The sequence below is a fragment of the Podarcis filfolensis genome, assembly GCF_964270895.1.
Source record: "Podarcis filfolensis genome assembly, chromosome: 2".
In the NCBI taxonomy this organism is placed as follows: domain Eukaryota; kingdom Metazoa; phylum Chordata; class Lepidosauria; order Squamata; family Lacertidae; genus Podarcis; species Podarcis filfolensis.
Window position 1 is genome coordinate 114,097,804 of NC_139605.1, and position 121,908 is coordinate 114,219,711.

Below are 121,908 nucleotides of genomic sequence, written 5' to 3' on the forward strand. Positions count from 1 at the left end.
AAAGTATTGGAGTCTCAGCTTCAGGATCTGTCCTTCCAGTGAGCACTCAGGGCTGATTTCCTTCAGAATGGATAGGTTTGATCTTCTTGCAGTCCATGGGACTCTCAAGAGTCTCATGTATATGTACAGTGGTACCTCAGGTTAAGTACTTAATTCGTTCCGGAGGTCCATTCTTAACCTAAAACTGTTCTTAACCTGAAGCACCACTTTAGTTAATGGGGCCTCCTGCTGCTGTCGCACCACCGGAGCACGATTTCTGTTCTCATCCTGAAGCAAAGTTCTTAACCCGGGGCAGTGGCGTAGCGTGGGTTGTCAGCACCCGGGGCAAGGCAAGTAATTTGCGCCCCCTAACCCGTGGATTTGCGCCTCCTAACCCGTGGATTTGCCCTAACCCCAGATGTTGCGCCCGGTGCGGCCGGGCCCCCCTGCACCCCCCACGCTACGCCACTGACCCGGGGTACTATTTCTGGGTTAGTGGAGTCTGTAACCTGAAGCACATGTAACCTGAAGCGTATGTAACCCGAGGTACCACTGTGTATGTCTATGTCTAGGACAAGGGTGTGCATGGGGCCCAAGCTTGTGGGTGGGGCCAATCAGGTGGGGTTTTCTCGCCTGATAGGCACCACTCATGGGGCTACAGGAAGCAACCATAGCTGAGTGGCTGAGCACACCTTAAGTCCCCAGCTTCACTCCCTGTATCTGGCCCAGACAAAACAGTCTGATGGAGGATCACATAACTAAACACTCCCCAGCAGCATGGGGTTGCACGATGGGGAAGGCACTTCCACGCCACTTAGTGACTGCATACACACCATGTATTTAAATCGCACACACCCAAGAATCCAGGAAACTGTACTTTGTTAAGGGTGCTGGGAGTTGTAGCTCAGGCACGGGGGAGGTAAACTACAAAATAACCAGGGTTCTTGGGCAGGCCCTACTATCTGGCAGAGTGAGGCAGCTGCTTCAGGCAGCAGATACTGGGGGGAGGGGGGCAGGGCAGTGATATTTGTCCTCCAATGGCTCATCCAGACAATTGTTTCTTCTGCATTCATCCTCATTTGTTCACACATATTTTACAAGGAGATTGGTGGTCACTTCCAGATGACCTGCTTAATGAGCATTCAGCCTGATTTGTTCATAAAGAGATTAAATGAGACTGACAATTTAATGAGTGCTCTGTGTCCGGTCTTTATCAAGCATTTGTTCTGATCTGTTTGTGGGACAGTTATATGGCAATGAGCATTCATTCTCCATTCATCCTGATTTGCTTGTGGGGTGTATACATGCCTTCCCGCTAATCATCCCATACTTTTTCAGTGCATTTCTCTGTCATTTGGTGTAATCCTTGACGCCTTTTCATGGAGGTGCAGGTTACAGCCACAGCCAAAGCAACATTTTTCCACCTTCGTCGCATCAAGCAGTTGGTCCCTTACCTTTCCCGCCCTGACCTGGCCACAGTGATCCATGCGACGGTCACCTCCAGGCTTGACTACTTTAATTTGCTCTACACGGGGCTGCCCTTGAAGCTGTCCCAGAAACTCCAGCGGGTGCAGAATGCTGCAGCGAGGCTCCTCACGGGGTCTCTGCCATGGGAGCATATTCACCCAGTGCTTTTCCAGCAGCACTGGCTCCAGGGTCAGATTTAAGGTGCTGGTTTTGACCTTTAAAGCCCTTCACAGCCTAGGACCCTCGTACCTACGGGACCGCCTCTCCTGGTATGCCCCACGGAGGACCTTAAGGTTCATAAATAGCAACACCCTAGAGGTCCCGGGCCCTAAGGAAGTTAGATTAGCCTCAACCAGAGCCAGGGCTTTTTCAACTCTGGCTCCAGCCTGGTGGAACGCTCTGCCTCATGAGACCAGGGCCCTGCAGGATCTGATTTCTTTCCGCAGGGCCTGTAAGACAGAGTTGTTCCGCCTGGCCTTCGGCTTGGAGTCAATATGATTCCCTCCCCCTCTTTCTTTTTCCTTTCTCCTCCTGTGATGAGGCTGCATTTTAATGTTTTAATGTTGTATTTTAATCTTGTTTTTAAGTTGTATTCATTCAACTTGTTTTTATTATTGCTTGTTAGCCGCCCTGAGCCCGGGCTTGGCTGAGGAGGGCGGGGTATAAAAAATTATTATTATTATTATTTTCCTAACCACAAGAAATCAAGTTTCCTTTTTTTAAAGTGGATTTGTTGTGCCAGGGTACCTTAATCCTGGCAGTCTAGAGATCGCCTGAGCTAGCCTGCTAATCTGTCACCAAGTGATGAAGGCAGATTCAGCTGTCAGGACAGTTGACTTCTGGATGTTGAATGACCTGAGTAGGTGGATGTGCTCCATCTTGTCTCTGATAGAAAAATGTTTTGGGCAGGCCTCAGAGAAGAAGCATGATGCTGGCAGTCACGCTGCCTTTCAGAGAAGTTTGTCTGTCATGACTGGGTGCTTCTAGATAACATGTTTATTGAGCATTCATCCTGATTCGTTTGCACAGACGTTAGACAACAACTGCCCCTCTTTTTTGGTTGGGATTCAGTCACATCCCAGTAAATCCAGGCTGAGCAAATAATAGTTGATTATTTGGTTAACTTATTTAGGTACACAAGGACTGCAGCACGAATATCGTATTGTCCAAAGATGGCCAGAAGGAGAAGTTCCAACAAAAGGAAGATTGGCTTTGGAGTATGCAGAACTGGCAAGATTAACAGCAAAAATTAGAGACCAATGTGATAGGAATTTTGAGGTCTTAGATATATGTTAAATGTTCATAAGTGTACCAACCAAGCACATACATAGATCAGCACAGGAAGGCCAACCTGGAACCATTTTGATTCCTAAACTGACCAAATGTTTTCTCTGCAAGGTCAAAGTGGGAAACCTCCCCATTGTCTCTTTCCTCACAAATCCTGTCTTAAGGACACATTTAAGATATGAATAGGGTGTGAGCCTGTGACCTGGCCCAGGAAATAAGTATTTTACCACTACAAAAGAATGGCCAGGCTCCCAAGGCAATCCAATCAAGTAACCTGCCAGACAGGAGATAAACAAGGACAAGAGAAAAACAACATTTAAATTTTTGTGATGTAGGTGGGATGTATCTGAGGGGTGGTCTTAGGTTACACCCCTTCTGTGATGTACGTATGATGTTTCTGGGGGTGGTCTTGATCTACAGGGTGGCAATTTCAAAAGTCTTTACAAGGCCTTGCACGCCATTTTTCTGGGTCCCTCCTCCTCTCTCCTGCGGGTGAGGGGAGCACCCTGTTGCAACAGATCAATAAAGATCAAGCTTACTAGCTGCTTTGCTTCTCAATATTCTCTGGTTGGCCTCTGTTATTCTCTCCTACCAGTAGGGAACCTATGTAAGGACTCTATATGGGCTCTTGGATACCCCATAAGGGAAAAGGGCAATTTTTGTTTACAACACAAAAATGACAAAAAAATGTATTGAGGACTGGAAACTTTTTATTGAGTATTTAGAGAACTATTATAGTGAGATGAAATCGCGAGCAGAATTTGAAATATAAGCAGCAGCGTGAATTATTAAGATAAATAGGTTAAATGGAATGTATTTAATAGTATAGACAAAATATGCAGCTTTTAAGGGTAAATATGGAAACCATGGAAGGGGAGGATGGAAAGTCAACGGATAAAGTAACACATTGTTTATGTTAACATTTGTAAAGTGTTTTTTTCTTTGTGATGTTGCAGGAATTTATGTATAGGTTGGGGGGGGTTGCCCCTCCAGCAGATACAGTGGTACCTCGGGTTAAGTACTTAATTCGTTCCGGAGGTCCGTTCTTAACCTGAAACTGTTCTTAACCTGAAGCACCACTTTAGCTAATGGGGTCTCCTGCTGCTGCCGCGCCGCCAGAGCACGATTTCTGTTCTCATCCTGAAGCAAAGTTCTTAACCTGAAGCACTATTTCTGGGTTAGTGGAGTCTGTAACCTGAAGCGTATATAACCTGAAGTGTATGTAACCCGAGGTATCACTGTATCATGCACATGCAGCCCACTACCCAAATCAGCACAATCACTTTTGTGACTTTTGTGATTTGTCCCCACAAAACACTTCATCACAGTTTCTTCCTATCTATTCAAATGGCCTTTGCTGCATGATACCAAATGTAAGAATTCACTGATAAATGTATCTATGTACTGGCTCACTGGAAAACTTCAAAACAAAAAAATTTTTTTTCTTCCAGTAGCACCTTAAAGACCAACTAAGTTAGTTCTTGGTATGAGGTTTCGTGTGCATGCACACTTCTTCAGATACACTGAAACAGAAGTTGCCAGATCCTTCTATATAGTGAGAAGGTGGGGAGGGGTATTACTCAGAAGGGTGGTGGGAATGGGTGATTGGCAGATAGCTGTGATGAGCCTGTTGACGACTCTTAACGACTGCAATAGGTCTTACAGGAAAAAGCAAGGGGTGAGAAGGTGAAAAATGGCTTTGTCATGTATAATGAGATAAGAATCCAATGTCTTTGTTCAGACCAGGTCTCTCCATGGTATTAAGTTTGGTAATGAGTTGCAATTCAGCAGCTTCTCTTTCCAGTCTATTTCTGAAATTCCTTTGTAGTAATACAGCTACTTTGAGATCTTGTATAGAATGTCCTGGGAGATTGAAGTGTTCTCCTACTGGTTTCTCTGTCTTGTGATTCTTGTGAAACCAGTAGGAGAACACTTCAATCTCCCAGGATTGCCATTTTTCACCTTCTCACCCCTTGCTTTTTCCTGTAAGACCTATTGCAGTCGTTAAGAGTCGTCAACAGGCTCATCACAGTTATCTGCCAATCACCCATTCCCACCACCCTTCTGAGTAATACCCCTCCTATTCAACTCAGTACATAACACTGCCCTTCAACATCAGGTCCTTCGACGGGTTTCAACAATTTAAACCACAATATCAAAAGCAGCTAAAATTAAATTCAAGATAAGAATCCAATGAGATAAGAATTCAAATGCCAACAGTGTCCTTCAGCTCTCTATATTGGACAAACAGGCCAAACCTTACGCTAAAGAATAAACGGACATAAATCGGACATCAAGAATCACAAGACAGAGAAACCAGTAGGAGAACACTTCAATCTCCCAGGACATTCTATACAAGATCTCAAAGTAGCTGTATTACTACAAAGGAATTTCAGAAATAGACTGGAAAGAGAAGCTGCTGAATTGCAACTCATTACCAAACTTAAAACCATGGAGAGACCTGGTCTGAACAAAGACATTGGATTCTTATCTCATTATACATGACAAAGCCATTTTTCACCTTCTCACCCCTTGCTTTTTCCTGTAAGACCTATTGCAGTCGTTAAGAGTCGTCAACAGGCTCATCACAGCTATCTGCCAATCACCCATTCCCACCACCCTTCTGAGTAATACCCCTCCCCACCTTCTCACTATATAGAAGGATCTGGCAACTTCTGTTTCAGTGTATCTGAAGAAGTGTGCATGCACACGAAAGCTCATACCAAGAACTAACTTAGTTGGTCTTTAAGGTGCTACTGGAAGAAAAAAAATTTTTTTGTTTTGACTATGGCAGACCAACACGGCTACCTATCTGTAACTGGAAAACTTCAGAAATTCATATAGACATGTGAGCTCAGCTACTCAGCAGCCCCTCTGCCTGAGTGATAATCCCTGGTATCCTGATACCTGAGTGCCAGACAGGTAGCCATTCCAGAAATAACAAACCCAGATGGAGACAAAAGGGTGTGATTAACTTGGCTGGGAAACAGGGAAATGTAAATATCTTCTTTGTTACACTTGATGGGTGTTTGGTGGAGAGCAAGGAGAACCATGGGGCAGGGTCCAGGATGCTCAGATTAATGCCACCAAACCTCCCCTTTCATGATGTAACCGTGATGTATGAGTGATGTAGTTTGGGGGGATGTAACATGGGGATTCTCCTGCCAACCTAGCAGTTCGAAAGCACACCAAAAAGTGCAAGTAGATAAATAGGTACCGCTCTGGTGGGAAGGTAAACAGTGTTTCCGTGCGCTGCTCTGGTTCGCCAGAAGCGGCTTAGTCATGCTGGCCACATGACCTGGAAGCTGTACGCCGGCTCCCTCGGCCAATAAAGCGAGATGAGTGCCGCAACTCCAGAGTCGGCCACGACTGGACCTAATGGTCAGGGGTCTCTTTACCCTTTACTTTAACATGGGGATTAGCAGCTAATAAATGTTTGGGTTCTCTTTTGTACGGGGCTTCCATCTTGTTTCACCTTGTGGCAGGTGGGAGTCCTGTCGCGACAGTCTTCAATAAAGACCAAGCCTACTGGCTGCTGTTTTGCTCTGGTATTCCTGGCTGGTGTCCTTGTTTTTTGTCCAAGGGAGCCCTCAGATTTCTCCGTTAATAGTTGTGAAAAAATAAGTTTTTTAAAAAACAAACAAACCCTAATGTTGTTTTCTCTCTCTGCAAACAAATCAGGATGAATGCTCAATGACCAGTTCATCTGAAAGTGTCCAACAATGGCGATATATAATGAGCATTTATCCCCCCCCTCCATTTGTTTGCCGTGAGGTTAGATGATGTTGCTTGAAAACAAGTGCTATCCCATGGCTTCTGGTACATTCTCCTGCCACGTCCTTTATGGTACAAAAGGTCCAATTTTGGGGGGAACTGGGCTGGCTAGGCAAGATCTCCCAACCAACTCTAATTGTGGAGCTTGACTTTGCCGGCATGTGATTGAATCCCACCTGAAAACAGTGACTGTCTGGAAGCATCCATCGCCTTGGTCACTGAGTAACTCCTGATACCTTCTTCCAAGGAAAACCAAAGCTTCCTGGAACACAGTTTCAAACTCTCCCTCTATATTGTAATAATAATATTATACTACTAGGTGCTGTACACGACTATAGCCTCAATAGTTTCAGTATTGACACTCTGCTGGTATCAGCAGCAGCCGTACATAAATAATATGGTAAGTGGATGATAAATAAGCTGTGTGCGTATTTCTGCCCCACCCCACCCCCACCCCCGCAATGGCAGCCCGCAAAAGAAAATAAATAAATAAATGCAATAAAACAAAATACAATGCAATAATAAAAAAAGCAACATGCTTGAGAGCCCAATCAATTCTGCTGGAGCAAAGTGACCCCCCAAATGGGCTGGCGAACAGTGCCCACTAGATTTAGTTAGTGTTTAGAGTCTCAAATGAATAGCGGCTGCGGCCAGAAAGCCCACCATAAAAGCAGGATTACTTTGATAGAGTATTGATTTTCCTCCATGTGCCCATAAACCAGCCGCACATTGGATGTCGGGGGAAAGGGAAAATATCTATATATATAAAACTAATTCGGAGATCACAGCCCTGGGCAGCAGCAGCAGCTCAGCTCAGCTCTGCCCAAGCATAGAGCTCATGTGTGAAAGGGGGAGAGTAGCTGGAACCAGACTTAATGTGAGGGGGTGATTTGGGGAATAGGGGCTCATGTTCAAACTTAGGCTAGCCCCCACCACCCCCTGAGACTGGTGGTGTGCGGGGGGGGGGGGGGCTTTTGCAGGCGTATTCTGCAGCCTGACATTGATGCAACAATTGTGTATCAGCAGTGGATTTATACTGGACTGTCCACACATCATTTTGCTTTATCAGTTTGTTCTGTGATGCTTCTGTTATAAGAATTTCAAGGTCACACACACACACACATATTAGATGTTCATAAATGTACCAAGCAAACACATACAAATATGTAAACCACATGTCTGAAACCCACAGAAAAGTCCTGAAACCCTTTTCTCTCTTCCAAAATGACCTCAAATATTTCTCTGCAAGGTCGAAGGAAATGGGAACTCTCCCCATTGTCTCCTTCACAAATCCTGTCTTAAGGGCACATTTAAGATATGAATAGGGTGTGAGCCTGTGACCTGTGACCTGGATTCAGGAATTGAATAACAAAGGAGTGGCCAGAATGCCCAGGTAATCCAATCAAGCAACCTAGCAGACAAGAGAGAAAAACAACGCACTCAGATTTCTGTTGTAGACCACCTTTTCTGTGATGTAGGTATGATGTTTCTGGGGGTGGTCTTGTTCTCCAGGGTGGGCAATTTCAAATGTCTATATAAGGGCTTGTGCACCTATGCTCGAGGTCCGTCCCCCCCCCCCCGTGTGTGTGTGCGGGGAGCACCCTGTTGCAACACCTTTAATAAAGATCAGGCTTACTAACTGTTTTGCTTCTCAATATTCTCTGGTCGGTCTCTGTCATTTTTTCCTACCAATAGAGAACCTACAAAAGGACTCTATATGGGCTCTTGGGTACCCCATAAGGGAAAAGGAGCAGTTTTATTGAAAGAGTGGGATCATCTATAACCATCCTGATGCCGTCATGAGCCCAAATCATCACAGATGCTCCATAATTGGGTTTGGAGGCACCATGTATCTGCACAGCCTGGGCTGCTCCACACTTGCCTAAGTGGTGCACTTACCCGCTTCACTATTTGCGTGCGCATGGAGAACAGGGGTAGGAAGTCACCCCATACCTCACAATGGTATTGTTATCGATTGGGGGTGATAAACTCTAGGGATTCATAAATGGTAGGATTTAGATCAGGCATCCCCAAACTTGGCCCTCCAGATGCTTTGGGACTACAATTCCCATCATCCCTGACCACTGGTCCAGTTAGCTAGGGATGATGGGAGTTGTAGTCCCAAAACATTTGGAGGGCCAAGTTTGGGGTGCCTGGTTTAGATTATTTGAGATGGGGGGGGAGAGAGAGAGGAAAACAAGCTGCAGAGGAATTCCTGTGCTAGCCTATGCAAAAAAACCTGGCCAAGACAGGACCATTAAGAAACAATAGAGGGTCATAGAGAGCCATTTGGAATGCAAGAGAAATGTCCTCTCCCCTTGCCCTGAGGTGTGAAGGTTGCCAGGGTAACTGGGTGTGATGTGACAGTAAAACAGAGTTCTTAGCTAGGTGTTCTGGGAGGAAGAAGGAAGAAGAAAGACTGGGAGCCATCTTGGGTAGGCTGGCTGAAGGCTGGCTGCACTGGTGTGGGGACAAGACCCTCTTAAAATGACCATGCTGCAAGATTTGGACTCCCTCCATGCAGACTGAAGGAGTAAATAGGTGAATAAACCATATTTCTTAAAGCTATGATAGGTTCTGCTGTGTTTCAAACCTCCAAAGGAACACAGACCCTGAGTGAGTACCTGGACACCCCTATGATCTTGCTATCGTTTGGCAGAGGGGGGCACCCAGCTCTTGCTAGAGTATCCTAACATTTCAAGGATTATTCTGTTTGGAAGGGTGTGTGCAGCATTCTTTAGATGCCTCACCACCAGCAAGAAAGAGAACAGGGATCCTGCACCTTTAACAGCTAAGAAAGGATTTCAGCAGATGGGAGCTTGGCATGCAAACTTCACCTGCAGAAATCTATATAACTATTAAAGGTTCAGGAGCGCTGCTTTCTGTCTGCCTGTCTCTTTCCTTTGTCAGCAAGGGGAGCTTTTCACACCCTGGAAAGAAATCATCATCACAGGCCTTTTTGTCTTTCAGTTCAAAGCACAGTGTCTGCTTCCAACAACTTTCAGCTCCCCCACCCCTTGCATTTGGAAACCGTACAAAAATCTGCTGCAGGAGCCAGGCTGTGAGCAACATCTTCTTGTTTCTAGGACCAGGGTGAAACTGCTAAGCTTCCTTGTGGTTTTTGCTATTGCTAGGAGGTGGAGCACAACCTTATTATATTGATGGTGCTGAAATGTTACTGTTTGCAAATTGCTATTGTGTCGTCGTTTCATTACGCTACAATGAAATTGCTCGTTCCTCTTTTCTTTGTCGTGAGCTGCTTCGAGCACAATTCTGTTTGTAGAAAGGTAAAAGGTAAAGGTACCCCTGCCCGTACGGGCCAGTCTTGACAGACTCCAGGGTTGTGCGCTCATCTCACTCTAGAGGACGGGAGCCAGCGCTGTCCGCAGACACTTCCGGGTCACGTGGCCAGCGTGACGAAGCTGCTCCGGCGAACCGGCACCAGAGCAGCACACGGAATGCCGTTTACTTTCCCGCTATAAAGCGGTACCTATTTATCTACTTGCACTTAAGGGTGCTTTCGAACTGCTAGGTGGGCAGGAGCTGGGACCGAGCAACGGGAGCTCACCTCACCGCGGGGATTCGAACCGCCGACCATGCGATCAGCAAGTCCTAGGCGCTGAGATTTTACCCACAGCGCCACCCGCGTCCCTGGCGTTTGTAGAAAAGCAGCATACAATTTTTTTTTTTTATCGAGGAATGGATGTTTGGAACATTGTTGCCCTTGACCCCTTTGAAAATACTATTGAGAAAGAAGAAGGGATGCCCCCTGTGATAGGAATTTTGAGGTCTTAGATATATGTAAAATGTTCATAAGTGTACCAACCAAGCACATACATAGATCAGCACAGGAAAACCAATCTGGAACCATTTTTGATTCCTCAACTGACCAAATGTTTTCTCTGAAAGGTCAAAGGAAAATGGAAACGCCTCCCCATTGTCTTTTCCTTCACAAATCCTGTCTTACGGGCACATTTAAAATATGAATAGGGTGTGAGCCTGTGAGCTGGCTCAGGAACTAAGTACGGTATTTATCATTACAAAAGACTGGCCAGGCTCCCCAGGGTATCCAATCAAATACGTAAGCATTAACAGGTAACTTGCCAGACAGGAGATAAACAACGCACTCAGATTTCTGCTGTAGATCACCCTTTCTGTGATGTATGTATGATGTTTCTGGGGGTGGTCTTGGACTCCAGGGAGGGAATTTAAAATGTCTATATAAGGGCAGGCACACTTTTTGTTCGGGGTTCCTCCTCCTTCTCCTGTGTGTGAAGGGTGCACGCTGTTGCAACAGATCAATAAAGATCAGGCTTATTAGCTGCTTTGCTTCTCAGTATTCTCTGGCTGGCCTCTGTTATTTTCTCCTACCAATAGGGAGCCTACGTAAGGACTCTATATGGGCTCTTGGATACCCCATAAGGGAAAAGGGCAGATTTTTGTTTACAACACCCCCGCCCCACACACTTATAGTGCCGCTGCCCAGTTAGGGTTACCAGCATTTGTACTGGCCCAGCTCCTATGTAAAGCCCCACAAATGAGGCTGGGTCAACCAGATTCCAAATGCAAATAGTTGGAAGCTTTCTCTCTCACTTTGGATGTTGCCAGATATATGTTTATTGTGGAATGGGTGCTCCTCCTGTGTCCAAGGCTTTTCTGCAGAGTCCAAGAGGTGTCACTGACATGCAGAGCCTAGGACTTGCCGATCAGAAGGTCGGTGGTTCGAATCCCTGCGACGGGGTGAGCTCCCGTTGCTCGGTCCCTGCTCCTGCCAACCTAGCAGTTTGAAAGCACGTCAAAGTGCAAGTAGATAAACAGGTACCGCTCTGGTGGGAAGGTAAACAGAGTTTCCGTGCGCTGCTCTGGTTCGCCAGAAGCAGCTTAGTCATGCTGGACACATGACCCGGAAGCTGTACACCGGCTCCCTCGGCCAATAAAGCGAGATGAGCGCCGCAACCCCAAAGTCGGCCACAACTGGACCTAATGGTCAGGGGTCCCTTTACCTTCACCTTTACCCACCAGTTTGGGGCTAGTGGGTATAAAATAGCATTTAGAAAGAAACTTTAGGTTCTCCCTTAACTGGAAAGTCCCCTCATTTGTTCGGAAACAGAAAGCAATCTGAGAATGGCAGGCTCTAAGTTTTAAGCACTTAAAGAGATCCCACTGAATTTGTGGTGCTTAATATGTGAATCTTGGATGGATTTACAGGAAGGCGATGAGAAAAGCACAGGGAAATATTATAGCATTGGTGAAACATTGTTGGCCACTGTGTGGACACCCTGGCACCCATGCTTTCTTTGAAATGGATGTCAGAAAAAACTGAAGTACATGTAGAGAGGTGTTGGAAAGATGATTTGAGGGTTTAGAGAAGCCAGGCTGCGATTGGGCCTCAGGACTGCAATCCTTTCAACTTGTCAAAGGGATGACATGATTGCAGTGTGTAATTTACCTTTATGGGGAGAATGCAATAGGTGCCAAAGTCCTTTATAATGGAGCACAAACACAGCTCCATACCTCCTGGCACCTTGGGTTCAGAGCTGGACAAACTCACGTTTCTAACGAGGAGGGTGATTAAGAATTCTCGTAGATTGCCTAAAGGAGTGGATTTCTCCATTTTCATCTCAAACACTGAAAAAGGCAAGCATGTGGGGTCAGACCTATTCACACGCCAAAACTAAAGAGAAGATGGACAAACTCAACATTTTGAACAAAGGTCATAATGGGTTTTCCATGTACTTTGTGACCTCAGCTTTGTAACCTCCCTTGGGCATGTATGCATCTTGCAACCCTAGGATAGCTTAGTGCTATCCTTCTACCCAGGGGTTGGCAAACTATGGCCCAGGGGCCTGATGCGGCCCTCCAGGCTCGCAAATCTGGCCCGCGGACCCTGCTGCCCGCTCAGTCAGTCCCCACATGCTGTAGAAACCTCGCTGCATGGGGACTGACTTCCGCAACACTGGCATGGCTTCTGGGCGGGCGGTGATGCTGGCGCAGCTTCGGATTGGCTGCAGAAAGCTCCTGCAGCCAATCCGAAGCCGCAACGTTTGGGTTTTTATGCAGGGGAGGCAACGGCGCAGAGCAGGGCGGAGGCGGTGCTGCTGCCCCCAGCACTTGAACGAGGCTTTCCCCTGGCGACAGTGTGCGCTTGGCAAGGGCCCCTGGCTTCCCCTCAGCCTCCTCCTCCCCGACGCCGCTGCGCCAGCCACGGCCCCTTTCTGGGCAGTTGGGATATGAGGAAGAAAAAGGCGGCGCCGCCATTGCAGGTAACCGGGCTGGGGCCTCAGGTGGGGGGCTGCTCTCTCTCTTTTTTAAAAAATCATTTTTATTAAGTTTTCCATTTTAACAATCCAATCCAATCACATTAAATATTCCAAATTATACATACAGTGGTACCTCGGGTTACATACGCTTCAGGTTACATACGCTTCAGGTTACACACTCCTCTAACCCAGAAATAGTGCTTCAGGTTAAGAACTTTGCTTCAGGATGAGAACAGAAACTGTACTCCAGCGGTGCGGCGGCAGCAGCGGGAGGCCCCATTAGCTAAAGTGGTGCTTCAGGTTAAGAACAGTTTCAGGTTAAGAACGGACCTCCGGAACGAATTAAGTACTTAGCCCGAGGTACCACTGTATACGTATCATATAATCCAAATCTTCTGCTGAATTATAAATTTGGGGGGCTGCTCTCCGCCTCCACTCGGCAAAGCGGAGCATGCAAAGCGGAGGAGATGATTGTTGCAAGAAGATTTGTGTGGCGCTTGCACGGAGCCGGCGATTACACACGCACACAGAGACCTTGCCACAATATTGTTGTGACCGTTGCATGGTGCGCACTTACCCAGGAGTTGTTCCGCTCTGGTGGGATGTGATGTCAACTTAACTTTTACACAGAGAGCAGGCCCGCTGGAATGAATCAACCCGGGTTAGGCATGGCCACTCATGTCAACCAGTGTGGTGTAGTGGTTAAGAGCGGTAGACTTGTAATCTGGTGAACCGGGTTTGCTTCTCCACTCCTCCACATGCAGCTGCTGGGTGACCTTGGGCCAGTCACACTTCTCTGAAGTCTCTCAGCCTCACTCACCTCACAGAGTGTTTGTTGTGGGGGAGGAAGGGAAAGGAGAACGTTAGCCGCTTTGAGACTCCTTCGAGTAGTGATAAAGCGGGATATCAAATCCAAACTCTTCTTCTCTTCTTCTTCTTCTACTCTTGAGTAAAAAATAGGGGAGTGTATTGCACGTAAATACATATTTTTTAAAAAAACTATAGTCTGCCCCCCTGACGGTTTTTGAGGGACAGTGAACTGGCCCCCTGTTTAAAAAGTTTGAGGACCCCTGCTTCTACCTTTCTGTTCCATGCGTGCGTTGTTTGTTTTAAGCATCACATGTGCATAAGAAGGGGAAGGGCTGTAAGGACGGTCCATAGCTTAGTGGTAGAGTGAGGGCCTTGCATGCAGAAAGTGCCAGGTTCAATCCCTGACATCTCCAGGTAGGGCTGCAAAAGAATCCTTTCCTGAAATTCTGGAGAGTCACTGCCAGCCAGTGATAATGAGCTGGATGGACCAATGGTATTATTTGGTGTAAGGGAAATGACAGCTTGGGTTGTAATTCAACTGAGTGCTAAAGCAAATGGTTCCCTGTGTCCCCTGCAGTGTGGTGTAGTGGTTAAGAGCGGTGGACTCGTAATCTGGTGAACCGGGTTCGATTCCCTGCTCCTCTACATGCAGCTGCTGGGTGACCGTGGGCTAGTCACACTTCTCTGAAGTCTCTCAGCCCCACTCACCTCACAGAGTGTTTGTTGTGGGGGAGGAAGGGAAAGGAGAATGTTAGCCGCTTTGAGACTCCTTTGGGTAGTGATAAAGCGGGATATCAAATCCAAACTACTACAAACTACTTCCCACACCCACCACAAAAAAAATCTGTTCTGGGGCTTCCTCTCACCCTCTAGAGGAGATTTGGGAACAGTGTGAGGCATGCACAGGGGATGAGAGGTTGGAAGTCCCATTTCACTAGCGCAATTGTTTAGCTGAATGCCACCCCTTGGCTTGTTCTTGACCTTACTATGCTGCACTGCACAGTAGGGTCCTGGATGAATTCTAAGAAACTCACTTAAGAGGCATAATCATGACTATCCCATGCCACTTTCAAGTCCTTGACGGAAAGGTGATCGTCATCCCATACTTATCACTTTCCGATTCACACACACAAAAAATCCAGTATTTTGTGCAATACCTTCCAATCAGCTCTAACACTCCAACTTGAATTTGCCATGGTGTGACTGAATTGAATCCCTTCCAAAAATATTGACTGTTCAGAAGTTCCCCTATGCCTACTCAGAAGTAGGTTGAATTCTATGAGGCTTATTCCCAGGTAAGTGGGGTTAGGATGGAATTCAAAGTTGCACTAAGGCAATCTTTCTGTCTTGCCAGACAGAACATACTGTCCAACTTTTGGAGACTCAGAACTGGGGCTTGCCTCTTCTAGGATGTGTTCCCAGGCAAGTCACATGACCCGTGCCTCACTCTCATCCTGAAAAAAGCACTTGGGGGGGGGGGCACGAAGATCACAGCATCCAAAATGGCCACTATGATCTCACACAGAAAAATTGAATGTCCCATTGTTTTCTAGGGCACTTAGCCAGTGTGGACAGAACCATCACCCCTCTCCCCCTGTTCTGGGGGTTCTGACCCCCACAAGCAGATATGGGGAGGGAGCAGGGGTTGCACAGGATTGGTGGAGAGTCCCTTTGCTCTAGCATGACTCCTTACACTGGCTTTGGCTAGCAGAACAACTTAGTTGAATCCGTCTTTTAGTTTGATTTATAGAAAGATAGATGGATATGTGTGTGTTCTTACTAATAAAATGTCAACTGCACTTTGGCATAGATCTAACCATTGTTTGACAGGGAACAAACTAGTAGGTGATGAAGATACTTTTGCAGACATATTACTCTGTGGTGCACTGACTGAGCAAAAGGAAGAAGAAATGGTCCCGTCAACAATTGAAATATACTCAGAGTCGCAAAGTGATTTCATGCTCTTTATTCAGCTCATAGTGGTGAGGAGGAATGAATGAATGTACCCTCAAAGTATCTGCTTTATATACATTATTTACACAATGGGCTGCACATGATTGGCTAATTCCGGAATTCTACTGTAAGCCAATCAGGTTGTGGATTCACTTCTATCTGGAGCATGATTGGGTGGTTCCTGCCAACCAATCATACTGCTGCATTGTTCTAGGACCAATCAGACTGCTGCATTCTGAATCCTATTGTTCTAGGACCAATCAGACTGCTGCCTTTTGGATCCTATTGTTCTAGGACCAATTAGACTGCTGCAGTTTGGATCCTATTCAACTCAGTACATAACAACAATATATAGTAATGTCGGGGAAAGTGCAATTTGGGGAAGATACATTTTTGAGTTTCTAAAGCAGCTGAGCAAACATTGCATATATATTAAGCAAACAAAACCTTGTTATCTCCGAGGACCTGACTAGTGCAGCATTTTTGATCCCCTTCTTAACACGTGTTTCAGCTGACTGATGTCAAAGAGGCCTGCAAATTGTGGCAGTGCTTGTTGGAAAGAAACAGGCATTGCACCAATCTATGTGTGTGTACCTTGGGTTCTGCAATAAGTGCTGAAGATTCTTACAGTGAAATTAATGGGTTTTTATTAATGTGCTTAGCTGGAGCAGGATTGTGCCTATGCTCCACACGATCCATCACAGACAACTCAGCCTCTGACCGTCTCTGAGATGTCTCCTGGGTGGGGCGACCCCATTCCCCATCCTTTGGTATCTCCCTTACTTATCTTGTCCATATCGTATCTGTGTGTATCAATTGCTGGGACAACTAAATGCCCTTCTAAAATCTAGTGCGTTCCATGCTTGTCTCAGCCTGTCTTGAGTGGGGATTGGGAAACTGGGCTCAGGACAATTCAGTTCCGCATAGTGCAGAGGTCCCCAACGTCCCTGTCTCTTTAAGAGCATCCCCTGGTAGGGAGGTGCTGATGTAAGAAGATTAAAGAGTCACCCTGATGGGGATGGATGTTAATGGAAGTGTTTCACTAAGTGGCTGGCGCTCAGCGCAGCCCAGAGGGCAATGACATGGTGAATCCGTCATCATAACAGCCTTGCCATCCTGTCCGTAAATCACCCACTCCGCCCAGCTGCAAGGAACCAGCCTCCCCACTAGATCAGGACTCATCTCCCTACACCTAAACCCAGGCTCAGCTCTCTCATACGGCTGGCGGAGGAAGCAGAAACAAGTGCACTGCAGGAGGAAGAGCCTGTAGTCTGCACACTCATTCATTGCATACCACAATGGATTTGCTCTCCGTTTCCTTCCTGGAAGATGGAAACAATCTGAACCCCACAGCTAAGGATGACAGAACTAGAAAGAGGGTCATCTCTACAGGTCTTCTTAACACCTGAGAGGGTCTGTGGAGAAGGAGGCAATGTTCTACGTATTTGGCTCCCAGGCTATTTAGGGCTTTCATGGGAGCACCTTGAATTGGGCCCAGAAATCACAGAACCATCATCATCACCATCATCATTTTTTATTTATATCCTGCCCTCCCCAGCCAAAGCCGGGCTCAGAGCAGCAAACAACAGTAAAATAATACAGCATTCTAAAATCAATTCATTATAAAATCAGTTCAAATCAAATTAATGGCAACCATTGGGCTAGAGTTCTGTGAGGATTACCAAAGGAGGGGGTCAGGCTGTGCCTTGGCCAAAGGCCTGGTGGAACTGCTCTGTCTTGCAGGCCCTGCAGAAAGATGTCAAGTCCCACAGGGCCCTAGTCTCCTGTGACAGAGCGTTCCACCAGATCGGGGCCACAGCCGAAAAAGCCCTGGCTCTGGTTGAGGCCAGCCTAACCTCCCTGTGGCCCGGGACCTCCAAGATGTTTTTGTTTGAAGACCGTAAGGTCCTCCGTGGGACATACCAGGAGAGGCGGTCCCGCAGGTATGAGGATCCTAGGCCGTATAAGGCTTTAAAGGTTAAAACCAACACCTTAAACCTGATCCTGTATTCCACCGGGAGCCAGTGCAGCTGGTATAGCACTGGGTGAATGTGGTCCCGCAGCAAGGACCCCGTAAGAAGTTAAAAGTTGGAAGGGGTCCGGAGGATCATCTATGTCCAATTCCCCCCCACACACACACAATGCAGGAATATGCAGCCATACCATACAGGGATCAAACCTGCAACCTTGGCGTGTTATCAGCACCACACTCTAACCAACTGAGCTGTTTAAAAACAGGGGTTGCTTTGAGTTCTGAATGGAAGCCCAGCCACTAATTTTGCTGCTGCATTTTGGACCAGTTGACGTTTCCAAATAGTCTTCAAGGGCAGTCCCATGTAAAGCACATTGCTGTAATCCAGCCTGAAAGTTACCAAAGCGTGGAGTACAGTGGTCAAGTCATCTCTGCCCCAAAGGGCTATGGCTAACCAGCCATAGCTGGAAAAATACTTCTAGCCACCAGAACCTGCAGTGACAATTCTCCTAGTATCCTGGATCCAGACCTGCTCCTTCTAGGAATGTGTAGGCCATCTGACCATCTCAAGAGCTCGGAACACATATGTCAACTGTCTTTTTAAGATTCAGCTTCAGTTTATTGGACCACATCCAACACATCACAACCTCCAAGCACCGATCTAGCCCCTCAACACACTGCTCTCCAATTCAAATGGAACAGAGATGCAAGAGCAGGGAATCGTCTGCATATTGGTGATACTACACTCCACTCTCCTGATGGCAATTCCCAGTTGTTTTCAGATAGATGTTAAACAGCATGGGGGACAAAATGGAAACCTCTGGGATGCTACAGGGTAACTCCCACAGCACCAAGCCATGCTCTACTGCATAACTACCCTACCCTGGAAGGAGGAGCAAGACCACTGAAGTACAGTGCCCCCAACCTCCTGAGCCATTCCCAAAGGATATCATGTCCAGGGGTATTGAAAGTCAACAAGAGGTCAAGGAGAATGAGCACAGTCCCACTGTCTCGCTCCTAGCAAATGTCATCTTTTGTTTGTTTGTTGTTAGAGCGTTTATTAATTTTCCAATAAAAACATCCAATTAACATTCAAATCATAATCCAATAAAAATTAAAAAATCCAACTGTCTTCCGAATTTAGTTCTGGTTTTACAGCTTCCCACGGCCTGAACTTCAAAGCAACTCCAAATTCTCAGTCCTGCCTCTCACGATATTTCCATATCCGATTTTATCTCTCCAAACTTCTTTGCCTCTGGCTCTCTAGCAAATGTCATCAACCAGGGCAATTAAGTCACATCATGCACGCATGACTGTCCATCCCCGCCCCCAATGTTGGGGGCAGCTCAGTGCCTCTGGTGGGCTCCCGACCTATGCAGAGTGGAGAAGCGGCATTTAGTCCAAACCACACCATGGGGTGATCTATCCCTGACAATGGGACCCTCCACACACACACCAAAGTATTGCCAATCTACTGTATGGCAAAGATCAGGTGGTATGTGTGGCTAAAAGTGCCAGGCCAGCAATGCATACATGCCATAAATTTAAAGCACATGACTTCCCCCTGCCCAACAATCTTGGACAGAGCTACAATTCCCAGCACACTTAAGCTACAGTTCCCAGAACTCTGTGAGAAAAGCTTTAGATATATGCAGTGTATGCAGCCTGGTAAGAGTCCGCCGTTTCAGAATTTAGATTCAGGTAGGTAGCCGTGTTGGTCTGACGCAGACAAAATAAATAAATAAAATTTTAAAAATGCTCAGTAGCACCTTAGAGACCAACTAAGTTTGTTCTGGGTATAAGCTTTCATGTGCATGCACACTTCTTCTTCCGTTTCAGTGTATCTGAAGAAGTGCGCATGCACACGAAAGCTTATACCCAGAACAAACTTTTTTGGTTTCTAAGGTGCTACAGGACAGCTTTTTAACCGTTTCAGAAGCTGCTTTTCTTTAGAAATGGCAAGCAAAGTTTTGTCACATGCATTCATAGAATCATGGAACTGGAAAGGACCCCAAGGATCATCTATCCCAGCCCCCTGCAACTCAGGAATCACAGCTAACTAGAATCATAGGGACGCAGGTGGCGCTGTGGTCTAAACCACTGAGCTTGCCAATCGGAAGGTCGGCGGTTCGAATCCCTGCGACGGGGTGAGCTCCCGTTGCTCGGTCCCTTCTCCTGCCAACCTAGCAGTTCGAAAGCACGTCAAAGTGCAAGTAGATAAATAGGTACCGCTCTGGTGGGAAGGAGGAAGAACTGTGAGGGGAGAGACTCCATCAGGCAAGGCCTCCTTCCACCTGCCTTGCTGTACCCTCTGCTTCTCAATGTGTATTGTATTGTTTTATGTACTGTGGCTTGCCGTTGTTTTTTGATTATAGTTTAGATATTATTGTGGATTTCTGTTTAACTTTTAGATGTTGATATCATTATTTTATACTATTCTAATGATTGCTGAATGTTACTTTTTTGATAGAGGTTGCCTATTTTAAAGTTATGTTTTATTATCACATTTTTGTATTGCATTAGATTGTTATAAGATGTACATTTTTTGTTTCTTCAGCTTGTAAAGCGCCTTGAGTATTGTAAGACAGAAAGGCGGTATACAAATTTAAAATGATGATGATGAGGTAAACGGCGTTTCCGTGCGCTGCTCTGGTTCGCCAGAAGCGGCTTAGTCATGCTGGTCACATGACCCGGAAGCTCCCTCGGCCAATAAAGCGAGATGAACGCCGCAACCCCAGAGTCGGTCACGACTGGACCTAACAGTCAGGGGTCCCTTTACCTTAAGAATCATAGGACTCACAATGCCGCCATCCCCAATCAAAAAAGTACTGACAATCCATTCACATACAGGGAGTGCCTCTGAGGAGCTGGATCCTGCCCTTCTTAAAAGGGCACTCCGGGGCTAAGCCATGAGTTATTTTGTAATAGGAGAACTGCGGCTTAAGCACATTTGGGGAGAACAGCTAGTGACTCAGAAGCCTTACAAACAGATGTGTGGCATCTGGGCATGCTATGCAGGTGGAAATTCACTTAGTACTAGAGAAGGAAGGGGGAGAAAATGTGTTCACAACGTGGCAATCACAGCTTCTGCATGGTACACAAAACAAAATAATGTCCAGATGATGGCAAGAAAACCATGCTGGATTCAATAAGCACTGAAGCTGGAGGCTGGCTGGACATGCGTCTTCTTGGCCTTGCCCAGATGAAATTGATCCGGCCACATCAGCTTAACTGCAGAAGCTTCTTACGCTTCCCCTTGGATGCAAACAAGCTACAAGATAGATAGATTCTATCTACCTAGAAAATTGTTTTTTATTCACTCACCCACACCCAGTGAAAGACCCATTCCACATACAGTGGTACCTCAGGTTACATATACTTCAGGTTACATACGCTTCAGGTTACAGACTCCGCTAACCCAGAAATAGTGCTTCAGGTTAAGAACTTTGCTTCAGGATGAGAACAGAAATTGTGCTCCGGCGGCGCGGCAGCAGTGGAAGGCCCCATTAACTAAAGTGGTGCTTCAGGTTAAGAACAGTTTCAGGTTAAGTACGGACCTCCGGAACGAATTAAGTACTTAACCCGAGGTACCACTGTATCTTTCCTCGAGACAGAACTGAGATTCAGGCATCAAGATTTAATCTGGCATCACAAGCAAGGGAGGAAAGAAAGAAAAAGGAAAAAACCCCAGAACGGTTTGGAAATGTTACCATGGGCCTTTTTTTAAAGCCAATAAAATAGTGCCTGTATATACAGGATACTAAAAATGAACAAATAAAGCCCCAGATTTCTGGAGTCCAGTTTCATCTAAATATTGAATGAATTTTGAAATTGCTGGCATAAGGGAGCAGCGAAGGATGCAAGAGCTGCAAGCCATGTTAACACTGTTCGAAACCCCATCTCAGCCAGGCAACTTTGGAGCAATCCTTTCTTTTCCCAGGGGTGAAATTGAACACGAAGGGTGCGTACACGTGCAACCTTTGAAACAAACAGGGGTTCCTCCCCCCGCCCCCACCCATTGCACTTTTATACATAACAGTTTGCAGTTGTATACTCCCTGGCGTGATTCAATAATCTGAAATGGCAACTACTATCTGTTGATGCAGAGAGCTGGTGTAAAAAGTGCTAATAATAATAATTTAATAATAATATTCTTATTTGCACCCTGCCGATCTGACCGGGTTGCCCCAGCCACAGTGGGTGGCTTACAACATATATAAAAACACAATAAAACATTACACGTTAAAAGGCTTGCCTGCAGATGTCTCCTAAAGGTTATACAGTGGTACCTCGGGTTACATACGCTTCAGATTACAGACTCCGCTAACACAGAAATATTACCTCGGGTTAAGAACTTTGCTTCAGGATGAGAACAGAAATCGTGCTCCAGCGGCGCGGCGGCAACGGGATGCCCCATTAGCTAAAGTGGTGCTTCAGGTTAAGAACAGTTTCAAGTTAAGAACGGACCTCCAGAATGAATTATCGTATTTTTCGCTCTATAAGACTCACCAGAGCATAAGACGCACCTAGTTTTTGGAGGAGGAAAACAAGGGGGGGGGGAATTAGGAATCTCAGAAGCCAGAACAGCAAGAGGGATCGCTGCACAATCCCTCTTGCTGTTCTGGCTTCTGGGATAACTGCACAGCCTGCATTTGCTCCATAAGACGCACACACATTTCCCCTTACTTTTTAGGAGGGAAAAAGTGAGTCTTATAGAGCAAAAAATACGGTAAGTTCTTAACCCGAGGTACCACTGTATAATTATTCATCTCCTTGACATCTGATGGGAGGGTGTTCCACAGGGTGGGTGTGGGATGTAAACCACTGGAGCAGTCAAGTATAGCATTACCTGTTTTGCTAGAGTGGTCATGCAGGGGTTGTTGGTCCAGCCAGTTGAACTTCCTGTTACACCTGACTGGAGCATCCTTCTTTTGCATGTGACTAGTAGGCGGGTGTGACCTTTCCAGACCTGGTAAAAGGCCAAGTCACATAGCCACCTCCCTTCTTTTTCGTCCTGCCTGCTTTCTGCTTCACCTGGACTACACTACTGGCTGTCAGTGAGGAGTCGCTAGGTTATCTCCCATATGGGGTAAACCTGTTTTGTACATATTTGTAACTTTAAGCCTAAAGCCTGCCTTCAGGGATGACACTGCTCTGCCTGATCGTGAGTTAAACTATTTTTGTTACTTATGAATAAGACTGTTGTGTCTTCATTCTTTTAGGAGGGATTCAAGACGTCTTACCAGGAACACCTCAATCTGGACAAGCCAGATTCAATTGCTTATTATCTTAAGAGACTCACACGAGTCTGCAACCAGCTTTCTGCTGTGTGAATGCACTCTGCTGTGTAAAGAAACTTGCTAGCGCGAGTTAGGAAGGATTACATTAATCAATATATCCTCTCCTGTTACCCTAAACATTCCCACAGTGGGTGCCACTACCAAAAAGACCCTCTACCTGGTTTCCTGTAGTTTTACTTTTCACAGTGAGGGAACCACCAGAAGGCCCTCAGAGCTGGACCTCTGTGTTTGGTCTAAATGATGGGGGTGGAGACGCTCCTTCAGGTATACAGGGCCAAGGCTATTTAGGGCAGGCATAGGCAAACTCCAGCCCTCCAGATCATTTGGGACTACAATTCCCATCATCCCTAGCTAACAGGACCAGTGGTCAGGGATGATGGGAATTGTAGTCCCAAACATCTGGAGGGCCAGAGTTTCCCTATGCCTGGTTTAGGGCACCAGCTCAATAGCAGTTGGGAGAGGGGTAATCCTTTATCCCGTGTCAGTCCCTTCCCCGTCCCCCATCCCCCATGAAAATCAAAACCCACACATCCCCCAAAGCTGCTACTTGCCCTGTGGAAGAAACATAAAGATACCCTACAGGTAGCCTCTATTCCAGCCTCCACCCCACACCTGCAATATAGGAATATTACAACTGGCCTACCATACATAGCTATTGTTAAATGTCGGTCAGGTAACGTATGGGAAGTGTTTGCAACACATGAAATGTGCTTTATAAATACTGAGCATGTTTAATAAATTACAAAATCCAAGAACGATCAGTTAGCAGTAATTGCCTAAAATAACTAGGGTTGGGAGCTGATTGGTAAGTAATTTTTTGTTGATTAATCATCTGCCTTGTACCTGATTAAATAAACTTGCATATTACCGAAACCTCCCTACTGGTGCTTTTTCGAGAATACTGAAGGAAGGGTAAGATTTAATGCACAGAAGTTGCTACTCATTATCAGAGACGGAACCATCATTTATAATTTTAGCTGTCATTCTCTGTTAAAGTAATACATACACTAGTGCGCTAAAATGGCCTCTCAGAATAAGCAGCCGTGCCCTTAACTCTCAGCATCATCATGATTAGAAATCTGCCCTCATGATTAATGTCAGCCCCCAGCAATTAGTCAACTAAAGCTCTAGTTGCTTAACCTACCAATTACGTTGACTGAAGCTTGCAACTCTACCAATAGCTGCGAAAAGCAGAGGCAGGAAACCTCAGGCCCTGGGACTGTGTGTGGCCTTCTGGGCATCCATTTCTGGCCCTCAGGACGCTGCCCAGGCCATAGCTGGCTCCCAGGTCTCCTTGAGTTGCTTTGCCCAGCTAGAATGTGTTCCTGTGTGTTTAGAAATCTCTGACTTAACGACTGGCTGGAATGTAGTCTACTGTAGTGGCATAGCGTGGGCAAGCAGGAGGACTGTGACCTCGGGTGCAAATTTCTGAGAGGGCAAAACTAGGTGCCCCCATGGCAGGTACCCTCATCGAGGCCAGGGCCACGGGGAGGCAATCCACACCTAGGTGGACCTTCAGGGCTGCAGCAGTGGCAGCACCGCCTCCTCCTCATGGCGGGCGAAGAGACATCTATGCCTGCCCCGCCCTGGACTGGACTGCCTTATCTCTGCTCCCAGGTTGGGGCAAGTTTGCAAGGAGAGGCTCCCTTGATTAGACACTTGCCGGCAAAGGGAATGACTCTTGCCCGGTCTACCAGGGAAACGCAACACTTGCCCTGTCCCGGGCTCAGGCAACCCACGCTACACCTCTAGCCTACCGTACAAAGGTAAGAGTCAAGTCTGTTGCTCCACCAGGGCCTGTAGACGGAGCCCCTTCCGTTTCTCCTCCCGCTTCGCTGAAGGGGCGCTGCGCAGAAAGGGAAAGCTGCGCAGCGCCTCTCCAGCGAAGCGAAGCCAGGAAACCAAGAGGGATCGGTGCGCACGGATCCCTCTTGCTCTCCTGGCTTCAGCGAAAACAACGCGAAGCCATGGAGCCTGCATTCGCTCCATAAGACGCACACACATTTCCCCTTACTTTTTAGGAGGGGATAAGTGTGTCTTATAGAGCAAAAAAGACGGTACTCAAATGCCATTTTTTAAAAGGAAATCTCATCCTTTCTGGTGCTCCTGCTTTGCTGGTGCCCAGATCATGTGCTTAGTCTGCTTGCTGGGTAATCCAGAACTGGAACTTCACCCTCTTTTGCTGCTGGCCACACCCTAGAAGGCTGCTCATAAACAGATGCAGTTCTCAGGCATAGAGAAGTTCTCCACTTGGGTGTTGAGGGTTGTAGCTTAAAGCTGCAATCTGAAGCCCAGCCAGATGGAAGTAAGGGTGTGTTAACAACATTACCGCACAGTGAAGTCGGGAGGTTGTAGAGAGGGAGGCCACACAGCTCTTTCTCTGCTAGCTAGCTGTTCATGTCAGCAGGGCTCCCATTCCTTTGCCCTAACAGGTGTTCATGCCTCAGCTAGACACAAATTAGAAACGGCTTAAGGACTCCACTGGGTGTGAAGCTGGTTTCGGATAACGCGTGGGAATTGTGAACACAACCAATGATATCAATGGGGCTTCCTTCTGAATAGACTGCAGTCCAGTGTGGTGTAGTGGTTAAGAGTGGTGGACTCGTAATCTGGTGAACCGGGTTCGCTTCCCCGCTCCTCCACATGCAGCTGCTATGTGACCTTGGGCCAGTCACACTTCTCTGAAGTCTCTCAGCCTCACTCACCTCACAGAGTGTTTGTTGTGGGGGAGGAAGGGAAAGGAGAATGTTAGCCGCTTTGAGACTCCTTGTTACCTGCCAAGCTTGGGGAACAGTGCTGGCTAAACTGCAGAGCTGGAACAGCCAACAGGAAGATCTCGTTGAACCTCACGCTCCAAGGCAGATGATTAAACTAGCAGCGACTCCACTACTGCTAAGGTAGCTAGGTTCTCATGATGTGGCTATGGTAGCTGCTACTGCAGACCCTCGACGTGTCCCTATTTTCCAGGGACAGTCCCAGATTTGCAGAAGATGTCCCAGTTTCTGATTTGATCCTACAATGTCCCAGTGTGGTGCAGTGGTTAAGAGCGGTAGTCTTGTAATCTGGGGAACTGGGTTCGTGTCTCCGCTCCTCCACATGCAGCTGCTATGTGACCTTGGGCTAGTCACACGTCTCTGAAGTCTCTCAGCCTCACTCACCTCACAGAGTGTTTGTTGTGGGGGAGGAAGGGAAAGGAGAATGTTAGCTGCTTTGAGACTCCTTAAGGGGAGTGAAAGGTGGGATATCAAATCCAAACTCCTCCTCCTCTTCTTCTATTCATATTTTACCTGGGTGGGAATAAGCCATATTGAACTCACATAGGGATGTGCTTCGAAATTGGCATGTACACCATTGGTCTGGGTCGCATCACATGAGCTTTGCTGATGCAAAGCAGAAGTGGAAAGGAGTCGTTGCAAGATGGAACATGCACTGTAGCCAATGCAAATTTTTCATTCCCATTTCAGAGATGGGTGGTGAGTACATAGTGGATATGCCTTATACAGTGTCAGATATTATACCACCTTTCCCAGCCTGGTGATTATCTGAGCAAGATGGGTATTAAACTCTAAAGCTAATTTAAATATGGAAACAGATTCAGGGTTTTTTGGCTTACCCATACTTATAATCCAAATTGAATACATCGGAGAACATATATAAATGAATTCCCAATGAGCTGTCCAGGCCCCTCCAGATGGTCTTTAGGTTTGCCTAATTGAAGCGGATTGAACTATTCTCTTGCCGTAGAAAATATATCCACTTTAAAAAAAGAAATGGACTTGTTGTGGTTAGGAAAGTGACAGGGAAATGCATTTTAAAGTATGGAATGAGCACATGATTAACAGGAAGCCGAATAACATCCCTCAAGCAAATCAGGATGAATGCTGATTGTTGTATAACTCTGAAGAAACAAATAAGAACAAATGTTCAATAAGGACTGGACTTTATCTAACCTCTGCAAAAGCTTTGTGCAAGCAAATCAGAATGAAAACAGGCCGTCTAGAAGGGACCCTTTTCACATTAATAGTGCAATCTGAACCATGTTTACTCAGAAGGAACATCCACTAATCTAAATGGGGAATATTCTGTAGTAAAACAATCCTATAAGGTCTACACAGAAGCAACTGTGTACTCAGAAGTAACTCCCATGGTGTTCAAAGGGAATAGGATTCCAGTCTAAGACCTGTGCCACAGATCAGGGGCACTGGGTGCTGAGCTGATAGGGCGCCACAGCTACGATGCAGAATGGAAAACAAAAGGCATGAGGGGCACCAGATTTTGGTGTCACACAGGGCAGCGCTAAAATGTGAGACCCCAAGGCCTGCCACTGCATGGATTGCATAAGAAAAGCTCAGATCTAATGTTTGCCTTAACCTTGGACCATACCTGACCTGTCCCATGGGGGGGGAGGGGAATCACCCCATAGATGGTGTTCTTTATGTGGATGGGTAATGAAGGGGCCTAGCTGCTTGCAACATTTCCAGCTTCCCGTTTATGCAGGAGAACAAGGACATGCTCTGAAAACTACTCCCAGAATCAAGAACCGATTCCCATACATATGTATCTCATTGGGCAATTCACAGGGATGCCACCTTCATTGAACAGCATGGCTTAGGTTACTGCTGCACCACTGTGCCAGAACCAGTGCCAGGCTATTTAGTGCCCCAGGCAGGACTACTTGCACCCCCATTTTTTTAATGCTAATTTCAATTTTCAAAAAACAAGTGTTTGTAGAAATGCTAAAATTCTTCAAAATGTAAAATGAAAATATTATCAGAAATGTATAAAGGTAAAGGTAAAGGGACCCCTGACCATTAGGTACAGCTGTGGCAAACTCTGGGGTTGTGGCGCTCATCTCGCTTTATTGGCCGAGGGAGCCGGCGTGCAGCTTCCGGGTCATGTGGCCAGCATGACTAAGCCGCTTCTGGCGAACCAGAGCGGCGCATGGAAACGCCGTTTACCTTCCCGCCAGAGCGGTACCTATTTATCTACTTGCACTTTGACGTGCTTTTGAACTGCTAGGTTGGCAGGAGCAGGGACCGAGCAACGGGAGCTCACCCCGTCGTGGGGATTTGAACCGCCGACCTTTCGATCGGCAAGTCCTAGGCTCTGTGGTTTAACCCACAGCGCCACCCGCGCCCCTTCAGAAATGTATAGGATACAACAAAAACCTAATCAGTATAAAACTGTGCCCCTCAAAGGTCAATAACGCACCCCCCTGAGGCCTGCGCCCTGGGTGGCTGCCTTGCACCCTGCTGGCAATGAGAGATGTCAAAATGCCACGGATCAAATCTTCGAATGTGTGAGCGGGAGAGAAGAACCCACAGAAGGCGGGTGCCTTCTTCGTCTGTTCACACACCAGGCATTTTTAAAAAGGAAATCTCACTCACTGCCTCCGCCCAGAATCCCGGGAACTATAGTTTACCCCTCGCGCAACTACAATTCCCAACACGCAGCGGATTTAGACATCGCGCTGAAATGGAATCCACTGTGATGGAATCCACCGCTGGATTCCACCCGGCCAGCGACCCTTCTGGGTGGGAAGGAGGGAAAGCGAGGAGGCAGGCAGGTCTTTTCTTTTGTTAAAGCTGCCGGGGGCGGTGGGCAGGTTTGGGGGCTTCGGAATGACACCACTTTCTCCCGACCGGGGCAAGAGAAAGGAGAAGCGCAGCAGCGAGGGAAAGTGAAAGAAAGAGAAAGCGGAGGCGAGGAGGAGCCGCCGCCTGAGCCCCTGGGGAGACATTCCACGCTGCAGCTGCAGCCCGCCGCTCCCTCCGCCAAGCCCGGCTCATAAATTACTTTGCCCCCTCCCGCGCCCGTCCTCCCTGCGAAACGCAGGGTCCGGCCAATAGCGCGGCGTCCATCAATAACCCTGTCAAGAGCCAGCCAATGAGCGGCGGCCCTAAATCAGAGCTGTCAGCCTAGCCAGCCAATAGGAGAAGCCGAGCCGTAAATCTGTTAAAAGAGGGGAAAGAGGCGGGGGGGGGGAGAGAGAGCCAAGAATCGATCTGCGCGGAGACCTCTGGAATTGGGGAGGGGGGGGAATGTGCAAAAGGAGGAAGGGGCGAAGGAGCGTTAAGCAAAAAAATGAGGAGGGGGGAAAGGACACCCCCATTCTCCCAATATACCGGGAGAGGGTCTCCTAGGGGTGCACGGCATACCTTATCAGGGCTGGCCTGATAAGAGGACCTCAGGCAGCGAGATGCTCAGGGGCTGCAAATCATCTTTCTCCCACCCACCAAACCCCGCCAAGGTTCCTTCCTGATGTAAATCTTCCCTCACCCCCTTCTTCCCTGGTGGGGAGGGGGGTGTCATTTTGAGCCCACCCCCCAAGTGCCAAAATGTCTTGAGCCGGCGCTCTACCTTGCTCAACATCCGACGGTCCTAGAGGTCTACTTAAAGATCTGAGGTCTATGCCACCCTATGCCAAGTTGGGTTCTTGGCGCTTACAACTCCCATCAGTCCCAGCCGGCACAGCTTCCCCTACACACCGGCCCAATGCTGTGTGAGCCCGATCGGAATTGCAGTACCTCGGGTTACATACGCTTCAGGTTACAGACACTTCAGCTTACAGACTCCGCTAACCCAGAAATGTTACCTCGGGTTAAGAACTTTGCTTCAGGATGAGAACAGAAATCCCATGGCAGCAGGGGCGCGAGGCCCCATTAGCTAAAGTGGTACCTCAGGTTAAGAACAGTTTCAGGTTAAGAACGGACATCCAGAACGAATTAAGTTCCTAACCCGAGGTACCACTGTACCTGGTTAGTACCAGCTTGGTACCCAGGTAGCGAAGGATGGTCTATATTGAGTTCAGGGGTGCCAACTTGAATAAAATATTGGGGGGGTGTCAGATAAGCCCTGCCCCGCATAATCGATCGCATGATGTGGCACGCACACATCATTTGAATGGCAATACCCATCAACTTTAAGGGGAGGCCTGAACACCTCAAATATTTTATTGGGGGGGGGCCAAGGGACCTCTGCCCCTAGGAGTTGGCTCCTATGATTGAGTGGCAGGATTTCAGATGGGGAGCCTTTCCCAACTGGAAATTATGGATGCTGAACTGCTGCAAAGGCTTTTTTGTGGGTGGGGGGTAGGGGTGGGCAGCTACTGAAAATAATGCCGTTCCCTTCATACCATTTGAAAATAAATGGTTTTGACCGAGAGGATGGGATCATATAAGAGGTAGATTATGCACCTGCCCCATTAAGTGGCAAATGGAAATAGTGTTCCTAGTAATGAACCTAATAATTACCCAGCACCCATTAAGTCATCTCTAGACTCTCCTTGCAAATCCTGTTACATCATCATGCACTTGCAGCATGAGCTTAAGAGTCCTCCAGCGCAGCACCCTCATTAGCTTAATAGTGGTTGCTGAAACTGTGCCTCTGAAACACAGACACACACAAAAATCAGGGTCTGAATCTGTAGTTATTTTCTCTCCCCTCAGTCCATAGTTATTTACATCACTATGCTTTGGATGCAGGCGGTGCTGTGGGTTAAACCACAGAGCCTAGGACTTGCCGATCAGAAGGTCGGTGGTTCGAATCCCCACGATGGGGTGAGCTCCTGTTGCTTGGTCCCTGCTCCTGCCAGCCTAGCAGTTCGAAAGCACGTCAAAGTGCAAGTAGATAAATAGGTACCGCTCCGGCGGGAAGGTAAACGGCATTTCCGTGCACTGCTCTGGTTTCGCCAGAAGTGGCTTAGTCATGCTGTACGCCGGCTCCCTCGGCCAATAAAGCAAGATGAGCACCACAACCCCAGAGTCGGCCACGACTGGACGTAATGGTCAGGGGTCCCTTTACCTTTACCTTTACTTTGGCCAACCAGAGGTCTGTTGGAAGCACAGGACCTGGGTGCAACAGCACCCTTCTCTCCTGTGGTTTCCAGCAACTGTTATTCAGAAGTAAACTGCCTCCGACAGGTTGTGTACAACAATCAGGGTTAGTAGCCACAATTCTTTAAAACACCAGCAGCAGGCAAAGGAACAACAGCTCAAAAGTGCAGGGCTAAAGCAGAGCCACACATTGAAAACATTAAAAGGCTGAGCAAACAGGCACATCTTCACAGTTGCCACCAAACCGAACATGGGCATGCCATAGGCACATTGCAGATAATAGCCATCTAGCCTTTAAACTTAATTTTTTTAAAAATGATTCTGATTCTGATTCTGATTCTGATTCTTATTATTATTATTATTATTATTATTATTCTTGCCAAGTTTGAGTCTATTTTTGTGTCCCACTGTTCCTCCGAAGACCTCAAGGCAACATAAACAATTTCTCCCCTCCAATAAAATGCGCACATCTTTTTTCCTCACAACAACTCTGCGAAGGGCACCTGCTGAAATTCATATTTTTAGACAAGTGTTTAAGATGAAGGAGCCTCATTCTCTTTTCACCTGACCATCCTAGGTGGGTCACTAGAAACTGGCCTGTGATCCAGTGCTGGACCACAATCTATATCATTTCCTCTCTTCCCCAAGCAAGAGGGTGACTGGTTTTGTTCAAAGCTGAGAAGGGGCTAGCCACTGATGACTTAACCAGGTTTCAAAAGTGCAGGGAAATTCAGGACTAATGAATATCCTAGCTCCATAGGCGGGTTGCTAAGAATGAATAAAAACAAATATTTACCAGGTGAAAGCATACCATGAAGGACATACAGCCACATGTGGAGCTAATATACTGCCCCTGTGCTGTGAAGAATTCCCTTTTACTACACAGCTGCACCCAGCCAGTGGTATGATAAAATTCTCCTAAACGTGTGAGTGGAGCATATATACTGTTCGTTTTGTTTCATTTATGCCCCAGCCTTTTTTCCTTTGAACTGAAGGCAGTGTACACAAGCAGCCTCCCATCCAGACACTGACCAGATCTAGACCTGCTTAGCTTTACGAAGTGCTTTCAGTTCATGCCCTAGGATCAACTCTCTGAACTGCTGGATCCCCACCCCTCAAGTTATCACTTGGCCAAATGGTCATCTGTGTTTGGCCTAAAGATAAATGTTACTCATTGTATGAATGATGGTCTAGAGCTGGGGTGGGAAATGGCGCTCTAGCCATTGCTGGACTCCAACTCCCATTATCCCTAACCATTGGTTATGCTAAGGTAAAGGTAAAGGGACCCGTGACCATTAGGTCCAGTCGTGACCGACTCGGGTTGCAGTGCTCATCTCGCTTGATTGGCCAAGGGAGCCGGCGTACAGTTTCCGGGTCATGTGGCGAGCATGACTAAGCCGCTTCTGGCGAACCAGAGCAGTGCACGGAAACGCCATTTACCTTCCCGCCGGAGCGGTACCTATTTATCTACTTGCACTTTGATGTGCTTTTGAACTGCTAGGTTGGCAGGAGCAGGGACCGAGCAACGGGAGATCACCCTGTCACAGGGATTCGAACCGCTGACCTTCTGATCAGCAAGTCCTAGGCTCTGTGGTTTAACTCACAGCGCCACCCGCATCTCTTTGGTTATGCTAGCTGGGTCTAAGTTAAGAGTCCAACAATGTCCAGAGGACAGCACGTTCCCTACCCTACAGTGTTAATCTGTTATGGGAAAAGAAAGAAAGAAAGAAAGAAAGAAAGAAAGAAAGAAAGAAAGAAAGAAAGAAAAAATTGCATAGATGGAAGGGACCCTGAGAGTCATCTAGTCTAATTCCCTGCAATGCAAGAATCGCAGATTTAAAAATCTCTGGAAAAAATATAAGAAGTGTTGTGGTTTTTAAGGCTACTACCGGAGTCTTTCTAAGAGAGCAGAAGGTGATTTGAGAGAAGCATGTTTTCCATGCAGCACCCCATTTTTTGTGACCCGCTGTAGCAGTCTATCAAGCAGCTTTTGCAACAACGCAATAAACAGCGTACTGCATACAAGAGGTCATCATATACCAACAACAGGAAGCAATCCTTTTTCCAAAATGCTTTCGACTTTTCAGAACCATCATCTTAAGCAGGGGTGATTTAGCACACCAGCAAAACCCCTTACCCCAGGTCCAGGGGGTTTCAGTCCGCACAATTCATAGACTGTCAGCACAGGCCGCTATGGGTTGTACCGCATGCACAAAGATTGCACTGTGTGGGGATGGGCGAGGGGGGGTGGGAGGAGGAAAGTGAAGAAAGATACCTTGCTTTTGCTGGGCGCATCCCACACTCAGCACAGGAAACTGCCCATATCCTACACTCAGCACAGGAAGCTGCTGTCTGGATGGGTCTTCAGAGATTCACTGCTTTATTGTGGTGAGCTCTTGGAAACAAGGGACATCTGGAAAACATAAGGTAAAAAAAATATTTAAAAAATCAGTTGAAGTCATGGGATTGAGTGGCAGGGAGGGCTTGCAGTCTGGACGACCTGGCTTTAAGCTACTCGGCTGTGGGCTCACACAAAGGCAGGCTTAGGCGTTTGGCTACCTTAAGCAAAATGCTAAACTAGTCTGGCAAGGGAAGATTTAACTTAATTCCAGAGGCATGTGGGGGTTGGGAGAAGGATGTCAGGTATGCTTGTTCGGCTGATCCCTGCTAATCCAAATGACAGACTCGGACCCAGCAGCTTCAGTGCGAGCCTAAAGAGTCAGGGCAATGCAGAAACTCATTGCATTAACTGCAATATTTTTCCTTCTATGCTCCCCACCCCCTTCTAGGTTATGCTGACAGCAGTCGACCAGCTTCCAAGGAGGGGGAAAGAGACTGGCCAGAAAACGGCCAGTTGTACGTGTGCTGGGTGGATTCACACTTAACAGGCTGGGTCTGGATCATGGGTAGGCAAACTGAGGCCCGGGGGCCGGATCCTGCCCAATGGCCTTCTAAATCCAGCCCTCGAACGGTCCAGGAATCAGCGTGTTTTTACATGAGTAGAATGTGCCCTTTTACTTAAAATACATCTGTGGGTTATTTGTGGGGCCGGCCTGGTGTTTTTACATGAGTAGAATGTGTGCTTTTATTTAAAATGCATCTCTGGATTATTTGTGGGGCATAGGAATTCGTTCATCCCCCCCCCCCCAAAAAAAAATAGTCCGGCCCCTCACAAAAATATAGGACCGGCCCCCTGCTGAAAAAGTTTGCTGACCCCTGGTCTAGATGTTCAGAATGCAGAGGTGTTAAAAGTAGCCAGGGCCACATCAGGCTGTGGCGGGTGGGTAAGAAATCACATACTTATACTGTACCCCCGACACACACACACACACACACATTACCTGCAAAGATAAACGAGCACCTACAACGGAGAGAAAGTTTGTCTGCTACTCTGCAGCACTGCACTCAGGACAGAAGTTCTAGCAGCCCCACTCAGCAGAGTGAGCAGGAGGGCTAATAAACACAGCAGGAATAGCTCACTCTGTTTTGAAGGATGGTGGCCTGGTGCAAAAACAGCAACAGGTGAAGCTTCTCATTGGAGCAGCACCTTGATGAAAGACCCTCTTCTGCTGCTAAAGGCACAGGAGCCCTTTCCACTTTTGCATCTGACAATCTTAGTAAGGGACATTGTTGTTGTTGTTTAGTCGTTTAGTCGTGTCTGACTCTTCGTGACCCCATGGACCAGAGCACACCAGGCACTATATGCCTGTTGTCTTTGTCCATGGAGTTTTCTTGGCAGGGATACTGGAGTGGCTTGCCAGTTCCTGCTCCAGGTGGATCACGTTTGGTCAAAACTCTCCACTATGACCTGTCCATCTTGGGTGGCCCTGCACAGCATAGCTCATAGCTTCTCTGAGTTATTCAAGCCCCTTTGCCACGGCAAGGCAGTGATCCATGAAGGGGAGTAATGGACATTGTTTGCTTTAATTCAAACTATCTAAAGGGGTGGGAGGGACCTCCGACCCTCTAGGTCAGTGTTGGCCAAACTTGGCCCTCCAGCTGTTTTGGGACTACAACTCCCATCTTCCCTAGCTAACGGGACCAGTGGTCAGGGAAGATGGGAACTGTAGTCCCAAAACAGCTGGAGGGCCAAGTTTGGCTAGACTGCTCTAGATCTTCTTGGACCCCAGATCCCATCAGCCGCTGGCTGGCCAGTATGACCAGTGGTTCAATGAGAGGCACAATGTAGAAGCCACAGCTCCCCCCATCCCTTATGGGCAGAGGCAGAAGACAACTCCCATGTCTAAATTTACTGCTAATGTGCTGGTGGTTTCCTGTTTCTGGAAGGTTTTTAACAGCAGGGAGCATTCCTAAAGGCACCCCCCCCCCATCTGCAGTCTGATATAGCACAGTCCCCTGTACAACCTCATTCTGTTGCATTCACAGACCAGACCTTGGCTAAACACTAGAGGGTATTTCGGGACAACCTGAGCCTGTACAAAACAGATGGGCTCCTTCTGAACTACTTGCTGGCACGTAACATGCAAAAGCACACAGAGCAGCTTTTAAGCTGAGTCCTGGTGGAAAGCTGAGGAGCATCCAGTTCAGGAAGACTCATCCCTTAGGGACAGATGGTGTCAGTCTTTCAGACCCTCACAGTGCAGGTCAGGTGGAAGAACTTGGCAAGCGGTGGACTAAAGCAAGTGATGGCAGCTGTTTTATAGAGAGTCACAGATGAAGTTGGGCAAGAAGTGGGCATTTGGTACAAGAAGCTAGTTTATATGTGAATGCCAGATAGGGGTATTGGAAGTGCTTCTTACTAAAGAGAGCACAGGTATTGCAGGCATATTTGAAGCCCAGAGGAAGAGTGAAAATCAGTGTGATACAGTGGATCAGATACACTGGAAATGAAATCTGAGGGCAAAAGGACGTATTGAGATGGCATTGCCCTGGCTGCCAGAGATCAGGGGGAGTTCAAGAAGAACCACTGTGGCTGAAAATATCCAAGCCCAAAAAGGTAATATGGTATTTGTCACCTGATCAAAACTCTGATGACAAATGTCAGCTGGAGGAAGAAATCAATGAGGCAGCCCAAGAAGAAACTATTAAAATAACGGATGACTTCAGCACAACCCTCCCATTGATTGAGGTCGCTTTCAGACGACCTGTTTATTGAGCATTCATCCTGATTTGTTTGCACAAAGTTTGCAAAGCTATTGGTCAGCTATTTACCGAGCATTTATTCCGATTTGTTTGCAGGGAGGTTAGACAATGTTTTTTAAAGCAAATGTTACCCCATACTTTCCAGTGCATTTTCCTGTTACTTCCCTTGCTACAAAAAAATATGATGGGGTTGTACACTGGTTTGTTGTGCAAGAACTCCAAATCTGCTATAACTGTGCAGCCTGAATTTGCCAGTATTTGATTGAATCCCACCTGAAAATAGTGACAGTCTGGAAGTGCCCAGAATAAGTGTTCAAGTTGTCACAAAAAGCTGATTAGAGAGGAAGGCAGCTCCCATCAGTTGGCACCCTGACTTCACTTGATGCTTCCCCCAGCCCAATTAGTTCTGTTGTTCTGTTATTGATAATAGTAAAGCAATTGTGGGGGAATACAATAACTCATCACCATCATCCATTTAAATCTGCAGAGTGGCTGTACCCCTCTACATTACCTTCTGCTCTGGTTCGCCAGAAGCGGCTTAGTCATGCTGGCCACATGACCTGGAAGCTGTACGCCGGCTCCCTCAACCAATAAAGCGAGATGAGCGCCGCAACCCCAGAGTCGGTCATGACTGGACCTAATGGTCAGGGGTCCCTTAACCTTTACCTCCTAGTCACATCAAAAATGTTGGATGCAAGCTTTTCAATCCTGATCATTTTGGCTCAAAAAAACAGGTGGCCATGTCAGACCTATATGTTTCATCCAAATCTTCCTCAAATCATGCATTAAAGAAAGGGGGGTCTGATTTTAAAACAAAAAGAAACCTGTGGGTAGTGTTGTGTAGTGGTTAAGAGTGTTGGACCTGGGAGACTTGGGTTCAAATTCTGGCTCAGCCATGAAACTCAGTCAGAGACCTTGGGCCAGTCTCTCAGCCTAACATACCTCACTGGGGTATTGTGAGGATAAAATGAAGAAGGGAGAACCATGGACATCACCTCGAGTTTCTTGAGGTGGAGTGGAGTATATATATATATATATTTTAATAGATATTTATTAGAATTTTACAACACATAAAAAACAGACAAATCCACACAAAAAACCAAAAAATACACACTTAATAAAAAAGAAAAAGAGAAAGAGTCCACTTTTATATTTCAAGGTTCTATAACCCTCTTTCCTGACCTCCTCACATCTCCCTTTTTTGTGTTCCTCTTTATTCCGTCAAATTCAGCAAATTCTAACCCTCTTTCATATCTCATTTATAACTGTATACTCCCACTTGTTATATCTCTAATTACCCCTCTTTTTTAAATCCTTTTTTTCATAGCTCTTTTAACTATATCCCAAATGCCGTGTTACCTTTAGATCCCACATCATTTTAACATTCAAACAATTTACTATATTTCTGTAGATAATCTTTAAACTTTTTCCAATCCTCTTCCATCAACTCTTCTCCCAGGTCTCGAATTCTGCCGGGAGGTGGAGTGGAATATAAAGACGATGCCAACATTCATCTATGGCTTGCTTTTACTCAGCAAGCCCCTCAAAAGGCTCAGGGTGTGGGTTGCAGAGATATAAGCAATGGGCAGGAAGGGTTCCTGCCTCCTTGACCTATTTGCCCCATATGCTCACAACTGGAATCTCACTTTGACTTTATGCATGATTCCAAGCAGACTTTGTTCTGGGAGGGGAGAGGACGGCGAACAAATAATATTATTTTTTTTTAGAAAGGAAGACAGGCAGAAAGAAATGGAGACAGGTCATGTTGTTTCTGCCGTTATGGTCAGGTCTGTGGATTTTCAGCAGAAAGATAAATGAGCGAGGCTAGATAATTAGATTACCAAATAGACCACGATGATAAGGCATCCAGTTACAAGGAGCACAGCAGTAAAAGAACGATATGTGATCCCTCTGGAAATACAAAACCAGCAACAACCCAGCAGCTTGTGAGTCTGCAGTCTTTTATGGATCTAGGCATTAACATGGAGTTGCATGCAATTACTTACTTATCTGCATTTTATATCCCACCATTCTCCCATCGTGGAACACAAGGCCAACACACACAGGGTTCCCATGCAAGCACTGGCCAGACCCATACCAAACAGCTTCAGCAAGCTGGCAACCTCATGCCCACCTGCCCATCATCCACTTCCTGATTGCAGCCTCCAGCAGTAATTGGCAATTAGCAGATTATCAAATGTAGCTGGATGCCACAAAAGGTCTTGGCCACTTCTGCAAATCAAGCTTCTCTTAAAGATACAACTACTGTATCTGACTTTTAGAAGACATCTGAAGGCAGCCCTGTATAAGGGCTCAATAACCAGGTCATGTGAAAGGCTGGATTGGATGAATCCCAAACCGGAATTAAGATTGCCGGAAGAAATATCAACAACCTTGGATATGCAGATGACACAACCTTGATGGCAGAAAGTGAGGAGGAATTAAAGACCCTTTTAATGAGGGTGAAAGAGGAGAGCGCAAAATATGGGCTGAAGCTCAACATCAAAAAAACTAAGATCATGGCCACTGGGCCCATCACCTCCTGGCAAATAGAAGGGGAAGAAATGGAGGCAGTGAGAGATTTTATTTTCTTGGGCTCCATGATCACTGCAGATGGTGACAGCAGTCACGAAATTAAAAGATGCCTGCTTCTTGGGAGAAAAGCAATGACAAACCTTGACAGCATCTTAAAAAGAAGAGACATCACCTTGCCGACAAGGGTCCGTATAGTTAAAGCTATGGTTTTCCCAGTAGTGATGTATGGAAGTGAGAGCTGGACCATAAAGAAGGCTGATCGCCAAAGAATTGATGCTTTTGAATTATGGTGCTGGAGGAGACTCTTGAGAGTCCCATGGACTGCAAGAAGATCAAACCTTTCCACTCTGAAGGAAATCAGCCCTGAGTGCTCACTGGAAGAACAGATTGTGAAGCTGAGGCTCCAATGCTTTGGCCACCTCATGAGAAGACTCTCTGGAAAAGACCCTGATGTTGGGAAAGATGGAGGGCACAAGGAGAAGGGGATGACAGAGGACGAGATGGTGGGACAGTGTTCTCGAAGCTACCAGCATGAGTTTGACCAAACTTCGGGAGGCAGTGGAAGACTGGAGTGCTCTGGTCCATGGGGTCACGAAGAGTCAGACACGAGTAAACGACTAAACAACAACAACAACCAGGTCATTTGAAAGTACCCCACGTGGTGGCGGTGATGATGTTTGGAGTGAGGATTTAGTAGTCAGATGTTCTGAATGAGGTTCTTTCAACTTGGCTACATGAAAAGGCTGCCAACTTTCCCCCCCTGTCAGGGCTCCTCTGCCTTTTATCTGCAGAGTGAGCTTTTCTATCACACCTGGGGAAAACCTCTGCTGGAGAATTTCTGCGCATTATTCAGAGAAGCCATGCTAGAAGGGGAAATCTGGCAGCTTCAATGGGCTACACCAGACTGCTAGCTGTATACAATAAGGACTGTTTGCACAATCCATTTCCTTTGTATACATTTTCCCCCTTTGTGGTTTTTATTGCAGAGATTTTATGATTGTTTTACTGCACTGCTTTAATTTGTAAACTGTCCTAAGTGTGGTTGTTGAAGGGCGACGTAAAATGTTTAATAAATAATAAATCCATCAAAGGAAGCCACAACTGCATTTTTTCTGTGCAAAATACTCCCACAAGTCTCTTTCAATCACAATAAGGCAATATCCCATTCCCATGTAAAGATTGGCGGACAGGGCAGTGGCGGTGGAGAGGTAGCCTTGCTGCAAGGGACAAGAGCACTGTGATTTGTCCCTCTCCACAAGCTTGAATTGATTAAATATGTGCTCCAGCACTGGAATGAGGCTGCCAACTTTCACTGTCGCTGTGGCTTGAATAGCAGCTTGATTTGCCGAAAGTAACAGGCGAGGCTTTTTAACTGTACGGGAGATAAACTTTATCACCGGCTAATTGCCGCAGATCAAGCCTTTGTTTAAAGCATCCATCTAACAGAGGCCATTTCTGAAGCTGACAATCTTATATAGGAAAGAAGGAGCACACAGCCTTCAAAGTATTGACATTGGAGGGGAACAAAGGTTCACAAAAGAAGATTAGGAGGAGAAGGCAAAGGCAGAGTCCATAGTAGTGTTCACTATTGAGAAGCAGGAAAAAAATCTAGATAAGTCTTTTCTTACAGTAGCTGTACAACAGTAACTGTAAGTAACTCAAGATGCCAAACATAGTTCTCCTTGCCATCATTTAAATACCCCACTCTCATCCACCCACCCTCAAATATGTATTTTTCCGTGTATAAGACTAGGTTTCCCCCCTTAAAAATAATGTCAAAAATTATGGGGCATCTTGTACACGGATAGTGACCTCCCCCCCATTTTCTTAAATCTGAGTCCCCAAAAATAGGGGGTGTCTTATACATGGGGGCATCTTATAGACGGAAAAATACAGTATATACCGCCCTATACCCGCAGGTCTAAGGGCGGTTCACAAAATAAAAACAGAATATAAAACCAGATAATACATAATCAAAATAAAAACTCCCCCCACCCCCATTTTTAAATCCACTCTGGTGGGTCAGCCAATCCCCCAGAACATGCAGGTACATCATGTTTCTGGATTCTGTTGGTTGGCCAATGTTTCTCAAACTTTTTAAAAAACTCTGTGTATCCCCTAATACATTTATTCTACCACTCCCGCCCCCCCAAATGCAGCATTGATCACCTGTTGTATAGGTGAATGGGCCAAACTTTCTGCATGCAGCTCTACCACACACCTCACCTAAAACTACATCCAGGGAATTATGGGGTGAGCGGATGGAAACAGGAGCTCTTCTTCATCTCCTTTCTTCCCAAATCAGACTGGGATGGCCAGGAAGCAGTGCTGGATTTACATAGAGGCTGAGTGGGTTGCAGACCACAGCCTCATAATCTAGTGGGGTCTTGGCATTTCACCCCCCAAAAAGTTGAAAAACAGGCAGATTCTACTATCTAGGGTGGCTCAGTTGCTTAGTAGCAGTAAGGAAGAGAATGAGGTTTTGTTTCTCAAGATTAGACGGTATTAAGTTTGGGCTGCCAAAGATCTCCTAGCTCAGGTGCTCCATTTGCTTCAATCCAGGCAGGTTAGGCAGTGAGGACACAGCCAAATGAAGTTTTTTTTGAAGACAACACACCCTGGTTCCACTTGGCTGGAAGAAAAATAAACCACCTCTCGCCTCTGTGTACATTGAGGCCCACCAATACAGTGGAGAGCAGCCTATTAGGGTAAATTGGGGACTGATCAGTCAGCCCCACCTGCCCGTCTTCTAACTTACAATCATTCCAGGGGGTGGCAATAACTATCAGCTTCCTTCTCCTCCTCAGTGACCCAGTGGTGTCCAAACTTTTTTCAAAGAGGGCCAGATTTGATGAAATGAAGCGCCGTGAGGGCCGACCAAAGTTGTTGAGCCTTTTTTAGGATTGAAGTTGTTGAGGTTTTATTAGGATTTTACCCCAGGAAATAAACTGCCACAGCGGCTGGATTAAAATGACCGGTGAGCTGAATTAGGCCCCCGAAACAGACTTTGGACATGCCTGCAGTCTCTGTGTTTTCCCCTTGCAAAGCTCAGTAGAAGGACGGAGGATGGAGTCAGAATTAGAATTGAGCTGGCTTTGACTGTCATTGGCTCTCTGGCTCCACCTGCTGTTGGACTACCTGCCTTCTGCCCCACAAGGCCCAACAACATGCCCTCCAAGATTTCTCTGATGAAAATAGGGACGTCCACCTTTATCACATACACAGCCCAACAAGACAATGACAAAAATCCACCAGCACCATACAAATCAATATGGCTAACCTGATCCAAAATACACACACACCCCACTCACACATGAAAACAAAGACCACCACAGCCAACCACAAATGTATAACCACACCCTGAAGGCTGATCGCCGAAGAATTGATGCTTTTGAATTATGGTGCTGGAGGAGACTCCTGAGAGTCCCATGGACTGCAAGAAGATCAAACCTATCCATTCTGAAGGAAATCAGCCCTGAGTGCTCACTGGAAGGACAGATCCTGAAGCTGAGGCTCCAATACTTTGGCCACCTCATGAGAAGAGAAGACTCCCTGGAAAAGACCCTGATGTTGGGAAAGATAGAGGGCACAAGGAGAAGGGGACGACAGAGGGCGAGATGGTTGGACAGTGTTCTCGAAGCTACCAGCATGCATTTGACCAAACTGCGGGAGGCAGTGGAAGACAGGAGTGCCTGGTGTGCTCTGGTCCATGGGGTCACGAAGAGTGGGACACGGCTAAATGACTAAACAACAACAACAAAGGCCAACCCCAACCTCTCTCACCACCAAAGACAACACACCCTGTGACAACACACAAGTGAACAGCAAAGAACTTGCACAAGCAACGCTGACACCAAACCCTACATATAGTAAGTAAAATAGAAACAGGTTACAGACGCTTCAGATTACAAACTCTGCTAACCCAGAAATAGTACCTCGGATTAAGAAATTTGCTTCAGGATGAGAACAGAAATCGCGGCGGCAGCAGGAGGCCCCATTAGCTAAAGTGGTACCTCAGGTTAAGAACAGTTTCAGGTTAAGAATGGACCTCCAGAACGAATCAAGTTCTTAACCCGAGGTACCACTGTAACAGAGACCAACCAGAGAATATTGAGAAGCAAAGCAGCTAGTAAGCCCGATCTTTATTAACAGCTGCAACAGGGTGCTTCCCCACACGCAGGAGAGAGGAGGAGGACCCCGAGCCATGCGCGCAAGTCCTCATATAGACATTTTAAATTGCCCGCCTTGGAGTTCAAGACCACCCCCAGAAACATCATACATACTGTACATCACAGGAAAGGCGGTCTACAACAGAAATCTGAGTGTGTTGTTTATCTCCTGTCTGGCAAGTTACCTGATTGCATTATCTGGGTTTTGGCCACTCTTTTGTTAGTATAACTACTAAATTCCTGAATCTAGGTCACAGGCTCACACCCTGTTCATATCTTGAATGTGCCCTTAAGACAGGATTTGTGAGGAAAGAGACAATGGGGAGGTTTCCCACTTTGACCTTGCAGAGAAATATTTGAGGTCAATTTGTTCTGGACCTAATCTGTGGGGTTTCAGACATGTGGTTTATATATACAGTTATGAACTTATGAACATTTAATTTTTTTATATATGACCTTAAAATTCTTATAACAGATACCGCCCAGGCTTGTGCCCCAGGGAGGTCACTCCAGAACTGCTAACACAGCTGTCTGACTTCACACCCGGAGGGGCACTCTGTTGTCTCTCAAGAACGATTTCATTTTAAAAAAATAATAATATTTATTAGGGTTTCAAACAATCACAAAAATGACAAAAAAGTAACAAAACAAGAAAGAATAAAAAATAAAAATACAAAATACAAAGAAGTAAAACCAATTAAAAACAAGTCAATCCTTCCATGTCTTATCTTTCATTTGCTTGTTTCCCTGACCTCCTCACACCTCCCTTTTTTGTATTCTAGTTCAATAGTTGTTTCAGCAAATCCTTACCATTTTTTCCTTTATCTTAATAGTTTATCTTAATATATTGTGACTTTACATTCTCACCTGTTAACTATCCATTTTTACATACCCCTTTGTAACATTACTACTAAAACCACATAACTTCGTTCCAACATCCTTCTAGCATTCCTGAATTTTACAATATTTCTGTAGATAATCTTTAAATTTCTTCCAATCTTCTTCTACCGACTCTTCTCCCTGGTCTCGGATTCTGCCAGTCATTTCCGCCAGTTCCATATAGTCCATCAGCTTCATCTGCCATTCTTCCTGGGTGGGTAAATCTTGTGTCTTCCAATACTTTGCGATGAGTATTCTTGCTGCTGTTGTAGCATACATAAAGAAAGTTCTATCCTTCTTTGGCACCAATTGGCCGACCATGCCCAGGAGAAAGGCCTCTGGTTTCTTCAGGAAGGTATATTTAAATACCTTTTTCATTTCATTATAGATCATCTCCCAGAAAGCCTTAATCCTTGGGCACGTCCACCAAAGGTGAAAGAATGTACCTTCATTTTCTTTACATTTCCAGCATTTATTATCGGGCAAATGATAGATTTTTGCAAGCTTGACTGGTGTCATGTACCACCTGTATATCATTTTCATAATATTCTCTCTTAAGGCATTACATGCCATAAATTTCATACCTGTGGTCAAGAACGATTTCGAAGTCAGGGCTGGCCCCTCTCCTTGTTGCCAGAACCAGCCTTTCCCTATAAACTATAACAAGCTCTGCTTTAACTGGATTGGTTGTAGGGTAACATTTTGTGTGGCCAGCCAGTTGCATCTGGGAAGCTTGCAAGGAAGGCGTGGAAGTTGTGCTGACTCTGTAGCATAATGCAATATAAGGTAGACTGCACCTGGGTGTGGATGCTCCAGCTTTAGCTATCTTGACTAATAATGGCTGTTAGAAAGAGTTAACTTCTATGAATTTGACTAAGCCTTTTTTTCAAAGCATTTAAGCTAGCGCCCTTCCGTCCTTTCTCTGTCCACTACAGTGGTGCCCCGCAAGACGAATGCCTCGCAAGACGGAAAACCCGCTAGACGAAAGGGTTTTCCGTTTTGGAGGTGCTTTGCAAAACGAATTTCCTATGGGCTTGCTTCGTAAGACGAAAATGTCTTGCGAGTTCCTGCGGGGTTTTTTTTCCTCCCCCCCCTTTTCCCCAAGCCGCTAAGCCGCTTAACAGCTGATCCGCTAAGCCGCTAAGCCGCTTAACAGCTGATCGCTAAGCCACTTATCAGCTGATCCGCTAAGCCGCTTAACAGCTGATCCGCTAAGCCGCTTATCAGCTGATCCGCTAAGCCGCTAATGGGCTTGCTTCGTAAGACGAAAAAACCGCAAGACGAAGAGACTCGCGGAACAGATTCTTTTCGTCTTGCGAGGCACCACTGTACTTACTCGAGTCTTCCTTGCTTGGAGGAAGCCAGCAGCATACTGAGGGATGAGCTCATATGATCCATTTCAGTCTCCAGCAAGGCACCGCCCCCTGCTCCTTGAGAGTTAGAACTGCAGGCAAAAAATATTGCCTAACTATTTCGCCTCAGAGTTTGAAGGGTTCCCCTGCGCCTGCTTGAGTCCATCAAGTTAGAAATCCCAGAAGGGAATCATTGTGGGTGACGATAGCAGGCCCCACAAGTAATTTAGCACTGGGAACATGGTGTCATCCTCCCTGATCAAAATGCTCAGGGAGATCTTGAGAAGACTATAATCAAGAATGAACAGAGCAGAGGCAATTTTGTAGGAATGAATGGGTGACTTCAACTGCATAGCTGTCAACTTACAGATTTGAAAATAAGGGACCAGCTGCCTCGAAAATAAGGGATCAGCAGCCAAAATAAGGGATCAACAATTACTTTGATAAAATACATATTTTGTTGCGTGCAAATGGCTTTAGATACCTATTAGGTCCATCAATTACTATATAGCACATATTCAACAACAAAAAACAGCAACAATTTGTTATTGACAAAAGACAGCTGGACATAAAAAGGGCCCCATTACCTTCAGTAGCTTATTTAAGGGACATCATCAATAAGGGACAGCAGCGGGACATGGCGCTGGGATAAGGGACTGTCCCGCCAAATAAGGGACGCTTTACATCTATGTTCAACTGCCCTCACACGGACTGGTTACATGGGTATTCCAGCCATGACAAAGATTTCTAGATACCCTAATGATTACACAGTTGGCCATGGAACCTACTAGAGCAGGCATGGCCAAACTTGGCCCTCCAGCTGTTTTGGGACTACAATTCCCATCATCCCTGACCACTGGTCCTGTTAGCTAGGGATGATGGGGGTTGTAGTCCCAAAACAGCTGGAGGGCCTAGTTTGGCCATGCCTGGACTAGAGGAACCAGAACCAATCTAGAGTAGTGCCAAGAATCTAAGGCAAAATTGCACAAGGTCAGAAATCCCCTACTCACAAAGGAGAGTGCTGCTTACCAGGGTCTGGGAGGGATGCTGTCAGAGCCCTCCTGTTCCCATCCGAAAGCCTGGTAAGTGAAGAAAACCCGCTGGGTAAAGTAAAGTGAGTAGAAGTGGCTGGCTTGGCTTAAAGGTAAAGGTAAAGAGACCACTGACCATTAGGTCCAGTCGTGACCGACTCTGGGGTTGCAGCGCTCATCTCGCTTTATTGGCCGAGGGAGCCAGCGTACAGCTTCCGGGTCATGTGGCCAGCAGGACTATACCGCTTCTGGCGAACCAGAGCAGCGCACGGAAACGCCGTTTACCTTTCCGCCAGAGCGGTACCTATTTATCTACTTGTACTTGATGTGCTTTCGAACTGCTAGGTTGGCAGGAGCAGGGACTAAGCTCACCCCGTTGCGGGGATTCGAACCGCCAACCTTCTGATCAGCAAGTCCTAGGCTCTGCGGTTTAACCCACAGCGCCACCTGCTTGGCTTACTTTACATGTAAACGGCCAATTGCCAAGAAAATCCAATATGGTAACATTTGACTCCAAAAGAGGAAATTTCCCTCAAATGAGGGGATTGGTAAAAAGGAAGTTGAAAGGGAAATCGCTCCAAAATGTTCAGGAGTGGTTTAAAAACATAACCGAGTATAAGCCACAGATCAGGAAAGATACCATGAAGGCCAATAAGACACCAGTATGGTTAATGAGCAGAGTTGAAGAAGCTATTAGAAGCAAGAAGGCCTGTCCAAAGGAAGAGAACAAAAAGGAACACAAACTTTGTTTTTTGTTTTAAAAAGGTACAAGCATACAGTAAGGGATGCTAAAAAATAATCTGAGGAGCACGTTGCTAAAAACATTAAGACCAACCACAAGAAGTCCTTTAAATATCTTAGTAGCAGGAGAACATCTAAGGAGGAGGTCCTTGGATAAGAGTCAAAGGAGATTGCAGAGAAGCTGATTTAATTCTTTGCATCTGTCTTCACAAGGTAGATCCCAGATATAAAATAGATTCCAGAACTAACTTTTACAGGAAGGAAGTCTAGAGAATTGTGGTAGATAATGGTGATGAGAGAGGAAGTTCTAGGCTTAATAGACAAAATAGGTAAAGGTAAAGGGACCCCTGACCATTAGGTCCAGTTGTGACCGACTCTGGGGTTGCAGCGCTCATCTCGCTTTATTGGCCAAGGGAGCCGGCGTACAGCTTCCGGGTCATGTGGCCAGCAGGACTAAGACGCTTCTGGTGAACCAGAGCAGCGCATGGAAACACTGTTTACCTTCCCGCCGGAGAGGTACCTATTTATCTACTTGCACTTTGACGTGCTTTCGAACTGCTAGGTTGGCAGGAGGAGGGACCGAATAACGGGAGCTCACCCCGTCGCAGGGATTCGAACTACCGACCTTCTGATCAGAAAGTCCTAGCTCTGTGGTTTAACCCACAGCGCAGTGGCGTAGCGTGGGGGGTGCAGGGGGGCCCGGCCGCACCGGCCGCAGCATCTGGGGGTTAGGGTTAGGGGGCACAAATCCACGGGTTAGGGGGTGCAAATTACTTGCCTTGCCCCGGGTGGTGACAACCCACGCTACGCCACTGCCACAGCGCCACCCGCGTCCCAAATAGACAAAATAAGAACTGACAAATCACCAGGTCTGGATGGCATCCATCCAAGAATTCTCAAACTCAAATGTCAAATTGCTGATCTTCTAACAAAAATATTTAACTTGTACAAGAGTTTGCTCTTTGCTGGTACTGTGCCTACTCACTATGTTAACTATTGTACAACGAAAGCACTTATGTTTGAAGTCTGGAATTTGCCAGCCTCTCTGCTGTTTTTGTCTGACTTGTGGGAGTCAACAAATCATTTATTCATGGTCTATATATTATAAGTGGCCAGAAGTGCTTTTTACCACCTTCAGGTGATTTGCTAACTAATCCTATCTGAAGAGTGCATATCTCACCTCAGGGACCCTGAAGACTTTTTTCATTCTTGTCCGCTTTCTGATGATTTTATGGTTGTTATATTAAATGACTTGTTTGCTACTGCTATTTTAATGTTGTTAATCATTATTTCTCAGCATTAGGTATCATAGCTTAACTAATTATTACCATGACTTGAATTGTTCTTTCTAACTTAGGGTCTTGTGGGTGACAATGCTGAATTTGTTAAGATTTCAAGAGACAATTTTAGGGGAAGGATTATAATATCTCAAGAAATGTGTATACGAATACTGATCTCTCAAGAGTGGGAGAGGGAGCTCTTAGCAAACTTGGAGTAACAGATGACTGTTGAGGAGAGAAAAACTGAAAACCAGGTGGGAGGGAGAATGAAATGAGTCGGAAAAGGAGGACAGATATAAAAAGGATAGAGAGAACCAGCTCATTGTCTGGATAGGTCGTTTCCAAGCTCACACTGAGAAGCTATTTTTAAATGTCACCAGGGGTGGAAGTGAGAACTGGCCAGAGAAGTTTCCAAGGTTTTGATGCAGCTGGGATTGGACATCAGTGTGTCAGCTCTACCTCATTCAAAACAGTGTAGAAAACTGGCTGAATGCTAGCAGGGAGGCGGGGAAACAGAATGGAATTCTAAACAGGATTATTCCACGCTGCAACATTTTGTTACAGCACCCTACATGTAAAAATGCACAATGCTAACTGATTGCAAAACAGTGCTGAGCTTGGGAGTTGTCTGTTACAGGTTATCTACTTAAGGTAAAAAAGGTAAAGGACCCCTGGATGGTTAAGTCCAGTCAAAGGCGACTCTGGGGTTGTGGCGCTCATCTCGCTTTCAGGCTGAGGGAGCAGGCGTTTGTCCCCAGACAGCTTTCCGGGTCATGTGGCCAGCAGGACTAAACCGCTTCTGGCGCAACGGAACACCGTGATGGAAGCCAGAGCGCATGGAAACGCCGTTTACCTTTACGGGGATTCGAACCGCTGACCTTCTGATTGGTAAGCCCAAGTTGCTGAGTGGTTTAGACCACAGGGCCATCTACTTAACGACCACCTAAACCAAACAAATGAACTGAAATGGTTCCTTGTAAAGCAACACTGATCCGTTCAGCCAGTATTCTGTTAACATTTTCCCTTCTGGGTTCCCCTCCCCTTTTCTTTTAAATCAGAAGAAAATTTACAACATCAGCGCTTAATTCCACCTACGGTGTGCCTGTGAATGATTGTGATCAGTTCCATGCATGCAAATATACCGTCTCATATGATGCGGATAAATCAAGAGTGGAACCTGTGCATCCAAATCTTGAAACGGGCTATGACTGCTATGGAACCGATGAAATGAATAAAGCACCATAGAATTACAGAGTTGGAAGGGAACCCCAGAACCATGTAGTCCGACCCCTTGCAATGCAGGAATGTTTTGCCCAATGTGGGGTTTGAACCCACAACCCTGAAATTAAGAGTCTCATGCTCTACCCACTGAGTTAAAGCTCTGTTGAACAAATGGAGGGCAGGTGCCCCCAAAGACTCTCCTAGCCCAGGGCAGAAACTGATTTAGGGCGAAGAGCAGAAACATGTCCAGGAATCGCTAAGCAAAAGAAGGAAATTCCAGCCAAGCAATCTGGAGCAAAACAGCAGTCAGTAGACTTAGATCCTTTATTGTTGCGCAACAATTTGTCAGAATGGACCCAATAATAATAGAAAATATGCTTTTAAAAGAATAGATTTGAATGCCAGCTCATTCATTCCATGCACATTTTTGAAAGGGGGGTGGGTGGGTGGAAGGAGTGAATTCATCACCAGGGGGCTTCCAAGTCCTGGCAATTCACTGCTTGGATTTATTTAATATTTGTAGATGCCTTCTTTCTTCAACTTTGGGTTTTTAATGTTTTTTTTATACAAGATAAAAACACAAATAAATAAATAAAATAAATAATAATAATTTAGTTAGACCCCGCCCATCTGGCTGGGTTTCCCCCTCTTTTAATTCTAATAGAGCATTAGAGTTCTGATATAAAAGAGGGAAGATAAGTTGCAGTTAAGGGTGGAAAAGAAAAAAAAACATCCTAGGAAATGGGATGGGAAGCAGATAATAGAAAAGGGGGGGGGGGTACAGCTCCGGCCGGACAGTAAACGGCGTTTCTGTGTGCTGCTCTGGTTTTGCCAGAAGCGGCTTAGTCATGCTGGCCACATGACCCGGAAAAACTGTATGCGGACCAACATCGGCTCCCTCAGCCAGTAAAGCCAGATGAGTGGCGCAACCCCAGAGTCGTTCGCGACTGGACTTAACTGTCAGGGGTCCTTTACCTATTTAAAAGCACTGCACACTGCCGTGCGATGTGAAAGTGCTTCATCTTATCAATGGTCACACCTCCTGGGATGAATGTATAGCTCCAATGCTCCATTTGCTGCCTTCCTTCAAACTTTAACATTTGTGTATTTTCTAAGTTGTTTAAAATAGTCAAAAATACGACAGCTTTTAATTCCTCTGAATTTGATATCTACTTTAGATTTTTAAAGGCTGGCTCCCAAAGTTATTTCAGGTGAAATAGATGGATTTAGGCCCATTGCTTGGCCGAATGTTAATCACACACACACACACTTCAGTGGAAACTGCATGCAGCTGAGCAGCTCACATTCGGAGCATCAACACAAAAAGGAACGGAAAGAAAGCAACACAAATATTTTGACGGAAGTGTCTTAGGAAAGCGATTTTAAATCATGGACACCTAGGTTCTGAAAATGGTATTGCCTGTATTCGTGTGAGTGATGGGGTCCCATGGCACAAATTCCATGTGGTCCTAGTGCAAAGGAAAAGAGCTAAGATCTTCTCCCTTACTATAATGTCCAAACAAGATGTGATGGGGAGGAAGAATGATTGGTTTGTAAGGAGTCTTCAATAATTTTGCCAAGGAGATTCTTATTGTTCAGGGCCTCATGCTATTAGCCTTTCTTGTACATGGAGATCCTTTATGAAAGGCATTCAGGACCATCAAACAAATCTGTACTGAGATACACATACTGTATCACCATTTTTACTGCTGGAACTGCTCTGAATCTGACTTCAGGAAGAACGTGTTTTAACTGCGCAGTGTCCTGGAATAGACACTCTGCACTGGGAAAGAAGGGAACTGAGTTCCCTCCCATTTTCCACTTCCTGATGTTCGAAATGACCAGTACCCTGGAGTTATGATTTGTGTTGTTGTCAGGATTCTAACTGGCCTGTAACTGACCTAAGAATTCTGCAGAGCAGTTGCTGCTGTGGCTGGCCGGCTGCTCAGGCGAACGTCAGCTCAGTGGCCAGCAGCTCAGTCTTCTTGAGGCTCAGGAACACCTGGCAAATACCTGCTCTGTTCCTGGCACGCTAGACTCTAGCTGAGGAAGGCATTTCACGTAAGTTTATGGATTAAGCATTCCTCACTATGCCATCAGGTGTGTTTATGCTCAGTGGAAAAGGATAGCTGCAGTAAAGGTACAGGCAAAGGTTAAGGGACCCCTGACCATTAGGTCCAGTTGTGACCGACTCTGGGGTTGCGGCGCTCATCTTGCTTTATTGGCCGAGGGAGCTGGCATACAGCTTCCGGGTCATGTGGCCAGCATTATTAAGCCGCTTCTGGCGAACCAGAGCAGTGCACAGAAACACCGTTTACCTTCCCGCCAGAGCAGTACCTATTTATCTACTTGCACTTTGACATGCTTTCGAACTGCTAGGTGGGCAGGAGCAGGGACCGAGCAACGGGAGCTCAGCCACGTCGCAGGGATTCGAACCGCCAACCTTCTGATCAGCAAGTCCTAGGCTCTGTGGTTTAACCCACAGCACTACCCGCGTCCCCTAAAAGCACACATTATGCTCATGTAAAAACACCAGGTAGGCCCCACAAATAACCCAGAGATGCATTTTAGAGAAAAGGACACATTCTACTCATGTAAAAACACGCTGATTCCCGGACCGTCTGTGGGCCAGATTTAGAAGGTGATTGGGCCAGATCCGGGCCCCGGGCCTTAGTTTGCCTACCCATGTTCTAGAGCAGGCATCTCCAAACTCAGCCCTCCAGATGTTTTGGGACTACAACTCCCATCATCCCTAGCTAACAGGACCAGTGGTCAGGGATGATGGGAATTGTAGTCCCAAAACAGCTGGAGGGCCATGTTTGGGGCTGCCTGTTCTAGAGAGAGAGCTGGCCCCACTATTAGGCAGAAGGAAGCAGGCATCTTAGGCGGCGAATGCTAAGGCGTGTTGTGTGCCATGAGAACCCTAAACTGGGCTCCTGCCCTCAGGTGTGCTGTAGGAGCCTGTTCTTCAACATGTCAAGGACCGACCCAGGTTCTGGGCAACCCAGAAGCTCCTCCTATCTGACCTCCCTGTGGCTTATTTCTTGAATCATTACTACAAGAGCAAGGACGTGGCTTTATTGCACGTAGCCAAAGGCCTTAGTATCCTCTCCATACATACGCTACATAAATAAGCCAACAAGCATTACAGTGCACGTTAACGATATTCATAAAATCGACCGTGATTAAAACCAAAGTTAAAACCTCATAATTAAACGCCCGTTATCAGGTCATAATTGCTGCGTGCATGAATCTTATTCAGCTCAATCAATAGCAGAATTTGTTTGCCCTTGTTGCTTTTAAATGAGCACACCATTTCTGGGCTGCTGTGGCAAAGAATGCTGCTGTAATGTAGGTAATATGAAGCTGGTTGCCCATTAGTAGCTCAGTCACAACATCTTGTACAGTGGTACCTCGGGTTACATACGCTTCAGGTTACATACGCTTCAGGTTACAGACTCCGCTAACCCAGAAATAGTGCTTCAGGTTAAGAACTTTGCTTCAGGATGAGAACAGAAATTGTGCTCCGGCGGTGCAGCAGCAGCGGGAGGCCCCATTAGCTAAAGTAGTGCTTCAGGTTAAGAACAGTTTCAGGTTAAGAACAGACCTCCGGAGCGAATTAAGTACTTAACCCGAGGTACCACTGTATTTTTATGTTGCTTTTCACTCAAAGCGGCTTACATGCAATAAAATGATACTACTGCAGAACATCACAGTTGCGACAGAAATTATATAAAACAACTAAAAAATCATTGTTAAAACAACCACCTTCTATAAAGCGCTATTAACAAAACAACTTAAAAATAGATTAAAGAGCACAATCACATGAAACGTCATATTATAAAATTCAGAAAGCCTTACAGCACTCATAATCCACAAAATAGTCTTAACAACACTAACAACCAAAACCAAAACCAAACAATGCATTGCTGAGTTCACACACTCTCTTTTTTTTTTAAGAAATATTTATTAAGATTTTACAAAGACAAATATACAAAAACACATAATAAAAAAAATAAAAATAAAAAATAAGTAAAACATACAGAAAAAACAAGAAAAATTAAAAACAGTTATTTTTCATAACTTAAAACTCATTTGCTTGTTTCATTGACTTCCTCACACCTCCCCTTCTTGTATTCCCATTTAAATAATCAAATCAGCAAATCCTTACCCTCTTTCATTTATCTTATCTCTATAACTTAACCTTTTATAACTCAGTATTTCCATCCATTATCAATTCATTTTTGCATATTCTAATTAACTTTGTTGCTAATACCACTTATTTCCAATCCAACACCATTTTAGTTATTTTTTTACCTATTTATACCCTTCTTCCATATTCTTAAAGCATTACAGCTGGAAACCACTTAATTTCTATCCAACATCATTCTAACATTCATTAATTTTGCAATATTTCTGTAGATAGTCTTTAAATTTCTTCTAATCTTCTTCCACCGCCTCTTCTCCCTGGTCCCGGATTCTGCCAGTCATTTCTGCCAATCCCATATAGTCCATCACCTTCGTCTGCCATTCTTCCAAAGTGGGTAAATCTTGTGTCTTCCAATACTTTGCAATAAGTATTTTTGCTGCTGTTGTAGCATACATAAAAAAAGTTCTGTCCTTCTTTGGCACCAATTGGCCGACAATGCCCAGAAGAAGAGTTCACACTCTCTCTCCCCAACCCCATGACTCATAGTCTTCTACTCAGTTCATTTATAATAATAATAATAATAATAATAATAATAATAATAATAATAATTCACATAATGGCCACGGAAGCAACTTCCTTCTGAAAGCTCTGAGGGCTTCAAGGTTTGGAGGGTGGGGCAAGGCAGGTGGGAAAAGCCATTGCCTGGTCATCAGAGCTCCACCCTCTCCTGCCCTGTTCTGTAACTGCAGATTCACATTGTTCATTGTGCCATTAAGGAAAAGGTGGTTAGGGTACTGCTTCTGAGAATGTGCAGAGTGCCCCCTCATCATAGCCCACCCAGATTCATCGAAGACTGGGGAGGAAGGCTTCCTGGTAAGACAGTGTGAGAAATGTATATGTTGTCTTTTCAGTTTGCTCCCACAGAAGAGGAAAATGCTTTTATTAATCATAAAAATCATAGGGTTATAAGAAAATTGCAGCTGGGGTGTGTAAGGCTATAGGAATATTGCAGCCAGGAATATTGCAATGCTTAAAAGACATCTGAAGGCAGCCCTGTACAGTGGTACGTCAGGTTAGGAGCTTAATTCGTTCTGGAGGTCCGTTCTTAACCTGAGGTACCACTTTAGCTAATGGGGCCTCCTGCTGCTGCTGCGCTGCCAGAGCACGATTTCTGTTCTCATCCTGAAGCGAAGTTCTTAACCCGAGGTACTATTTCTGGGTTAGCGGAGTCTGTAACCTGAAGCATCTGTAACCTGAGGTACCAATGTATAGGGAAGTTTTTAATGTTTTATTATGTTTTTATATATGTTGGAGGCTGCCCAGAGTGGCTGTGGCAACCAAGTCAGATGGGTGGAGTATTAATAGTGATGATGATAATAATAATAATAATAATAATAATAATAATAATAATAATAATAATAGAATACCCCTGACCGCTAGGTCCAGTTGTGGACGACTCTGGGGTTGCGCTCTCCTCTCGCTCTATAGGCCGAGGGAGCCAGCGTTTGTCCACAGACAGCTTCCGGATCGTGGCCAGCATGACTAAGCCGCTTCTGGGGAACCAGAGCAGCGCACGGAAACGCCATTTACCTTCCCGCCAGAGCGGTACCCGCGTCCCAATAATAGAAGAGGACTTCTCTATTTTCATCAGAGAAATGTTGGAGGGTATAAAGGTAAAGGGACCCCTGACCATTAGGTCTAGTCGTGGCCGACTCTGAGGTTGCGGCGCTCATCTCACTTTATTGGCTGAGGGAGCCGGTGTACAGCTTCCACGTCATGTGGCCAGCATGACTAAGCCGCTTCTGGTGAACCACAGCAGCGCACGGAAACGCCGTTTACCTTCCTGCTGGAGTGGTACCTATTTATCTACTTGCACTTTGATGTGCTTTCGAACTGCTAGGTTGGCAGGAGCAGGGACCGAGCAACGGGAGTTCACCCCGTCGCGGGGATTCGAACCGCCGACCTTTTGATCGACAAGTCCTAGGCTCTGTGGTTTAGACCACAGCGCCACCCACGTGCTATGCAAAGAAGTGCTTCCTTTTGACCCTCTTCCAACCTCCAGTCTGGCATTATCAGCACTTCTCTTTTTTGGAAGCGAGCTGCTGGCTGTGGGAGCCTGGCAGTGGGACGTGTGTTTCGTGCCCACCTCCCACAGCCCCTGATGCTATCTGATGGGCCCCATAACCTCCCTGGCCTCTGGCAAAACAGCTGCTGCATGGCAAAGGCAGGCATCTTTCCCCGATTCCTGTCCAGGTATTGGCACATCTTCCTGTGCTCAGCCGCAATAAAGCATCTCCGACGGCTCTGAATGGTTGCCGAGCGGCAAGGAACAAAGCACTGGATCCCGGCATTCTCCGGGAACCCACCTGGTACCTGTCACAGCCCTGCAGGCGGGCCCAGCTGCAAGGCAGTAAAGGTTGCAGACATGCCGCTGGCAGCATCTCTACCCAATGAGGTGCAGGCAAGTTACCCCGGAATCCGGCTGGTGAGTGGGGGTGAAGGATAAAGATGGGCAGGCTGGCATGGAAGAACAAAGGACCAGCCCTGCTGGGTAGATGGGCCCATATAGACTGCTTCCTGCAGCAGCTTCCAGATGCTCCTGGGAAACTAATGAACACAGTACAGAGGCAGCAACCCCCCTCTGTTGCACACACCTCTCCTCCTGCTACTGGATGCATTGAATCCCTTTTCAAAACCCTCCAGCACACTCTGTGGCAGAGAAGTCCGTAAGTTAATTGCACCTTGTCATAAACAGGCACTTTCTTTCATTTTCCTGCCGTGCTCATGCACTGCCAGGCAGGAATTCACTGATGAAGCTTTCCCAGAGTGGGGAGTGGGGAGTAATTCAACTCTTCCTGTTGAATTACTGCCTGATCCTGCTAGGTACTGCACAAGAAACTGCGAAAGGTTCTCCTTCTCTCTCTTCTACCTTCACCCCTTTATCACTGAGCGATTAGGGTTGCCATATTTCTGACACCCGCAAAGTGGGTGGGAACAAACTCCACACCCCAATGCCATTTTTGCACCCAAAAGGGCGTTCAGAGGGTAGATGCTCTACCACTGAAATTTGCAGGCAAATATTTTCCAACCGGGATGTGGGTGGCGCTGTGGGTTAAACCACAGAGCCTAGAACTTGCCGATCAGAAGGTTGGCGGTTCGAATCCCCCTGACGGGGTGAGCTCCCGTTGCTCAGTCCCGGCTCCTGCCAACCTAGCAGTTCGAAAGCACATAAAAGTGCAAGTAGATAAATAGGTACCACTCTGGCGGGAAGGTAAACAGTGTTTCCATTCGCTGCTCTGGTTCGCCAGAAGCAGCTTAGTCATGCTGGCCACATGACCCGGAAGCTGTACGCCAGCTCCCTCGGCCAATAAAGTGAGATGAGCACCACAACCCCAGAGTCGGCCACGACTGGACCTGATGGTCAGGGGTCCCTTTACATTTACCTATTTTCCAACCAGGGGAAGCAGTGATCAGGAAGCTGTCCCTGTTGAATTTCTGCCTGTTGTACAGGAGCTCTGCTGCCGGGATGAGCTAGTAATCCATGAAAACTGACCTGCCTCTTTCCTTTCTTCCTCTTTTCAGGAGTAGAGAAAGCTACACTTGAAAGCCTGACATATTTTTTGCTTGCCCTCTGCTGATAGAAACTAGTACTCTACTTATCTCTGGGTAGCCTGTTGACACCTTATGGAACCCTTACAGCTCTGATCTGAGAGCCAGTGTGGTGTAGTGGTTAAGAGCTGTAGACTCGTAATCTGGGGAACCGGGTTCGCGTCTCAGCTCCTCCACATGCAGCTTCTGGGTGACCTTGGGCCAGTCACACTTCCTTGAAGTCTCTCAGCCCCACTCACCTCACAGAGTGTTTGTTGTGGGGGAGGAAGGGGAAGGAGGATGTTAGCCGCTTTGAGACTCCTTAAAGGGAGTGAAAGGCGGGATATAAAATCCAAACTCTTCTTCTTCTTCTTCTGATCTGATGTGCTTTTGGGACTAAGTCTGAAAGGAGCAGAGAAACTCGACAATACAGGGAGTCCCAGGAAGCATTTATATCAAAGGGCTGGGAATTTCAGCAGGAAAAGGGGATCTATTCCATATGATTAAATTAAGGCTGCCCAGTACTGTACCTGTTTTGGGATAAAACAAAAAAAAATTTTTCCTTCCAGTAGCACCTTAAAGACCAACTAAGTTAGTTCTTGGTATGAGCTTTCGTGTGCATGCACACTTCTTCAGATACACTGTTTTGGGATATTAGGCTGCCATCTCCTGGTGAAAGGCAGAGTAGCAACCAGCTTGCAAAAAGAAGGGCATCTCTGTGTGTTTAGTTTGTTAACAGGATACAGCTGTGGACCACACAGTGATGGCTGGTGCTGTAACCTTATGCAAACCTCCTTGGAAAATGAGTCTCCGTGAATTAAGTTGGCCTTACTGCAGGAGTTCGCAAATTCAGTCCCTGGAATCTCCAGGTATCACTGGGGATGTTCCCCATTTGAAACTCTCGTCCGAGACACATTTCTCTATACCTGTAAGGATTCACCTTTGGAGAGGCAGAAACACATGGGAGCAGTAGAGTACCACTAGCTGGGAATCAAAATTGGTGGGGGAGGAAAGAGTTTTGCTTTGCTCTGGTCCTAATTTTGGGTTTCCCATAGAAACATTTGATTGGCCACTGTGAGAACAGGATGCTGGACTAGATGGACCCCCCCCATAGGTTAAAGGTAAAGGACCCCTGGACGGTTAAGTTCAGTCAAAGGTGACTATGGGGTTACGGCACTCATCTCACTTTCATGCCGAGGGAGCCGGTGTTTGTCCACAGACAGCTTTCTGGGTCATGTGGCCAGCATGACTAAACCGTTTTTGGTGCAACGGGGCAACAGGGCAACGTGAGCGCACAGAAACACCACTTATCTTCCTGCCACAGTGGTACCTATTTATCTACTTGCACTAGTGTGCTTTCAGACTGCTAGGTTGGCAGGAGCCGGGACAGAACAACAGGAGCTCACTCCGTCATGCAGATTCAAACTGCCGACCTTCTGATTGGCAAGCCCAAGAGGCTCAGTGGTTTAGACCACAGTGCTACCCGCAGCCCTTGGACTGATCCCACAGAGCTGTTCTTATGGCACCTGTCAAGGATTATCCCCTGTGGATTGTTGTGACCCACTGTCCCTCAAAGTAACAGCTTCCCTTATTTAACCGCATATAACATGACGTTTTTGCTCCTAATGTGCAGCTGAAGTCTGCCCTCCTGTCACTTAAAGACCATTGATGGGGGCTTAATCTGCAAATGGGTTTTTAAAATAGCACGTGGCTATTGGCAATGGTGTGTGCATGTTTTGACATTGGATTAAATCAGGGGAGGACAGGCTGGCATTTTGATGCCAGTAGCATTCTGTTTCTTTTCAGTAGTAGTAGTAATAATAATAATAATAATAATAATAATAATAATAATAGCATAAGGAATATCTATCCCACAACTGACACCCATCTGGAAGCACCCAAGATTTAATCCTGTTCTGTGGGGCAAAGAAGAGCTTTCCTTCTTTTGTGTGACCACCCTATGACTATTTTATTACAGAATGGTAGAGTTGGAAAGGGACACCCAGGGTCACCTCGTCCAACCACCTGCAATGCAGGAATCTCAGCTAATAATAATATTAATAATTTATTATTTATACCCCACCCATCTGGTTGGGTTTCCCCAGCCATTCTGGGCGGCTTCCACCAAATATTAAAAACAATACAGCATCAGGCATTAAAAACTTCCCTAAATAGGGCCGCCTTCAGTTGTCTTTTAAAAGTAAAATAGTTGTTTATTGCCTTGAACTCTGCTGGGAGGGCGTTCCACAGGTTGGGTGCCACCACCGAGAAGGCCCTCTGCCTGGTTCCCTGTAACCTCACTTCTTGCAGCGAGGGAACTTCCAGACGGCCCTCGGCGCTGGACCTCAGTGTCTGGGCTGGATGATGGGGGTGGAGACGCTCCTTCAGGTATACAGGACCAAGGCCGTTTAGGGCTTTAAAAACCAGTGTTATATGGTCTTGGCAGCCACTCCCAGTCACCAGTCTAGCTGCCACATTCTGGATTAATTGCCAAGGCATCCATGGACAGATGGCCATCCAACCTCTCTTAAATACATCCAAGGAAGGAGAGTCCACAGCCTCCCGAGGGAGACAGTTCCACTGTCAAACAGCTCTTACTGTCAGAAAGTTTTTCTGTATGTTTAGTCTGAATCTCCTTCCTTGTAACTTGAAGCCATTGCTTCAAGTCCCAGCCGCCAGAGCAGAAGAAAACAAGCTTGTTCCCTCTTCCATGCAACGGTCCTTGAGATATTTGAAGATGGCTTCGTATCTCCTCTCTTTTTTTTTTAAATGAATATTTATTAGATTTTCCAATTTTATATAAACACAAAAAGAAAAAGAAAAGAAAAAATATTAAAAACAATTCAGTTTCCATAACAGTTTTTCAATCACATATTTCTTTGACTTCCTCGTACCTCCCCTTCTTGTTCTCTAGTTCACCTTATTAATTCAGCAAATCCTAATCTCTTAACATTCCTTTTAAAATAAAACCTTATTTTCCATTCAACTTTTTTAAATTTAATAACATAAACCAATGTAATCCCCATTATCTTTATCATAACAGCTAGTCCCCACCAAAGTTTAAACCAACATCTTTTCAAAGTTCATTAATTTTATAATATTTCTGTAGATAATCCTTGAATTTCTTCCAATCTTCTTCTGCTGACTTTTCTCCCTGGTCGCGGATTCTGCCGGTCATTTCTGCCAGTCCCATACAGTCGATCAAGGCTTCGTATCTCCTCTCAGTCTCCTCTTTCCCAGGCTAATTTTATGGCAGTCATACTGCTGCAGCAACACGCGCATCCCTCGAGTCCAGCTGAAACTATGCACTGGGTCCTGAATCCCCCAGGCGGGTAGATAATGCCTTGCACATATTTTGTGGCCGGGGGAACCGATTTAGACCCACGACAACCAAGGCACTCTAGCCCAGTGATTCCCAAAAGGTAGGCCACCAGAGTCAAATTAATTGCATGATTAAATAAGAATAATAATTTATACCCCACCCATCTGGCTGGGCTTCCCCAGCCACTCTGGGCAGCTTCCAACAAAATATTAAAATACAGTAGTCTGCCAAACATTAAAAGCCTCCCTAAACAGGGCTGCCTTCAGATGTCTTCTAAAAGTCTGGTAGTTGTTGTTCTCTTTGACATCTGGTGGGAGGGCGTTCCACAGGGCGGGCGCCACTACCGAGAAGGCCCTCTGCCTGGTTCCCTGTAACTTGGCTTCTCGCAGTGAGGGAACCGCCAGAAGGCCCTCGGCGCTGGATCTCAGTGTCCCGAACTAGCCACCTACAGAAGAGTCTCCCTGCTGCATCTCTGCACGAGTCTCTTATCTAAAGGGGAGTCGTTCTGCTGTATCTGAAGTGATTGAATCAGCCACACACTCCTCAAATCAGCAGAATGACCTGCCCTTGGAGGAGATATGGATGGAAGTGACTCAAACAGAAAATGCAGAGTGCTCATTTGAAGGTCGGGGGCAGTTCTGGTTTTATGTCACGTGCTAAAAGCAAGAATGAAGTGTACCTCCAATTTTAATTTATATAATATGTGGGCCTTCATAACCAGAGGTTTGGAGGAGTTTGCCTAGTCACTGCTCCCCATATCAGTGCTCAGCCTGGCTGATTCCCGTTCTCAAATGAGTAACATGTGCATGTCTTGATCACACAAACACTTCCTATGCCGGTGTCATTGGTGTAAAAAGACACCAGGTGCTTCCAGACTGTTGCTCTTTTCATGTGAGATTTAATCACACACTGGTATATTCAGGTTGTGTCATTATGGGTGATTGGGAGCTCTGGCACAGCCAACCCATTCATCCAAAAGATCAGGCCTCTTGCAATAGGGAAACTGATGGGACCATGCACTGGAAAACATGGAATAAACACTTGCTTTGATGCAACAGTTATGTAGCCTCACAGCAAACAAATCAGAATGAAGTCTCCTTAAATGTCTGAGGGACAGTACTGACCGGCCCCCTGCTGAAAAGGTTTGCTGAGCTCACATGTCTATATGAATTTCTGAAGTTTTCCCAGTGAGCCAGTACATAGATACATTTATCAGTGAATTGTTTTAGTTACAGGTAGGTAGCCGTGTTGGTCTGCCGTAGTCGAAACAAAAAAAAATAAAAAAAAAAATAAAATGAATAAATAAATTCCTTCCAGTAGCACCTTAGAGACCAACTAAGTTAGTTATTGGTTAGTTATTGGTATGAGCTTTTGTGTGCATGCACACAAAAAGAGGTATCTGAAGAAGTGTGCATGCACACAAAAGCTCATACCAATAACTAACTTAGTTGGTCTCTAAGTTGCTACCGGAAGGAAGGATTGATTGATTGATTGATTGATTGATTGATTGATTGATTATTTTGTTATCAGTGAATTGTTACATTTGGTATTGTAATAAAAAAAAATCTACCCTTATTACCTTCTGGGGAACACAAGAGCCCTTATAGAGACCTTTGTAGGTTCTCCATCGGTCGGAGAAAATAACAGAGGCCACCCAGAGAATATTGAGAAGCAAAGCAGCTCGTAAGCCTGATCTTTATTGAACTGTTGCAACAGGGTGCTCCTCTCACACGCAGGAAAGGAGGAGGACCCTGAACAAAGGTGTGCCCGCCCTTATATAGACATTTTAAATTGCCTGCTCTGGAGTCCAAGACCACCCCCAGAAACATCATACATACATCACAGAAGGGGTGTAGCTCAAGACCACCATCCCAGATACATCATACCTACATCACAGAAAAGGCGGTCTACAACAGAAATCTGAGTGTGTTGTTTACCTCCTGTCTGGCAGACCTGTTAATGGTCGCTTGATTGTATACCCTGGGGAGCCTGGCCAGTCTTTTGTAATAACAAATATTTAGTTCCTGAGCCAGGTCACAGGCTCACCCTGTTCATACACAGACATACCCTTAAGACAGGATTTGTGAACAAAAAGACAATGGGGAGGCTTTTCCATTTTCCTTCGACCTTGCAGAGAAATATTTGAGATGAATTTGAGGGACAAAATGGTTTCAGGACTTTTTCTGTGGGGTTTCAGACATGTGGTTTATATATGAAGGTACGAACATTATATATATATATATATATATATATATATATATATATATATATATATATAAAATCACCTTGCCAACAAAGGTCCGTATAGTTAAAGCTATGGTTTTCCCAGTAGTGATGTATGGAAGTGAGAGCTGGACCATAAAGAAGGCTGATTGCCGAAGAATTGATGCTTTTGAATTATGGTGCTGGAGGAGACTCTTGAGAGTCCCATGGACTGGAAGAAGATCAAACCTATCCATTCTGAAGGAAATCAGCCCTGAGTGCTCACTGGAAGGACAGATCATGAAGCTGAGGCTCCAATACTTTGGCCACCTCATGAGAAGAGAAGACTCCCTGGAAAAGACCCTGATGTTGGGAAAGATGGAGGGCACAAGGAGAAGGGGACGACAGAGGACAAGATGGTTGGACAGTGTTCTCAAAGCTACCAGCATGAGTTTGACCAAACTGCGGGAGGCAGTGGAAGACAGGAGTGCCTGGCATGCTCTGGTCCATGGGGTCACGAAGAGTTGGACACGACTAAACAACTATATATATATATATATATATATATATATATACATATACACACACACACACACACATATGGCCTTACATTTTTTATTTCAGTATTGTGCAGCAGAGGCCCTTTGAATAGATAGGAAGAAACTGTGATGAAGTGTTTTGTGGGGACAAATCACAAAAGTCACAAAAGTGATGGTGCTGATTTTGGTGGTGGGTTGCATGTGCATGATATCTGCTGGAGGGGCAACAAAACACTCCCCAGCCTATACATAAATTCCTGCAACAGCAGATATGGCTGGAAGAAACTCCTTCCTGAAACCTGTAGATGCCAGGAATTGAACCTTGTGCATGCTCTGTCATTGAGCCACAGCCGTTTGGTCATGCGTAAGTGTCCACATTGCACCTTACTGTCAGTGTGCATGCATTCATATGGATATGCAGTGGTCTGAACTTTTACAGACCACTGGGAGAAAAATGTTGAGGAATGACAACTTTCGGAGTTCATGCTAACAACATTTTAACAAGACACAGCCAAGGGACAAAAAGAAACGGTGTGTGTGCAGTGATTTACTGGAGATTTAAGGCCTGCAATTAGGGAACAAACCTAGTAAATATAAGGACTGTTGGAGCATCTGTTAAAAACAAAAAAAGCACAAGAACTTACATTGCTCCATTAGAAAAAAATGACAGTTAGTCAATACTTTTATTAGTACCAATCCAAAGGTCATAGAATAGAGAAAGAGGAGAGATGGAATCTCAAAGGTACATAAAAACAAGCATTTAGAGTGCTGTCCTATAACCAGATACTTTGGAGTAAGCTCCAGTTAATCTCAATGGGCAGGTATAGGATTGCACTGTTAATGGACCAGATAATCTTCCAAAGTTAGGCACTTACAGTGCAACCCTACTAAGGCTTGTATATTCACAGATGTTAGTCCCACTGAGTTCAATGGGACTTACTCTCCTGTAAGTGTGCTTAGGACTGCAAACTTGGATTGTGCCCTATGTCATGCTCTGATTCATTTTGTAACAGAAGACGTTGCAATAAGACATTCCCTAGCTAAGTGCCCTTAAAGAAGCGTGTCTTCAAAAAGCGTTGGTACATTAAAATATTATTTTTACACATTTCTGGGGTTTCAACTCTCCTCCTCACTCCTTACAAAACAGTGAGCAATATTTTGAGTTCTCTGGAACTCTTCTTCAGGCTAGATATTAAACAAATGAGTTATGGGGTGGGGGGAAGACACTAACAATGTTGTAGCTGCAAAAGTTGATTCAAGACAAGCTCTTTAAAGAACAGCCATCCTGATTCGTTTGCACGAAGTTTGCAGGAAGATTAAACAACAGGGGTGGGGTGAGGGGGGGGAGCTGTGACCTCCAGTTGTTATTGGACTCCAACTCCCATCAGCCCCCCAGCATGACCAGTGGTTAGAGATGATGGGAGGTGTAGTTCAACCACACCAGGACGGCCAACCTGTTATCCATCCCATTTTACAACTTTCTGGCTGCATATTGATGGTTTGTTTGCGGGGAGATCCTATGAGTGGACTTCCAGTGCATTTTCTTACCACTTTCCTTATCACAAAGTTCTCTGTTAGGGGTGTTGCTGCACAAGTATATCAAATCCACTTTAATTACGCAAGCTGAATTTGCCCGTTAGCAACTGGATAGTCCCACCAGCAAAATAGTCTGGTGATACCTTCCTCTTCTGAGTACAGTTGTACCTCAGGTTACAGACGCTTCAGGTTACAGACTCCGCCAACCCAGAAATAGTACCTCGGGTTAAGAACTTTGCTTCAGGGTGAGAAAAGAAACTGCGCAGCGGGAGGCCCCATTAGCTAAAGTGGTACCTCAGGTTAAGAACAGTTTCAGGTTAAGAACAGACCTTCAGAACGAATTAAGTTCTTAACCCGATGTCAGGGAACTGTCATCTGAGACGAAGGAGGTGAAAGGGCTCATGGAGGGTGAGAGAGACCACTCAGCGGAGGAGGGGACCAGCAGGGGGAGAAGTGGAGTTCCAAGGGAAAGTGAGTCGGAGGGAGAGCTCAGAGATACTTCTAGCGAGAACAGTGGGGGGGTTTCAGGACCTCCCCTAGGAACACCCACTCCTCGGCGGAAACTGTCACGCCGAGAGTCCAGAAGACGTGTTTCCGTTAAGGAGCTTTTATGCTGGAAGAAGTTCCGTAAACGCCCACTGTCCGATTCAACGAGCGATTGATGGAGCCACGCTTAAGGAGCTCCATCACAGACAGAGGTTTGGGAACTTAGCCAAACTCTGAGGGATCAGGATTTTACGCACAAGCAGCTCATCATCCCATCACAGCAATCGGACAGTCCCTGAAAGCAGCTTGTGCAGAGAGGCATCATGAGTGACCCAGCCGGAGCCGGAGGAGCAGGAGGAGCTGGAGGAGGTCCAACTCTGGAAGAAAGGTACAGAATGTTGGAACTCCAGCTAGCAATGCAAACGGCGAGGCTAGAAGAAAGGAGGGCGCAGGATGCAGAAAAGGCAAAAGGCGCTACACTAGCAAGAAAGATGCCAGGAATGGTGCAGAAGTTTGGGGGGGACCCCAGGAACTACCAAGCCTTTAGGACAGAGATGCAGTATGCTCTTGAACTGCAGTTTAATGACTTTCCCGATGAGGCGTCGCGAGTGGCGTTTGTGATTGGCCATCTCGAAGGAGGGGCGAGAGACTGGGTCAGGCCCCTGATGGCAGGGAATAGTGACATGCTGAAGGACGCGAGGAAGTTTTTTCGCGCCATGGATTTGATGTTTTCCAGCGAGATTGAACAGGGACTGGTACGCAGACAATTGATGGCTTGCAAACAGGGGAGCCGATCGGTTCGTGAGTACTGGACTGAGTTTACAATGTTGATACATAGATTGGGGTGGGACCTATCGGCGGAACCCATTCAAATGCTATTTGAAGAGGGGCTTTCTTCGGCGGTGAAAGACGAACTTTCCCGGGCGCCCAGGGCGGAGTCTATGGACCAGCTGACCAAATCAGCGCTGACCATTGGAGCGCGCCAGGAGGCAAGAGCCTTGGAGAAGCGGGAGGGGAAAGGAGAGCGTTGGAGGGATTTCCGCATTCCAGAGATTCCAGAGCCAAGTTTCCCGCCCGGAGAGCCGATGGAAGTTGGAACAGCGCGCACGCGCGCAGTTTCAAATCCCAGTGAAGGGAGGAAGAAGGAGGGAAAGAGCGCCAAGAAATGTTACCTCTGCCAGCAGCCAGGTCACTTTGCCAGAGTCTGCCCGCAAAGAAAGGAATGGCAAGGGATGGCAGGGGCTGTTGGGGGGAAGGAGGAGGAAGTCCAGGAGCCAGTAAAAGCCAACGCCTGTCTGCCTCTGTCAGGGCACTGCAGACAGGCCAAGGAGCAGTAAAAGTGCCCACTCCGGAACCTCCAAGACCAGCCCTAGTAATAGAGGTGTTGCTAGAGCTGGCAAACGGATACCCACTAAAGACCAAGGCGCTGTTAGACTCAGGCAGCTCCTGTAATTTTATGAGCAAGGAGTTTGCAGCGGAACACCAGATACAGACACTCCCTTTAAGCAACCCCCTGCAGGTCACCACGATCGATGGGAGGGAGCTGTTGGGGGGAGAAGTTAGCCTACAGACCGTCCCAATGGTTATGAGGGTGGCAAGGCACACCGAAAGGATAGCGTTCAATGTAGCCACCCTGGGAGGGGCGCCAGTCATTTTGGGAATGAGCTGGCTAGCGTTGCATGACCCGCTAGTGGGCTGGCATCAGAGAGTGGTGTCCTTTGGGTCAGGACATTGCCTGGAACACTGCAAAGAGGGAAAGGTGCCAGAAGGGGCAAAAGCCTCCATAGCAGGGACGGAAGTGGCGAACAAAGGGAAGGTGCCCAAACAATACGCTGACCTGAGCAAGGTCTTCAGCGAAAGGGAAGCAGATAAACTACCACCGCATAGAGACTTTGACTGCCAGATTAACCTGGTCCCTGGGGCCCAGCTACCCGTGGGCAAGCTGTACGCCATGTCAGACAGGGAAATGCAGGAGTTGAGGGAGTTTATTGACAAAAACCTGAAGAGAGGTTTCATCAGAGAGTCCAGAGCGGTGGGGGGCAGTCCAGTGTTTTTTGTGGACAAAAAAAACACGGATAAACCGAGATTGGTCGTGGACTACCGGGCCCTGAATGCCGTGTCAGAACCAGTGACTTTCCCCATGCCCAGGATTGATGACATTTTGACCAGGGTGAGGAAGGGAAAGATATTCACGAAACTGGACTTGAGAGGAGCGTACAACCTGATACGAATAAAGAAGGGGGATGAATGGAAGACAACGATGTTCACCCCCCTAGGGGCTTTCGAATATCGCGTTATGCCATTCGGATTGCAATCAGGCTCCGCCTGTTTTCAATCGCTCATGAACCATGTACTGGGACCTTTGCTCTACAAGAATTGCGTGGCATTCCTCGATGACGTGCTGATATATTCGGAGAATGAGGAGCAGCATGTGAAGGATGTCAGGGAAGTGCTGAGCCAGCTGCAAGCAAACCAGTTGTGGGTGAAATTGGAGAAGTGTCAGTTCCACACCAAGGAGGTGGAATTCCTGGGGTACCGCTTATCAGACAAGGGATTAGCCATGGATCCAGGCAAGGTCCAGGCGGTGCTGGAATGGAAGACACCGAAAACCAAAAAAGATGTGCAAAGGTTCTTAGGGTTTGGGAACTTTTACCGTAAATTCATCAAGAACTTTGCCCACTTAACGGCTCCCATCACGGACTGTCTAAGCAGCAAGAAGAAATTCGTTTGGACGGCAGAGGCGGAGCACGCTTTTGAGGAATTGAAAAAGGCATTCGCTTCGGAAGAACAGCTCCTGCATGTGGATTTACAAAAACCCATGAGAGTGGAAACTGATGCCTCAGACCGGGCGGTGGGGGCAGTGCTGCTTCAGCCAGGGAGCAATAAGTCGGAATGGAGACCGTGTGCCTTCTTTTCGCGTAAGCTGAACAAATCCGAGAGGAACTACACGGTATATGACCGAGAACTACTCGCCATTCACGAAGCGTTCCGGAGATGGAGACACTTACTAATTGGCGCACAGCATAAGGTGCAAGTGTGTACGGACCACAAGAATTTGGAGTATTGGAGAACAGCACGAGTGCTCAACCAACGACAAGTGAGATGGGCCCAGGAGTTCTCCAAATTCCATTTTGAAATCTGCTACGTGCCAGGTCCAGAAAACATCAGAGCGGACGCTCTCTCTCGCAAACCTGAATATTTGGAGGGGGAGGGAGCGCCAGAAGAGAGACATATTATCCCAGAGGACCACTGGGTGTGTGGTGCGGCCTGGGTGGGGCAAAGAGAACTGGTAGAGGGGACGGTCAATGATGAGTACGCCCAGGATAAGCTCAGAGGTTTAAGGAGAGAGGGAGAAGACCCCGGAGGTTTTGAAGAAAGAAACGGGGCATTGTATTACAAAGGGGCACTATATATACCCGAAGGGGAATTGAGGGGGAGAGTACTCAAACAGTTGCACGACAATCCCACAGCGGGGCATTTTGGGCAACACAAGACCATGTGGTTGGTGACCAGGGAGTTTTGGTGGCCCAAGGTGAGGGAGGATGTACGGGAGTATGTGAGAAGGTGTGACCAATGCCAGAGAGCCAAAGGAGAAAGGCGGGCACCAGCGGGTTTATTAGAACCGTTACCCACACCAGAAAGACCGTGGGAGGCGGTGTCGATAGATTTTATGACTGATCTGCCCAAATCCCAGGGGAAAACCGCCATACTAGTCGTAGTAGACCAGTTAACTAAGATGGGTCACTTTGTAGCTTGCTCACATGCAGTCACGGCGGAAGAGACAGCGAAATTGTTTGTAGAACATATTTTTAGGCTGCATGGCGCCCCCTTGAGGCTGGTGTCCGACAGAGGGAAACAGTTCACGTCCAGATTCTGGAGGAAGCTTATGAGCTTGTTGCACGTAGAGGTCAACTTTTCGACTGCCAGGCACCCTGAGACCAATGGGCAGGCGGAGAGGGCAAACGGTATCCTTCAACAATACCTGAGGTGCTATGTCAATGACAGAGAAAACGATTGGGTCGAAAAGTTGGCACTAGCGGAATTTGCTTACAATAATGCAGAGAATGTGTCCACCGGGATGAGCCCATTTTTGGCTAATTATGGGTGCCACCCCAGGGCGTTTCCAGGGGAAGGAGGAGAGAGATGGAGTGTTCCGGCCGCTGAACTTTTTGTAGAAGAAATGGAAGCGATCCATCGTCAACTCCAACACCACTTAGAAAGGGCCAAAGAAGAATATAAGAGGCAGGCAGACAAGAGCAGAAGGGAAGGTGAAACAATTAGGGTGGGGAGTCGGGTCTGGCTATCAACCCAAGGGTTGCCGTACAAGGGGGGTTGCAAGAAATTGAGACCCAAAAGATTGGGACCATTTGAGGTCATCCAACAGATCAACCCAGTGGCTTTCAGACTCCGGTTACCGAACCACATGAAACTGCACCCAGTATTCCACAGGTCATTACTGTCACCATACCGGGGGGAAGGTGAAGGGGTATCCACACGGGGGCCAGCCATAGAAGAAAGGGAAAGCCGCAACTATGTGGCGGAAATCATCGACTCCAGGTGGAAGGGGAATCAGGTGGAGTATTTGGTCGCGTGGGAAGGGGAACCAGAGTCAGAAAACACCTGGGTGAAGGCAGAGGAGGTCCATGACGAGGTCTTGATCGAAACGTTCCACCAAAGGTTCCCCAGGAAACCTCAGCCAGTAGCGAGGTTCCGAAGGGAGTACTTTGGCACCACCGACGATGAGGAGGAACTGGAGGGATTCAGGGAATCGGAGTTGGAAGGAGGTACCGACTCCGAGGAGGAGGAGTACTTGGAAACCGGGAACAGCAAAAGGTGGAGGGAAGTGTTCGAAACTTCGGAAGATGAGGGAGGTTCCTTCAGGGGTTTTGCTCCCTCGCCTCCCGCAGAGGAGGGGAGGGAAGGGGGTGAAGGGGGCCCTGGAGGGGAGGTGGATGTCAGGGAACTGTCATCTGAGACGAAGGAGGTGAAAGGGCTCATGGAGGGTGAGAGAGACCACTCAGCGGAGGAGGGGACCAGCAGGGGGAGAAGTGGAGTTCCAAGGGAAAGTGAGTCGGAGGGAGAGCTCAGAGATACTTCTAGCGAGAACAGTGGGGGGGTTTCAGGACCTCCCCTAGGAACACCCACTCCTCGGCGGAAACTGTCACGCCGAGAGTCCAGAAGACGTGTTTCCGTTAAGGAGCTTTTATGCTGGAAGAAGTTCCGTAAACGCCCACTGTCCGATTCAACGAGCGATTGATGGAGCCACGCTTAAGGAGCTCCATCACAGACAGAGGTTTGGGAACTTAGCCAAACTCTGAGGGATCAGGATTTTACGCACAAGCAGCTCATCATCCCATCACACCCGAGGTACCACTGTAAATGATACCATTGTAATTTCATAAGGAAAGGACAAGCACTCAGAGAATGGGTACATACATAAGATATAGTACTGGGGTCACCCGTGTGGCACCATGGTGCCCTCAGTTCCCTCATATTTTAAAATATTTTAAACACTTTTTCTGGTTGGAAGCTTTGTCGGTTTGTGGTGGAAGGGTCTGTGTTTTAGTTTTATTTTGAGGGGAGGTGCAAGTGCTTTGCACACTTCCGTGAAATGGGTATTTTTCGGTACACACAACAGTTTCCAAATATGCATCCTGGCCTATGCTCGCAGTAACCAACATGCTAGCTGGGAGATCCTTTCTCTTCCCAACCTACCCATCTGCATCACCCCAAAAATATTGCCCACATTGAGTTCTGGGGGAATGCCATTGTCTCCTTATCAGAAGTGCTATCAAAAGGAAATATATTTAGATCCTCTGCTGCAACAACTGTCCAGTTAGTGCATTGAAGAAAAACCCTCCCTAAAAGCCGTTGTTATCCAAGAGTTGAGAAAGATTATGAAAACCCAGGTAACTACAGGTATCCAATAATCTGAGCATGGCATGGCGTCTGGTGATATTTAAGAAGGCAGGGGACAGACTTTTCCTTCAATCTGTCCTATAGTTTGTAGAACAAAGCAAAATATGCTTTATCACTCACTGGGATGCTAAGGTTCACTCATCTTCTCCCTCCAGCTTGTAAAAAAACCCCAGAAAACACCAACTTGTTTCTGCTGTTACAGTTCTGTGCATATTTAGTTGGGAGTTAACCCCACAGTAAAGGTAAAGGTAAAGGGACCCCTGATCATTAGGTCCAGTCGTGACCGACTCTGGGGTTGCGGCGCTCATCTCGCTTTATTGGCCGAGGGAGCCAGCGTACAGCTTCCGGGTCATGTGGCCAGCATGACTAAGCCGCTTCTGGCGAACCAGAGCAGCGCATGAAAACACCGTTTACCTTCCCGCCAGAGCGGTACCTATTTATCTACTTGCACTTTGACGTGCTTTCGAACTGCTAGGTTGGCAGGAGCAGGGACCGAATAACGGGAGCTCACCCCGTCGCAGGGATTTGAACCGCTAACCTTCTGATCGGCAAGTCCTAGGCTCTGTGGTTTAACCCACAGCGCCACCCGTGTCCCCAGAACCCCACAGAACAAAACACAATTTACTTCTGGTTCAACATGCCGGATTTTGAGAGAGAGAGAGAGAGAGAGAGAGAGAGAGAGAGAGAGAGAACACTGCTTTTCAGGATGGACAAAGAATACATGTTTCAACCTCAAGGACATGAACGGTGAACATGCTACAGTATATGGTGAACATGTCATAAGATGACCTGCAGTTATATCAGTGAACAGAAGGTGGCACTGCTGCTCCACCGATGTGACTCAACATGCTCTGGTTGGGATGCTTCCGCGCATTCTGGGTGGGTGAGGGGGAAAGGGATGTGGGTGTCACAGAGGCCTTGAGATTGCTCCTTACGTGTTGACTATGATGGAGCAAGGGGAGGCACCCTGTGAAGTGCCAGGTTTGTGGTTTTGGAATACCAAGACTGAGCCCTTGAATAAGTGCAATAAAGCATGCATCTGAGAACGTGCAGAGTGCACCCCCCCACACACACACCGCTTAGCCAGTTCTGTCTTACATCGAGGACATGGAAGGAGTATAAGGCTAAGTATTTGCATCCATCCCCTCCTTCTACTCCTCTGGCAAAGCTCCTGCATCTTTTAATAAGCAGAAATTCATCAGGTGATGCTTTTCTTGGCGTGATGACTGGAAAAGCTCTACTTGCTATTCTTCCCACCTGTTAAGCGGCTTTTATAAAGGTGATGGAGGGCAGTGGCGGGGGGAGTTGGTGAAGCTTAAGCAGGCTTGAATCTCAGCACCTAACAAGATGATCCATCACGGTGGGAGTGGTTCAGAATAGAGAAACTGGGAACCAAACACAGTCATAGAATCATGGAACTGTAGAGTTGGAAGATGGGGTTGCCAGCTTTTCAACTGAACTCTGCCGCTCTGCTTTTAACAGCGGCTTAATGTGCAGGAGGGGCGCGTGTGGCGCTGTGGGTTAAACCACAGAGCCTAGGACTTGCCGATCGGAAGGTCCGCGGTTCAAATCCCCGTGACGGGGTGAGCTCCCGTTGCTCGGTCCCTGCTCCTGCAGTTCGAAAGCATGTCAAAGTGCAAGTAGATAAATAGGTACCGCTCCGGCGGGAAGGTAAACGGCGTTTCTGTGTGCTGCTCTGGTTCTCCAGAAGCGGCTTAGTCATGCTGGTCACATGACCCGGAAGCTGTACGCCGGCTCCCTCGGCCAATAAAGCAGGATGATCGCCACAACCCCAGAGTCGGCCACGACTGGACCTAATGGTCAGGGGTCCCTTTACCTTTTACCTTTAATGTGCAGGAATCCGCACATTAATGTGCAGGGATTGGCAGATGAAGAAGCTTTTCATGGCAAGAATTCCTTCAGATCAAGCTGCTTGTTACAAGTCCAGCTAAAGAGTAGAGCTGAATATTGAGGAACCCCCCCCCCAGATTAGCCAACTTTTCATTTTTTAACAACACCCTGCTTCTGTGCCTCCAACTGCAGGCATAAGTAGACAACAAGGCTTATTTGCATGCCATGCCCTATTGATTTCTGGAGATCAAGCTTAAACAACAGCCGGTCATGTGGTATCTTAAAGATTAACAGATTTTATTTATGGCATAAGCTTTTGCAGACAAGAGCCTGTGTTATCGGAAGCATGAAATGTTATCTTTAGCTGGTGGCTAAATATTATATCCATGGATGCAAAAAAGAAGTATCATGTGCCAGCCAGGCTTGTTTCCCCCCTGGTCATTTGGAAACTCTACTATAGTTGTGCTAACCTGGCACCCTCTGGAGCAGCTGTTCTCAACCTGTGGGTCCCCAGATGTTGTTGGACTACAACTCCCATCATCCCTGAGGTCTGGCCTTGCTAGCTAGGGGTGATGGGAGTTGTAGTTCAACAACATCTGGGGACCCACAGGTTTAGAAAGGCTGCAAGGTTTTGGACTACAGCTCTCATCATCCCTGACCGTGGGGCTGATGAGAATTGTAGTCCAGCAACATCCCAACATCTGAAGTTCAACATCAAAAAAACAAAGATCATGGCCACTGGTCCCATCACCTCCTGGCAAACAGAAGGGGGAGAAATGAAGGCAGTGAGAGATTTTACCTTCTTGGGCTCCATGATCACTGCAGATGGTGACAGCAGCCACGAAGTTAAAAGATGCCTGCTTCTTGGGAGAAAAGCGATGGCAAATCTTAAAAAGCAGAGACATCACCTTGCCAACAAAGGTCCGTATAGTTAAAGCTATGGTTTTCCCAGTAGTGATGTATGGAAGTGAGAGCTGGACCATAAAGAAGGCTGATCGCCGAAGAATTGATGCTTTTGAATTATGGTGCTGGAGGAGACTCTTGAGAGTCCCATGGACTGCAAGAAGATCAAACCTATCCATTCTGAAGGAAATCAGCCCTGAGTGCTCACTGGAAGGACAGATCCTGAAGCTGAGGCTCCAATACTTTGGCCACCTCATGAGAAGAGAAGACTCCCTGGAAAAGACCCTGATGTTGGGAAAGATGGAGGGCACAAGGAGAAGGTGACGACAGAGGACGAGGTGGTTGGTCAGTGTTCTCGAAGCTACCAGCATGAGTTTGACCAAACTGTGGGAGGCAGTGGAAGACAGGAGTGCCAGGTGTGCTCTGGACTAAACAACAACAACATCCCAAGAGCACCAAGTTGGGGAAGAGTAGCTAAAGAGCTACTTGAAAGAGCAAACTTCCCCACCTCCCATCATCAAGTGTAGAGATGGTCAATGATTCTAAGTGGCAACTATACTAGGATGCTATTTTTATGCAAATGAGTGAATGCTTTTATGTGTATAAAAGCATAGGAGCAGAAAGCATCCTTATATTTGGAATTAATTAAGCCAGAACATTTTTCACTTTAGCCTTCAGCCATAAGAGACAGGAGAAATTCCAAGCAGCTTGGATTGTGTGGTGTATTGGCCCTCCTGGCTTGCCGTATCAGAATGTTAGGTCTTGGGTACTGTGCTTTCAGTTTTGCCTTGCAAGCTGCAGTCTGATGTGGTCTTTTACTCCATAACCCTCTTATGTATTAAAGTTATTTGTGATTGTCCACCCTATTCTGTGGGCTTTGCTGCAGGATGCAGTTTATTGAGTACAAATACATGATGTGGACAGCTGTGTGACAGGCAGATATTCAGCAGATAACGCTCACCCCCCCACACACACATACACACATTACCTCTCCATGCTGCAAAAAGCTTCACTAATTTGTACAGGCAGCACAATCAATAGGCACCATGCCTTAATGTGTTCAGTACAAAAAGAAGAGTCTCTGCCCTCAAGGAGCTTACAGTACCAATGTTGGCAGTGGGTGAGACTCAAAGATAGGGCTAGCACTGAATGAAAGTGAGCAGATGCCATTATATGATGCACTGAAACTTGGCTGCATCTGGAGATGAGGATTAGGGCTAAAATCAAAGGTTCCGTGGAAAAGATGAAATGTGAGGAGGGATCTGAGGCAGGAGGCGATGCAGCTGTTTAACAAAGCATGCAGACTTCCTCAGATTTCTTTGTCTTTTTTCAACCATTAGAATCTAATGGTCTTTTCTTTGTAACCATTAGAATCCAATCTATTCAACTAGTTGCTGAAATGCTGAGTAATAATAGAGCTTTAAAAGCGCTAGATGGGCACAAGGGTGTGGAGAAATGGGAGGATTAGAAAAGAGCTAATGAAGAAAGGATCTTGGCGATTTTTCAATGAAACTTGCCTCCTCCTCGGAACCCTAACACAGGATAAGCAGTTCAGGGTTGGGGTTATCTTGATTGATGGCAGCCGTTCTAATTAGTTGAGTTTCTTTTTTTAAAATTCCTTGCCAGCCCCAAAGGGAATGATAGACTTTTCTGGAAACCTATTGCAAGGTTTTTTTGGTGTGGGTCAGGGTCAAAGGTTTAAAGGTGTGGTCCCTCTTTCCTTCCTTTAGCTGCAAAAGGGTGTGTGCGTGTGTGTGTGTGTGTGTGTGTGTGTGTGTGTTGGGGATGTTCTGTCTGAACTGGAAGCAAGGGGTTTCTACATTAAAAGCTTGTGTTCCAGCACACTTTGTATTACAAACCACACACACACACACAATGGGCTTGCTGGTTTTACATTAGGACTGCAATATTAAAGTCAACTTCTAAACCACAGAGTCTAGGGCTTGCCGATCAGAAGGTCGGCGGTTCGAATCCCCGCGACGGGGTGAGCTCCCGTTGCTCGGTCCCTGCTCCTGCCAACCTAGTAATTCGAAAGCACGTCAAAGTGCAAGTAGATAAATAGGTACCGCTCCGGCAGGAAGGTAAACGGCATTTCCATGCGCTGCTCTGGTTCGCCAGAAGCAGCTTAGTCATACTGGCCACATGACCCGGAAGCTGTATAGCCAATAGAGCGAGATGAGCGCCGCAACCCCAGAGTCGGTCATGACTGGACCTAATGGTCAGGGGTCCCTTTACCTTTTTCCTAGTGAGTGAGCCCTACTGACCACATGGATAGAATGGGGCTGCAGGTAATTGCCCCATTTTCCCTGGGGTCAGGCAGCATTTCCCTTATGGAGGGGTAGGGAACCTTCCCAGTCACATTCCATATGGATAATCTTCTGGAAGCTGCTTTCTAGTGGTGGGTGAGCTCAGAGCTGAAAATAAGAAGGTGATTTGTTTTGGGGGGGACAGAAATAAGTTCCCTCCATCTAGTCCACTGATACTCAAACTCCAGTTAGACACACACACAGTGTGTTTTTAAGTGTGTTTTAGACAATTAAGCCACCCCATTAGATGCACAACCATCCCATGATCTCTTTCTCCTTCCATCGCCCCAGCCTCCTGCAACCCTGCCAATGACATCACAATGACAATGACATCACGGTTGGAGGCGGTTGGAGCATGGATGGTGGCTAACAGATTGAGGTTGAATCCTGACAAGACAGAAGTACTATTCTTGGGGGACAGGAGGTGGGCGGGTGTGGAGGACTCCCTGGTCCTGAATGGGGTAACTGTGCCCCTGAAGGACCAGGTGCGCAGCCTGGGAGTCATTCTGGACTCACAGCTGTCCATGGAGGCGCAGGTCAATTCTGTGTCCAGGGCAGCTGTTTACCAGCTCCACCTGGTACGCGGGCTGAGACCCTACCTGCCCGCAGACTGTCTCGCCAGAGTGGGGCATGCTCTAGTTATCTCTCACTTGGACTACTGCAATGCGCTCTATGTGGGGCTACCTTTGAAGGTGACCCAGAAACTACAACTAATCCAGAATGCAGCAGCTAGACTGGTGACTGGGAGCAGCCGCCGAGACCATATAACACCAGTCTTGAAAGACCTACACTGCCTCCCAGTATGTTTCCGAGCACAATTCAAAGTGTTGGTGCTGGTCTTTAAAGCCCTAAACGGCCTCGGTCCAGTATACCTGAAGGAGCGTCTCCACCTCCATCATTCTGCCCGGACACTGAGGTCCAGCGCTGAGGGCCTTCTGGCGGTTCCCTCACTACGAGAAGCCAAGTTACAGGGAACCAGGTAGAGAGCCTTCTCGGTAGTGGCACCCACCGTGTGGAACGCCCTCCCACCAGATGTCAAAGAGAAAAATAACTACCAAACTTTTAGAAGACATCTGAAGGCAGCCCTGTTTAGGGAAGCTTTTAATGTTTAATAGGTTATTGTATTTTAGTGTTTGCTTGGAAGCCGCCCAGAGTGGCTGGGGAAACCCAGCCAGATGGGCAGGGTATAAATAATAATTATTATTATTATTATTATTATTATTATTATTATTATTATTATTATTACAGTGAGGGAAGTAGCTAAGGATCCACTGGCTTGCCTTGACCGCCCCAGCACTGCATTGCAAGGATACAAAGGAACCCCCATTGGTTGCCCTGTTTATTTCAGTTCAGGAAAAGGGGTGCACTGGGGGGGGCAGGTAAGTGCGCAGATGGCATCATTGATCAATCACCTCTTTGCCCCCATCCCACCAGCTTATCGTGTTATGAACTGCCCAGAGAACTTCGCACAAAGGACAGTGCATACATTTAATAAATAGTTATAAATAATAATAATAGCATCACAACTACAGGAGCTCCAGGAAACGGAGCTAACTGAATTCATATGTTCGCTAGCGAGAACATCCCAGGGTGAAAATTTGCGCCTTGGCCTCCCAGAGGCTTTTGCAAATGGTTCCTTGTCTGTTTGTCCTTCTCCGCCAACTGGCCGCAGACAGCCTTGACGGCTCGGCGAAACAAACCCGTCTAGACTGGAGGGAGTCACTCGTCAACTGAAATAATATGCTCTGCCTTAACAACGTGTGACAAATAAACAGCCCCTGCCAAAGGGAGAGAATGCCAGATACACTTCAGTCAGGGGGGAAAAAATTTAAATTAAAGACCCATAGGGAAGGCATGGCTCCGATTGCAGCCAAGAGCTTGTTTGCAAGCAGTGCGGTGGGGTGTGTGATATACATATTTAAAATATTGTTAAGATTGCCAGCCGTGGGCAGGGATTGCCGTTTTGCTTGTTTTTGTTTTGGAGAATGCCAAGCGTAACGTGCAGCATTTTAATAAACTAAAAATAATAATTTTAATTTGGGGGCCGTTTTTAATCAGCGTCTGGATGATTTCTGCTAATGCGTTTCATTCTTTTAATATAGAAGCTGCCATGGGAGGGTGGGGTGTTTTTTAAAAAAAAAACCCTTAAAGGTGGCTAATAAATATTTTGGATAAATAACTGAACAAGCTAAGTAGAGATTGCAAACAGTGGGGGTGGAAAATGGTAAGGCTTAGTGTTCACTGAGGTGGTCAACCCTTGACTGGGCTATATTAATTCAGAAGGAGGGTGTGGTTTCACATAACTGAATGTTTCACCTTACAAACATTTTTTTAAAGCCCTTAGCACAGAGCACTGGAGTTCCATCGTACCTGACATATTCATTTCCTACCTGGGTTTTCTAAAACACAGAATTCAGTCAGGTCAGCCACTTCTTGCAGTCTTGGCCCAGGCAGTCTGAGAACTAGGCCTCAGACTTCACATGCTTCTTTGGTTTTGCCTTAAGTACCAGTTTTAAAAAAGAAATTAAAGAAAATCAGTTCTCCTGGAAATCAGGATATCTGATAGAGAAGTCTTGCCTCAGCCCAGACAAAGGTTTTGGGTGTTAAGCTCTGGTTCCTCAAGGATGAGAAACCTTACATATGATGAGAAATCAGTGGCATAGCGTGGGGGTGCAGGGGGGGCCGGCCGCACCGGGCGCAACATCTGGGGGTTAGGGTTAGGGGGCGCAAATCCACGGGTTAGGGGGCGCAAATCCACGGGTTAGGGGGCGCAAATTACTTGCCTTGCCCCGGGTGCTGACAACCCACGCTACGCCACTGTGAGAAATTATCTTCGAATGCTCCAGGACTGAACAGAATGGTGAGCATTGAGAACTTCTTTAGGGCAGTGGTCTTTCTTGGGGACAGAGCCTCGCTCCTTTCTTGACGAAGAAAAAGAAGAAAAGCAAAAGTCCCGTTTACCTAAAGGTAAAGGTACCCCTGCCCGTACGGGCCAGTCTTGCCAGACTCTAGGGTTGTGCGCTCATCTCACTCTATAGGCCGGGAGCCAGCGCTGTCCACAGACACTTCCGGGTCACGTGGCCAGCGTGACAAGCTGCATCTGGCGAGCCAGCGCAGCACACGGAAACGCCGTTTACCTTCCCGCTGGTAAGCGGTCCCTATTTATCTACTTGCACCCGGGGGTGCTTTCGAACTGCTAGGTTGGCAGGCGCTGGGACCGAACGACGGGAGCGCACCCCGCCGCAGGGATTCAAACCGTCAACCATGCGATCGGCAAGTCCTAGGCGCTGAGCTTTTAACCACAGCACCACCCTTCCCGTTTACCTACCTGGATTCAAATCCCAGCTTCAGCCATAAAGCGCTGTTATAAGAATTTTAAGGTCCCGGATATAAAATAAGCGTTCATAAATGTACAAGGCAAACACATACATAAGTATATAAACCACGTGTCTGAAATAGTACAGGAGAGCAATCCTGAAACCATTTTGACCTCAAATATTTCTCTGCAAGGAGGAAGGAAATGGGAAACCCTCCCTGTTGTATTTTGCTTACCTGTCTTAAGGATGTATTTGTGTATGAATAGGCTGAGCCTGTGACCCAGATTCAGCAATTAAAGTATTTACCATCACAAAAGAATGGCCAGGCTGCCCAGATAAAGCAATCAGTGACCATTAACAGATACCCTGGCAATCAGGATTTCTGCTGTAGACAGCCTCCTGTGATGTATTTCTGCTGTAGACCCACCTCCTTCTGTGATGTATGTATGATGCTTTAGGGAGTGGTCTTGAGCTACAGGGTGGGCAATTTCAAGAGTCTATATAAAGGGCTTGCGCACCATTGTTCTGGGTTCCTCCACGTTCCTGCATGTGGTGAGTGGGGACCCTGTTGCAACAGTTTAATAAAGATCAGGTTTACTAGCTGCTTTGCTTCTCAGTATTCTCTGGTTGGCCTCTGTTGTTTTCTCCTACCGATAGGGAACCCACTTTAGGACTCTTGGATATCCCATAAGGGAAAAGGAGCTCGTTTTTTCTATAACAGCGCAATTGGAGAATTTGAGTCAATCACGTTCTCTCATCTTAACAAATCTCATAGGGTTGTTGCAGGAATAAAGGAGGGTAGTCCCGTCCATGGACACCCCAGCCTTGCTCCTTTGTGGAAAGGTGGGATATAAATGTAATTAGTTGTTGGCCTCTGTCTCGGGAGACCTTGGAGTGCGCCTTTGGGGGTGAAGTCAAACCATTGGAGAGTTACAGTGCCTGCTGTGGCTGCATAGACTGACAGGGGAGAGACATGTTTTGTTGCAGCTGGGGCAGGCAGGATGAAGATGTCTGGTTGTGCTGCTGTGCAGGCAACCCACGATTTGCACAGGGATTGCGTTTGTCCCGTGTGCGCATAAGCCCACCCCACCCTACCCCCCCATTACTCCCTCTTTAAGGTCTAAAATGACCCGCACATCAGCTGCCCCGTGTCAATTGAACATGCATGAAAGGGTTGCCGCCGATAGTAATAGTATAGGCATGCAGCAGTTTGATCAGATATTATTCAGAGTTTGCAACTAACAGCAGTGTGGAGGTGGCCGGTGACTATGGCAGATAACCAGCCACAGATGCAAATGAGCAGGATTGTGCAAGCTCGAACCCTAAAGCATGACGCACATGGGTTATAGTGTTCTTTATTCCTACGGCGAGAAGAGTTCCGTGAAGCCCAAGTTCCAGTGGAAGTCGGAATGTATTGATTAATTAAGTCGGAATGCACTGATTAATTAAACAACTTTGTAAAGTATTCCCACCCCATAATAGAAATCTGGAAGAATGTCAGCAGTTCCTCCAAGACCATGTGGACTTATGAGAGACAAGAAAAACCGAAGGGAGGCTTCCGGAACCAGGAAGAATATCAAAGTGTGTGCCAGTCAGATGGGAGGAGTGATCCCTGACCAGGCAGATGCCATTAACGGATTGGCAGATGTCTTAAACAGGTAAATTGATCTATTTGATTGTGTCATCTCTGAACCAGAAGGGAGAAACAAACTGCAAGTCACACACAGAATAGGCTGTCAAAAGTTCCAGAGAATTCCTACTTCCGAGTTTCTTATTTTACTCACCCGTTAAAAACACCCCCACCCCTTTTTGCAGCCCTACCTAGGAATGTGGTTTGTTTAAATGACTTGGGCAAAATGTGACAGTGCTAGAAACCAACAGTTTAGCATCTCCTGGTAATCCTGTTTTTGTGCTGTCAGTTCTGGGTCTACAAAATTCAAATTCTGCTGCACCAAGCAAAGTGGAATGGGTCACTTGGCATAATCATAACAGCAAGCCTACGTCTGTGTACTCAGAAGTGAGTTCCATAAAGTTCAACAAACTTTACTCCCAGGTAAGTAGGTAAGGAAGCCTATTTCTTGTTATGGTACTTGTTTGGCAAAATGCATAGAACCCAAATGCCCCAAGCCCTGGAACTGTCATTCCACCTCTTCTCTGATTTCTGCAGGTATTTCATACATAGCTCCCAGCTCCATGGGATATACAGCTGTTGTGGGTAAGCCACCACCACCAAGAATCTAAATTCTGCACAAAATTATGTACTTTTCCTCTAGAACCGGGGTAGGGAACGTCTGCCCAAGAAGTGAAATGTGGTTGTCTGTCCAGGTATCTCTGCATAGCCCTTGGGGTTCTTCATCAGCCTACTCTCCTCAATGCCTCTTGCTTGCTGGATGGTGTGTGTGTGTAAATCTCTAACTTTTGTATGGGTGGAATGTAGCCTATGAAAGATTAAGAGTGTCACACCCATTTTCCTGTCCCCTGTTGCCTCTGGCTTTCCCACCACTGGTATGTACCCCCCCAGCCAATTATGCAGGGGGGGGGGATGTGACCTTAGGCTAAAAAAGACACCTCAGTCACAACCAACACCAAGTCCTGCCTAAGACGTCATTACCAAGGCAAAGTCCCACCCAAAGAGAAGTACTGCTTTGGCGCATGTCTTCGGTTATTTCAGCAGCTGATCTGTTGGTACTATGCTTGGGAAGTAGTTAATAAATCCTTAAAAGCAGGGGCAGTAGCAACTGTTTTGGGTCCTGAACACTCCTGCTCAAGTTGCAGAAAACAGTGCAGTAAAAGGAGACAGAGATAATGGCTGCAATTAAAGGTAAAGGTAAAAGACCCCTGACAGTTAAGTCCAGTCGCGAACGACTCTGGGGTTGTGGCGCTCATCTCGCTTTACTTGCAGAAGGAGCAGACGTTTGTCCACAGACAGTTTTTTCCGGGTCATGTGGCCAGTATGACTAAGCTGCTTCTGGCGGAACCAGAGCAGCGCACAGAAACACTGTTTACCTTCCCGCTGGAGTGGTACCTATTTATCTACTTGCCCTTTGACGTGCTTTCGAACTGCTAGGTTGGCAGGAGCTGGGACCGAACAATGGGAGCTCACCCCATCGCGGGATTTGAACCGCCGACCTTCCGATCGGCAAGCCCAAGGCTCAGTGGTTTACAGCATAGCGCCACCCACGTCCTGTATGGCTGCAATCAGCCATGCAAAATAAGACAATAAAAATGCACCGGCACTAACTAGCGGTTCTCAACCTGTGGGTCCCCAGCTGTTGTTGGACTACAACTCCCATCACTCCCTGAGCTCTGGCCTTGTTGCTAGGGGTGATGGGAGTTGTAGGCTGTGTACTTTGGTAGGAAATACCACCCATAACATGGGTTTAGACAGATGGGTGTCAGGAAGGAGAATTCCTGTTCACCATGTCCATTAAAGGGACTATTCTTAAGACAACTCTTTGGAAGAAGCCACCAACCATGATCTGACCTAGCGACAAAACAAAAGAATCTGAAGAGGACCAGAAAGCTCTTAGAACAGGATGACGTATGTGCATCTCCGGCCAACAAGGGGTGTCTAAGGTGGAGGGAGAATGCCAGGAAAAAGAGACTTTTTTCTTCCAAAGATGTCCCTGCACCCTTGTTTCCCACTCACTAGCCCCCACCACCACTGAAACAGTGATGAGACTCAGTAAGAGCCAGAAACTGGATACATGAAAAACTGTGGTCATGTTGCATTTTGGTCAGTGCGAAACAGACAGGAAGAGGGGACAGCTGGGGACACAGTAGGTTAATGGGGGAGATCCCACGTGGCTCCTCATCGCAGTAGTGACCACTTGATCTGTTCCTTTGCTGACTGCAGCACCTGCAGATGAAAGTTGAAGGATTCAGATTTTTTTCAGCCTGCAGGATTTGGTTGAAACACATTCTCCACTAACCCAACCCTTTTGTGGTTAACAGGAAACACCTTGGTGGCAAACGCCTTAAATACTATCTGGAAAAGGATTCGTACTGCATGCACACATACAAACATGACCACCACCAGCCACAGCTGTACATTGCTAAAAATGCATATTCCCCTGTGACACTTCTGGAAAGGGGCTGAGCGACTTGCTTTTTCCAAAATGCAATGCCTGATCTCTAAAAGCACTAGGGGCATTTCCTATGCACTGCACTTAAGCTCAGCCCTTTCACCAGCCAAGATTCTGCTTAGGCTCCCTTTGGCTTGTGAGCTTTAAACAACAGTCTCCATACTTATTTCTATAGCCATAAGGACTAAGAAGATTGGGTTGCTGTTCTTTCTTTTTTTGGCAGGCAAGAATATCAGCATATTAAATTCTGCATCAGACACCAAAAACATATTTGTGGGATGCGATAGGCAGACGTCTACTCCTAGCATGCCTCCTCAATTATTATTTATTTTACTTCATAAAATTTATATACCGTTTGATTGTAAAAACCTAACCAACTGACTTTTGGGACATGGGTTTGGGCCTGGAGGAGCTTGAAGCTTTGGGGGCCTATGGATTTGGAGGAATCCTGAAATACGTCCTGAAATACCCTATGGACCTTAGTTTCAATTATGGAAACTTGGCTGAGCTGTTCAGAAGGAAGAAAAGTTTTGTTTGGTTGGAGTTTTCCCGAGATTTGCTCCTGAGCATTAAAGAATATGAAGAAGATCCGCAGAAGGGACTTGGAAAAGAATTAAGAGCCTCGGATATAAGATCTCCAGGTTGATGGACTATATGGATCTGACGGAAAGGACTGGCAGAATCCGAAACCAGGGAGAAGAGAGGGTGGAAGAAGATTGGGAAGTTAAAGTTCATATTTAGAAATTTTGTAAAATTAATGACTGTTAGAAAAATCGTGGAATGATATTATATGGATTTAGTAGAAATGTTAGAAGAAGTTAAGTATAGATAAGTAATTTAGTCTTAAAGGGAAATAAGGTTAAAAAATATGTTATTTACAAGATGATAAAAAACAGAGAAAGATGGAAAGGATTTGCTGAAATGAGACATGTAGAAAAAGTGGTACCAGCAGCATTTAATGAAAGGTACCCAGCGAGATCTAGGCAGAAGACATACCTGTGACACTGTCTGCTCTGTAAGAGGGACATCCTCTCCCTGAAATACAAAGAGGGGAAACCACAAATTCAATGGTGTGCAGAAATAATAAAGCAATTGAAAGCAGGCCTGACTGCAGGATGCTGTATATAGACTTTCAGCCTAATACAGCAAGGCTCTTCTAGATCTACTGACTCCTGAAAGGAGACCCCACCCCTCTCTACTACATATCTGCTCTTGAGTTCCCAGCTCCTACCCAGGAGTTATGCATTGCTCAGAAATCTACCGCCCAATGTCACTTAGTCTAACCACTAACCAGATTACCAGCAGCAGCCTCCTCTTCCTTCCCCCCATCAACCTATCGTATTTTTCGCTCCATAAGACACACCTGACCATAAGACGCACCTAGTTTTTAGAGGGGGAAAGCAAGGGGGGGGAATCTGCCCAGAGCATGTAAGCGGCTGTCGCTGTTCTTGCTTTAAAGCAAGCAAAGCGAGAGCCGCTTACATGGCTTCTCTCCTGCTTTGGGCAGCTCTCACTTTGCTTGCCCATCCCTCCTCCCGCCTCGCTGTAAAGCAAGCAAAGCACCTGTCCCGTCCGTCCCTCCTCCTGCTTTGCTGAGAAGCTAGCAGAGCAAGAGTGCTCCCTTTAAAGAGCCGCGCTGAGCCTGTGTGTGGCTCTTGCTGGCTTTTCCGGGAGGTAGGGAAGGGACGGAGGGCAGCCCATCTGTCCCTTCTCCCACCTCAGGGAAAAGCCAGCAAGAGCCGCACACAGGCTCAGCGCGGCTCTATAAAGGGAGCGCTGAGCAGAACCTCCCGTCTGCATTTGCTCCATAAGACACACATACATTTCCCCTTACTTTTTAGGAGGGAAAGGTGCGTCTTATGGTGCGAAAAATACGGTATGCAATTTGGCCTTAAAAAAAATATTTTATTAGATTTCAAATATGTTAAGGGGGAAAAAGTAAACAACATATACAAAAAACAAACAAACCCACACCCCTCTCCCCAACACTGCAATTGGTTGGTTTCTTCTGTCGTAAAATGGGTTCTGTGCCCTTCAGCGGGGACAGAGGTCAGCAGAGAGGTCATGCCTACTGAAGAGGCATTCAAGGAAGAAGAAGAGAGATGGGTTTCACTTACCCGCACAGCAACTCTATGTAGTACCTGCTGGGGGTCACTCTCAAGAATCACCCTGTAAGAGATGAAGAAGCAATCATTCACTCAACTGGGCTGTGCTCCAAGAGCAGGGCAGGAGCCATAGAAGAGTCATGCAAATGCAAGGGCCACCATCAAGAATGCATATTCTGTCAACGCACACACACACATACACACAAGTATCAGATTCTGAAGAGAGCGTGAGAAGTCTAGAAGTTTAGTGTTGTGGCTGGACTTACCCGCCATCCACAATTTCATCCACTGCCAGGAAAAGGCCCTCCATGTTTTCCATAAGTGCTCGCTTCTCCACATTCTTCCTACAGAAGGACAAACCAGATTCTGCTCAGTTGAGAAGCTGAGGGTCTAGGTCTCATCTTACCACCCGGGGCATCTCACAACCTAGCTCATTGTCAGAGCCTTAAGCAGAGACCTTACTCAGACGTGCCCCACATTTAAAAGCTTTGCTGTGCAATCGCAAGGGGCTGGGTGAGATGCAGTGAGGCTTTAAAACGGATTTGGGCAAATTCCTGGAGGATGATGAACCACAAGTGTGGAGACTGCCATTACACCCATGTGTTGCTTGAGGGTTCCCCCAGGCATCTGGTTGCACATCTGGCTGTGAGACCAGAAGATGCTGAACTAGATGGGATTTTGGACTGATCCATCAGGGTTCTAATGACTAGCAACTTGATGATAATCTAAGGATTCTTTAAGTCTGCCCTGCATACCAGGGCTTGTACCTTGAACCATGGGACACACAAAACCATACACAAAGGGCTTCCTTTAAATGGGGCATGAGCATACACATGTATTATGCACCACCACCACCCACACAAAGAAACTGCAATTCTACATTAATAAAAGTCCTATTCCAGAAGCTAAATAAATATGGACAAATATGTATTTAATACAGAAGCAGGGGAGTTCGAGCCCCCTCCCAGCTCAGATTAGAAAGACCTCCTCCCCTCTTGAGCTTCAGGCGCTTGACCAAGACCTTTCCTTTTCAGCAGACATTTAAAGGAATTTTTCTGTTTTTAAAACTAATAGTAATTGACTTTATCCATCGTACGCTTTTAGTAATTTTTATGTACACCACTTACGAGATGTTGGCAATTAAATATCTTCAACAAATAAATATATAATATAGTTAAGGCAAGCAGCGCAATCATCTATTCGTTGCCATGAATATATTCCACTTCTGCTTAGACGTGGGTTAGGAAGCCAGAAGATGTGATGTGTATGTAAGGCTTTAGTTCGCCTCTAGCAGCTTCTAACCACCCCAATACTTCCCTTCTAAAGAACAAAAGCCACAATTTTTAGAGGCTTGATTCTGTGCTTTTGCTGTGCCACAACAGACACGGCTAGCATATCATCTTTATTATTGCTGAAAAAGGAAAAAGGCACGACAGGACCCACATCCTGCACATCTGCCTCTGCCAAGGAAACCTTCTCTCTCTACTCACATGTGGCTGCCAGCTGGACCCTTTTATATGCTCTTATCCCGGCTTACACACCTTCCTGAATAACCCATAACTGAGGTTGCAATCCTAAACTCACTTATATGTGGGAGTAAATCCCACCGAACTTCAATGGGCCTTTTTAATCTGTTGAAGACATGTCTTCATTATTCTGAGCCCAATTATAAATAGCTATTTACATCATAAAACATGATGAGATGATACTATGAGGCAGCAGCTAAATGTGTTGCCCAAATTAAATTGCCCAGGGAAAATGTCTTGGTCTGTAAGTGCCAGGGCCAGTCTTTATTTCTGGGTAAACATGCACAGTATAGCACTAGGGATCACTTAAACCATTTTGGAGACAGGAGGCTGAAAATAGACTTTCAATTGATTTTATTGTGACTTAAAACATCCGAGGGGTTGGGGGTGGAATCCAAACAATTAAGTACTTCTTTTTTTTTGCACTTCCAACACATTAAAAAATTAGGAAGTGCTTTTGTTCTCCGTGGTGTACCCAACCTCAAAATGAATGCATTTGAGGCACAAAAACAATTCCCACATTTCACCCTGTGCAACCAGCTCAGCCACGACCAGAAAGCAGATTCTTACCGCAGCATCTGACTGAGTGAGTCGAAGAGACAGTTCAGCACAGCCATTAGCATTAGCTGCAAAGGAGAAAACAAAAGTTTCAGAGCAAAGGAACCACACACACATGCACACAATCCATGCGATCGCATACAAAAGTGGCTCAAGGCAAAGCTGGCTTTGGAGCAATTTGGGGGGTAATTCCTAGAGGGCAATAGCATGGCATTGATTGCCAGCACCCCCACCCACCCCAAGGACATAGAAATCCAGGCTCTTCTTGCTCTGTTGAAGTCATCCCTCTTAAAGCAGGGCTATGAAAGCCATGCCCCCAATATTCTCTTAGACTACAACTCCCATCAACCTCTCACTATTGGCTATGCTGGCTGTGGCTGATGTTAGGTGAAGAACCACAGTTTCCCCACCTCTGCCTTAAAAGAATCCTGTGGGACTGTCAACTATTTTCAGGGAGGGTGGAGGAGTTCAACAAATCTCCCTCGCCTCAGCACCGCAGTGGCAATCAGCGCTGCAAACATGCTTTGTGGCAGAGGAAGAAGCCAAGGATCTCACACAGCCCAAAGATCATGACCAACATAACCTTCAGCAGGGAAGCCAGGATAGTCAAAACCTTGCATGCATCATTTCTGCAGAAAAGCCCCTTTGCCACCTAAGGATATACACACCTCATTTTCATAGGAGCTGCCGATGACGTAGAAATACAGGTCAATGCTGCTCTTGTAAACAACTGTCAGTCCCTCTAGGAGAGCAATCTCACCTAGGTGGAGGGAGAGAGAAAAGGAATAAAATAACAAAAATAATAAGAGCTAGAAGAGAACATGAAGACTACAAGAAAAGCAGCACTCTTCCTGTTTTTCTCAATAGCTGCTAAGCAAGAAAGCAACATCCAGAGTCATCACAAAAACTTTGGGCGAGTTTGCACCGCTGTAGGAAGATCTATCTGATTTGGGGGGGGGCTGCTGTTTAAATTGGACTACAATCCTGAATTGGCACCACTTTCCACATAGTGCAGACACCGCCAGCAATTATGCCCACATGCAGCACACATTTACACAAATGAGGTGCACACTGCCAAACATCCAAGCGCAGAATCCGCTGACTGAATTGCGCTAGCTCAGCTGCACAAGCACAAATAGAACAGCTTCTTTATGAGAAGGGAAACTGAATGAAATGTCTTCTTTCAAGTGTTATCGCTGCTGCTTATGTCCTCCATGCACTCTGGAAGAGGCTGGAGGAGACTGAATTCGACTGGAATGTCGTTTCTTAATTTAGAATAGAGTCAGTTTTCCCCTGATGAAGAACATTTATATTCAAAATACATTGGGGTATGTCAAAGATCTGCTTCTTTATCAATCTTTCTTGCACCGTCATTTTGATTTCTCATCACATACTAGTGTAGATACTGCTCTCCAATCGAAGCAAAGCCACTATAATCATGGTTATACACCCAAGGAGCAGCCAAACAGCTGCGGAGAGGGAAAACTTTTGCGACCTCCCTGCTCTACATTTTCTGCTGCTGTCTTTGCAAGAGAGGAGAACTGCTGGACTACCCCTGGAGGAGGACTCGCATCAATATTCACACACTCCAACCTCTGGGTGGAGTGGGGAGTATTTTAAAAACCAGATAGACAAACAAAGAAAGCCATGTAGATGTGTCTGACTCTTCTGGCTGAAGGATTCCAGGGGGAGCCCTGTTTTAAATATGCATATATATATATATGCATGTATATATTGCCGTCCCAGGTGCCTTCTCCCATCCCGCTCCCCAGCAGAACCTACTATCTGTCCGGTGAGTTTTGTTGAAAATGTTCTTCTCAAAGGCCTTCTGCTCCTTGACGGTGGGGTAGGTGTCGTCATAGTACTGCAGGGGAAAAGAAAGTATGCTTGTTACATGAGAGGAATGCGAGACAAACCACTTGTTATGGTCAAATGCTGCTCATGTGAGCTGCACAAACATGACACTCAAACATTTATTTATTAAGCTTTATATTTTGTCAAGTCGTCTGTGCCTTTGAACAACTCCTAAGAGATCTCCTGCAATACAAGAACGGCTAAGGAAAATTTGGGAAATCTTTTTAGCGACAAAACTAACCTATGAAAAAAGAGCAATAAGCAACAAAAAGGCAATATTTATATAAATTTTATCTCCCTTTAGAGGGAATAAAATAATGACCAGATAAGACTATACAATTCTTTTTCACCAATATGATGCGCTTTCGCTCTTACCACCTAATTTTTGCGAAAGCATTCAAAAATCTAATTCTTCATCCTTCCACTTAACTTAAGCTCTTAAAGCACAGGAAAACGCTATCGTGAGGCAATCCAGTGTGACTATGTAAGTGACAAACCAGAGGCTCTGTCTGAGCTACATAAAATATAAAATATACATATAGTAACCAAATTTTGCATGATGGTTCCTGAGATCAAGGAGCAGGTTTTTGTCTACGTTTGGATACAAACTGGACACTGTTTCGAATAAAAATGGCAGAATGAACCTTTCAAAATTGCACTGGGTTCTGGGCGCTTCTTAGAATTCCTGAGCAGCACTGAACACGAGGCTGCTAGACTGCCACACACACACAACTTTTAGAACAGGCAATAGTGTTTGTTTTCCATCATAACAGCTCTAACAGAAAAGGCTAAAGTGCAGGACACTTTCCTATTTTATACAGCAGCAGAGGCAGAAGCAGAGGCCCCTGGTGAGTGTGTGGCTCAGCGGGGATTTTAACCCCGGTTCCACAGCCTCCCCCCTCCCCAAAAAAGTGAATTATGTCATCTGAAGGAGCGTCTCCACCCCCATCGTTCTGCCCGGACACTGAGGTCCAGCGCCAAGGGCCTTCTGGCGGTTCCCTCACTGCAAGAAGCCAAGTTACAAGGAACCAGGCCTTCTCGGTTGTGGCGCCCGCCCTGTGGAACACCCTCCCATCAGATGTCAAGGAAATAAACAACTCACTGACTTTTAGAAGACATCTGAAGACAGCCCTGTTTAGGGAAGCTTTTAATGTTTGATGGACTACTGTATTTTAATATTTTGTTGGAAGCCACCCAGAGTCACTGGGGAAACACAGCCAGATGGGCAGGGTATAAATACAGTGGTGCCCCGCAAGACGAATGCCTCGCAAGACGGAAAACTCGCTAGACGAAAGGGTTTTCCGTTTTTTGAGCTGCTTCGCAAGACGAATTTCCCTATGGGCTTGCTTCGCAAGACGAAAATCTCTTGCAAGTTTGTTTCCTTTTTCTTAACACCGTTAATACAGTTGCGACTTGACTTCGAGGAGCAACTCATAGAATGCCTTTTTTTGAGGTTTTTAAAGACTTTGGTGATTTTTGAAGCTTTTCCAAAACTTCTTTTGCAGCCATTTGGTAAGTTAAGCTTTTAAAACTTTTTTTTTGGGGGGGTTGGATTTTGGGTTGGGGTGTTTGGAATTCAAGGACTTGGTGTTGGGGAGGGGTTTGCAAGAATCTGGAAGCTTGTGTGTTTTTTTCTGCATTTTTATGATTTTCTGTGACCATTGGACCACTCTGCTGTTTTTTAAAAAAAATTCTGGATTTGAATTTCTGTGTGCTGGGTGGCTGGGGGAACAGTTGGGGAGGGGCTTGCAAGAATCTGGAAGCTTGTTTTTTCCCCTGCATTTTTATGATTTTCTGTGACCATTGGGCCACTCTGCTGTTTTTTAAAAAAAATTATGGGTTTGAATTTTGAAATGCTCTTTACAGTATGTGTGACTTTAAAGAGCACTTAATAAACTCTTGTTGTACCAAATTTGGCTTTGTTTGGACCTTTTTTGACCATAGGAACACATTAATTGATTTTCAATGCATTCCTATGGGATTTCGTGCTTCGCAAGACGAAAAATTCGCTAGACGAAAAAATTCGTGGAACGTATTAATTTCGTCTTGCGAGGCACCACTGTAGTAGTAATAATAATAATAATAATAATAATAATAATAATAATAATAATTACTTTAGTTGTGGTCTGTGGGTTAGAACAGCCTTCGCCAACCTAGATCCATCCAGTTGTTTTAGACTGCAGCCTCTGTCAGCCCAACGTAACACAGCTGTGTTGCCTGGCGCTGATCAGAGTTGTAGTCCAAAACCCTGGGGGGGCACCAGGCTGCAAAGGAAACACAAATCCATCCTCTGCCAAGACAGCAGGTGTAGAATTGGGGGTGGCACCATAGTGAAGAAAAAAAGGGAAACTACACTTTTTTGTAAGCTGACTTTTAGAAACAATTAGGTGGCATCTAAATGGTATTAAATAAATAAATACACTGGGACTTTTCCCAGGAGACACTCATTTTGCGAGCAGGGCAACATCACAAGCAAATGATCCTGCACTTACAAAGCTACCTCAAGGATGGCATGGAGAATGAATGAATGAATGAATGAATATAATAATTTATTATTTATACCCCGCCCATCTGGCTGGGTTTCCCCAGCCACTCTGGGCGGCTTCCAACAAAATATTAAAATACAATAGTCTGTTAAACATTAAAAGCTTCCGTAAACAGGGCTGCCTTCCAGCAAGGAAGATTTTGCCCAAATAAATGGAGCCTCCAGATGTTGTTGGACTACTCCCATCAGCCAGCAGGGCCAATGGACAAGTCAAGATGGAAGCTAGACATCTGGAGGATCACAGGTTCTCTACACTCTCGCGTAAAGGAGTGCCAGGTATCAGAACACACCGGATAGGAATCTACTAGCAAGAGTTAAGATAGATCACATGCTGCCTCAATGAGCATGAGTGACTGGACTAATGTCCTTCTTGCTCCGAAAGCAGGGGCTCAGTTAACGGTCCATAAGAGCTCCCCAGCTCTCAATGACAACTCTGCCAGGCTGCTTTGCTCAGGCCCCTTGGAGCCTTGTACTTTCCCGCTCCTTCCAGATCCCCCTGAAAACTTACCTTGGCAAACAGACGGTCTCCATCGTTGTCCAAGATCAGGATGGCTTTCACAGTGTAGAGAGATGGCTCCTGCAAAGAAAATCACAATGTCACAGGTCCATTCAAACAATACCATGTGCTGCTTCCTCTGACTGCTGACCTACCCAGGGGTAGGGCCACAGCTTCTGATGGGTGGCCCTAAGAGCTGTTACAAGAAGGAGGGCTGTGCATATACTATGCTCCTCCATACCAATTACTCCAGGCTGGAAGCAGTGTTCGAAATTAGGCAGGCGCCAGGCTTGTTTTGCTACTGGTGCAGGTCCAATTGTGACTACGTGGAGATTTCTGTGTGCCAAGCTGGCAGCTGCAGTTTAAAAACCTCTGCTTTGCTCCATAGTTAATACCATTTTCATTTCCACTGTGTGTTTTCTTCCTTCTTGCATACTGAAACAAGTGAATTGTTGCAAGAGCAAGCTACAGTCAAGCAATTTAATTGAGACCATAGAATTGTAGTGTTGGAAGAGATCCCAAGGGTCATTAAGTCCAACCCCTTGGTGAATAGACATTCCATTGTGGCGTCCGCAACCTAGACTGAAGGTGCCATTTGGCACGTAGCTTATATACCTGAATTTTTAACACTGCAGAGCTTGTAACACACTCAGTGGTTCCCATGTCTGACAATATTGAAGGCAACCACACTACACCAAACAGCAGCTCACAATGAGCTCCAGATCAGGTATCAGCTTGTCAGGACTAGGACCATAGTCTAGGACCTACATAGCCCAAAATGCAGAGCAAATGTCACATCCCTATCCCAAGGTAAAGGAGAGATTAAGAATGTGTTGTGTGTAAAAGGAGAAAATGGGGGCCACCTCCCTGCCATGTCTGCGGCTGAATGAGATTCTGCGGCTTAGTGCTTACAAGGAGGGCATGCTTGGGGCAAGAGAAAGGACCAGAAAGAGATGCAGCTCCTCCGTGCTGGACGCTTGAAAGCTCTCGAGACAAAGTTCTGTGATGCACTGACTTCCACATAGCCACAGTCGGAGTGTATAACAGAACTTCACCTCAAGTGCTGCAACAGGAGCTGCAGGCTCATCTATGGAGTAGACTCTGGCAGGCGGATCCACCACTCCACAGAAACTCTACATCTGGCCACCCCATTCCAAACAACTGACCCACTGGGTCAGACTGAGACAGCACTACGCATGACTTTTCTCAAATTTTGAGACAGCCATAGGAACAGAAGGTTCTCTTATCTCTGAATCACCTAGACAGGACCCATGATTCTACTGGAGAACAGCCTGGGTCTAATGCAGAGCTTTTCATACAACAGTTTGAAGGATCCAGGGATTCCTCAGAGATCAGTAATGGCAACCAAGCATCCCTGAGTGACAGCTCACCCACCACTACCTAAATTATCTCCTAATATTCAGACCTGCTCTAGGATGCACTCTCAGTTCATGCAATGGTGAAGCCCAACAGGACTGGCCAGCACTCTGCACAGAATTGAGTGAACACCTTAAAACTCTTCCCAGAATCACTTGCAAGAAGCTCTTTGGTGACCAATACTGAAACACGTTACACAGCAGGTAAGTCCATTTGAAGAGGGATCTGTGAAGCCAGGCAGCATGAAAACCACTGCTCTCAAGATCTCCATTTTACAAAGGGGGTCTCACTGTTCCAACAGAAATTGCATGCCTCACACCATACAAAGAAAGAGAAGAAAACAGACCAGGTTTCTCTCTCTCTGACATGCACGCACACACACACACAGAATGGCTCATCCATTATCATGTGGACGAGCAATAATGTAGACAAATTTAGAATCTCCTTCTGTTGCCTTCGTCCTTATTCGCACACACACACACATAAATTTGCCTGGCAAACTTTGCAGGCAGGCAGATGTGCAGAGGGAAATTTCCTGCTCTCCTATCATATTTCACCAGTCCCCTGGGCAATGCCTGTTTTACAGCACAAATCCTTGCTTTGCAGTAAGAAGAGGGGGTCTAAACTCCCCCCCCCCCATGAAGGCCTGTGAAAATTGTAAGTGCAACATGTCAATGCCCCAAAGCTAAGCAGACAATTTGCTATACAAATACTGTCAGAGGAATACCCCCATCCCTGACCTAGATTGAATGAAGCCACAGATGAGATGGGCAAAAGCCACACGTCTCCTTCCTGCCTTGCTTCCGAAGAGAATAAGAATAGATGCTTACCATACAAGCATCGGAGGAGAATTTATACATCTCTTTGCCAGAAAGACAAGCTTCTACTGGAGAGGCAGCTAATAAACACACATTTTAAATCTATAATGAGCGCTGACTGGAAGGCCAGAAGCGGCATAAATTCCTCTCTGGAGGCTTCCAGTTCAAGCCAAGGGCTGCCTCGAGCAATCAACCATTAAAACAAGACGTTAAGAGTTACTGCACAGTTTATTCTGATCATTTAATTCTGAAGTTTCAATAAATTAAACTTCAATCAATTAAACTAGGTGTGCAACGGCCCAGATGGTCAGCACGATAGCAGCAGCATTGCCATAAAGATTTTACAGCTGCCAGGACCTCGCGGAAGGGGAGCATTTGGCGAGGGAGAGGAGACGGCAAGAAATATGTCCGTGCTGGGTTTTATCTGCAAGAGGCAATTGGGAGAGCCACGCGGAGGAGGCAGGGCTATTCCCACCGAGGGAATGCGCAGCTCACAAGCCAAGCCAAGGCATTTCCTCCAAAGAGAGAAAGAAAGCATATTGCAAGGGTCCTGCTACCCCAAATCACACCACACCAAACCTAGCAATAGTCATGTGCTGCACAGCAAAATGGCATCCGGTGTCTTTGCCAATGCAGTTGTGCTGCTGAAGTTAATAAGAAATTCAAATCCCAAATCCTCTCCTCAGCAGGTGTTGGCACTAGCAGTTTTTTTTTAAAAAAAAACTGGATATCCCAGTTGCAGTTCATTGGAGTCAGAAAAGGTTTTGCTTTCCCCCCCCCCCGTGGAACAACCAACTCCCATCACTCCTGACCACGCTGATGGGAACTGTTAGGGCCACAGGTTCCTCAACCCAGCGTCAGCATATCTTCCACTCCTCCAAGAGCATCGCAAACAAATGACTCCTCCACCCCCCCCCCAAAAAAAAGACCAAGGATGGTGTTTGCTTCACATTCAGGATCTAATCAATCACCAAAATCAGGGATGAGGAGTTTTCTCCCAATTGACTCCGGTCTTCTGTGTAGTTTTTATTTGAAGGGAGGAGTGGGCTGGGGAGGTAAGAAAACTATTTTAGCTACCTGGTTAAGCCAATGTTCAAAAGGCAATTTGATGTACTATGCCTTGCAGCTGAGTCCAAAGTCAGCCCCACTGAGTTCAAAAGGCTTTCTTCAAAATAAGTGTGCATCGCACATGCTACAAAATGCAGCGCTTCCTATAAGTGGATGGTTCTCACCACATAGATCAGGGGTCAGCAAACATTTTTCGCAGGGGGCCGGTCCACTGTCTGTCAGACGTGGGGGGGGGCATACTATTTTTTTTGGAGGGGGGAATTCTTCCCCACTGACTATCCCCTCACTTCTCCACAGCTTGCGAGCGGCAGGGGCTGCGGAGGGACGATGAGCGGCGTGAAAGGGCTGGCTCCGGAGAGGGGCTACTTAAAATGTTGCTTAGCCAACAAAGCCCAGCCCCATTCCTCCTCTAGGCAGGGTGGGGAGAAGCCAGGGGGAGGGAGGGAGGAGGCGGCGCCGCCACAGTGTGTGTGTGGGGGGGAGAAATGGCACAGCCCGAATGATCAGAATCCCCACACCGATCCACATGGCGATTCCCGGACCATCCGTGGGCCAGATCTAGAAGGCAATTGGGCCTGATCTGGCCCCCGGGCCGTAGTTTGCCAACCCATGACATAGATTCACAATGGCCCCAACTAGCAACACAGAGCCTGGTATTTAAGCCCCCTCTACCGCACTTAAAAAAAAAAAAAAGCCCATGTAAAGTTAGTCAAGTTTCCTCATGTGTAACACAAAACTGCACGGGCAGTCCTTTTAAAATGGGCCAAGTCCATCAGATTCTGGACTGCCTCTTTTCACTAAAGTGTCAAACCTGTGTCTGTGCTGTACAGTTTCAGACCAAAGGTGCAGACCCCACCTGACTAAATATTCCTAAAGCCACACAAAAATTCCTTCCTCATAATAAAGCCGAGATGACCAGGTGAACAGTTGTATAGCAAAGCCTTCCCCCCAACATCTATTCTTATAATTATAATTATTATTATTTATATTTTGATTTTATTTAACAAAATGTATATATCACTTGATTGTAATAAAACCTCAAAGCAATTTACAAAAAAAAAAACACATTAAAATGATCAGTAAAAACAATTAAAAACATTTCATAGCAGCAAAAGTTTAAAGCATGTCAACAGCTATATATCTGGATAGGCTCACCTAAAGAAAAATGTCCTAGGTGCTGAAAAGAGTGCAGGGGAGGTCAATAGGAAGGGAGTTCCAAAGTATAGCTGCTGCCTATATTGCTCAATTTCTCACCACTGCAGAACAAGTACTATGTGGCACTGGAACAACGCTAGTTCTGGTTTTCCACCATACTAATTTCCTATCGGCAAGGACCTTTCTTCTCATGAGGAAGCTTTTGTGTGCAGTCTGAAGAGGAACACACCACTCACTAACTACCTCAGTGAGAACTAGGACAAGGCTTTTTGCAGGTCCAATCTAAACTTCAGTATAGATACAACTAGCTCTCTGACAATTATCTCAGCATAATGTGTTTTCTGGAGTCTAGAAAAGCAGGGGATTTGAATTTGTAATGCTGTGGATTTCCTGGGTAACTCGGGGAAGTTACTGCTTCAATCATGGCCAATCATGTGGCCTACCAGATGTTGTTGGACTCCAGTTCCCATCAGGCAATGTGGCCAACAGTTGAGGGTGATGGGAATTGTAGTCCAACATCGTCCAGAGGGCTGCAGATTCCTCAGCCCTGTTAAACTGGAATCAGCTATAGCAATCCTCGATCCTCTTCGCAGATTTTTGTGAGGATGGACCAAATTAGGGGGTCTTAAGGATTGTGGCAAAGGGACACGGGTGGCACTGTAGGTTAAACCACAGAGCCTAGGGCTTGCCGATCAGAAGGTCGGCGGTTTGAATCCCCGCAACGGGGTGAGCTCCCGTTGCTCTGCGCCCTGCTCCTGCCAACCTAGCAGTTCGAAAGCACCTCAAAGTGCAAGTAGATAAATAGGTACCGCTCTGGCGGGAAGGCAAACAGTGTTTCCATGTGCTGCTCTGGTTCGCCAGAAGCGGCTTAGTCCTGCTGGCCACATGACCCGGAAACTGCATGCTGGGTCCCTCGGCCAGTAAAGCCAGATGAGTGCCACAACCCCAGAGTCATCCGCGACTGGACCTAACCTTTACCTTTAAGGATTGTGGCACGCAAGGGTGAGCAGAAACAAAAATTAATAAAAATGCTAATTTTGAATGACGGCCCTCAGCTAAACAGCAGTAGGAAACAAATTTTCATGGGAGCAATTCATCTGGTGTGTACAGTTGCGGAAGACTGCACTAGGTGCATAGCCTTTCCTCCAAGGAGCTTAATTCACAATACATGGAGTTTCCCCCATTTTTTCCTCCCAGCAAGGTAGGTTAGGCTGTGAGTGGCTCACCCAAGGTCCCTGCTAGGAAACTCAACAACTGCCAGTAGCAGTAACAGAGACATTTGACCTCTGTTTACTTGTCGCATTGTTATGGCCCGATACAATAAAGGTATTTTTCTTTCTTCTTATTTTGCATTGTTTCAGTACTCTTGCTTCTTATCATTTTGTTTTGTTCACTGTCTGCAGCTATGCATTGAAAAGGCAAAACGTAAATCTAATAAAAGACCCATAGTGGATTCACAGTTAAGCAAAGAGTTGAACCCAAGTCTCCCGAGTCCAAATTCAGCACTCTATTCACTATTTAGAGCGAAGGCAAGTCAGTAAATAAGGCAATCTGACTTGGAGAAAAAACTGCATTTACAAATGACTGACAATATGTGCCCATTTGGGTGCCAGAGATTTGGCCACACTTTCCCAAAAGCAGGGCCAGCACTGTAGAGCACCTGCTAAGGCCCCCCACTCCTGTAAGTTAGAAGTGCAGAACCATTTTATGGCCAGAGGGATGCACTTCCTTGTGGGCAACCTTCCAAGGGCCACAAGCCACTGATCAGTGGGGCCAGAAGCAAAAGTAGGTAGAGAAATAAATGTTAATTTTACCTGGGTACAATAGGCTAGTTCACACACAGACACACACAAACACAAACACAACCTCCCTATTCTCCATCCAGGCAAGGAAGAGGCATTATCAGAGTTCAAGGGCACATTCCAGCCAGGCAAAAACTCTCAAGGAGGCTGTGAAGCAGGGCTGGTGCGGGGTGTGGCTTGAGGAGAGGGGTTTTAACCTGGTGAGACTCCTAAGGACAAGTCAGAAAAGTTAGGAGGGCTGCATTTTGCTTCAAGGTCTGAGGTTCCTCCCCCCTGTCTAGAATATGAAAATGAAAGTTCAAACCAAGTACAATAAGGCTAGGGGTGGCCAGATTTCCACTGAGGTGCAGCAAATTATAAGTGATGATATTTATATTCTTTTACCATGCATCACTTATATTCCAAAACATCTAAGGATGGCCCTGCAAGCAGACATTAGAAACCCTTCCCTGAATTCTCCAAAGCATCAAAAAGTATGAGAGTATTATGCTCTATTTATCTCCCGCTTGGACTACTGCAATGAGCTCTACATGGTGCTACCTTTGAAGTTGACTCGGAAACTGCAATTAATCCAGAATGCGGCAGCTGGACTGGTGACTGGAAGTGGCCGCCGGGACCACATAACACCAGTCCTGAGAGATCTGCATTGGCTCCCAGTACGTTTCCGAGCAAAATTCAAAGTGTTGGTGCTGACCTTTAAAGCCCTAAACGGCCTCGGCCCAGTATACCTCCCCCATCTCCACCCCCAGCGTCTCCACCCCCATCGTTCAGCCCGGACACTGAGACCCAGCGCTGAGGGCCTTCTGGCGGTTCCCTCATTGCGAGAAGTGAGGTTACAGGGAACCAGACAGAGGGCCTTCTCGGTAGTGGCGCCCGCCCTGTGGAATGTCCTCCCTTCAGATGTGAAGGAAATAGGCAGCTATCCTATCTTTAAAAGACATCTGAAGGCAGCCCTGTTCAGGGAAGTTTTTAATATTTAATGCTGTACTGTTTTTAACATTTGATTGGGAGCCGCCCAGAGTGGCTGGGGAGACTCAGCCAGATGGGCGGGGTATAATAAATTATTATTATTATTATTATTATTATTATTATTATTATTATTATTTGCTGACCCTGCAGAAAAAATGGGCATTTATGATACTAGCTTGGCATGTATTTAAAGCATACTTTATTGACAAACAGATGGATGCATGCATGTGGTTCTTCAGAATAGGACAAAGACTGTATAGCTGCAGGGCACACTAGCCTATCTACAACCTTGTCCCCCAGGGATTCTCAAAATTTCTACCACCTTCTCCACAACTAACTTCCCTGCCAAGCAGCCCATGCTGCAGCTCTGTGGAAGAGCATCTGCATTCCTGCAGAAATCCTAGATTCAATCTCTGGCATCCCCCCTGCCTTAAACCCTGAAGACCTGCTGCCAGTCAGTGTTGACAGTGCTCAGTTATCATTATCATCATCATCAGTTAGATGGATCAATGCTCTGTCTGACTCATTAGACGGCCCCTTCCTCTGCTCCCTGAGGCATTTGGAAAAGGGTTAATGGACTCGGTTCACAGAGGGCACCAACCAGTCCTGATGGGCCTCACAGCAGCCCTGCGGAAACTGAAAGTGCATCGGAAAACACAGAACTCTTCAGCTGCACATTGCATGTCAAGTTCAGGAGTGGTCAGCAACCTGTCTTATAGGGAAATGCACCCACCATTACAGATCAATGAGGAACCCCTGCAGGAATAGGAAAGCAGCCCAGTGTGTGCGCGCACACACACATATTTATAATAATAATAATAATAATAAATTTTATTTATATCCCGCCCTCCCCAGCCGAAGCTGGGCTCAGGGCGGCTAACAACAATCAAAATAATCCAACATTCTAAAAACATTCATTATAAAATTAATTAAAATCAAATTAAAATCAAATTTATGGCAACCATTAAGCAAAATTCTGTGCAGATTGCCAGAGGAGGGGGTCAGGCTGCGCCCTGACCAAAGGCCTGGTGGAACAGCTCTGTCTTGCAGGCCCTGCGGAAAGATGTCAGGTCCCGCAGGGCCCTAGTCTCTTGTGACAGAGCGTTCCACCAGATTGGAGCCGCGGCCGAGAAAGCCCTGGCTCTAGTTGAGGCCAGCCTAACCTCTCTGTGGCCTGGGATCTTCAGGATGTTTTTATTTGCAGACCGTAAATTTCTCTGTGGGACATACCAGGGACATACCATAAATAATTTTTATTGGTTTTACATATAATCACATTACATAACATCATATCCTCTTATTTTATTTTAAACGGCCTCGGTCCTGTATACCTGAAGGAGCGTCTCCACCCCCATCGTTCAGCCCGGACACTGAGATCCAGCGCCGAGGGCCTTCTGGTGGTTCCCTCATTGCGAGAAGTGAGGTTGCAGGGAACCAGACAGAGGGCCTTCTCGGTAGTGGCGCCCGCCCTGTGGAACACACTCCCTTCAGATGTGAAGGGAATAAGCAGCTACCCTATCTTTAAAAGACATCTGAAGGCAGCCCTGTTTAGGGAAGTTTTTAATATTTAATGCTGTACTGTTTTTAATATTTGATTGTAAGCCGCCCAGAGTGGCTGGGAAAACTCATAATTAATTATTATTACTATTATTATTATCACATTACGTAACATCATAGCCTCTTATTTTATCTCTTTGGCTCAACTGAGCCTAGTGACTTCCCTCCTTCCCATCTACAGTGGTACCTCGGGTTAATTTGTTCTGGAGGTCTGTTCTTAACCTGAACCTGTTCTTAACCTGAAGCACCACTTTAGCTAATGGGGCCTCCTGCTGCTGCCACGCTGCCGGAGCACAATTTCTGTTCTCATCCTGAAACAAAATTCTTAACCTGAAGCACAATTTCTGGGTTAGCGGAGTCAGTAACCTGAAGCGTACGTAACCCGAGGTACCACTGTAATGGTTTACAAAATTAAACTTTGCATCATTACATTTTATTTCATTTCTTACACACACACACACACACACATATATATATTTACATACATATATGTATAAATACATATATAGATACATAGATACATATACATATATGTGTGAGTGTATATATATATATATATACACACACACACACACATATATAGAGATACATATATGTATATATACATATACATATATAGATACATACACACACACACACAGACACACACATAGAAAGGAAGTAAGTTCTTTTTTCTTTTACTAGGGCACAGAATGGGAACGAGCGTTTCACCCCTGCCTTTCCTATCAATGCCCACAGTAGGATTTCACAATAAAATGGACTAAATATTCCTTTGCCTGCAGTTAAATCCGTTTGTTTCACACCCCTCCTAGACGCTTGGGGAGACGGAGAGCCGCCGCTTGGGCAGGCTAGAGGGCGGGGGTGGGCTGGGGGCTCCCCTGGATTTCCCTCGAGCGGCCGCCAGAGCCCCTCTTCCCGCAGCTCTGCTGTCTGCCATACGGGCCGCCCCAGCTTCTTGGAGGCCCCGCCAGGGAGCTGAGGCTGTGCCCCGCCCGAAGGACCGAGCCCGAGCCTCAGGAGGCCCCAGCCGACGCCTGCCAGCCGCGTCCCGTCCACCTGCCCGTCTCCATGGCAACGGGCGCGCCGCCCCCCAGCAATTCCCCCTCGCCCCTCCGGCTCCTACCAGGATCAGCGCCTCCATCTTGGTCGCCCCGGTGCCGACGTGGAGCATCAGCCGCGTCTGACAACGGCATTGGCTGGCCCCGCGCCAATCTTTTCCCCAGAGCCCGCCCCCTCCCTCCAACTCGGCCGCTCATTGGCTTGTGCTCGCTTTCCTCGGCTAACCTGCCCGTCCCGCCTCCCTACCTTTTTCATGTCTAGCGAGTTTCTAGGGAGGGGGCGTGGCTCACCTTGAAACCCCGCCTCTTGCCCGCGATTCGACAAAAGGGCTGTCGGTCACTTGCCGAAGCCTGCTTTCGAGGAAGGTGAGGACCGGAAGAATGGGAGAATTCCCATGGTGAACAAGGAAGCGGCTGGAGTGCTCCGTTGCTGAGCAACGATTGGACCAGCCATCGTCACGTGACCGGATAAAGTGCCATTGTTTCCTGAAAATTAGATTCGATGACGGTTCTTTCCGGGTATTGGCTAACGCGGAGCGTCTGTGATTGATGGGAGAATTGTTGCCATGGTGACTGCAGGCTGTGGGAGTCCCTGAGATCCTAACTGTGGCATAGTGATCCATGATATTTATCTGGGGGTGGTGTGAGGAGGTCAAAAAAGTGATCAAGCAATCAGGCTTCTTCAGGGCTTACCCTCCAACATTTCTCCAATGAAAATAGGGACGGCTTATTATTATTATTATTATTATTATTATTATTATTATTATTATAATACCCCACCCATCTGACTGGGTTGTCCCAGCCACCCTGAATGGCTTCCAACGTATATAAAAACATAATAGGAAATTAAACATTAAATAATTTCCCTATACAGAGCTCCCTTCGGATAATAATAATAATAATAATAATAATAATAATAATAATAATTTATTTATACCCTGCCCACTCTGGGCTGCTGCCAACAGAATATTAAAAACACAATAAAGCATCAAACATTAAAATATTCCCTAAAAAGGGCTCCCTTCAGGTGTCTTCTAAAAGCAAGATAGTTGTTTATTGCCTTGATATCTGATGGGACAGCATCTTAAAAAGCAAAGACATCACCTTGCCAACAAAGGTCCGTATAGTTAAAGCTATGGTTTTCCCAGTAGTGATGTATGGAAGTGAGAGCTGGACCATAAAGAAGGCTGATCGCCAAAGAATGGATGCTTTTGAATTATGGTGCTGGAGGAGACTCTTGAGAGTCCCATGGACTGCAAGAAGATCAAACCTATCCATTCTTAAGGAAGTCAGCCCTGAGTGCTCACTGGAAGGACAGATCCTGAAGCTGAGGCTCCAATACTTTGGCCACCTCATGCGAAGAGAAGAGTCCCTGGAAAAGACCCTGATGTTGGGAAAGATGGAGGGCACAAGGAGAAGGGGACAACAGAGGACGAGATGTTTGGACAGTGTTCTCGAAGCTACCAACATGAGTTTGACCAAACTGCGGGAGGCAGTGGAAGACAGGCGTGCCTGGTGTGCTCTGGTCCATGGGGTCACGAAGAGATTATTTGTGTCCGACTCTTCGTGATTCCATCACTACTGGGAAAACCATAGCTTTAACTATACGGACCTTTGTTGGCAAGGTGATGTCTCTGCTTTTTAAGATGCTGTGTAGGTTTGTCATTGTTTTTCTCCCAAGAAGCAGGCGTCTTTTAAACATGTGGGGTAAAGACTGCAATTCTTTGTGCGCTTGCATAGGCATAAGCCCCATTTAACACAGTGTGACTTACTTCTACGCAAACACCCACCATGTTACATGGCTGTTCTCTTGCTAGGAAACACTGCTCAAGTTGACGGGAACAGCAGCTTACCCATGAGCAACGTACAGTTATTGTGCAATGAACCCACACTAGAAATGGCGACAGCAGGAATCCCTCCTGAACCAAGGTAACTGACTTGGGTGTTAAGCAGTAATAAAACTGCAAAGTGTTGATAAAGCCACTTTTTCTTTTCAGAGGAGGATGATAAGGAGAGAATCAGAACAGGTGGAATCCACACAACTTTTCTCCCAGCAGAGAAGCAACTATGACAGCAGGGACCCCTTCTAAACCAAAGTAAGACATATTTCAGTTTAGTTGGGTCCTTCACAAGGGAAGAGGATGGAGAGAAAAAATCAGAACTTGGCATACCCCTGGGACCTCACTAGCCACATTCTGTGACTTCCCAGCAGCCCTGCCAGGTCCAGTGGGCACCAACCACCAGTGATTACAAAAGATACCAAAGCATGTCACATTTCTGCTTTCTGTAAACTGTTCACTGGCTAAAATGTGCATTATATATCCATTTTGTCTTCTGAACAGCACTGACAGCATTCATTCACAGGCCCAGTATACCTGAAGGAGCATCTCCACCCCCATCGTTCTTCCCGGACACTGAGGTCCAGCGCCAAGGGCCTTCTGGCGGTTCCCTCATTGCGAGAAGCAAAGCTACAGGGAACCAGGCAGAGGGTCTTGTCGGTAGTGGCACCCACCCTGTGGAGCGCCCTCCCATCAGATGTCAAAGAACAACTACCTGACAAAAAAAAATTTTCAGAAGACATCTTAAGGCTTAAGGTTCAGGGAAGATTTTAACGTGTGACATCTTAGTGTATTTTTGGTCTTTGTGCAACCCAGCCAGATGGGCGGGGTACAAATAATAAATTATTATTATTATTATTATTATTATTATTATTACACATGCAAATAGTGAGAGATGGGCTTGGAGGCATTTCTCCTGCCATGTGTGAAAATGCCCTAAAACCTGAGCTAGGCATTCTGCTCCCTGCCGCTACCGCCACCTCCTGCCACTTTTTAAAGGACTTTAGTTCAAATACCAAACAGGCCAAACCCTTCTTGCCCTGCAAATCCAAAGCTTAGCAGCTGTCTCCACAGGAGCCACTGCAAGAGTTCACCTGGAAATCAACCACCAGAGGGCAGACGGCTTTAACTTCAGAGAGAAAGCCCCATGAGCTATCCCTGGATTCCTGGAAATGCCATTGCAACAACAGCAGCAGTAAAAAGGGATTTTTAGCGCTAGCCGGATTCAGAGCTTAATTTTAGTCTTCATGCACTCACTAGAATTCTTCAGAAGAGAGAAATAAGCAGGAGAAACTCAACCCCTCCTCTCACACCTGCTGCCATTTACGGGCACTTCAATCGGGCAACCCTTTCCCTGTAAAAACAAAACAAAACACCAGTGTTGAGGCAATTCTGACTGACCTCTCCCTTTTCCTAGAAGACCTCCTGCATCCCATTGTTGTCGCTGCTCACAGAAAGAGAATGGAAGAAAAACTTGTGAAAGGCTCAGCAATTTTACCCCAGTTTTGCACAAAAACTGTAAAGCTATTACAGGGATGTGAGAAGGAAATACCAATTTCTTGTTTTGGTTACATTGATGGCCTTTCTTCCCCTCTGCTCTGAAGTCCTGCTACAGTTTGAAGGCAAACAAAAGGTCAGGTGCAATGAGAAATTGCTTGTCAATTTTAGTCAATTCTGATTTAATTTCTGCCTTTGCATTGCAACAGCATAATTCTAACCAGGTCTGCTCAGAAGTGTTTTGAATTAAATGGAACTTAGTCCCAGGTAACTGGGGTTAGGTTACAATTGGAGCCTTAAGAGCTCACTACCATAGGAGCTCCATAGCAGAATGACTCCATTTTTAAAGAGCTAATGGTGAAAGTAGCAGCCAGGTAATGGAGGGAGGTGAGATTATATACCAGCCCTAAGAGCATCATGAGCTTTAATTCAAGTTGCAGATGGGCCATAACTCAGCATAAGAGCATCTGCTTTGCAAAGGTCCCAAAGTCAATCTGCAGGTAGTGTTTGGAATGTCTCCTGCCTGAAACCCTGGGAACTTGTTGCCAGCCCTTGTGGACAGTCCCGGGCTGGAAGGAACAATAGTCTGACTCAATTTGAAGCAGCTTTCCAATGAGTTCCTTTGGGATAGATGTGACACGGGAAGCACACACACTATACATTTAAAGAACATGACTTCTCCCAAAGCATATTGGGAACTGCAGTTTGTTGAGAGTGCTAGGAATTGTGGCTCTGTGAGGAGTAAACCATAATTTTCAAGATTCTTTGAGATGTGGGAAATGTACTTTAAATTAATGGCGCTGTGGTCTAAAACACTGAGCCTCTTGGGCTTGCCGATCAGAAGGTTGGCAGTTTGAATCCCCATGACAGAGTGAGCTCCCGTTGCTCAGTCCCAGCTCCTGCCAACCTAGCAGTTCGAAAGCACACCAAAAAGTGCAAGTAGATAAATAGGTACCGCTCCGGCAGGAAGGTAAACAGTGTTTCTGTGTGCTGCTCTGGTTTCGGTGTTCTGTTGTGCCAGAAGCGGCTTAGTCATGCTGGCCACATGACCCAGAAAAACTGTCTGTGGACAAACACCGGCTTCCTTGGCCTGTAAAGCGAGATGAGCGCCGCAACCCCAGAGTCGCCCACAACTGGACTTAACTGTCAGGGGTCCTTTACCTTTACCTTTTACACAGCCAGGCAGTCGCAGGAAAAGCAATAACAGACTTGTGTGTTACCTTAAAAGTCAGCAGAGTTACTATGGCATAAGCTTCCATGGATGAAAGCCCATGTCATTCATTGAGCTCTGCTCCTCAAAAGATTTCCCCCAATCTGTCAATCTTTAAGATATTGTTAGGTGAGACAGTAGCACTACGTTAGCTTGCATATGTACAGTGGAAACTCTCAAGATTGCTACAAACCAGCAATTAGAAACATCACACAGTGAATCCATCTGAGAAAGAACAGGACTGCTACGGTTTGGGATAAACTTAATCTAGCTTTTTAGAAATAATTGAGTTAGCAAATAAGGAAAGTACTTGACAAAAATGTACTGCGTATGGTTGAGGCACCTGCAGAATTGGCTTCATCTTCACTGAAAGAGGATGTTGTGGGGAGGGGAGGAGCCACTGGGCCAAGTGCAAGCCAGGACAAGCAGCTTTGCCAATAGTGCCACTAGATTGCAAAATGGAAGAAGTTCGGTGGGGTCGATTGCACAATGAGTTGGAAAAATAAGACTGTTGCTCCCACTTAACAACCAAGAATGGTGTGGCTGCTGGTGTTTCTCATGCTTTTTACAGAGAGGAAATACCCAAGCTTCTGGAAAGTGTTGCTCTAGCATCTGGCCGTGCTTAGATTTTAGCACACACTCCAAAAACATAACCCCAGCTGGAAGATCCCAGGGTAATTCCAAGTATACGAGAAACAACATTAACAAAGGGAGCATGGATGTCTGGAAGAACTTTTCCAGGGGAAGTTGCAGAGTAAAACAACAAAGGCGGGGAGCAGGCTAGTTTATGGCACAGACAATAGTCTCTGTACATTTTGCCACATATCTTTATTTCTGTAAATCCTAGAAACTTGGGGCTCATCCGTACTTGTTTATTGTGGGTAGTAAGTTTCCTGTGACGCGGGTGGCGCTGTGGGTTAAACCACAGAGCCTAGGACTTGCCAATCAGAAGGTCGGTGGTTCGAATCCCCGCGACGAGGTGAGCTCCCGTTGCTCGGTCCCTGCTCCTGCCAACCTAGCAGTTCGAAAGCACGTCAAAGTGCAAGTAGATAAATAGGTACCGCTCTGGTGGGAAGGTAAACAGCATTTCTGTGTGCTGCTCTTGTTTGCCAGAAGCGGCTTAGTCATGCTGGCCACATGACCCGGAAGCTGTACGCCAGCTCCCTCGGCCAATAAAGTGAGATGAGTGACGCAGCCCCAGAGTCGGCCACGACTGGACCTAATGGTCAGAGGTCCATTTACCTTTGAAGTTTCCTGTACATTAATTCTCCATTGTCCATATGGCATTCTCCTCCAAATCGCGGCCTTCCCTCACTTTCTCCGCACTCAATCCTGATTTTCTCAAACTCTCTCCTTTTCAGAGTATCTCTGGTACAAGAAAATCCAGACCGAGGAAAGGAAAAGTGTGGGAAAGCAGTGATTTGGAAGTGAACATCATATGGTCAACTGAGAATCAATGGAGATGCAGGACTAGCTACGTGAAACAATATGAACGAACCCTTATTCTTTTTTAAAAAATGAAAGCTGGGAAGCTGGGGGGTTGCAGTCTATTGTGGGGGGTGGGAATGACTCTTCCTCCTTGAATCTCCATGAAAGGGCTGCTTCCACTCTGGTCATTTACTGTGGAATAGCTGCATTTTATTTTCTTGACTTTTTATAGGGTATCTGTATGATATAATGAACAAAACATCCCCTTCTCATGTTTTCCCTCTTCAGCTTCCAGCCCCTCCTCCACCCCAATATATCAACAGATCCGACCTTTTGTTTTTAAGCTCAATAGAATAGTTGTGCATTTTTGTCAGGTTTAGATATAATCTCTTGTTGCTATTCTCACTAATTCTGGCCTGTAGACATTCTTCTCTATGGTTCACCTCTCTTCTCTAGCCATAATTCCTAACTCTTCCCTTTCCAAGTAGCATAGCCTTTATATCAGTTTCTCCCACCCTAGTTAAATTGCAGTGGTGGGAGGAATAATGTGATGTACTTAACCCTTTCCCTACACAGTGGTCCCATTGAAAATACAGTGGTACCTCAGGTTAAGTACTTAATTCGTTCCGGAGGTCCGTTCTTAACCTGAAGCTGTTCTTAACCTGAAGCACCACTTTAGCTAATGGGGCCTCCTGCTGCCGCTGTGCCGCCGGAGCACAATTTCTGTTCTCATCCTGAAGCAAAGTTCTTAACCTGAAGCACTATTTCTGGGTTAGCAGAGTCTGTAACCTGAAGTGTATGTAACCTGAAGCGTATGTAACCCGAGGTACAGTGGTGCCTCGCAAGACGAAATTAATTCGTTCTGCGAATTTTTTCGTCTAGCGAATTTTTCGTCTTGCAAAGCACGAAATCCCATAGGAATGCATTGAAAATCAATTAATGCGTTCCTATGGTCAAAAAAAGTCCAAACAAAGCCAAATTTGGTACAACAAGAGTTTATTAAGTGCTCTTTAAAGTCACACATACTGTAAAGAGCATTTCAAAATTCAAACCCAGAATTTTTTTTAAAAAACAGCAGAGTGGCCCAATGGTCACAGAAAATCATAAAAATGCAGGGGAAAAAACACAAGCTTCCAGATTCTTGCAAACCCCTCCCCAGCTGTTCCCCCAGCCACCCAGCACACAGAAATTCAAATCCAGAATTTTTTTAAAAAAACAGCAGAGTGGCCCAATGGTCACAGAAAATCATAAAAATGCAGAAAACAAACAAGCTTCCAGATTCTTGCAAACCCCTCCCCAACAAGTCCTTGAATTCCAAACACCCCAACCCAAAATCCAAACCCCCCAAAAAAAAGTTTTAAAAGCTTAACTTACCAAATGGCTGCAAAAGAAGTTTTGGAAAAGCTTCAAAAATCACCAGTCTTTAAAAACCTCAAAAAAGGCTACTTTGTACACTGCGTTCTATGAGTTGCTCCTCGAAGTCAAGTCGCAACTGTATTAACGGTGTTAAGAAAAAGGAAACAAACTTGCAAGACGTTTTCGTCTTGCGAAGCAAGCCCATAGGGAAATTCGTCTTGCGAAGCAGCTCAAAAAACGGAAAACCCTTTCGTCTAGCGAGTTTTCCGTCTTGCGAGGCATTCGTCTTGCGGGGCACCACTGTACCACTGTAACTCAGTTGTCTGCATGGCTGATACTAATGGTGAATAAATAGTTATTCGTCTGTTCATTAGTCAGTTTATGTTCTCCAGTTTTATTACTGATTTCCCTTTCTTTCTCCCCACTCAGCCATGAAGCTCACTGGATGACCTTGGGCCAGTCACCATCTCTTAGCCTAACCTACCTCACAGGGTTGTTGTGAGGATGAAATGGGGAGGAGAACCATGCACACCACCTTGGGATCATTGGAAGATAAAGGTGGTATAGAAATATAAGAAATAAAATAATAATATAGCACTGTATTATACTGCTGTGTGGAACAACTCTCAAAATGCCAGCTGATTATGGGGAATGAATCTCTTGGTGCTAAAGAGCACCAGCATGAAATTGGGGGAATGATGATCTCATACCTGCTCCTCTGCTGTGGAGTCATTCTTCCATAGCACATGGGGGAAGTGGATGGGCTCTTGCTCCTGTGCACTTCACACACACACACACACACACACACACACACACCAGAGAGAGAGAGAGAGAGAGCTCATCGAGGACTGAAGATGCTCAGTCAACACACAACGTCTTGGAAAACACCAAAAACTTTATACACCAAATTTGTACAGTGGTACCTCGGGTTACAGACGCTTCAGGTTACATACGCTTCAGGTTACAGACTCCGCTAACCCAGAAATAGTACCTCGGGTTAAGAATTTTACTTCAGGATAAGAACAGAAATCAGGCTCCGGCGGCACAGCAGCAGCAGGAGGCCCCATTAGCTAAAGTGGTGCTTCAGGTTAAGAACAGTTTCAGGTTAAGAACGGACCTCCAGAACAAATTAAGTACTTAATCCGAGGTACCGCTGTACTGAGAATTTACAACTGCTTTCATTCCCCCCGCCCAACATGCTACTCAGGAGCTTAGCCTTTTATAAAATATTTTCTTTTGATCCCTCTGGTTTGCACTCACCCCAAAAAACATCCACTCATACGTTGAATCCCGAATGCCCTGGTACTCGGACGTTTTGGCTTCCGAATGCTGCAAACCTGGAAGTGAGTGTTCTGGTTTGCAAACATTCTTTGGAACCTGAACGTCTGACAAGGCTTCTGCAGCTTCCAATTGGCTGCAGGAGCTTCCTGCAGCCAATCTGAAGCTGTGGTTTGGTTTCCAAATGCTTTGGAAGTCGAAACGGACTTCTGGAACGGATTCCATTCGACCTCCAAGGTATGACTTGTTAGGGGGGGAAAATCTAGGTGCGAGGCTGCTCAGTCACTCAGCTCGTCGGGCAGAGCCCGTGGGTCCTGCGGAATAAAGGAAGGAATCCAGCCAACTGGAGCAAATAGCTGTAGACCAAAGTTTATTGCGCAATAGGTTCAAAGAGCAAATTTTGAACCCCGAGGATGGGGTGACAAAGACTTTTAAAACTTTCCCACCACATCCCAGAATACAGTTCGAAGGGGAGGGGTTAACCTTGGCAAACATGTCCAGACAAGTCCTTGGTAAAAGATTAGCATAAGCAGACATGGCAGGGCAAGACTCAGGTATAAGATGAGCATAGACAAATATGTCTTAAGTACCCACCACCCAAAAGTACAATAGAAGTTCCTTTGCATGTCTGGAGCCTGAGGCGAGTCAGGTGATGAGATTTGCCTTCCTTTGGCTAACAATGAGCCCAGCAATTGTCACCTCTGAGAACTTCCTGGGGTCCTTTGCAAGGGGAAAATAGCTTTGGAATGGGGGGAACTGGGAAAGGAGATGATTTTATATTATTTTTAAAGCTAGGTGACTTCCCTGAGCTGTCAAGTTGGAAGGATATATTCAGGCATAATATTTGTAATATTTAACTTTAAAGATGTGTTCCCCCCCCGCAATTTCCGTAACAGACTGTACAAGCATATTTACAATTGCCTGACTGTGTGCTTTGGCACATTTCTTGGGCAGGGGAAAAAATATCAACATACCCGCACAGCTATCTGCACACAGGACTTTATTGATATAATAAAATGAACAAATGAGGAGGCAGGGACAAAAAAAGTGGAGCCACCTACTGATAGGAACAGGAAAGACCTGGCTTGCTCCTCATATCCAAATTCAAATATGTGTCAGAGTGGATTACTCTGGTCTAATTTGAATCTGGGGTTGGGGAGTGGATTAACAGCTAAATAATGCTCAAATATGGACAAGCCCATAAAATCCGAATCCTACATTGGATTCCCACCCCATACAATTTGCCGTGACATGAAGAAGAAGAGTTTGGATTTGATATCCCGCTTTATCACTACCCGAAGGAGTCTCAAAGCGGCTAACAATCTCCCTTCCCTTCCTCCCCCACAACAAACACTCTGTGAGGCGAGTGGGGCTGAGCATGAATGAGGGAACTGATGATAGTGGTGATTATATTATTATTATCATCTCTCTCTATTTTTAAGCCTCACCTGCTGAGTTTCTGTGTGCCGTGCACAGAAACAGCAGAGAGAGCAAACCAGTAGCCTCTCTAAGCGCCTCGCTTGGAAAGATACAAGCTGCTTTCAAGCAACTGAATGAGAAAGTGAAAGTAAAACTTACTTCCCGAGTGGAGGCATGTTTTGTTAAGTCACTGGATTTGCCTGGTGTTAAAAAACGGGATTGGTACGTACAATGAGCGGCGGCGAGAGATTTTATCTTTTATATTAGAGATAGAAGCAAGACCCTCCTCCCGGGGGGGCCTGCCTGGTGTTAGCCTGTGTGCACTTTGGATCCTGCAGTTCGATTGAACCCAGATGGCAGAAAGTGCAGAGTCCTCTGTGTCTGAGCGGGGCCTCACCTTCTTGAAGGACGAGTTGCTGGGCATTACAATTCTGAAGCTATCTGGCGCAGACGACGCCCCGCTTTATCACGTCCATCAGAAGAACGGTGTGCCGATCTGCGACAACTTTCTGCTAGGATGCTGCTATTTGCAGGAGAAGTGCCCTTGCCATCACACCCCGTTCCCCTACCACTGGCAGTGGCGCCGCCAGAAAGACAAAGTGTGGCTTAGTTTCAGTTTCTCAGCTCAGCATCATCTGGAGAAGCTCTACTGTAATCAGGAAGTCCCCACGGCGCAACTGAGTGACAGGTAAGGACCATAACATCTTTCTCCTTTCGGCTTTCGGTCGGAAAGATCCCCAGAGCCAGGTTCAACTCCGGAACGTACTTGCAATCTGGGTTCTGGGTTCTGCCCCAGAACTTGTGAAGCAATTGATAAAAGGGCTCCTTCAGGGCTCACTAAGAAATCAGCCTTGCTTCCTTCACATCCGTCATTATGGGGCAGGGATTATGGTAAGGGCAGGTTGAAATCCTGGCATCCATACAGTGGTACCTCGGGTTAAGTACTTAATTCATTCTGGAGGTCTGCTCTTAACCTGAAGCACCACTTTAGCTAATGGGGCCTCCCGCTACTGCCGGAGCACAATTTCTGTTCTCATCCTGAAGCAAAGTTCTTAACCTGAAGCACTATTTCTGGGTTAGCGGAGCGTATGTAACCTGAAGCATATGTAACCTGAGGTACCACTGTACTTGTAAAATTTAGGTGTCTCGGGTTTTCAAAGTGTGTTCCAGGGAAACAGCACTTCAAACACTTTTCAGTGGTTTCTTGAAAAAGGAAAGTTGCCTATCACTACCATTTGTGTGCCTTCTGGACACAATTTAGACTTGTATGGATGTTTAGCTGGACACAATTTAGATTGTATGGATGTTTAGCCGCCTAGAATCCCTGAAGGATCGCTTACCTCCATATCAGCCTGCCATTACATTAGAGTCTGTTCTTCGGGTGCATCTAGATATGGTAGGTAGAGAGGGAGCCACTACACTTTTGAAACTCATCTCCCCTCTCAAAGAACTCTGGGTGCTGTAGTTTTTTAAAGGCTGTTGGGAATTGTAACTCTCTGACTGGTAAACTACAGTGCCCAGAATTCTTTGCAGAAAAGACTGAGCTTTGAATGTGCTTCAGAGATATAATGTGTACACTTCCCTAGTGGCACTAATAGTGACATCCTGTCTCTAGGGAGGTTCACCTGATGCGGAATTTCTATATTTTTTTCTGTAAGCCAAAGACCGTTTACAGTATTTCTCCAGGCCCTTTACAGAACATTTAGTTCTCAATTGTGTGTTTTGATTCTGCCTTTAACTGCCATTTTTTATTTGTATTTTGTTGTAATAACCTTGTTTAATCTCATCTGGTGTGTTAGTAGTGCCAGTGTGAATCAGTCATAAAGGTTCAAGAGGCAGCACATGGCATTAAGTGTGGGACAGCTTCCAAACAGACTAGCATGAGAAATGCATCTCCCATGGAAATATAGATAACTGGACCAGATAGGAGGAGCTTTTTTCTTTTCTTTTCGTTTTTGGTAGGGTCAGAGCCAGATAACTATTTATAGCCCGCAAAGCCGATGACTTTATAATATGCATCGAAAAGGTAGGGACATCTGCAGTGTATGGGTCTTTTAATGGACAGATCCCAGAAGAAATAGGAAAGATCCCAATAGACAACTTTGCTCTCATTGAGTGTGTGGTACAGAATAGCTTTCAGCAAGGAGGTGAAGCTACACCAAGGCAAGGTACATGTTGCACATGTACTATAGTGAAGACTTGTTGGCATCCGTCAGCGCGACTGAAGACAGTGCGTAGGGCACAGTACCATGGCATTATCTCACACCACAGAATTCACTCTTGCTAAGAATCACCAACAGGAATGTATATTTAGGTGAGTATTTTCTAAGTTAGAAGTGGAGCTCTGAGTGAGCTTGTGAATAAGGGTTAATAACTTTTTAGCAACTCTTCTACTAGTTTTTACAGCAGTTTGATATGAAGGTGTTGTTTTTTTAAACCAGATGAAGATACTTATATAAAAAAATACCATTACCCATGCGGTGAAAAGCTTCACCAGCTGTTTTCAGTAAATCAAGTTAAAGGCGAAAGAGCAAAGCCAGGCATTCCCCTCCTGTCAGTTGGCAACCATAGATCCTCGCCCTCTGGTGATGGTTACCTTCCTTCCCTTGCAGGAGGGGCAACGTGTATTTCTTAAACTTTAACACCATGGCTCTCTCACCAATACTGCTGTATGACCAAGTAAGGCGACTGTCCAACAGCAGCAGCCCTGATCGCAGTCCCTACCTCTTTACAGAGTGGAAGGTTTACTACAATGAAAGTTTCCATTGGCTGGAATATGATGAGGTAAGAGGATCCAGAGATACAAAAAAAATTGATTATGGAGCCATCTCATTGTTTGGTTTCCTTTTATCACCCTCTAAAATTAACTGGGAGGGTAACGGGCACTCTTAAGTCCTGTTGAAATCCGCCAGATTTGGGGTACTTCAATTACTGTGCAATTTCATGACAAACCTAGAAAATTTGTTTTCAAAACGATGGCTTCAAATGGGGCTATGCAAGCTCCACTGTATTGTGCCTAGCTGGGAGGATAGCCAACAAGTTGGGCAAGTGTGTTTCATAACGGGCTTTCCTAAGATTTTCCTTATACATTGTGTACATTACATTAATGTGATGTGAGGGAAACCCCAAGAATTTACCTCAGGGTCTAGCAGGGTCTAGCATAGTCATGCTAATAAGAACCTTTGGATGTGGTCTGGTGTGCCTGGATAGTGTTTCTCAAATGGTGGGTCAGGGCAGGAGGACTGAGGACCGCTTTCAGGTGGGCCTCAGTGCCACAACCCACCTTGCCCCCTAGCTGTGTCATAACATTTTGGTTGGGCCAACGTCAGCACCGGCAACTGAGTAAAAGTGGCCCAGAGACAGAGCAGTTCTGGAGAGTTCCCTCTCCTGAGGGGAAAAGAGCCAGAGGAGGTATCAAAAGAAATTGCAAAGTGAGATAAAAGGTTAATATTTATTATTATTACATTAATTGGAAAGAGAAAGGAATAAGAGAGGAAAGCTGTCTAGGAGGGAGAAGTGACTGAAAGGAGCAGGGAGGAGGGATGAAAGAAACCTTATCTGTGGATAAGGTACAAGTTGTTTGTGAGAGGAGAATGGGAGAAGACATTACAGGAGATGGGCGAAAATACATTGAGAGGCATGTAGGGATGAGAAGGGGGGAAATATAAAAGAAAAAAGTCTTCTCCAATTAGAGCTTCTCTGGATCAGCAAATTCCACCTGTAAAAGGGAGGCTGATTCACATTTGCCTCCAGAGCAAATGTCTGAATTTGGCTTGAGGAAAGCCAAGCGAGGGAACTCCTTGCTGCAAGGGAAATGCTGTGGCAAAAGAACTTAGCAATTTCCAAAAAAAATGTTGTCGTTCTCATCCGTCTGTCTCAAGGGACAATGGAGGGTGAAGTCAAACCGCTAGGTTAGCAGCACAGAAGAGACATCATCAAGGCTCAAGGCTGGCTAGTGTGTGTGGAGGTCCTGGGCTGCCCTGATGACAAGCCCCTTCTCTCTTGGCCTCACTGAAAGGAAAGCAGAACAAAACGTTTGGCACCAGCTTGACTGCGGGAGTTGTCAGAAAGAAGGTCTTAGGAACTGCGCTCTGCATTTGTGTAGGGCTTCCATAGAAAGTGAAGTTAGTAATTGCCAGCTGATTATTCAAAACTCTGCATCTACCTGTCGCCATTCTGTGACGGGCTTTTCCTCTGTGCCACGATTTTGTGTCTGGTGGGCCTCGGTTATTTTCAGCCACCTCAGGTGGGCCCCGAGCGTAGAAAGTTTGAAAAAACACCTGTTCTAGAGGATGGGAGGAATTCTGGTGTTTTCTCTCCATAGCCTATCGCACAGGAACTCGTCGCTGCTTTCGAGCGGGGCATGTGGAACCATGCCTTCCGTGTGCAAGATCAAATCTACAATGTAGACCTCAAACAGTTTATCCAGCGCAACGTAAAGATGGGCTTCACCCGTGATATCACGTTCCGACCCGTCTGGCGCTCAGCTGACGTTACCGTGCGCTGCTTGCGGTGAGTTTGGACCCAGATCTTCCTCCTCAGAGTTTCTGGACCGAAGGGCACATGTCTAATCCTTCTGCAGAACACTGTATATTTTTGTGTAAGGATGTTGCCGATGTGCAAGTTAACTAGTGAAGAACTTAGAGTTCTGATTGTAACTTAAAAAAAAAAAAACTTAACCCCTGAAGAAATTTAAGAAAATGGTATAGTAGTAGGAACTTAATACAGGCAGGGCATTTTTTTCAGCCCAAACTCACCAGAACTCAGTTCCATTCCCTCTCAGGTGGGCGCCATTGCCATTATAAGAGAACAAGGGAGGCAGTTGTGGTGAGTTCTGACACTGAGTTACATGTACTGAGTTACAGGTACCTTTTTAAAGGATACGCGGGTGGCGCTGTGGTCTAAACCACTGAGCCTCTTGGGCTTGCCGATCAGAAGGTCGGCGGTTTGAATCCCTGCAGCAGGGTGAGCTCCTGTTGCTCTGTCCCGGCTCCTGCCAACCTAGCAGTTCGAAAGCATGCCAGTGCAAGTAGATAAATAGGTACCACTGCGGCAGAAAGGTAAATGGTGTTTCCATGCTCTCTGGCTTCCGTCGCGGTGTTTCGTTGTGCCAGAAGAGGTTTAGTCATCCTGACCCCATGACCTGGAAAGGTGTCTGTGGACAAACGCCGGTTCCCTCGGCCTGAAAGCAAGATGAGCGCCGCAACCCCATAGTTGCCTTTGACCAAGGGTCCTTTAGTTTTTACCTTTTATCTTTTTAAAACAGGAGTGAGGAACCTTGGGCCCAGGAGCTGATTGCAGCCTTCTAAGCTTCTCTGACTAGGCTTTGAAACTCTTCCTAAACCGTGCTCCTCAGCAGCCCTGCTCTGTGTTTTGCTTGGCTGGAATGTGTCCTTGAAGTGTGATCATGCTTTTTGCTTGCCTGGTTGGAGAGGGGTATCTGTGTTTGTGTGTGTGTGTGTAAACCTGACTTCTGCACAGCTGGAATGTAGCTCCCAGTACAATAGTAAGAGCCACAACTGTTGCTCTGCTCAATTTTGCCTCTGACCCTGTCCACCACTGTGCGGCCCCCAGAAGGTCTTTTAAGAGGGAATATGGGCCTTCGGCTTGAAAAAGGTTCCTCACCAATGTTTTAAAGTGTGTATTGTTTGGAGGAGGGTTGTCCTGATTTCCGTGTGTGTTTAGACTGCACAGTCTCACTAGTATGTAAGACCCACACTCATGAATTGCCATGGTCTGGGCAAACGGAAAATTGGTGTCGGATGCATGTCTAGATTTTGGAGTGCAGCCATGCATTGGATAAGCCACACGACATTAAAAGTAGATAATACATACATCTGACCTGTAATATGCTAAGGAGCTTTGTGATGCTGGTGAAGCCACCAACCGTGATTGGTTGAGTGGCCCTAATGTTGCAGGAGGAGTGGGGCAGCCAGAGGGTAGGGAGGGGCTGAGGGAGATAGAAGGCTTGGTGGAGCTAGATAAGTGGTTGGAAGGGGGCGTTGGTGTAGGAAAACACTAAGCGAGTGGCAGACTGGGAGAGAGAATGGGCAGAGGTGAGAGAGATGCACACGGCCAAGATTTCTTGACCCCTGAGGAAGTTCCCCAGTTCATTGCTTCAAAACCAATCAAATGTTTGGGGTGACTTAATCAGTGCAGAGGTTCCCAGTTAGCTAAATACTATGGACCCGTTGTTTTCCAAAAACCAAGCCATAGACTCCCTCCTTATGAAAATTCTTGTATCTCCATGGTAGTTTTTGTTATGTGAATGCTGCCACAGGCCCTCTGTGTGGGTGGCAAGGACCCCCGATTGGGAACCACCGAGTTAGTGCAATTCATGACGTTGAATGAGAGAGTGTCTGTGTGAGTGAGATCAGCTGGTCAACAATAAGTTTGCACAGTCACCTCTCTCTCTCCCTCCCTTTCTCTCTCCCACCCCTCCATTAAAATATAGGGGTCTGCCTGCAAACAAGGCAAAACCAGAGGCAGCTGACCCTGTTCCTTTGTTCTTTTTCCCTTCCAGGTCGCTTGCTCCACCCCTGACCACTTTGGCTCTCGCAGGAGAAGATCCTCTGGATTTGTTCTGTGGGCCTTATCCTGCGGCCTGCGTCCCACCACCTCAAGGGGGCTCTTCTTTCACAATGGCAGAAGTGACTCTGTCAGAAGTAGCCCATCTGATGGTGAGGAAGCTGTTCCATGCCAAGTTGCCCGAGGATCAGGCGTTGGTGCTGGCTATCTACCGCATACGCAATGACCAACTCTGGGATACGTATATGAGGTGAGGAGCCTAGTATACACACCACATACAGTAATGCTTTCCTAGTGCTAGCCAGCGGGTTTGGTTTGCCTCATATAGCAGGAGTTGCTAATATGGTACAATGGTCCCCTTGAAGTCTTCCCTTGGAACCCACAAAGCCTCTGAGCCCCCTCCCTCAGGGGACTGACTTATAAATCTGGGGAATGTCCCCAGGAAACAGGGACGTCTGGTAACCTTACTTTTTTTAAATAATTTGCCCTGCATAGTTCAATAATTTATTTTGCCAGTCTTCTTCTTTATCTTCTGTTATGTACTGAGTTGAATAGGATCCAAACTGCAGCAGTCTGATTGGTCCTAGAACAATAGGATCCAAACTGCAGCAGTCTGATTGGTCCTAGAACAATAGGATTCAGAATGCAGCAGTCTGATTGGTCCTAGAACAATGCAGCAGTATGATTGGTTGGCAGGAACCACCCAATCATGCTCCAGATAGAAGTGAATCCACAACCTGATTGGCTTACAGTAGAATTCCGGAATTAGCCAATCATGTGCAGCCCATTGTGTAAATAATGTATATAAAGCAGATACTTTGAGGGGACATTCATTCATTCCTCCTCACCACTATGAGCTGAATAAAGAGCATGAAATCACTTTGCGACTCTGAGTATATTTCATCTTCTTTGGCCGAGGCTTCTTCCTTCCATGGGGACTGACTGGTCTTGGCCTGGCATCCATTCCACTGTGATATATTTTTATGACACCGCTGTGTATAGACCATTTTTATTAATAAATAATTAAAATAAAATAAAATGATCCACTTTTCTTTTTTCTTTCTCTTTCAAATCAGGCAGAAGAGGCTCATGTTCCAGGTACGCTCAGAAAAGGAGCATCCCTCAGTGGAGAGACATCTCTTTCACGGCACAGCTGCATCGCGGATCAAGTCTATTTGCATAAGCAACTTTAACCCCGACCTGGCAGGATCAGTCCATGGCGCAGTTTTTGGCCGGGGTGTTTACTTTGCTAGGGACGCCTCCTACTCAAACACCTACGCCTTAGCAGCCAATAACAATGTGCGTCACATGTTTCTGGCCAAAGTGCTGACTGGTCGCTGGTGGAGAGGCCACTCATGTTTAAGGCAAACTCCCCCCCATTTTGACTCCTGCACAGATTGTGTCCGTGACCCACACATTTTTGTTATCTTCAGAAGCTGCCAGTGCTACCCCTACTTCCTGATTCGCTACAAGGAAGTGAAGACACCTGTAGCTGTGGATATGTGAGAAGAGCCTCTCCTCCTCTACATCTCTTCTGCTGCGACGGTCTGTACTTTGGGTCAGAAGTACATGACTCAGTAAGGCTAGTTTTTCCTTTACAGTGGTAAGGTAAAGGTAAAGGGACCCCTGACCATTAGGTCCAGTCGTGGCCAACTGTGGGGTTGCGGCGCTCATCTCGCTTTATTGGCCGAGGGAGCCGGCGTACAGCTTCCGGGTCATGTGGCCAGCATGACTAAGCCACTTCTGGCGAACCAGAGCAGCGCATGGAAACGCCGTTGACCTTCCTGCCAGAGCGGTACCTATTTATCTACTTGCACTTTGACGTGCTTTCGAACTGCTAGGTTGGCAGGAATTTACAGTGGCACCTCGGGTTAAGTACTTAATTCGTTCCGGAGGTCCATTCTTAACCTGAAACTGTTCTTAACCTGAAGCACCACTTTAGCTAATGGGGCCTCCTGCTGCTGCCGTGCCACCGGACCATGATTTCTGTTCTCATCCTGACGCAAAGTTAACCTGAACTTAACAAACTTAACCTGAAGCAAAGTGAACCTGAAGCACTATTTCTGGGAAAGCAGAGTCTGTAACCTGAAGTGTATGTAACCTGAAGCGTATGTAACCCAAGGTACGACTGTACTGTATTTACAATGTGCAGTTGAAGCCCTCGTTGGAGTATTTTAAACCCTTGACCTCTGGTGTATCTTTAATCAAATATGCCTCCCCGAGGTGGTAACACATGATTTGAATGACCATAACGTGTGCCTTAGCTCTTGGAGAGGAAACCAAAAAACTGGGTTGGGGAATATAATAATAATAATAATAATAATAATAATAATAATAATAATAATAATAATTTATTATTTATACCCCGCCCATCTGGCTGGGCCTCCCCAGCCACTCTGGGCGGCTTCCATAAAAACCAAAAATACAGTAAAATATCACACGTTAAAAACTTCCCCGAACAGGGCTGCCTTAAGATGTCTTCTGAATGTCAGGTAGTTGTTTATCGCTTTGACATCTGCTGGAAGGGCGTTCCACAGGGCGGGCGCCACTACCGAGAAGGCCCTCTGCCTGGTTCCCTGTAGCTTTGCTTCTCGCAATGAGGGAACCGCCAGAAGGCCCTCGGCGCTGGACCTCAGCGTCCGGGCAGAATGATGGGGGTGGAGACGCTCCTTCAGGTATACTGGGCCGAGGCCGTTTAGGGCTTTAAAGGTCAGCACCAACACTTTGAATTGTGCTCGGAAACATACTGGGAGCCAATGTAGGTCTTTCAAGACCGGTGTTATATGGTCTCGGCGGCCGCCCCCAGTCACCAGTCTAGCTGGAAGAAATGACCTCACAGGTATTGCTGGACCTCAAGTCCCATCAGCCTCAGGCAGCATGGTCAATGGTCAGGGTTGATGGGAGCTGGAGTCCCAACAACATCAGGAGGGTCACAGTAAGACCTTGCTTGAGTTTGCACAGCCAACTCCATACCAGGTTTTCTTCTTCTTCTTTCCTTCACCATTAGGAAAATTGTGTTTCAAGGACTGGTCATATCTAAACAGTTGATGACTCTGCTAGGCATTGCCTATTCAGACCCCATGAGCCTTAATGTGAAATTGTTGTTATAAACAGTGCTTTTTTCCCTGGGGGTACTCAAGAGTACGCAGTACCGACACCTGTGGTACTTACTGTAACAACTTCATGGTGAGTGCCAGCACATTTTTTTCTTAAAGCACTTATTATTATTATTATTATTATTATTATTATTATTATTATTATTTGTCCCAGCAATCTGATGCACTTTACACTTCTTTAAACTGAATTGCATTTGC

General features: G+C 46.3%; 2 protein-coding genes and 2 long non-coding RNA genes across 15 annotated transcripts; 2 read left to right on the forward strand and 2 right to left on the reverse strand.

Annotated features, from left to right (window-relative positions):
- Positions 1-32,907: 32,907 nt before the first annotated feature.
- LOC310756037 lies at positions 32,908-79,619 on the reverse strand. The gene is made up of 3 exons (XR_014544673.1): positions 79,303-79,619; positions 48,581-48,670; positions 32,908-33,050 (listed from the first exon to the last, which is right to left on the reverse strand). It is a non-coding gene; the product is annotated as an uncharacterized lncRNA (long non-coding RNA).
- Positions 50,087-81,794, forward strand: LOC310755991. 2 transcript variants are annotated; one of them, XR_014544613.1, is made up of 3 exons: positions 50,087-51,009; positions 80,550-80,725; positions 80,987-81,794. It is a non-coding gene; the product is annotated as an uncharacterized lncRNA (long non-coding RNA). The 2 variants fall into 2 exon arrangements; XR_014544612.1 differs by having other exon boundaries at positions 80,550-81,794.
- A 977-nt stretch (positions 81,795-82,771) lies between these two features.
- COPZ1 (COPI coat complex subunit zeta 1) lies at positions 82,772-102,248 on the reverse strand. Of its 2 annotated transcripts, none has more exons than XR_014544593.1 (9): positions 102,106-102,248; positions 92,249-92,317; positions 89,124-89,205; positions 88,010-88,101; positions 87,354-87,409; positions 85,524-85,601; positions 84,898-85,321; positions 84,149-84,853; positions 82,772-82,926 (listed from the first exon to the last, which is right to left on the reverse strand). XR_014544593.1 is itself a non-coding variant. In XM_083599493.1 (9 exons), the coding sequence occupies exons 1-9, from the start codon at positions 102,151-102,153 to the stop codon at positions 82,879-82,881; spliced, it is 564 nt and encodes a 187-aa protein (XP_083455619.1). In that variant the 5' UTR covers positions 102,154-102,244; the 3' UTR covers positions 82,772-82,878. The 2 variants fall into 2 exon arrangements, 1 of the variants encoding a protein (XP_083455619.1); XM_083599493.1 differs by having other exon boundaries at positions 84,149-84,187; positions 85,270-85,321; positions 102,106-102,244.
- Positions 102,249-102,301: 53 nt separating this feature from the next.
- LOC310755903 (protein mono-ADP-ribosyltransferase TIPARP-like) lies at positions 102,302-120,190 on the forward strand. 10 transcript variants are annotated; one of them, XM_083599327.1, is made up of 10 exons: positions 102,356-102,609; positions 103,858-105,511; positions 107,157-107,339; positions 109,799-109,927; positions 112,090-112,242; positions 112,340-112,754; positions 114,679-114,850; positions 116,391-116,578; positions 118,590-118,844; positions 119,671-120,190. In XM_083599327.1, the coding sequence occupies exons 6-10, from the start codon at positions 112,420-112,422 to the stop codon at positions 120,098-120,100; spliced, it is 1,380 nt and encodes a 459-aa protein (XP_083455453.1). In that variant the 5' UTR covers positions 102,356-102,609; positions 103,858-105,511; positions 107,157-107,339; positions 109,799-109,927; positions 112,090-112,242; positions 112,340-112,419; the 3' UTR covers positions 120,101-120,190. The 10 variants fall into 10 exon arrangements, with proteins under 10 accessions (XP_083455451.1, XP_083455453.1, XP_083455448.1 ...); XM_083599322.1 differs by having other exon boundaries at positions 103,858-104,136; positions 104,383-105,511; positions 112,090-112,754; XM_083599328.1 differs by having other exon boundaries at positions 103,858-104,136; positions 104,405-105,511; positions 112,090-112,754.
- The last annotated feature ends 1,718 nt before the right edge of the window (positions 120,191-121,908 follow it).

What these genes read in the sequence shown, in the direction of transcription:
- LOC310755903 (XM_083599325.1), top strand. Translation starts at nt 112,420, where the DNA reads ATGGCAGAAAGTGCAGAGTCCTCTGTGTCTGAGCGGGGCCTCACCTTC. An exon ending in ACGGCGCAACTGAGTGACAG is followed by an intron (nt 112,755 to 114,678) that starts GTAAGGACCATA and finishes CTTCCCTTGCAG; the next exon opens with GAGGGGCAACGTGTATTTCT. An exon ending in GTTACCGTGCGCTGCTTGCG is followed by an intron (nt 116,579 to 118,589) that starts GTGAGTTTGGAC and finishes TTTCCCTTCCAG; the next exon opens with GTCGCTTGCTCCACCCCTGA.
- COPZ1 (XM_083599493.1), bottom strand. Translation starts at nt 102,153, where the DNA reads ATGCTCCACGTCGGCACCGGGGCGACCAAGATGGAGGCGCTGATCCTG. An exon ending in AGATGGAGGCGCTGATCCTG is followed by an intron (nt 92,318 to 102,105) that starts GTAGGAGCCGGA and finishes TTTTCTTTGCAG; the next exon opens with GAGCCATCTCTCTACACTGT. An exon ending in GAGACCGTCTGTTTGCCAAG is followed by an intron (nt 89,206 to 92,248) that starts GTAAGTTTTCAG and finishes TTTCCCCTGCAG; the next exon opens with TACTATGACGACACCTACCC.